The sequence below is a fragment of the Phoenix dactylifera genome, unplaced genomic scaffold (assembly GCF_009389715.1).
Source record: "Phoenix dactylifera cultivar Barhee BC4 unplaced genomic scaffold, palm_55x_up_171113_PBpolish2nd_filt_p 000312F, whole genome shotgun sequence".
Taxonomy (NCBI): domain Eukaryota; kingdom Viridiplantae; phylum Streptophyta; class Magnoliopsida; order Arecales; family Arecaceae; genus Phoenix; species Phoenix dactylifera.
In genome coordinates, this window is record NW_024067783.1 from 427,405 (window position 1) to 543,321 (window position 115,917).

At 40.8% G+C, this 115,917-nt stretch overlaps 3 protein-coding genes across 3 annotated transcripts; 1 reads left to right on the forward strand and 2 right to left on the reverse strand.

The window, feature by feature from the left end:
- Positions 1-16,098: 16,098 nt before the first annotated feature.
- LOC103723347 (molybdenum cofactor sulfurase-like) lies at positions 16,099-18,861 on the reverse strand. The gene is given in 5 exon segments (XM_039118161.1): positions 16,099-16,590; positions 16,593-16,875; positions 16,877-17,093; positions 17,230-17,675; positions 17,677-18,861. Coding segments are annotated over 5 exon segments (1,980 nt in total). The 5' UTR covers positions 18,595-18,861; the 3' UTR covers positions 16,099-16,474.
- A 3,537-nt stretch (positions 18,862-22,398) lies between these two features.
- On the forward strand, positions 22,399-23,031 carry LOC120105577 (uncharacterized protein At4g02000-like). The gene has a single exon (XM_039118164.1). The coding sequence runs from the start codon at positions 22,399-22,401 to the stop codon at positions 23,029-23,031; it is 633 nt and encodes a 210-aa protein (XP_038974092.1).
- A 9,144-nt stretch (positions 23,032-32,175) lies between these two features.
- On the reverse strand, positions 32,176-89,452 carry LOC103723345 (SPX domain-containing membrane protein OsI_21475-like). The gene is given in 13 exon segments (XM_008814236.3): positions 32,176-32,464; positions 36,471-36,604; positions 43,833-44,023; positions 62,715-62,902; positions 63,504-63,805; positions 66,512-66,966; positions 67,105-67,209; positions 67,413-67,724; positions 73,283-73,324; positions 73,326-73,404; positions 85,461-85,534; positions 89,072-89,165; positions 89,297-89,452. Coding segments are annotated over 11 exon segments (2,100 nt in total). The 5' UTR covers positions 85,514-85,534; positions 89,072-89,165; positions 89,297-89,452; the 3' UTR covers positions 32,176-32,225.
- Between the last annotated feature and the right edge of the window lie 26,465 nt (positions 89,453-115,917).

The window sequence follows — 115,917 nt, forward strand, 5'->3', positions numbered from 1 at the left end:
GGTTTCATCAAAGTCTATACCTTCTTCTTGATTATAGCCCTTTGCTACTAGTCTAGCCTTGTTCCTAATCACAATTCCATTTTCATCAAGTTTATTTTTATATATCCATTTGGTACCTATTATTGAATATTCAGAGGGTCGTTCAACTAGGTTCCATACCTTGTTTCTAGTAAATTGGTTTAGTTCTTCTTGCATTGCATTTATCCAATTTACATCCTTTTCAGCTTCTTCTATGTGTTTAGGTTCAAAGTGTGAGACAAATGCTAGATGATTATTTAAGTTCCTAAGAGATGCTCTAGTCCTAACAGGTTGAGATGGATCATCTAAAATTAATTCCTTAGGATGCCCATGAGCATACCTCCAAGCCTTAGTCAGCCCATGATCCACAATTGCCTCTTGGCTTGTTGATGCATTTCCAATTAGTTTTTGTTCATCTTCTTGTAATGTCATCTCATCAATCTTTTCTTCAAGAATTTCTGCATCATCATCAGAACAACTCTCTTGCTAGAAGAGATATCACTAGTATCATCAAAAACAACATGTATAGACTCTTCAATAACAAGGGTTCTTTTATTAAAAACTCTATAGGCTTTACTTGTTGTAGAATACCCAAAAATATACCCTCATCAGATTTAGAATCAAATTTACCTAAGTTATCCTTCCCATTATTATGAATGAAACACCTACATCCAAAAACATGAAAATAGTTTACTTTGGGCTTTCTATTTTTCCAAAGTTCATAAGGTGTTTTCTTTATAATGGGTCTCAATAAAACTCTATTTAATATATGACATGATGTATTAATGGCTTCTCCCCAAAAATACTTAGGGAGGTTACTTTCACATAGCATGGTTCTAGCCATTTCCTCTAGGGTTCTATTCTTTCTTTCTACAACTCCATTTTGTTGTGGTGTCCTAGGTGCAGAAAAATTATGAGTTATCCCCTTTTTACTACAAAATTCATCAAATAGATGATTTTCAAATTCCGTTCCATGGTCACTTCTAATAGCTATGACTGAAGCATCTCTAGCATTAGTTACTTCCTTATGAAATTTCTTAAATACTGAAAATGCTTGATCTTTATGAGCTAAAAACATGACCCAAGTATATCTAGAAAAATCATCTACAATAACAAGACCATATTTGTTTCCACCTAGACTTGTGGTTCTAGTTGGTCCAAATAGATCCATGTGTAGTAGTTCAAGAGGTCTAGAGGTAGAGACACAATTTATGGATTTAAAAGTTCCTTGATTGTTTGCCATATTGACAAGCTTCACAGATTTTATTTTTCTCAAATTTTAGTTTTGGCAAACCTATCACGGAATCTCTTTTAACTAGTTTTGATATTGTATCCATACTTGCATGACCTAACTTACGGTGCCATAACCAACTTGCATCATTATCCTTAGTATCATTAACAACTAAACAGGGGTTATGTTTGGCAAGATCCTCAAGATCTACTACGTACACATTGCCACGTCTTATTCCTTTAAATACTAAACTGTTGTCAATTGAGTTGGTTATGATGCATAAAGATGGTTTGAACAGAACATCAAAACCTCTATCACACAATTGACTAATGCTAAGTAGGTTATGCTTAAGACCATCAACATATCGAACATTATCAATAAAGGTTGAAGGGTGATTTGTACTTTACCTATACCAATGATGTGACCTTGGTTATTGTCTCCAAATGTCACAGCACCTCCCTTCTTAGGCTCAAGGGTGAAGAATTGGTCTTTGTCACCCGTCATGTGTCTTGAGCAGCCACTATCCAAGTACCAACAGTTTTTGTCGACCTTGGCTGCAAGACACTCCTACACAAGAAATCATACAATTTTAGGTACCCAAGTTTTCTTGGGTCCTTCATGGTTAGTAATGTTGGTTCCTTTTGGAACCCAAACCCTTTTAATTTTTTTTTTTCCTTTTTTTCATACACATTAGCTTTATGTCCTATTTTCCACAAAAACAGATTTTTTTGTTTTGCTTTCTCCGCTTTTACAAAAAATTACTAAGGAGCTTTTGCTTATTTTTAGGTTTATACCCTAAACCAGCTCTATTGAACACAGCTCGTTGACTATTAAGTATCATTTCCAATTTTTCAGAACTATATGTAAACTTTTCTACAAAAGGTTTGTACTTTTCAAGTTCTGTGCTTTTGTTTTTCTGTTTTTAGTGCATTTAAGTCTTTTGTGAAATCTTTTTATGTTTGTTTATCCTTTTTAAGTTCAGAAATTTCTTGGTTAGTTTTTCGTTATCTTTAATTAAGGTATTAGTTTTTTGAATTAACATTTGGTTGCTTGTCTTAAGTTCTAAATTTTCTTTAATGATAAATCTTATCCTTAACTAATTTATCGTATTATGGAGTGAGATTGGTTAGTTAGTTTTAATTCTTTGTTCTTAAGGTTTATTGTCTTATATTCGTCCATTAATTCATTGAAAGCATCATATAATTCATCGAAGGTAAAGTCTAAATGTGTTTCAGATGTTACCTCATTGTCGTTTGCCATAAAACATAGTTGGCCTTTCTCTTGTTCTCATCCGATGATGATGATGATGATCGGAGTCCGATAGGTAGACAGGACTTTCTTTTTCTTGTACTTGCTGCCTTCTTGAGCAGGACAATCCTCTGAAGTGCCCGGCTTCTTACATCATAACATCCGATTCCTCATTCCCTTTCCTTACCTTTATCTTTTGTTGTGGAACTTGAGACCTCTCTTTGATGAAAGGACTTCTTCGGTTGATGAATCTTCGAATTTTCTTACAAGAAGAGCCTCTCATCATCTCTCCTCATTGTCTTCCTCTTCACTGCTGCTGCTGCAAGATAAATCTTTGTTAGTAGAAACAGATTTGAGGGCTATTACCTTTTTCTTATGAGAGGACTCTTCTTCACTGTGTTGTTTCATTGTTAGCTCATGCGTCATGAGGGATCCAAGAAGCTCCTCGAGTGGCAGCTTGTTTAAGTCCTTGGCTTCTTGGATTGCCGTTACCTTGGCTTCCCATGACCTTGGCAAAGATCGAAGAATCTTCCTGACAAGGTCACTGTTAGTATAATTTTTCCAAGGCTTTTTAGGCCATTGACAATGTCAGTAAATCTAGTAAACATGTGAGTGATGTTTCATTGGAATCCATTTAAATAATTCATACTTATGAACTAATATTTATTTTAGATCTTTTACTTGATTTGTGCCCTCGTGGGTCACTTCAAGTCTATCCCAAATCTCTTTTGCAGAATTGCAAGTAGAGACTCTATTGAATTCATTTCGGTCTAGCACAATAAAGCACATTCATTGCTTTGGCATTTAGTTGTGCCTTCCTTATGTCATTGTCATCCCAATCTTTTCAAGTTTGGGTATAGTAATATTATCTACAAAATTGATGGATGTATGGTCCATTAACTATGGTGGTCCATCTCATAGTCTTGTGCTTGGATAATATCTCATCCTAGCCTTCCAATAGGTAGTCGGATCCATTGAAGAATGGAGGTCTATGGGTGGACTGGCCCTCTATGAGAAGATCCAAATGGGGTTGTCATTTTGATCTTTTACTCTTTTAAAAGAGTTCCGCTCTGATACCACTTGTTGCCCAATAGACAACCCAAGAGGGGGGGGGGGTGAATTGGGTTTTTTAAATCTCGTCAATTAAAAACTTTATTTAATAGTTACTACTTTTTCTAGTGTTCAGGTTATGTAGTAATTGCTGTGAATAAGTAGAGAGAGTAAAGAGACAAGAAACAGCAACACAAACACAAGCAATTTTATAGTGGTTCGGAGCTAACCCTTGCCCTACGTCCACTCCCCAAGCCTCACTTGGGAGTTCACTATAATCCCTTGGATTACAGCCGGTTGTTTTACAAGCTCACAACCCAACTTGTTGTTTTACGAGATCACACGAACTCGGTCGGTTTTCACAGGCTCACCGACTAGAACCACCCGATTGTTTTTCCGGGATCACAATCAAACCCTTACACCGTTGGTTTTAACCTTGGCTCACCAACAAACCTTACAACCCTTGATTCAATCCCCTGATTGAATCAAGTAAGAAAGTGATTTGGGAAAGATTACAAACTAAGCTTCTTAACAAGCAGATATTCAACAATAATAAAAGAGAGAAGTTAGGAGCCCTCAAACAGATTTATGAAGATGTAGAGGAGGGCTTCTCGAACTCGGAGTCTCCTCTTGAATGTCTCGAAGATTTGATGACTGACGGAGACTTCTTGAATGCTAGGGAAGAGTTGGTTGGATGGAGTTTAATGCCCTCTTCCTTCTTTTACTTGTGTTTCCTTTGAAATCCTTTGGTAGGTGGAGATTACTTGTTTTCTTTGAATGGAATAACTCTCCTCTACCTTGCTACAGTTCTCTGTGGCTATTTAAGCTGTTTCTACAGGAAACTAGCCGTTAGACACTGAATTCTAGCCGTTCTGCACATTCTGCAACTCCTGACAATGTTTCCGTTGGGTCGGAGTCGACTCGCACGATCTGGAGTTGACTCGCCTGTTGCAGGAGTCGACTCATGCTTTTCTGGAGACGGCTCGGCAACTGTTCTGGATTTGAATTAAAGTGTTGTCTTGACTTGGAGTCGACTCGATTGAACCTGGAGTCGACTCCCCAATGTCTGGAGCTGACTCGGCACTTTTGGAGACGACTCGTTCTAAGGAGTCTAGAGATCTTTTTTCAAGTTTACTCACTCGAGTCGACTCGGATATTCTGGGAGTCGACTCGGCACTCAGAGCCCGAAATCCCGATCTTCTGTCTGTTGACCTGTGCTGTCTCGGAGTCGACTCGAACCTTGCTGGAGTCAACTCGGCTCTCAGTGTCCGAAAAACCAGTCTTCTGTCATAGGGATTGCGCTGCCTTGGAGTCGACTCGGACTTTGCGGGAGTCGACTCGGCTCTCAGACATCGAAGTTGGCTCTCTGACTTTTAGCCTTGCATTTCTCTGGGAGTCGACTCTTGCTTCCTTAGGAGTCGACCTGCTAACCATCGGAGTCGACTCAAGTTCTTCGGAAGTCGACTCGGCTCTCAGAGTCCAAAATGGCTTCTCTGTCTTTCTGTCTGTTACTCCATGGAGTCGACTCGTACTATGCTGGAGTCGACTCGGCAAGAATCGGAGTCGACTCGAATTCTTCAGGAGTCGACTCGTTGACAGGTTCTGAGATGAATCTTTCTGTCCGGCTGTCTGTTCTCAGTCGGAGTCGACTCGTAATGTGTAGGAGTCGACTCGAGCTTGTGCCAGTGCTTCTGATACGCTTGGAGTCGACTCGTAATCTTCCGGAGTCGACTCGAGATTCAGACTTTGGTTCAAATTGAATTCCTTACTTATCCAAAGTGTATTGAACCAAAGCTAGAGACACTTAAACATAAATTTACAAATATTTGACTGAAACACTAGATTAAATTCATTAGTATAACATAAGATATACTCAAATGCTTTGAGCTCATCAAAATCAAATAGGGTTATAATCAATCACTCCACAGCATGTCCCTAGAAGGAAATTGGAAGATTTGTGAAACACATCATGGACCGTATCATATCTAATAAGGTACGATTCCTCCTTTCAGCTACACCATTTAATTGTGGCGTATATGGAGGTGTCCATTTAGAGAGTATACCCTTTAATTTAAGATAGTCTAAAAATTCACTAGAAAGGTATTCTCCTCCTCGATCAGATCGAAGGATTTTAATATACTTCTCAGTTTGTTTTTCGACCATACTTTGATACTCTTTAAATTTATCAAAGGCTTCAGATTTATTTTTCATTAGATACACAAAACCGAACCTTGATAATTCATCAGTAAATGTGATGAAGTAAGAGTATCCACCTCTAGCTGGAGTTGACATAGGACCGCACACATCAATGTGTACGAGTTCTAACAACTCACTTGCCCTTTTTCCATATTCCGAGAATGGAGACTTGGTCATTTTACCCATAAGACAAGATTCACAAGTTCCTAATGATTCAAAATCATAAGGGTCAAAAAATTTATCTTTATACAACTTGTGTAACCTTATCTCACTAATATGACCTAATCGGTAATGCCAGAGGAGGGTGTTATTAATATTCTCTCTTTTTCTTTTATTATCTTTGCCAATATGAAACATAACATTATTAAGACATAATACTAAAAGACCATTTTTCATAGTGCCATGACAATAATACTCATTAGATAAAGAAAAATATAGCAACCATTGCTCTTTCCATTTATTTCGAATCCTTTCTTAAGCAACAAAGGAATTGAAATTATATTTCTAATGATTTTTGGCATAAAATAACAGTCTTCTAGCTTCAAGAACTTTCCGGAGGGTAGCTCTAGTATGTAGGTGCCAACAGCTTCAGCCTGGATGGATTTTCCTCGAGCGCCATATAGCTCGAAGTTACCTTTCTTCAGACTTCTAATTTTCTGCAGTCCATGCAAAGATTTGCATATGTGAGAACCACAACCGGTATCCAATACCCATGAATTAGAATCAGAAGAACTTAATGTCATATTGGCATGTAATAAAAACATACCTTTTGATGCGACATTTGCATCAGGCTTCACACTTACAAGAAAGCTCTTGCAGTTCCTTTTCCAATGCCCCGTCTTGCCGCAGTGGAAACAAGTACCGGGTCCAGAGATTTTCTTTCCCTTCTTCTTTTTGATGCGACTCTTAGGGTTTGGTTTTTTTTTTGAACCCTTGTTGCCCGACTTCTTCTTTGAGCTCTCACCAACAAGAAGGATCGGACCCTTGTCCTTCTTGATGTGAGATTCTGCTGTTTTCAGCATATTTAGAAGCTCAGGCAGGGAGGAATTCAGTTTGTTCATATGATAATTCACGACAAACTGCGAGAATGAGTCGGGTAGTGATTGCAGGATCAAATCTGACTGAGCTCACTGTCCATAGTAAAGCCAAGTTGACTCAATCGAGTGATCAAGTCTATAACCTTTAAACAGTGGTCTTGCACAGACGATCCCTCGATCATTCTAGCATGGAACAACTGCTTAGATATCTTATATCTAGCAGTTCTGCTCTGCTCACCATATAACTCCTTCAAGTTAAGGAGTATGGAGTGAGTATCCATGCTATCATGCTGCCTCTGCAATTCATTATTCATAGAAGCAAGCATGATACATTTGACAGTCAAACTGTCATTTTTTCACATACGATATGTGGCCAATTCCTCCTCAGTTGCATCTTCCCCTGCTGACCCTAGGTCAGGGGTTTTAAGAATGTAGGAAAGTATTTCTTGTGTGAGAACAATCTTTAAATTCCTCAACCAGTCCACATAGTTGGGACCAGTCAATTTGTTTGTATCTAAGATACCTCTAAGTGAGAGTGAAGATGCCATTTATGCAGAATTAATCTATAATTACAAAGAACACTAATATAAGCAGACCAATCATGATGATATGTATTCAATCAGACAAGGACTTTTATCTAATTGTTACTCCCACTATTTTTATCGAATATCATAACCCTCAAGTATGATGAACGAGAAAATACTAATTTTCTTAGTGGGGTTGAGATCCAAATTCCTTATAAAAGACCTTATGGGAATCACAACAAGCCCTTATAAGTTCAAAGATAGGAAACTCTTTCCAATTACATCCCATGCAATTCTCAACTTTATCCTGTCCTCTAGCACACATATAGTCTTGTGGGAATCACAACAAACTATTGTGTCTAGTTAAGTCAAATCCTTCATTTTTATACAGTCATATTTGAATAATGCTGCCCTTGTGGGAATCACAACAAGGCAACATATTAAAATATGCCATATGCATCATATGTACCAAAATATTACAATATCAATCCCTAATACTAGCCTTGCGGGAATCACAACAAGCTAGCGTAGATATTGACATAATAATATCTAAGCATGAAGGAAGGACCTTTATAGTGTTATATCAGCAATTAGCTTTTTCATGGAGGTCAATCAAATAGTTGGCCAGGTAAGCAGATGGGAGGCTCTCCTTACTTAGTAAGGTCCTAATTAAATAACCACCTGTAGCCTCTTTTCTAGACACCAACTCAGTCAATTGATTCAGAATGGCTTAGCTTAAAGCAATTAACACTACGACTTAATTATGAATTTAGTGAGGGCTTTCAAATAGTAGTATCTTACTAACATTAAGCTCAACCATAAAGGACAATCAAATAATTGGCCAGGAAAGCAGGTGGGAGGCACCCCTCACTTAGTGAGTGAGATCCTAATTAAGTAACTACCTGTGGCTTTCTTCCTAGACACCAACTGAGTCGATTGTTCCAAAATGGATCAGCCCAAAGTTTTCATACTATTATATTGGTCTCATTGCACATTCTATAATTTAGCACTAGCAATTATACTGTGCTACAACATGAATATAACACTATCTCATAGCATAAACTAATCATGCATACAAACAACCTAGCTATCTCATAGCATCAAGATAATAGCATGTATTATTATTTGGTTAAACTGATTAAGGGTGGCTCTGATACCACTGTTAGGTTTCCCAGTGCCCTAGGGCGCAGTGGAAGATACGGAATTATAAAATTTTCTTATAAAACCCATTATATGAAACCCTAATAAGCCAAGATCACCTTAATAGTATAACAAAATAATGTAGAAAATATAATCTTGGTATAAAAGAATACCTATCACGCTATATCCAATATGTCTGAAGATGTCCTAAGGTGCCCAAATGTTCACCCTCCGATGTTGATCCACACAGGAATGGGTTCAAGACTTTAGCTCCACCAAAACTTAATTCTAATTGTTCAATCCTTCCAAAGGATTTAATTGGCTGATTTTCCTTCACTTCCTTCTTTCTTTCTACCTCTAAAACATTTACTAGCCCTTTTGTCCTAAAGAAGGCCCTCTTGTCTTGGGTTAGGACAAAAGAGAGAGGCTTGTAAGAAAGAAGGGATAAGGGAGAGAGAAGAAGAGGCTTTTTCTTGGATGATCTTTAGAACCTCAAGGCACCTCCTTATTTATAAGAGATGGAGGGATGCATCATAAAGGGATGCATCCCATCCACACACCTTATCATGATGAGGCATGTGCCAAGAGAGGCATCCCATTATGATGGGGTGCTAAGGAGAAGGGTGTATCAACTTCTTTCTCATGTCTCCATCTTAAATCCTGATGATCCAAGGGTCCAAATGCAGTGAACCAAAGCTAATGGTCCAGATCTAGGTGCCATCTAATGGTCCAGATCAAGGTATCATCATCCAGGGTGCCATCCAATGGTCTAGAAGCAAGATGCCATCACCGATGGTCCAGATTCAGGCGCTGAGCAACGGTCCAGATCTTTCATCCAGAGAGCCATCCAGTGGTCCAGATTCAGGCGCTGACCAATGGTCCAGATCCTTCATCCAGGAATCCATCCAATGGTTCAGATGAAGGCGCCAACCAGTGGACCAGATCCTTCATCCAGGGAGCGATCCAATGGTCCAGAAGTGAAGGCCCTATCAAACCCAATCCAATTGGGTTTAACCAACTTAAAGGAAACATTAAACCTAATCAAATCAGGTCTAATTAAAGCCAAATGGGTTTCAACTCTTGGCTAACCCATATTAGGTCATGATTTAATCATCTTAGATCAACCTAATCTAAGAATCAGATTCGAATTTAATTTGAATCAGGAGCTAGGGTTTGCAACACGTGCTAGCATGTTCATCTTGCAAACATGATCTAATCCAATTAGACCCTTGATCATTTCCCTTATGTGTGACCCATTGGGTTCCTTATCTTAGCCAGCAGTAGGTGCAGGTGCAAGTTGATCTAACCTGATTAGAATACCTCTAATCCAATTTAGGTTCAATTTAGTGCTAAACCTGACTTAGCAATCAGAACCTTTCTGATGCTTTGATCTAATCAAATTCTTTGATCCGATCAATCCACAAGACAAGATTGATGTCTAGCAACGTATCATGTCTATCCGGAAGATGAGGAATGTATTGGACAAATCCAAACATACCCTTCAGTGGCAAGTTACCGTGCAATTCAATCCCTCAGTCATACTACATCCTGAATAAGTGCATGAGTATGGATCAATATCAAACTCAATCACTTATTCATGTCTCTCTCAATCTTTTATATGATAATTCAAATAATGAAACATTAGAAACTCTTTCTAATATCCATTTTGCTTTGATCAAAGGCTTCTTGAATCATCATAAGATTAGAGTAAGTAAGATATTACCTTCTCTTACTAGAAGTGACTAATTCCTTGTTGACCTACTCACAACCTTCGTACAAAATCCACCATATCCAGAATACCCCGTACAGAACGCAATGTCGTGAATGAGGGTAAACCAAAACATAGCTTCAAGTGCACAAGGTACCATGGTGATCTCAGATCTAAGGATCACTTGCACAACTCCCACTATGAGAACCATCTTTTGATAATTAAGTAAGAATCCATAAGATGTTCTCATGGCTGGTCATTTCAGTGAACTCATTCCTCTAATGAGCATCCACATCTTTGTATTAGTGTCTCACACAAGTGATTGTGAGATCAATCACCCTCTACATCGAGCATACATAAGATGTGCCAGTCTTTCCGGTAATATTGATCCCCGACTCAATATACCAATTTGACTGGAAATATTCTAAATTAGGATTTTAGGATTTTAGGTCTCACTGGTATGATCTCATCATAACCCTAAAACCAATGTCCTAATTTATGGGGTTCATCATCCAATAATAAAACAGATAAGCAGCAAATGATGAAACATAATGCCTTTATTGATATATATCAAGTGTCAAAGTACATGATTTGGAGGATTACAAAGAGAAACTCATCAAATGATTGGCTTATAGGGCATCTACTCTTTCACTTAGATCACTATTTACTACATGTTTGGAAAGTGGCAGAGAATATTTGCAGAAGCAATATATTTTAGACTGATATGGTGCAATGGACAGCAATGCGCCATGGCGATAGACTCAGGAAGCTGCACAAATATTGTGTCAAAGGACTCAATCAACAAGATTAAATTAAAGATAGAGCTGCATCCAAATCCTGACAAATAGCTTGGATGATAACATCAATCTCAAATTCAACAAGAGGTGTTGGGTCACTTTGACTACTGGAAGGCTTATTGATATGGTATAGTATGATGTGCTACTAGTCAAAGTTTGTATTGATAAAATAGTGTGTCGTGCTATTGGTGAAAGTGTCGCCTCTTATTGGGTACACTATGGCTCTATAGTGAGTTATATTATAATGGCTCCAGCAATACTTTTTTTTTTTGACATGGAGGCCTCTTGATGCGATATTTACCAACTCGAGATTTGCTTGTGATGATGTTTAAACAGATGGAAAGCACATTTTTTCTTCAATTGGCTTCACCTAGAGATGCAATCCTGAGTCCCTTCCCCAACTCAACATAGTCAAAGCTCTCAAAAAATGGGGGCAATTTGTGTAGCAGTAGTGATGATATCCTGTTGCTAACCAAGGGAGGAAGCAACAGATGCGAGAACAAGCCGAGAAGGCTTTCCAATCATCGATGCAAGCAACGGCAAGCTGAAATTGTGTGAACATAAATATATAAAGGTGTACTAAGAAGACATCCATCTAATTGGTGATTATTGTTGAAGCCTAAAATCTACTTAAACATGTCAAGTCTAGTTTAGTTTTGTGTCTTTTGTGTTTGAGTGTGGCGGTAGTTCAGGACTTATTTGATGTAAATGAAATAAGGGAAATGTACTTTTTTGCACTTTTTATGCTACAATCTCATGAATACTGATGTCTAACAAAAGCCATTTCTTCCTTCCATTTTCTATTAGGAAAGTCCAGCTGAGTCCAAGATTGTAAGTCTAAGACTCCAAAAATATGAAAGAATAGGAGTTAGTTGGCTTTCTTAGTGGACTGCATTGGATGTACAAAACGTTGCACATAAAATATCACTGAGAAATAAGCAAATGCCTGGTACAATTTCACTTCCTTCTCTTAACTATTTTTTCTTCTTTTTTTCCATCTTATTTCTTCTCTTTCTACTACCTTTTCCCTTATTTATTTCTACTGGTATTCCTCCATTTGCTGGTTTATCTGTAATGTAGATTAGTTTCTGCATAGCATCAAAATCAGATATAATAAAGTACCATCCTTCTCAATTTTGTTTATTAGTTTGCTGCTGTTATTCTTCTTAGCTGCTAAATTTCTGCATAGCTGAATGCCTGAATATGATTTTTTGCTGTAATCAAAGCTTGATTAATGAAGAAAACTTTTGTTCACTTCTAAATTATTAAATCTGAATACTGATATCTGCCCTTTGATCACCTAGTTTGAATTCATAGAAATCCTTGTCATAGGTTTGAAACCTCCCGGAAACCCTAGGTTAGCTACATGAACTCACTTTTCGTACTTTAATTGGGAGTATTTAGATCTGGTTCTTTTCCCAGTCCCAGCTAGGAATCATCTAAAGCCTACAATATCCTAAGAAACCTCTTTCCTTGTTGCGTACCATTGCTTGTACATGGCCATTTACCCTAGTGCTCTACCTCACAAGGCCATCACCCTCAAGCAATGCATATTGACCTGTGACATTAGTGGGTTGAAATAATGGTTCACCAAAAGAAGAGCTATATGGAGTTTTAAGTCAAGGCTAAGTACTTGATAGCCTCTTGTAGAAGCACGTAGAATCATGCAAACTAGAGTCTTGATAAAGATGTTATGGCCAACCTGTTACCACCAATGCTGTTTCCTTTAAGTAAACATCGTGCATCATTCAGAGAAAATTCAGCTCCAAAGTTGGGATAGCCAGGAAGAATTATATAGGGGCATGCCACGGATGAGGATATTGTGGACAAGTTTAGGTCTCATCTTAATTTTCCAGTTCGCACTGATGGCACATGATTAGTAATTGCGTTTAGCCTCTCCTATCTAGCTATCAATTGCATTGCTGCTTTTCTTCTCTTGCTTAGTACCGATACTTGTTTTCACTAGTACTCACGATAGGTAGTACTGCTGCTTTTTTTTTTTTTTTTTTTGGTAAAAGCGGTTACTCATTTCATATTGCTCTAACGTGAGTACAACCTGCTAAATCACGGGAAAGTAAAAGATGCAACAAAGGATGAACATCAGAAGCTGACGTCCAAGTAAAATCTCCGGAGTGCCGAGCAACAAAAGAGGCGACCCAGTCTGCAGCCCTGTTCGCCTCCCTGAACACATGTCCTATCTGAACATCGCCCAACAGCAGCACCACCCTACGGATCTCTCGGATGAGGGGGTGACCATCCCCAAACTGGTCCGCCCCTCGGATCCAGTCGATAACCACAGATGAATCTCCCTCAAGGCAGACCCGCTCCGCACCAAGTACCTGCCGCACATAGGATATACCCTCCCAGGCTGCCTGCAACTCTGCCCCAACCACTGTGAGTCCTGGCGTGCGCCTCCCTCCTGCTGCTATCAACCTGCCAAGGTGGTCCCTGATCACAAATCCAACCCCTCCAGCTGCACCATCCACTGACCGACTGTGAGTCCTGGCGTGCGCCTCCCTCCTGCTGCTTTCACTAGCTGGCCCAGTAGCCAAGAAGGGGCTCTAAATTTGCCAACTCCATTTTTTTGATCTTTTTTTTTTGTTGTACCCGGCGACTCACTACATCAATCGTGAGTACGCCTAGAATGATCACAGTACAAAAATATGCTCTAGTGCCCACCGGCACGTGCTCCAATCCCTCCAGAGGACACCCTCAAAGTGGTGCGCTACAAAAGAGGCGACTCAGTCCGCCGCACTGTTTGCCTCCCGAAAGACGTGCACAATCAGAACGAGTCTAGTTCCCCCACAGATGGCAGATATCATAAACAGAGGGTGCAGATCTAGCCTGACACGTCCGCTCCGAATCCAGTCGACCACTATAGCCGAGTCTCCTCTAGTAGGACTTGCCGAGCACCCAGGTGCACTCTGGCCTAAATGAGACCCTCTCATGCCGTTCGCAACTCTGCTATCTGGACAGACACATCAAAGATATATCGTTCCTCCTGCTGCAATCAGCCGGAGTCGTGGTCTCCTGATCACAAAACCCACGCCCCATCTGCTTCCACTCTCTGAGATACTACCGTCAAAATTCACCTTGAAGAAACTGGGAGATGGGGGCTCCCAGGATGCCATCGGTATCGTCGCGTACCTAAACGCAGAAGGAGTCAAAGAGGAACCCCAGATATTCCTGTCCACCTCTAGGTGGGCTCATAACTGTAGCGCTCGCCAGCTCGGCTGCATGTGCTAACCCTCTATCCACACCGATCTTGGTCTAGCTTTCAAGGATAGAATGTTGCCCTTGACTTCGGCTAAACTACTATGGATAGAGACATATTATATTATATAATGATGCGCCTAATTACATCCTCGTCCTCTTAGCCTCATCTTCTTTTCCTCTTTCACAATGACTTGAGGCGTTGTACGTTCGGGTACCATTTCAGTATGTTGTTATGGAGCCGAGCAAAGAGTGTAGTTGCTTGTTGAGTGATGCAAGCCGGGCTCCGGAAGTAAAGTCATTAGTTAGTTTACTCTATATAGATAGAATGTTTGATGTTTGAGGATGTTAGAAAGTGCAAGGTAGGGGACTGAACTACATTCATTATCAGCCGGCTACCGATAGAATCGATTGAGCTTGCATCCCGAACAGCATCTTATTGGACAGGCCAATATGGGAAGGAGTTTTTAGATACCTTGGTTAATTTTAAGTTACCAACTACTCCATGTGCCTACAAATGAAGTGAATGGCTAATGCTTTGAATTTATAACATTATGAAGGCCAAAAATCAATGCTTGAAATTACTTCCAAGTTTGAATTAGGGTTTTCTGTTTTTCTTTTCTTTCCTAAAATGTCTAGCAATTGAGTCTTAAAGGTATTAGTTTTGTTCTAGCGATTTGAGATAATAAAGCTTTGAACATTGAACTGGTGTTCTAACAAACTTCTCACAGTTTCCTCTTATCAAATTCATTCTCGATTTCTAGTTAACCTTAACTTAATTTCAGTAGCCTGAAGTTATTGTTTAGAATAAATATAGGTCCCAAATATCAAGAAATCTGAAATTTTTATATTAGATGAGATTGCTTAAAAAATGTATTAGCCTTTTGACTTAGGTTTGATCTGCAAATTCAGGTCTGGTTTAGGGACCCTATATTAGGTTTATGTTTTGATCCTTAGCTTAGATCAATCATGATGCTTTCTGCTTCCCCTGGAAATTTTGTGTGGTATAAAGGGTTACCCTAACAATGCTAGTTCCAACACTCATAACATTTTAGACTCTGTTCCCATATGACATGAACTAAGTTGGTTCAAGCATAACATAGGTAGACCTTTTGGGGGTTGGACTTGCTGAATGGGGCTTGTTTTAAACTAGGGCTGATGCGGAGCATGCTATTCTTGAAGTCTTAATTCTTTTAATTAGGCCTTATTGTTGCCAGATTTATCATGAACAGATTCCCTCAGTAGAGGATATTTGGGTAGGAACCTCAGAATTGGCATGAAACTTGACTTTTCCTTTTTCATTCTATTTTTTAGTTTGTCTTAATTTTGGTATAATTAAGGTTAGATAACCACTAGGATAAGATAGCATGAGCCATTCCTTTTGGAGTTTAATGTTTTGATCTGAGTTTAGGTTGGGCATATTTTACTTGCATATAGACCTACAAGAGTTTTTTGAGGCCTTTTGTAGCAGAAAGTTGAGGACGAGCCTTGGCACAAAGGTTAGGTTGCTCTACTATGACCTGGGTGTCAAAAGGTTTTGGAAGCACAGAAACAACCTCTCCGCACGGGGAGGTAAGGCTGCATATATTTGACCCCACAGCGGTAAGAAGTCTCGTGTGGTGGGCTGCCCTTTTTTCTGTAGCAGGAAATACTTGGGCTCCGAATTATTGAAATGGATTTGTTTGTGCCTTTTGTTGATACAGAGGAACTATTTGGGGATCTGATTTTGTTATATTGGCCAGGTTGCTCCCAGATTGTTTTAAACAAACGCTAACAAGTACACTATATTTTAGGAACTAGGGATGGAGCGGGGCACATATTGACTCTAATAGGCTTTGTGACTTGGGCGTTGACAGAGGAAGGGTTCACTTAGCAATGACTCTGCACGAAATAGAAAATCTTATGGTGCCATGTAATTCAGTTGTACTAGTGGTCATTGATATAACAAGTGCACTTATTTCACAAGGAATAAATGAATAGCCGACAACATCAACAAAATTTTTCTAGGGCACAGAACATCCTATCAGCAATAAAATTTTGTATACTTTAACCAGTCCTCTTCAACCTTAAATGACTCCGCACAAAATAAAAAAATCTTGTGGTGCATGTAATTCAGTTGTATTGGTGGTCATTGATATAACAAGTGCACTTTTTTGACAAAGAATAAATGAATGGCTGACATTATTTCGAATAAAACATCAGCATTACATAGTCTAACGCATGAATGGTTCTATGCTGAAAGAATTTTGAATGTTGTATTGGAAAACCTCCAGCAGAAATCTCAGTCAAACATGGACAAGTTGTGTTCTCATTTAAACCTCAATCATTTTTTGGTTGAGAGCCATGTATCTCCACCTCTCCTTCTCAACAAAATCTGCATCCAGGAACTTGGCAATAAAAGCCCAAAGTTTGTAAGCATCGTCAAATTAGTTAGATAACCAAGTGAAGCATTCACAACATTTTATCCAAGATCAATGCTCTCTTTCCTTCTATTGGCTACTGTTGTTTCACTGACCTTTCTTTCCAAGACTGCATCCTTCTCTGCTTCATATTTATCCGAGAACCAGATGTTGTGTATGAACCCACAGCTAAGAGAAATGTTGCTTCTATCAGCTAGCTTCTGGACAAGTGCAGGCTCCACCTTTTCTCCTTTCCAGTCAAACACATTGAATGCTAACGCAGGACCCCTGTCAAATTTTATTCGTGGCCCATAGAATCCTAACTAAAGCATGACCATTTTCTGAGTGAGGATGCAGGAGCTTCATCAGTGCGATAACCAACCAATTAGTGATGCATCTCAGTCTGCTACTGATGAGTATCAGGCCTAAAGAGTCTGCATGGTCTAATCCTCTGCATTCAATCTCCATGCTCTTATCTACTTCCCTGTTTGCTTTAGTCCTCTCCACCCGAACAGAGTTACCATCTTCTATTCTACAATCTCCGGTGATGGTTCTGCATTTTCTTCTTCTTCTTCTTTGCTAACCATTCGCCCGCGTATTTGAGAGTCTCACCCTGCTCAGATTTCTTGATTTGAATCTGTTCAACGCCCGAAGGGTTTTCAGCCAACCCATTATCTGCAAGAGAAGAACCATTGCAGATGCGGGTAGGTATTGGACCAGAGAATGAACTGGTGGTCTCTGCATCATCCTCTTCCAATTGGAACTTAGAAGATTGGGCCTCCAAGTCAGTACCAGAGCAATCATCTGGCAATTGAGACAGGCTTCTTGCTGGGACGATGCTCACAACCCCAATGCTCTTGGCAATCGCCGACGTCTCCAAGACTGCACCGCTGGACTTCTTGATGAAAAGGCTGGCAAACCCGGACGGGTTTTCGCCAAATACTTTGAAGAAGGAGCAGATGACAAAGTCCGGCTTGATCAAAGAGAGTCCCAGGGTGTCCATGTCCTTGGGGCCTAATGCGCATGCATCAAGCGCCACATGCCAGCCATTCTCCTGAGCCAGGGCCATCCATAGATAAGGATACCTGGCCCCGGTCATCCTGGATTGGAGTGGGGAAGACGAACAGGCCTCGCCTTTTCTTCCTTCTCTTGCTCACCTTCTTCCTCAATCTGGCCGAGTAAATCCTCAAGCCTGGCCAGGAAAAGCTGGCAGATATGAGTTTTGCTCCTTTCTTCTGGGCGCTTTCTGCCATTGCACCAACTGCCTCGCTCTCATAGTCATACACAGTGAGCAGCCTCTTGTTGGTGTGAAACGGGTAAGATTCTGCCAAAAGCCTGAAGGCAGTAGTCCTATTGGCAGCACAGACCATAGAGTATTCCTCATCTGATATGTTGAGGACATCCATGATTCTCCTTCTGATTGCAGATTCCAGGGCCATCCCTTGGTTGCCGTACTGCAGATGAGACTTCAGGCTGGCCGACTTGTAAGAGATGTTGAAGAAAGGGGGCTGCAGGAGGGCCGAGGGCGGAGGGTCGGAGGACGAGGACGCCGCGGAGGAGTGCATTTGCGCATGGGAGAAGAGGTTGAACCCGGTGTAATCCAGGCAGACATGATTCATGAGGTGATGGTACTCTCTGTCTCTGATGTGGTCTGCTCTCTGGGTCTCGGTGTACTGCGGATATGCTGCCGAGAAGCTGGAGAAGGCATCAGGCAGGGGAGGGAGGGACTCATGGTTGGTGAAGTGGGTGTTCGGGAACAGAGATGAAGCGGTGGACTTGGCGAAATTGGATCTGGAGATCCTGGTTGTGGTGGTGGTGGTCGTCGCCGTCCGCTGCTTGGGATTGCCAGGCTCCATCAGGCTTTGGAAAGCTGCTGCAAAACAGCCTTGGTCGCAAGCATGTGAGCTCTCCCCGGCGCAAAGGGACAGCATCTCCATCTTCTTCTCCCCTTCTTCTTCGAGTTGCCCTTCGTTTCGTCTCCTTCCAATATCATTCGATGGCCTCCTCAAGTATCTGTTGATGAATAAAAGCATTTCGTTTCATTGGGGGTCGAGAGTGTGGCTGCTTGCAAGGAGCTGTCACAGAGCAGAGCAGATTACTAAATCAGCCACATCTTTCTAAGGTCTGATATCTTCCAAGCAGGCCTTGGATATTCTAAAGGCTGCACGTCTGCCCCTATCTGCCTTCTTGGTCAAAGGGGCAGCCTCTATTTGCCTTCTTGGTCAAAGGCTTCTTGTGAATGTTTTTATTGGGCAGCCTTATGATCTTCCGAATCCAAGGTTCTTACAACTCGATGATTTTTTTTTTTTTATCTTTTTCTTAGCACCACAGGAACCATCTTAATCTGAGGAGAAATTTGGAGCTTCTGACAAAAGTCGTTGACTGGTTTTGTCAGCAAGACCAGCAAAATTATTTCAGGTGGGAGGTAACTGGAGTTGGGAGATTGGCGCTGCTCGATAAAAATCTAGTGTGGCTACAACAAAAAGAGGACGAAGAGGTCGTTGTGATGGCCGGCAAATGCAGGCCCACAAGGAGGCGGCTTCAGGCTTCCTCCCAGCTTTTGATGTTGGACGGATTAAATTCCATTTCCTTATTTAATGATAGCTATATTACTATTTCGCCTCACAATCTCGTCTCGTGATCCTTGGTCTTGGTTTTGCCGCTACGCAACCGGTGCTGCTCATAGACTTGGACTGAGCAGCCTTCCTTGCGGAATGGTCTTTGCCGGTGGGAACGAGTGGACACTATTTTAGCAGAGAATGACAATATTTCAATTCCCAAAAATTCAAGTCCAATTTTTTTTAATATTCAAATTTTATTCCGATTTCAATTATGAACTGAATGTTTTGAGAAATTCAGCCATTTCTATTTTCATTCCAATATATTTCCATTTGGACTGCAAACCAAATGCATTGAAATTGGAATGAAAGGTTTTATTCAATTTATGCTGGTCTCTATTGTAAAAGGTCTTACAGGCACTAAGCCAACCTTCCCTCTTGGATGGATTACTTTGTCGGCTTATGCCCATGGGGCAGGATTAGGTCTGCCTATGCTCAGTAATCATTATCTCTGATCCTGGTTTTGGTTGGACCTGTTCTTAGGATCCACTGTTTCCCTTGGGGAGGGAAATGGGTAGATTTTGATAGAAATGAAACAGGTGAAGAAGCAGTCAAAACTTTTGGTTCGGTGATATTGGTGCTTACCTTGCTTCTGTTTTTGCAATTGGGACCTCTGTTTCTGATGATCTCGTGCTTTCCTTTGGTGGGTCCCTTCAAGGGAAGTTGTAAAGGTGGTCCATTCACTCTTCTCACTCAGCAACCAGCCATTTTGTTCACTGATGGTTGGGTGACCAAGTGGGTCCCTCTTTGCCATGTCCAATCAGTAACACAATAGTAGAGGTCTGTTTGCTGTTCTAGGTGAGACAGCTGAGCTGCCACTGGGTCAATGGTTTGACCTGGCATGGTTTGAGTGGAGTCCCGGGCCCACTGGATTCAAAGCCAAATGGATGGGTGCTCGAAAAGGCTATCCCCGCCATGTGAATTAGAGAGGGAGAGGTGTGAGGGTTCGATCGCGATTGCGTGTCCCGCTTGGCTTCAAGGCAGGTATTTCATCCTTTAGCCAAAAATTTAAGCAAGCCAAGTCCTACTTTTCTTCCTCCTCCCTTGTTTTCTTTGGTGCTGCTTCAAGTAGAAACAAAGACCTTGCACTTCCACCAGCTCCATGTTATGAAGGAACTTTGAGATTATAAAAATATCATCAATACTTCCATGTGATAATCATCAATATTTTGACTGCATGACTTAACTTTCATTGTAAGATCAAATTTTCCAGTTTTTTTCATCAGACCTAGTCCACATTCCATCTTGTGTATTATGTTCAATTGTCACTCTCATCTGATGTATGGACAACATGATGTCTTCCTTGATATTTGGTTCAGCGTCCTATTCTTCTAGAATAATGACATAACAACCAACAAAGTTGATGAGTCCTGTTGCTAAGAATTTTAGCCCATAACCAACCCTAATCATTGAGTGGAGAGGACCACACGCAATGATAAGGGCCCAACTGTAAACCGTGTTTTCGTTGGAATTGGAATTGGCAACATGAGATTTTGAAGGTATTTTGTGATAACATTGCTCATGTTTGTAAATGGGAAGAAAAATGTTATGTGAGGCTGGTTAGTCTTACAAGATGTTCTTTCATGCCAATGTGGTATTTGCATGGCTACATGACATGATGAACTGGTGGTTTTTGTTTGAAGGCTGGTGGTTGAGAAGAGCAAGAGAATCAATATGAAAAAAGACAGCAGATTTTTTCTAGCTACTTTCTAGATCAAAATTGCTGGAGACTAGTAGTGAATGCTTCTTTTCAAACGTTTACTCTGTTGAAAAGCAACTAGCCGAACTTTCTTGTGGCATTGCCGGAAAATTGATGCTTATTGATTTAGAAATCCTGAATGCATTGGTGAGAAATGTAAAGGTTTTGATCCAATGGAGAAATTGAAGGGCTTTGAGATGGTGTGGAACGTGTGATTCCAAGATTTTTTTTTTGTGTGTGATTTTAGAAATTAGTTTTCGATTAGCTAATCTTGTATATAATGTGCTTCCAGAAACTCTTCTGTCATCCTCTCAATGGAACAAGAAATGGTCTCTTCAACATTATCACTCAATGTGCACTATCGCCTCAGTAAACTCGTTGTAGGAATTCTTATGTAGTTTTTGTTGGTTTATTAATTTAATAATTCAATTTTTGTTATTTTAGAATAGTCCCATATTGGATATAAAACCAAATAAATTTCTACTTAAGTATAAATCCTTATCCTAGATAGCCAAATGACTCGGTCTATTTAGTGGGGTACTGAGTGAGTGAATTCAAATTCGACGTTTGGGCATTTGAAAAGAGTGGATTGAGAAAAATTTTCATCAATTTATTTTGTTGATTTTCACTGCATCTAGGTTAAACTGACTCCGGTTTTGCTTTTATTCTCCTTCATTAAAGTATACTTCAGCTCGTTTTATCTTGGGAGTAGACTATTATCAATTTTTTGCACCTAAGCAAGACGAATTCGACTCTAAAGGAAGCATCTTCCAAGATGTGAACTGACTCAAGTTCGACTTTTATTCTCCTTCATTAAAGTACACTTCAAAGAGAATAGGTAGCAGTTCGTTTTATCTTGGGAGTAAACTACCATCCAACTATTTGCACCAACTTTTATTCTCCTTCATTAAAGTACACTTCAGCTCGTTTTATCTTGGGAGTAGACTATTATCAATTTTTTGCACCTAAGCAAGACGAATTCGACTCTAAAGGAAGCATCTTCCAAGATGTGAACTGACTCAAGTTCGACTTTTATTCTCCTTCATTAAAGTACACTTCAAAGAGAATAGGTAGCAGTTCGTTTTATCTTGGGAGTAAACTACCATCCAACTATTTGCACCAAAGCAGAATGAATTCTACAGAGCATCTTCCCATACATGCCTCTCAGGAAGAAATGGAGGGGGGGGGAGCGAATTGGGATGTGCGCCTAGGTGCGTGTCAACCTTCGTGCGGTGGGTGAGAACTTCTCCCAAACACCTGATGTGAGTGAGGGGGGGGGTCCACATCGCTTGGCTAGGTGCATCAATCTTCGTGCTATCGTTGGAGCATTTTACCGAATACTTGGTCGCTGTGGAGGATGGACATGCCGGGTCCAGCTGAACCGAGGAAGACGGAGGCGGTGGGCTTGGGCACGGCCTCATCTGAAGGTGGCTGAGAAGGGTCGGACGTGGGCGGATGTGGCGGAGTTGGAAGCCCTGAAACGGTGGTTTACGGATGTGGTGGAGATTTCGTCGGAGAAGATGGAGATGGCTAGGGCGGTGTGGCGAGATACCGTGGTAATCATACGCAGCTTGGGCCGCCGAGTGCCAGTGGAATGGATTAGCCGGGAGCTACGGGTGGCCGGAAAACTCAACTATGATATCGAGGAATTCATGATGGCGAACGAGACTTTTGCCTTTCCATTTCGAAGTGAGAGGGATCGGGACGCTGCTATGGAGGCCAGACCTTGGCTGGTGGCCGGTCAGCTCCTGGCCATGGAGCGCTGGCGGCCAAACTTCGTTTCGGAGACCAATCAGCTGTGCCGGGCTGTTGTTTGGCTTAGGTTGCCAAGTCTGCCAATGGAGTATTGGACGGAGGAGATCATTTGGGACATAGTGGCAAAGGTTGGCCGACCCTTGGCGCTGGACAAAGTCACCGACCAAGGCCGGAAACTAGGATTCGCCCGTGTCAAAGTTGAGTTGGATGCGTGCGTGCCAATCCGGCCTGGGACCTTCATCCAGGTTGGTTCTGACCTATACTGGCAAGCATTTCGCTATGAAAACCTTCCTATTTTCTGCTACAAGTGCACCCGACTGGGGCACGAAGAGGGGGCTTGCCCCTTTCCTCCCATGATTCTGGCGACGTTCGAAGAACCGGGTGATCATCATGCCTAGCAGACTGGGACGGAGCAGTCTCCCTAGGAACCGACACCTGAGTTGAAAGAGGGGGACGATTTGTGAGCCGACTTCCCTTCGGTCCGTGGTTGACAACTACCAAGATACGGTAGCCGAAGTCGAACAAGCCAGTGAAGAAGCCTACCGCGCCGAAGGCCGACCAAACACAGGTGTAAAAGCCCTCTGAGTCGGGGCCGAGGTCCCCCCATGCTGTACCGAATCTCCTCGAGTCGCTCACAGATACTGACGGGTGGCAAAAGCCAACCAAGTTGGCTAGAAGGAGGTCGCCGGAGAAGGAAGCGATGGGCGGATCGATGATGAAGGACACCGAGGTGACCCAACTCGGTGTGGGGTCCGGGTTGGACTCGGAGTTCGCCGGAAGGATGGGCCGACCATACTGTTGGCCAGCTGGGCCGAGATGAGCTAAGGCGGGCTGGATCTGGGCCCAAGCTCGAGCCTGCCGCTCCATGACGGGCCGGACCAGGTAGGATCGGTCCAAGCTACTGACACCGGGCTGGCCCGTGGACAGGGCCCAAGCCCGGCCAAGTCGACCAGAGCTCGGGGGTGGGAAGGACCGAGCCGACTTAGCTACCGAGATCGGCATCATCGTCCTCCTTCGAAGATCCGCACCTATGCCGGCGGGAGGAAGGGAGGAGGCACTTCCGGAGCACCTCCCTGCCACCGATGAGAGCCCCCAGCCGATCGGTGATGGGCGGTGCCACAGCTGTCGACGGAGCCACTAGGACCTCGCGGATTGAGGGTGGAACACCCACGTCGAGCGGGCTGGTGGTGGCAGGCGCGGCCCCACCATCGCAGGCGGCTGTGGTTAGATGTGGCGGGAAGTCTCCGGCCAAGGGGAAGGGAACGAAAGGTGTGATGATGGATCTGCACCAACAGAGGGACGTGGCCTCGAGAAGGGTCTTGCAGAAAGGGGTGGCTTCCTCGTCATGTCAGAGAAGGATGGGGAGGCTTTAAATGGGGGATGTGGAGGACTCAAGTGTACCCAGTTCACTAGCAGTGTGGGTAAAGCATTCGCCTGTGGCTTCAACGGCGGTGGTGATGAGAGGCATTCCAAGGGGCTCGGGACAGGGATCCAACTCACCTATACAGGACCATAGAAAGGTGGTTGATCTGTTGTGAGATGCAATTCAGGGAGGTGTGTTGGAGTCAGGAAAAGATGGTAAGCCTAATGCACCAGGAGTGATCAGCCCACGGAGTGAGAGCCAAACTTCATCCCATAGTGTTAAATGAAGATTCTAGCATGACTATGGCCTTGACACATTTCAGATGGTTGATTGACGACGGACGGAGCATTGACATGATGAAGGATCCATGGGTGGATGCACTCCCGTTGAGTTTGTGGCCAATGATGATCAATGGTGAGGGGGTTGCGGGGCTCTGCGTGTGTGACCTCCTCAGGCCAGGGGAGGCAGAGTGGGACGACGACAAACTGGATCAGTTATTCGTGAAGCACTTAGCAGAGCGTGTACGGGATTTTCCCGTTCCGGGATCAGCAGGTCCAGATGTTAGGGTATGGAGCACCACCTGTAAGGCCAGAGTTAGGGTTGATGATGTTTCTCGGGTTCTTTAGCAGGAGTCAAAGCTGGGTAAGGACTGTGGCTGCGTATGGAGGTTTGGGCTACACCAGAGGGTTACACTATTCCTTTAGAAGGTGGTCTGGAACCATCTGTCGAGGAGCTCGATGCTGAGCCGACATGGTGTTAGCATTCCTCCCTTGTGCCTATACTGTAAGGTGGATGAGTCAGTGGATCATGCACTATTCTAGTGTGTTTGGGTGAGGTGGACATGGAGGCCGTCCGAGATCTCAGAGAGTGCTTGGAGCCGGAGGGATTGCTTCTTGGAGGAGGTTCGACGTTGGTCTAGCTCCCCTCAGATTTGCATTGTGGCTATTAGGGCATCTTGCATAGCTTATCAAGTATGAATGGCTAGGAACGATCGGGTTTTTGGTGAGCTTAGTCCATTCCCACGGTTCGTGATGGAGCGGGCTCGAGCATAGGCAACAAAGTTTCTTCATGCAGGGGTCAGATCACAGACCTTTGACAACTCGAGACACCTGGGGGCCCCATACTGCTTCGGTAGCTACTCATACAGTGTTTTTTACCTAGGATCCCCCACCCTCGAGTTTTCTTCAGGTCAATTTTGATGGCTCAATCCTAGATGGAGGCAGGTGGGGAGGGGTCGGGTTTGTTATCAGGGGTCCGAGCTCCAGCACGGTGGCAGCAGGAGTTGTCAGATCTTCGACACCTCGGTTCCAGAGGTAGAGCTATGAGCGGCTTGGATGGGACTGCGGTATGTGCGGCGTCTATTTCAAGCGAACTCCATCATCTTGGAGGGCGATTCGGCCACGGTGATCAGCTGGGTCCGGAAGGGCCCTCACAGCGATGGAGGAGTTCATCCTTTATTCTATGATATATGGTTGATGGTGAGGGAGGAAATTACTTTTCAAGCTATGCACGTATATCGTGAGGCTAACGGGGCAGCGGACTGGATGGCGGCGTATGTCGCGAGCCACTCAGGAGGCACCCTATAGGTTAGAGAGGATGACTTGCCTGGTGTATTCTGGGACCTTTTGTTTGCAGATTTTACTGGGTGTATTCGTATCCGTGTTGTATGAAATGCCAAATTTAGCAACAAAAAAAAAAGACATGCCTCAAACTGGGTAATTTCAATAATTTATCTTATTTGAATTGCTGTATAACAGAAGGGGAGGCGTTGGCTTTGTCATCAGAGGCCTAGATTTCAAGGTGATTGTGGCTGGTAGTTGCTAGATCTGCGACACTTCAGTCTTGGAGGCTGAGTTAAGGGCGGCATGGGTCAGACTTGATGCATGTTGCGGGCTAGAGCAGTACTGCTTGAGGGTAATTCGGCTACGATTATCAGATGGATCCAGGGAAGCGCCGGTGGTATGGGTGGGTGCCATCCCTTGCTTCGAGACATCTGGGCCATGGTTAGTAGCAATGTAGCTTTCCAGACCAAGTACGTCTACAAAGAAGCTAACGAGGCTGCGGACTGGACGGCCTCGTACGTGGCTAAACACTCTGAAGGTACCCTATCGGTCGGAAAAAGAAAGCTGCCTAGAGTGCTCCGGAAGTTTTTGTTTTTTGACTTTTTTTGGATGTGTTCGTACTTGAACTGTATGAATCACCCATTTTAGCAAAAAAAAAAAGAAAAAAACAATATTACGCTAAAAAAATTCAACAATTTTAGAGCAGAATCTTTTTTTATTTACTTATGCCATTTTTAAATGATTAGACCTATGCAAAATCAGAGAAATTCTGGAGGTAGATTTTTTGCTGCTGGCAACACCAGATATGGTATTGGCTGACCCTTTAAGGATTATATTTTGTTATTAAAATCCTAATTCCAAGAAAGGAACTATCGCCTCTACCATTAGGGATTCAACCACAACAACTATTACCACTATGCAAGTAGACTTTGAAAAAATTTTATTTGCCGTGGTAGAATTTTATTTGCTCTTTTTAGGATGTATAAGAACAAAAATATGGCAAAGAAGATAACGGTCTAGAAAAATACATTATAGAGAGGTTTTTGGAGTATAAGGCGATTGATGAAAAGTTGATTTTATAAGTCTCGAGGGTGTCACATGTGTTCAGTTTGACAAAGTTGCCAAGCAGGGGCATAAAGGTGCATGCTTGGCTATAGAGTTGGACTGCTGCTTATTTATATACATGCCAAATGAAGGACTCAAGTGGGCTGGCTTTGGTGTGTGGCATGCCAGGGCACCACACGGGTGTTTAGGTCAGAAAGACGCTCATCTTGCGTCAGTCGAGCGGAAATTCGCAACTTTTGCTATAAATTAGCCCACCTCTTAGGTAAAGTTGATTGATGTTGTTACTAGGTTCTTTGATGGGTGATGCCTGCAACTTGCATAAGAGAGATGCCAATAGGCGATGGAGAGGGGATGGTGAAGCCACTTATAAAGGGTTGACTCTCATGTTCTGGCAAAACCAGGGGCTGGGTCTTTGATGCCCAAAGAGGTGAGATGGTTGGCCACGCCGCTTAGCATGGGAATTTGGGTGATGATCTCGCCGCGATTCTTCAGGAATGCTTTATGTGCCGTGCTTGTGGCATCCATGAACACCACACCATGAGCAACTAGCCTTGGCTTTCCTGCATGGTTGAGAGGGTAACTGAAGTTACGTCCACAAATTATGATGACAATCTACAAGTATTGATGACTATAGTGCTAGTTGATTTGGCTGGCCTCCATCCAACTCAATTTACTCCCTATCCATGCATCCTCGTATCCCACCCTCATAGGTAACTTATTGACGACTATAGTGCTAGTTGTTTATAAGAATGAACGCCTATTTTTGTATTAAAATATGGATATTGATTTGTTGAAACATAAAACCTTAATTTAAGTTCAAAATTCTACATGTTTGCTAGATTGCACTTAATAATAACACTAGGAAAAAGTGGCAGTCACAAAATATTCAAAACATATATCCAAGAAAAGCTTGTTGGAAAGTCTTGGCCTTTTGGTTTCACAAGGGTTTTATATTGTTATAATTGTGTTAAGTAGGCATGTTTTTTTTGGTTGGCAGTGCAATAAACGGCGACAAGTGTTGGATGAGTTTAAAAAGATGAGCTCGTGATAGAAGCCGCCCAAGTTGCTCGGATGGATGGAACAAAAATAAAGAGTTTGGGTCACACTTGGGATGCTAGTGGGGAAATTGGTGCTTGACTTGGTATTTTAGTTGGAAAAAAAGGGGCTTCACCAGCCGTGAACCGTTTGGGTGATCTCGAGTCTATAAATATTAGTAACTGCCTATGTACTTAAATTGGCGAGGAGTTGCTAAAATAATTTTAGTTTGTTATATGTCTACATCTCTTTGCCCCTCCTGTTCTCCTACCATCTTTTTCAACATGGATAATTAAACCTGTTAGGTTTTAGAAAGCTACAATTTATAGAATATAACAATTTAGTGGACAATTAAAAGGCCTATTTTAGTCAAATCTGTTTCTTTTGAGCAAATCTGCTAGTGATTTTGTCATGCGATTTTGGTAGTTATTAATGCAATACTTTCTTGCACTAGTAAGTGCTTTGAGTTTTAAAGGTCGTATATCATTGTTTGATAAATTTATTAATCATTATAACATTCGCGAAGAAAATTTCTTATTAAATAGTCAAATATTGTGACCCTTTCGTAGAAGCAAGTTATTAATCTTGCCAATTTGATACTTGGATAGATTTAATAGCAATGACAAAGATGCATCACTTAGTTATCTAAAGGTGAAATCAGCAATGAGTATCCTTTCTTTTTTTTCTTTTATAATCTTGAGTGTTTCGATTAGAAGGGTTGCAAATGCATCAATTGAGGATGATTTAGGCGAGTCTAGGCAATCAATAATAAAAAATTAGATAGCAAAACCAATTGGCTTGTCACACTTTGCAACTTTTTTTGTGGTAGGATTACTTCACAACTTTCAACTTCTTGTTGCAATTGCAAGATAACTTTAAAGCAATAGAAGGTCATCTATGACATCGAATATCATGGGCAAACTAAAACTACTTTTATTATGATTAGGAATGTATGATGCATATGATGAGAAGTAGACATGGACATGATCACGTAGTAGGAAAAATTGATGATTGCAATCCCCACATCTAAATGCATTTTCATTTTGGTGCATTCTTGGTTAAGAAAAATTGCGGTTATCTTTATTTAAAAACAGCGTAAGTAGTTTCTTTCAAAGACATTTGCTCTCATTAGTTAGGTTAACCTTTTTTATTTCTTTCGAAGCCCTCATCTACAAATAAAAAATTGTTGATAATAAGTTTTTCCCTTACGTATTAGAGCATCATTCTATCAAAAGGAATTTGATTACTTTCTTGTTATATCTTTTAACACTTTGCATATTTGCTAGTTTAGATACATAATATTCATGTGTTCAGTGCATCTTACATGAATGATTTGTCCGAAATTCATTCATTATGATTTTTAGCTGAAGCATGCAATATAAGTACTTATCATCGTAATCATTAGATCTTTCCATTTGAGAAATTTCTTTCCTTAGTTTCAGGAGCCATAAAGGTTTAAATCATCTCAACACAAGCATATTTTGAATAAATTTGTGTTTTATAAAAATTTCTAAAAATTCAGTGATTTGCTATTGTTACTAATTTTGGTAGGCCTTTATTTATTTAAGATAGCCATGGATTAGTTTGAAAGCAAACTTGAAGCCTCATCAATCAAATCTTCATGAAGTTGTCTTTGTATTTCTTTATGTTTAATATGCGATCTATTTTAACATTGCTCCAAATATTGAGCGACTTGACTAATTAATATTTTTACAATTAAAAGTTTTTATACCTTCTGTAACAACCTGGAGCCTCACCAAAAATGGCTAGGCAAAAGGTGTTATTTAGATTCCTTCACTTTACATTAGTATCCAAAATTTCTCTAGCATAAAATCAATATGAAAGTGAAACATACTCTCGTACGAATCCTCACATGCTCCCTCTCTTTAAACCTGAGTATCCTTGCCAAGTGAAGGGTTCAATTTCAATCATAAACGCCATGATCGGTCTGTGGTTTGCTCTAAATAACTTATGTTGCAGTATTTCTTAGTCTACATGGGTCATAAACTGGGTCCGCTTTGATATCATTTATAACAACCCAAGATCTCATCCAAAAAAACTAATTGAAAAGTGTGCAAGTACAATAGAACTCTCCAATGCATAACCGATGCGATACTAAATATACACCCACATGGCTTAAATAGGGGAGTATATGAGAGTTCATGCTGGCATATATTTAGTCCCACATTTATTGTGTATTGGGAAGATTCTAGGTAATTATACAGGACTAAAGGAATCCAAAATAACACTTTTGCTTAGCCTTTTTGGGTGAGGTCCTTGATTGTTATGAATGGTATCAATGCTGACCTAACTCATGGCTCATTTGGACTAGAGAACATTATAGCATAAGCCCTTCAGGGCTGACCATAAGCTGATTATGGTATTTGTGATTGGATATGACTGAATTTGGATCCTTAGCCTAGTGAGAATACCGATGCTTAAACGGGGAAATTATGTGACGATACATGAAGATATGTGTTTAGTTACATATCTGTTATGTACTAGATAGGTCTTGGATATTTATATAGGACCAAGAAACCTAAATAATATTTTTCAGATAGTATTTTTGGCTGAAGTTCTAGGTCGTTAAACCCTATTTGGATGTTCATATCGATTATCTGTTATAACCTCGCATGCTATTGGAAATTGTAAGAAGTCTGACAAAGAAAGAGAAGGAAAAGCATGCAATGTGGAGAAGCAATCGATCAAATCACCTCTAATTTCTAGGGATAATAAATTGCGATAAAAATCCAGTTTATCTTATCCTAAGATTCAGAGATTATGAGTTCCATGTCTTCCTCCATCATATACTTTGTTTCCCAAATCGGATTCTTCCTCTTCTCTTCACCAACTGCACATATTAACTATAGGTGACCTATGCTAGCATCCAAAGAGCACCTTAACATTATTAAATAGATTATCTGATGGTTTTCTTGTCTGGTATAAGTAAATTCCACTATAGATCTATTGTCAAAACTTCATTATTCTATGTTAAAGCATAGACTTACCAAAATCTAGATAGTCCTTGTCCCGCATTCCATGAATTTGATGATTTCTAGTGTTGATATATAGCTTACCTATATCTGATGGTTACCCATCCAATAAAAATTAAAAGATATTGTACTAGACCACAACCTTTGCCCAACAAGAGTTAAATTTATCCTTGTCCCCTGATAATAGTATTGATAGGCATCTACAACAAGACATGCTATCTATTAGACGGATAGACTTTTGTACCTAGATTATTTCAGTAAGCCATCTTATGCATTCTTGAAATATGGCTCCTGAGAAAGTTGACTCCCTTTATGGTTGCAATTGATCATCAAGTGATCAGCAATTTTTCAATCATATAATTTACTCTTAATGTCTAATCAATCACCAACCAGCATTTACCATTGTCTAATTTTTATTTTATAATATTTTTATGTTTATTTTACAAAAATTCATTCAAGAGTTCATTTGTTTCTTAATGGATTGACTAAGACCTAAGATCTATCCAGTGAATAAACAATCTAGGACTAAACATATGCCTGCATGGGTCCTCACATATTTGTAATAATCTTGGACCTCACCTAAAATGACTAGATGAAAAGTATTATTTGAATTTTTTAGTCATGTATAAGTACCCAAGATCTCCTTAGTAAATAACCAATGTGGGACTAAACACACCCACACGAGTCCTCCATACTTGTCTCATTCAAATCCTAACGTCCTAGTCAAACTAAGACTTCAAATCGATTCAAATCTAATTACAAGCACTACGATCGGTTTGTAGTCTATCTCCATGAACCCATGCTACAATATTTTCTAGTCCACATAGGCTATGGGCCGAATTCGTTTTGATACTATTTATCATAACCTAGGACTTCATCCAAAAAAGTTAGCCGAAAGGTATTATTTAGATTCTTTAATTCTGTATAAGTACCCAAAATCTATTCAGCGAATAAATGATGTGGAACTAAATATACACCCGCCCGGATCCTTACATATCTGTAATAACCCTCGACCTCGCCCAAAATGACTAGTTATTTAGGCTCCTTAGCCGTGCCCCAAGATCTCCTTGACAAATAGTCAATGTGGGACTAAACACACACTTGTATGAGTCCTCACATCTAGAATCTTCTGATTGCCGAGCTGAAAAATATGACCACTAGAGCAAGCCTCAATTCACAATCTCAAACAAAAAAAATATGAGACAGCAGACTTATAACTTTTGATTGGTCTTTAATGTACTAGTCAGGAAATTACCTATGGAAATTACAGGTGAGAGGCGTATGTGAGATTTCCCAGTTAACATTGTTGGGCTACAATATACCACATGCAATGCACGTTGTGGGGAGTTGGATGACCCTTGAGCGAGCACCATGAACTGTTTGAGAGTTTTCTATAGATATTGCAGAAATAGGGAAGCTAAGGCTACTTGTTCAGGTTTACATTAAGATCATTGAGGGCAGGAGAACTGTTTCTGAAACATGGTAACTTCAGAAAAATGATTAAAACCTTATCGGAAAATTGGATATGAATTAATTTAATGACCTGTTTAACTAATATACAGCTGATGCATTTATTAGAAAAGAGAGTTGTATGTGAGGACAGTGGCAGCAATGGACCCTATACAAATAAATAGTGAAGGGAGTAAGGTGACATTAAGGAGCTTGTCTACACCCATGTAGCCAGCCAGTGTAATTGTGCCATCTGCAACAACTCGAGCTAGGGTTCCAGCCTCTGTTGACAGCAGCCCACCATTGTATGTTCCACGAGCAAGGCGGGATGACATGACTTGAGACAGGAGGGATAGATTGACACCTGCATTTGAGCAATCAGAAAATGTTTGTGCAACAACACATTCAGATGCCAGTCAACACATGATTAAATAAAGTCAATAAGACCATCCAAGATAATTTACTGCTTCAGTAAATGATGGGCAATGTCTGTTGCATCAAGTATTTCAGCTGCGAATCATATAATAATAGAGGAAGAATAAAGGAAGTTGATAAAAGCAAAAGCTGTTAATATTTATGTAACCCAACCTATACCTAGAAAATAAATATATGTGCATATGTCGAAAAATTGAAAAAGAATCATTTTCGTAAAATGCTATGCACTGATTAATGTCATCATTTTAGATGAAACCTTTTAAAAGCATACGTCTTTTCTTACCATCTTCGGTTTTAGCAATATTTGGATATACTGAATTTTGTAAACCCTTAAGATTTGAGAAATATCTTAGCATTTAAAAATCATCATTTTAATCCCACCTCCAAAACTCAAATTTGTATTAAAGTTGAAACTTGACCTTTTATTCTTTATAAAATCGAACTTTTAATTATTGAAGTCAAATGACAAGCAGTTCCTTGTTTACATGTAATATCATAAAAGTGGATATTCATTTAATAATATTCATGTAAATAAGATCTATATTTACTAGTTTGTTTGCTAAGTAAACAACTTGCTTGCCTACTAAGCCTTAGACATGATGTAGAAACACCTTACCATTAAATGATTAATATGTTGATGTTCATAATTAACCAAAGGGAACCAATGTATACTGACAGCTGACTTAACCAAGTGGTCTGACATACGTAGCCTACAAACAGAGGCTAATGAAGGTAAGCGAGAAGGAAAAAGGAATGGGTAGCCTTTGACAACAGGAAGAGGAGGAGAAAAGGGAAGTTATGGATTCCTTGGTAACCAATTTCTTCATGCCTCACAAATGTATGTTTTTTAGCCTAGTAAATTTTTTTCCCAAATTTAGGGTTTTTTATGGAAATTTTTGCGCACTACAATTGGCTTACATTTCTAAAGTAGTCTAGTACTCAAACTCTGTACATTGAAATCTATGGTTAGCTGCAAATATTCTTACATACTCTTCTTTAAAAATTTGAGTTCTATGTTAGTTTGAAATTATGTTTTGATTTCTGCTAGAATTTTGGAATAATTTGAGGCTCTCAATTGATCATTATGCTCGTATATATGGATTCTGACTTGAGATTATATTCTTATTGGAACCTCTGCCACATTTGTTAATTTCCATTCTAACTTTCCAATAAATGTTCCGTGTAAGATTTGAAAAAAATATCATGCTTAAAAGATATATATGAGCTTCTAGATAAGTGGTATATGTAGCCTCTTTCCAGATATCCATGAGAATATACATACACCCCCTAGCAAGGTATTATATTTGACCTCAATCAGATACATTTGGACCCTTGGCTAATTGGTATATGTGGATCTCAAAGATACACATGGCCTCATCGAGTTCACCAGTGAGGACATATGTGGACCCACTTGCATAAGCAATGATGATTTGGGCCAAGTTATATATGTAGGTCTCATATACATACATAGTCTCATTCAGTTTACTGATAAGGATATATATGGCATCACCAGCATCAGCGATGAGAATTTATGTGGCCTCAAGTACATAAGTGAACATCTTTGTAAGAAAACGTGAAACTGTGAAATATTAATTTAAAAATATATGTTTTGGTCATATCAGAAAAAAATTGATTGTTGGCAATCATTATAAAATTGATTCATTTAACTTTAGGACAAGACATCTATTTATTAAGCTTTGTAGTTTCTTCATCCGGACAATCAAATACATAAACTATCTCAATAAAGAGGATTTGGTGTTTTGAAGTTGGTTTTGGATCTAGCGGTCAATCAAGTGATACCAAGAATATAGTACTTCTTGTTTTGTTTGTATCTGAAGGTACATTATTTTGTATAATAAGCTATCTTAAAGTTAGGTAAATAGGTTTTGTTTACAATTTATCAAAGTATCAAATATCAGTATCAAATACCATATTGATTTTCCATTGAAATGATAAGGTACTGGTACTGACGATATGTGCGACAATTGAGAACATCAAATAGAAGGAAAAACGATTGATACAATGATACGGTCCGCAAAGTTCTGGCAGTAGGCATGGATGTGTCAAAACATGCCAATGCGGATGGTTTTGGCATCCCTGCGCCCACACTAGTGCAGATATCATGTCGGAATGGTATAACACTGAAGGTACTATCTCGTTCCAGTGGTTTTTGAACCCATGGAATTAATGGTTTGTGATACACTTTCAATTATACTCTATTCAGTCAATGTTACTCTCAATTGACTATGGACTGACTATGAAAACATTCCTTAAGAGTAAAACAAGTCCAAGATTCAAGGCATGACAAATAGTTTGGTATTTATTGCTAGTCAAAGAGGACCTGCACAAATTAAAACCATAGTCACCAGGAAAACCATTTCCCAGCTGAGAGTTTCTGAGAAAATCAAATTAGAAACCATTGCGGCTCCTTTAGGAAACTTGCTCTAAAACTATTAAAAATCAAAAACTCTCAACAAATAAGCATTAAAGAAAGAGATACAGCAACAATGGGAGAGGAAGAGAAGGAGAGGGAGAGACATTATTGCTCTTTGCACTGCCCATCAACTATTCCAACCCACTGATTAAAGGTCTAAGCTCTAGACAATTCAAAACAGAAAAAAGGAGAACAATCTGAACTAAAGATTCGCTCTAAATATCTTGATAAAAGCATTCATTTTTGCGATACATAAAAACTTTTTATGGGTTTTCTTGTTGGAAGAGAGTATGCACTAGCAATGGAGAAGTATAAAAGGATCTATCAATAGAATTTTATCTTCTCATCAAATTGAACCCAACTTCGGAAATCAGTGATGACACATTTAAAACTAGGTTATCAGTGGAGTTTCCTATGGTTTCTATACATTTTCATGTGTTTTCTGTAATATATTTTGTTTGCATAATGATAAGGTTTCTTGTTTCCTGCACTAAGTTTTCCTACATCAGTTTTTTTGGATGGCAACTATGCATAAGAGAATGTTGGCTGCTCATATATTCAATAAACTTCAAGTTTGGGCAAATTTGACCTAATACAACTTATTAACTGTGCCACTTAAACAAAATCATGCCATCAATTACTAGAACTCATCAAAATCCATGGGTGGTTAGCAAATAATATAATAATGTTTTCTGAAAATAAAAAGGCACATATCATCACAAGGACATGGAAAGAAAAACTGAAAGCAAAACATTGAATTTTTTTAAAAAGTATTATGCACTTTTAATTCATTTTTGCAAATAATTCATATTAGTTAATTGAAATTTGTGATTAATTCACATTCTTACCATGTTTGAACAAAACCATCTTAGAAATTATAGTGAAGCAAAGCACATTTTAGCTTTTCTCTTCTATTCCTATTCTTTTAAGATGGTAAAAGCCTAAACCAATAAATTTGAAATTTTGGGACAAAAAAACTAGTCCAAAGATAAATTGCTACTTAATGCAAAGACCTTATTATAGAAATTAAAGCTACCCTAGAATAGAAAAATCTATTTTGGGTAACTGGTCTTTTAACAGAAACACAAGATGGTTACGACTTATGAGGGACAATCAGCTCAAGTTTGATTTGGTAAACAGTTTTCTACAACTGTAAATTAACCTGTTCTTGCTTCCTTACCATAGACTTCATCTAAGAAATTAACTAATAACATTGTGTTGTTTTCATAATCCTATACCCTATTTCCCATTGTTATCATTTTCATTAATTGGCCTTAGTAGTGCATTAGAGATAGCCAACATTCCCTTAGTAGTGCATTACATACAACCATAACATATAAAGATTATTTGTTAAAATAAAAATAAAAATGAGCATATGGAAGGTCTTAACTCCGACGAAAAAATAGAAATTTGACTGAAAATGTAAAGAGAGGCTTTTGTTGAGAATCTATAAAGAGAAACAAAACATAGTAGTTATTCCAGTGAAGCATACATAAATTACCTTCAAGAACTTCTGCAAACACAAATGTAATAAGTGCTGAGCAAACATATTGTGGCACTGTATACAACCTTGAGATGTGGAAACTTAGAATTATGCCTACTAACACCATAATTTCTGACGCTAGTAAGATTTGCCTGCAAAATATCAACCATTAAATCAACAAAAACTAGACTTAGAAACTACCTTCAATTGGCTTATTACAGTTGTAGCCCAAGTAACATTAGCTAGACATATATTCAAGTCTCAAGTCTGTAACACAGACTGAAAATTGTATTTGCAATTTGATGGGCTAATTGACTCGTGAAAGAAGACCAAAGTGTACAAATATTTTATGCTCTCAGTTAGTTATTAGTTGATGACAGACAGTATCCTTGTATTCTTTACACTAGTGACCAATGGACAGTCCTTGAGCTTGTCAACCCACAGTGCTCATTTTGACCTGATATGCTCCGACCCCACTTTGGGGTATTTTGTTGCTTACTGGGCTAGTGTAGCTCATTATTTTATTTTCTCTGTTTTTCAGATCCAGAGGCTTGATCGCACGGGATTGGGGAGTGCGTTAGATGTTCCGATGATTCCATCAGTTATTGGCATTTCAGTTAGATTAGTTTGGACATTTGAATTATGTTAGCAAATGTTATTTTGAAATTTTGTAAGACTGCTTTTGACCAACTTAAATAATTATGTCAGTTTTGAACATCTGTATTTGCTTTGATATGATCCGATGCCTTGCACGCTTGTGCGGCCCGCCGTGCGGGCGTGCGGCGTCTGCCGCGCCTCGGGCTCGGGGCGTGACAGATTTGGTGGTATCAGAGCTTAGGTTTAATATCACTAGGGATTGTAACTGAAACAATTATATTGAGCCTAAGTTTTAGGATTCCTAAGATCCGTCAGAAAGGTTGAGAGATGGGTAGGAACCAGATAAGGGGATAATGTTCATTTGTTTTATTAACTATTTCGTATTATTCTGTTTGGATGATTTTATGACATTTATAATTTTACTGAATTAGAATGCCGCCTCGTCATGTTCGTAGCCTGAATCGGATGGTTAGGGGCTCTCGGGGAAGGGTCCATGCTAACCAAGCGGACGAGGCTTCACAAAGCTCAGGGCCCCAGGGTCAATCAACAATGACCCCGAAAGCTGTCGCCGGAAATCAAACCCGGGTGCTCAAACTGATTGAGGAGGTCGTTGGGTTAGTACGCCAACAGAGGCAACAACCTCAGCAACCAATCCAGCAAGTCGTTGATCCTCTGGAGCAAAGAAGGAGTATAGCTGAATTCAAGAGAATGGCTCCTTCGGCTTTTAAGGGCACCACTAGTCCTCAAGAGGCCGAAGCCTGGATAGATGAAATGGAGAAAGCCTTCAGAGCAATGGAGTGCACCGATGAAGAGAAGGTCAGATTTGCCACCTATATGCTTCAGGACTGAGCTCATCATTGGTGGATGTCTGTGGAGCGCACATTGGCACCCGAGGAGGAGGCACTTACCTGGCAGAGGTTTCGCACAGCCTTCTACTCCAAGTATTTCCCTTCAAGTCGCCTTAGGGAGCTAGAGAGAGAATTTCTAAATCTGTCTCAAGGAACTATGACCGTGGATGAGTATGAGGCAGAGTTTGACAGGTTAGCTCGGTTTGCTCCCACCCTCGTCATAGATGCAGAGTCCCGGATGAGGAGATTTGAAGAAGGATTGAAGCCTCAATTACGTCGGGGTTTGGCCGTAGTGCACTCAACCAACTATGATGACCTAGTAGACAGGGCCAAGAATATGGAAATTGTTTGGAAGGAAACACAAGATTCAAAAGATAGAATACAAAAGGAGCAGAGATGATGATACTCGTAGTGGACAGAATTCTAGTAGGACAGCAAAATCTCGTAATAGGTCTGGGCAATCAGAAAAGCAGGGATCTTATGGAGAGACTATTCAACAAGACCAGTCTAAATGTGAAGCATGTGGTGGTGCCCATAAGACAGAACTCTGTAGACGATTATCTGGCGCATGTTTCAGATGTGGCCAACAGGGTCATAAGATGGCAGAGTGCCCTCGCAATCGGCAAGTATCACAATCAGATCAGAGGCCTCAAGCTACAAGGACCCAGCAAGTGCAAGGTTCTCCTGCTCCGGTTCAGTTTGCTCAGCCTTCTTCTCCTAAGCAGCAGATAGGAGGGAGACCGCACACACAGGGTCGTATTTATGCACTGACTCAGCAGGATGCTCAGGCATCCAATACTGTGGTGTCAGGTACACTACCGGTTGCTTCTGTTTATGCTTATATACTGTTTGATTCTAGTGCTGCACATTCATTGCGTCATGGATATTTGTGCGAAAACATGACCTACCTTGCGTGCCGTTAGAGTATGATTTATATGTTAACACCCCTGCCGGAAGTGGGATGATTGGTAATCAGGTCTGCAAGACTTGTCCGGTTCAGATAGTAGGTAGAGACTTGCCTGCTGATTTGATAGTTATAGATATGTATGACTTTGACATAATTCTTGGTATGGACTGGTTAGCGTCACACTTTGCTACCATTAACTGCCATGAAAAGCGGATAAAATTTCAGATCCCTAGATACACTAAATTTAGCTTCGTAGGTAGTGGTGCTTATACTTTCCTTCGAGTTCTTTGCTAATCAAATTAAGCAGCCTGTACGTGTGGGTGATAGAAAGGAACAACTATTGAGGAGGCGCGCAATTCCTTATGTTATGATCCAGTGGAGCAATCATTCAGAACGTGAGACTACAAGAGAACTGGAGGACAAGATGAAGGAAAAAAAATATACATATATATATATATATATAATATCCGGACCTTTTTGCAAGCTAAGGTATGTTAAATTTCGAGGACGAAATTTTTCTAAGGAGGAGAGAATGTGAGATACAAGCTGAAATCGGCAGCCCCAGCTGACTTCAGCCCCATCTTCCTTCTTTGGAAGGGCTAGAACAGAGGATCGCGAACGCGATCCTCTCCGGCTCCTTCGGGAGCGATCGGGGCGAGGGCACTGCGGGATGTCCGCAGCGCCTCCCCTCCAGCCCATCCGCGGCCAATCCGGCCGCGGACTACGCTCGACCGCCGCGATTCACGCGGCGGAGAGCCGTTACCAAAGGGCTATAAAGCCCTTTCTTTTCCTCCTCCCAGATCACCCGAGCCCTCCCTCTCCTCCGTCTCCTCCTCCTCCTCTTCCCTCCTTCCCTCCTCCTCCTCTCCTTGGTGACCGACGTCCTCTTCCTGACTGAGCGCCGTCCGGGTTCCCCTCGCAGCCATCCCCTGTTCCGAGATTCATCCTTTCGGTTTCGAGCGCCGCCGCCGCCGCTTGACCGCCGGATCGAACAGCCACAGCAGAGATCTTCCTTCCGCCGCCTCCGTCGACCGCCGGTAAGCCTTCTCTTGCCCTTTATTCCATGCCAAATAGCTTGAAATTCTTTTTTTGTTTGGGCCACAAACCGAGATCATCTCGGTTGCTTCTCCTCCCCGTTAGCCGCCGCAGCGGCCGCCGGCCGCCCCCGCGGCCGGCTGGCCGTCGACCGAGGGGTGGCCTCCAGCCACCCAGCTAGCCCTCTCCCCTCTCCTTTCTCTTGGTATCCATCTCCCCTATCCATGGGGAGTTTGGGGGAGATGAAGGCCCATCGTGGGCCGAACTGGGCCAACTTGGGCCTGGTTCACTGTGGGCCCAACTTGGGCCCAGTTCAATAGTGTTGGGCCCAGATGGGCCATAATCTTTTGTGGGCCCAGTTCAGGCCCTATTTGGGTCGTACCCTTTTGTGGGCCCAGTCCAAATCTGAAACTCAGTCCAAACCCGAAACCCGTTCCGAACCCGAAACCTGAACTCGAAACCCGAACCCGAACCCGAACCCGAACCCGAAACCCGAACCCAAAACCCGAAACCCAAAACTCGAAACCTGAAACCCAGAATCCGAAATCCGAAACCCAGTTCAGACCCAAAATCCGAAACCCGAAACTTGAATCCCAGAACCCGAAATCCGAACCCATTTGGCCAATAAATGGAATTTTGCAGATAAGCCCTTGACAGTATATTATTTCACAAAAGGGTATTCTGTAATTTATGTTTGGTCCCTATAAGAAAGATTATTACATAAGGCTCCCCAAATATATTTGATTGGTCCCTCCACTAAAGTTTTATTATAAAACAGTACCCTGTAATTAAGTATTAGTCCCTCCAATGAATTGTGTTGCATAAATAATCCATTAGAGACCAACTTTGGGGGCCCTACTGGGCCAGGTCTATGCGGGCCCATTGGGCCGTGTCCGATATGGGCCTTATCGGGCCATGCCCATTATGGGCCAACTCTGGGCCCTGTTGGGCAATGTACAATAGTATTATTTTTTTTAGTTCTGCTTAGCTCTGAAATTAACAAAGAATTAATTAAATTTAAACAGATGAACCTGATCTGCCTATCTAAAGTAAGGGCTAAGCGAGAAGAGGTAAGTAACTTAATGCTTCAAAGTGCATTTTTTCTAAATTATTTGGTAAAATAATTATTACTGGATTAAATTTTGAAATATGTTTTGTATTTAGTAAAATGGGTCTGACATGTTAAATTTTGAAAATCATGTTATATGCTCTAAAATTCGTGAAATATGACTGTACAATTTATGAAATCTGTTTTTTATATATATGCATTCTCAGCATGGCTATAATCTGATATGTTCTGTTCTGGCCCCGCCAATGGGGATTATACGTTGGACCTATCAACTTGTAATCTGTGAGGAACCGGTTTCGACACCGGCTGCCATCGGTGGGTAAATATAGTGGATTTGGCACTTTTGTGCAACACCGGCTGCCATCGGTAGGTAAAAATAGTGGATTTGGCACATTTGTGCAACACCGGCTGCCATCGGTGGATAAAAATAGTGGATTTGGCACCTTGTGCAACCCATGCCACTGAGTTACGTGGCCGTAGCCTATTATGTTGAGATTCTGGTATCAGAGTTTTTGGAAAAAAAATGATAATAAGTTTTGAAAATAGTAAAACGATGTTATTTATGATTTATTCCAGTCATTATCCTGTATTTTGACCGGATATGCTCCGACCCCACTTTGGGGTATTTTGTTGCTTACTGGGCTAGTGTAACTCATTATTTTATTTTCTCTGTTTTTCAGATCCAGAGGCTTGATCGCACGGGATTGGGGAGTGCGTTAGATGTTCCGATGATTCCATCAGTTATTGGCATTTCAGTTAGATTAGTTTGGAGTTTGGACATTTGAATTATGTTAGCAAATGTTATTTTAAAATTTTGTAAGATTGCTTTTGACCAACTTAAATAATTATGTCAGTTTTGAACATCTGTATTTGCTTTGATATGATCCGATGCCTTGCACGCTTGTGCGGCCCGCCGTGCGGGCGTGCGGCGTCTGCCGCACCTCGGGCTCGGGGCGTGACATTGATAGAACATGTTTAGTGGCTATCCCAAAACTTTATCCTAATTTTTAAAGGTTATCCAGTAAATGCATGCTTTTTAAGCATTATCATACATAAAATTTCGTAATCCCTTGCATCTACATCCTCGGTGTGTGTATCTATATCCGTGTGTGTCTGTGTCTAAATATATTATGCTAACTGAAGAGAAGGAAACAGACAGATAATTGAAATTCCCCTCTTCCATTTTCCAAAGGGTTTATTAAATTGGCTGAGTGGATTGACTATAGAGGAGAACTAGAACTTACCACCCAAACCAGATTTTCTTTTGTATTGTTTATTGAATAATTCTCTATTGTCTTCTTGACACGCATTAAAAGAAAGACTGCAAAAGAGCTCCATCGGTCATAATATTCTCTCTCTCTCTCTCTCTCTTTCTGAGTTTCTCTTTTAGGTTTCAAACCTACCTTAGCTTACATGAGAGAAGCATCTAGTCTGGGCCCAGTTTTCCTTCTTTTTTATTTCTGAATTTAGTAGCTAACATAAAACCTTCTAACTTAAAAAAAAAACAGAAACTAGTAATTTCAAACAAATATCTTAACAACTTTGGTCTGTTAAAATGTATGATAGAACTCCGTACCGGTGCCGCACTAGTATAGACGTACCGAGTGTCGGTACGGTACGATATGCGGTACGCCAAGCGTACCGACATTGACGTACCGATATCAGTACCCATCGGTATAGGTACGGTACATTCGGTACCGACCGGTACCCATCGGTACAGGTACGGTACAGGTACGGTACATTCGGTACCGACCGGTACAGCATACCATGTCTATAATGAAAAGAAGATAATACGCTCATGAAATTATTTTTCAATGAATTAAATAATGAAATGTACTCTAACCACAAGTAACTACTTTGAATCATGCCCTAGTGAAAGAATTATTTGCTAAAAGATTCACCCATTCATATTCATTTTGGCCTGATAAAGCAAAGTCATTTAACATCAAATTGTTTAGCAAATTTGCATGAGAAACTACACTTTTTACATAAAAGAATGAAATATTTCTAGACAAGTCAATAAGATGAAAAATCTGAATAAAAGGGGGCTTGATTTTTTCTTTTGTGAAGCACCCCAGAACTTGTTTATCTAATTCAAGCAAAATACACTCGCTTCCATGCTTCGCTTTGTCTATCGGTGAATAGAGGCCAAAAAAATTATTTCCATCACTGAAGCTCCTATAGAACAAAGACTAGCTAATCAGACTCGGATAATATGGATGCATCTAAGATTATTTCTTGGCTGATGCTTCTACTCAAAGATATGCAAGCAATAATCAAACAGTTTAATAATACTAATCATATAAATAATTAACATAAATGTTGAATCTCCCAAATACATTTTAAGGGTCAAGTTGAAAGCGGCCGACTTCCAACAGTATTCCTTTAGAGTAATGTTCATCGTCTCGGTACCGGACGCCATACCGGTGCCACAGTAGCACAATATTTGTACAGTATAGTGTGGATTGTTTTTGGCATACCGAGTGTCAATACGCCACCTGTACCAAGTACAGGTATGGTATAGTATGCCCCTACTGCCTAGTTCGGGCTGGTATGGCATACCTTGCTTTAGAGGATCATTTTGAATAAGTGTACGCAAGGGTAGAGCACAAGTGGTGCAATTGTTTCAAGATTAGCCAAGTATACTTCATATTGTAAATTCTAAAAAAATTAAGTCAGGCCATGGCATATCTGCCAGTGCACATGGAACACTACAGCTCTATGGAGCATATTATACTACAAAAAACAGAATTGGGGAAAAAAGAATATATCTCATGGGAGATGGGACAATAATATAGAAATCATTAGAAAATAGTTTACTCAGGAAGGACTTTCTAGATCTAAACCAGAAAAGGCAGACGACAATTCCCTGATCATATAATAGTCATAGAATAAAAATCAGAGGTTTATAAATTTGTTAATACCTGTCTTCAAACATGTTGCTAATGTAGGTTCCAACAATGGCATTAACAGGAAGTACTGTTAGGCCGAGGACTGCCAGAAATATTGCCACTGAACTTGTTGACCACCTAAAGTAGTATGTGGTGATGACACTTGATTCGGAAAGTAAAATCTCCATTGCATATTTGAGCATGAAATATATCAACAATTGGACCTAAAAAGTGAATAAATCAACATGACAAACTTGGTAAACTTTAATGATTATTGAACTTCAATTATAACAAGAAATGCAACATATGATTAAGATGGAAATGTTATATCTAATCATGCCAATGCAAGTGTTTCTCTGGGATCAGAACTGAGTCAAGTAAACTAGCGATAAGCAACTTTGCCAAATATGCATGATTACAGCTGTTTTAAACAATGATTCTGAGATTTATCTAGCAGTTAACATGCTGATGTCTAATGTATGCATTCATTTGTCAATTTATCTAATATGTTTGTATGTATGCATGCATTTTCCATGTGAATATGCTGTCATTGTATGGGTGTGGAAACGATTCCAATACTAACTGGTGTAAGAGTGGAAATCAGTAATTTCAGAGAATCAAGATTCAGAGATTCATCAATTCAAGATAATTTTTTTCAATGAACATCAAAATTATCAAAGAAAAAGTGTCAATGTATAATTTAAATAGTTTAGACTTCTTTGATCATTTCCTCTACATGCATATTATGTCAGCAAGTATTTCAGTTTATTCTCTTCATTCTTTACATATCTACTAGATTAAGAACATATGATTTCTGACTTCATGAATTTTTATGAATTGGGATGCCCACATAAAATAACTCAGTAAAACATGAAAACTGGTCTTTTTAGATGGACACAATAATCTAGGGAACCATAATTATGTGTATATGTACATGTCTTATTCAGTTACTTCTCTTTATGAATAGCAGACTTTCCCTTTGGTCCAACTAGCATTGTCAAACATGTGGTAATTACTGAGATTTAAATGAAGTTGTTGATTTGTACAAAAAAAAAGAAACTATTGAAGTTTAAGGTAGTTAACAAGTGAAGTAGACTAAACTAATGCAATCACAAATTTCAATGAACATTTACCCCTTTGTGACTGTCACTCTGCTTTGTGGACACAACAGACTATTTTAACTACACTCCAATAGCCAACTTTTTGCAGGTGCTCCATGCTATGGAACTAGTGACCTCACAACCCTTTCAAATATTAGTGGCAAAAGTTCAAAATTCACCATTGGCTACTCTTAGCTCCGAGTGCATTTCTTTGTGTATCCAAGGCATTTAGATCAGCTTATCTCACAATATCCTCCTACTCTACCTTGAAAAAAGAGGAGCATAGCCAACTTAACACTAATATCACCTTAATGTAATAGTTTTGGATATTGTTAAAAACGGTTTTGGGAATTTTCTTGTCATTTATAGAGCAGGTATGATATTAATATTGATGAAGCACGGCTCTTGTATAAGTCAAATTTGTCTCTAGTTTTCTAAAATATCAAAAACCAGAAGCTTAATTGATCGAACTAGAGCCAATTTCATTTTTTCCAGCGACCATTTTGCTTTCATCTCCAGTCCAACAAATGTGGGAAACAAGCTGTTATAATTCAAGTATGTGACCACAATTTGAACCATGTAGCTCTTCATTATCTTTTACCACACAAAAAAGCCATTTTCTTAGATTATCCATCATCCAAATCTATTTATATTTGTATATAACCAAACTAATTAATTATGCACAACATAGGTTGCTGACTGCTGCAGAATATAGATTTATCAACTAAATAAATAAATTTAGTGCACTGTCACAAACATTGTATACAAGCATTATAATTAATTTTTTAAAGCATAGTGTGATTTCTCTATGTGAAAATCATCTCATCATCTAATCAAACAAATATCACACAGTAGTCCATGGTCCATATTATAGCAGTACAAACAACATATCCAAATAGTAGCAGTGCAGTGCATAAGAAGTATTAATATTTTTCAATAAAACACCATTTGCATATACTACTCTGTTATGAACTGCTTAAAATAAAATATAGGCAATACTTTTTCCCCCCTTATGTATTAGTATCCCTACTAGTTTGAGTCATCCACGAAATTACAAGAGCCCATCATTGCAGTCCCCACCTAAGCTTGTTCTTGATACCAAATTGCCAATCACATTTAGCTTCCTAGCCCCCATTCTTCCCATAGCTATCTGTGGTGTCTCCTGAATACACAAGCATCCATCTTCAAGATAAAAAAGGCGGATGTGAACAAAGAACCAGACAAAAGCATAATGGGTCTTGACCAAGGACTCAAAATACTAGGTGTGTTGGTCAGCATGTATCACATTAGCCAATAATCCAGAACCAGCAACCAGTTTGAACCGCCTCAAATTTTCTACAGATCAACCCAATACAGCTTAGTACTGAAATTAAAAATGTTTCCATGCCCTTTTTTGTGTTTCTACTCATTTGAAGTGGGGAGGGTAGGTTTGCAGTCATGGAGAGCTTGGATTAGCATGAATTTGCATTGTTCGAGTGACAAATGCCACGACTTTGATGACGAGCAAGGTTGACATTGGGTCGGGCCATGACATGTTAACATGGGCATCTGACCATAACAACTAGCTTGAACATGAGGAATGAAAAAACAAATCAGAAATTCAAACCTTGACTGACCTACTAATCAAACAAGTGACATGACCCAACATGCATAACCATTTAATAAGCAGGCCTTAATCAACCAGATTAACTGGCACGAATGAAGCAACCCAAATCATCAAATCCTGAATCCTGGAAGAAAGAGAAAGATGGTTGCTCACCTGATTCCTTGCCACCTTCGTGCAGAGGGGATGAAACACATGGCACTAAACCACCAGCTAGTGGGAGGGAGATGCCACATCATTCTCATCCTTAAGGATAAACATCATTTCTTATCTCGAACAACAGACATGGTACAGTGGAAACATGAGCAAAAGCTCCATGGGAGAGGGAAGAAAGCAAAATTGATGCCTCTACACTTCAAACAACAGTGACACATCAACGGATGGCAGCTATTAAAGTGAAGATGGGAGTAACAGTCCAAATGCCAGGCTATGGTGACAGCAGCCATGGGAACACTTGACATGTAGCCAAGATAGTCGAAGGGGAAGCAGCGAAGTGGAAGTGGGCAAGGCAATTTGACAGGTTCTTTTAGATAGAAAGAGGGAAGATGCAAGCATTTTGGGATTTGAGGTAAATGTGGGATGAAATATGGGGATTAGGTACAGGACAACAGACTAATCATAGTCTTGTTGACCCAACCTGATTGAGTCATTTTAGGTTGGCCACCTCAACATCTCAATTCTAAAACTGGCCCCTTTATTATTCCAATTAATCATGTCAACTTGTTTATGACTTAAAACTGTAGTATGCTTGACCTAAACCAACTTCAAGTTAGTTTCACACTTCACACATCAGGAAAAGAATTGCCACTTCTAATGAGAGGGTGATTCCTCATTGCTATCTAGGTAATGCACTCTCCCATCCAATTCTTTTTGTAACTTTTTGCACAATTCCGAGCCAAATCCACACTTTCAAAATTAATGAGTAGGAAAATTATCACTAATTGAAATAACAATTAATGCATAGGTAGAATAATGATTAAACAATAGAAACTAATTAAAAAATCACTTTCGGCAAACAATGACCATTCCGCACGTTATATCGACTAGCCACAGTTGTATTGGCAAGCACCCTATGTCAGTGTCGTATGTAATGTGTTATGTATCACATCAACCAATGACATGTATGAGCCTCTAACTTGATTTTAGAAGTTTGGTCCTGGCCATTGTTTCTAACTTGACGATTCACAATCATTCTCCGAATCTTTCACTCCAACCCTACAACCACAAAACTTGAAAAGATAGAGAGATGACACAAAAGAAACTGCCAAACAGGAAATAATATTTCCATGTCCACATCATCCAATACTTAGCCACTTTCATGTACAAAAGACTCTATATACCTATTATTTAACTTTAGATACTTTCTTCTATAGGACTAAGGATTTAGGAACCTCTCAGATTGATGCAGACTTCTCAATTCAATTTAGGCCCGTCATGTTACAAGCCTACAAGGAGGGTGGGCATGGGAAGAACTACCCAAACTACTATGGAACCACTGGAACCAACCACTTGAACCAACAAAAATCTAACAGTTTGAATGCAGATCAAGGTAGGTTCCAAGGTTTGCCATCTCGGTACCAAACCCTGTACCGGTGCCACACTAGCATAGTATCGATATGGTACGGTATGAAAATTTTTTGGCGTACGAAGTGTCGATATGCCACATGTACCGGGCACCGGTACCGAACTAGTACAGTATAGTATGCCCTCGTAGGTTCATTCCAAACTAACCCCAAACCACTCCCAAACCAAGCATGATGTTTGCATACCAAACAGGATGCCCTTTTTATCCTGTTTCTTACTCATTTTCTACCGTCTGAAGGTGAAACAAGAGATGGGAGGAAGGTAATTGTTGGTATATTGATTGCAAAGGCTTTGAAACATGTCTAAATCCATTAAAAATCCTCAATTTGTTACACACCATTTGGAAAAAAAGAATCAATTCAAACACATGAACTCTATTACTTGATGAATAGTACTAACAAATACAAGTTTGCTTGAAGATCTAAAACAAACAGAAAGCAAATAAATGACAAATTATACAGAGAAAAATCCTGAAGACAATTCAAGCTCCAAGAAAGAGAGGGGAAGAGGGACAGATTCAAAACTTGAGGGCAGAATTCAACATCATATAGAATGAGACCAGAAAAGAATATGACACGCCCTATAAGATTCACATATTCTAACAAGGAGCTCAACACAAGCATGTAGAGATATAAAAACCCTAAACAAGTGATGTTTAAATTCTCAGTTCCAACTATAATTTCAGAACAAAAGGATTTATTCAGACATGGAAACAAGATAGAAACAAGATAGACACCTCCAATCAATGATTAAAGCAGAATATAAGCAACACTTCACATAGTTAGTTAAAAGAAAAATATAAGCAATGATAGTTTGTATATTTTTGTTAGTCAAGAAGCAAAATATTGGTTATCAGATAATATTTTTTTAAAAACCTTGTTAATCTTGGCAGTTTATATAACAAAGTGATATCAAACAATTAAGATCCCACTAATTATTGTAAATTGATTCTATCTAGTTAAACAATAGGAAGATATTCAAAATAAATAAATTATATCATTTTCAATAATTTGCAGTAAACTCAAAAAAAGGGCAAATTAAGTCTCATTCATTACCTTTGATTATCGTAAATTACCCTGTTTCTTCCTTGTTTGCAAGTCAAATGACTAATTGAGGATGATAGTGTTATTTCGATGATTAATACAACCATTGAGAGAATATCAAATTAATAATACAATTTAACGTGATACATCACTAATGAATACGACACCCTCGATACATTCATGATATATTAAGAGAATGAGATCAAGACGTCTTCCAATGATTAACAACGAGATAAAATTTGTAGTAGAAAAGGGATAAAAAACTCTTAATTCTAATTCAGCAAAGTTTCAAGTGAAATATACTCTTAAGGGCAAAACAGTGATTTTCATTGTTAAGGGTATGTAGCTCTATCGTGGCATACACTCAAAATTGCTTGAAAATATGCTTCATTGATTATATGAATTAGTCTAACCTTAAGATGCAGGAAAGTGTGGATTGAGTCGACCTCAAGCTAAGTGGAGTCGATCCTGGCACACCATGCAACCATCTAGCACACCCCTGCAAAAATGGCATAGATGAACAGTAAGTGGAGTCGACCCCATGTATCTTTAAGCCGACCCCAGGTGAACCTTGAGCCGACCCCAGTTTGAAGCCTCAAGAAAACAACTCTCTAGAATTCACTGAGAGGGCCGACCCCAAGATTCCTTGAGCCAACCCCAGCTGGAGCCGACCCCAGGAACACTTGAGTCGACCCCAATGGAGCCGACCCCAACTGAACATGAGTCGACCCCAAGGATGTGTTCAAAACCATGTCTCTGGAATCCTTGAGAGGGTCGACCCCAATGGAACTTGAGTCGACCCCACTGTAGCATGGGTCGACCCCAAGAAAGCTTGAGTCGACCCTAGTGAAAATAGCCGAAGATACAAGGTTCTGTGATTCCTAAGAAGGCCGACCCCACTGTAGCGGGGTTGACCCCAGAGAAAGTTGGGTCGATCCTAGAGAAAGTTGAGTCGACCCCAAGTCTGATGAACAGTAAGTTGAGTCAACCCCAGGAAAGTTTGGGTCGACCCCAGCACGGGCAAGGGCATAACGGCTAGTTCTGCAGAAATGCTTTTTGACCTCCCAACGGCTAGTAACGGATAGTTTTTCAACTCTAACCAATGGAGAGTGACCAATAGAGGTGGGTAAGTATTTAAAGTGACACTATTCATCTGAGGAATCATCTTTTGCCAAGAAATCAAAGTTCATTCAAGAAAAAGCAAGCCCGAGCATCCTTCTTCAAGGTTCTCCATTTAAGTCTCAAAAAGAAGGTGGTTGAGCAATCTGAGTGTGTATTCAACAGCTCCACCAAACCATTGTGAAGTAAAGGAACCTTGGCAAAGAAGAGAAGAGCATCTTCAAAGCGATAACTATTTTCTCATCTCTTCTATTAGTGTAAAATTGTTATATTTGCTCTTCTAGAAGTTTCAAACTCTTTCTTCTTTATTACTTTGTAAGGTTTGTTGGTGAGCCCGTAAAACTAACTGTGAAGGTTTGTTGGTGAGCCTGCAAAACCAACATAGGTTTTTGGTGATCCCGAAAAACCAAAGTGTAAAGATTTTTGAATTGTGAGCCTGAAAAACAATCCAACTGTAATCCGCGGGATTATAGTGAATTCCCAAGAGGACGCTTGGAGAGTGGACGTAGGTGCTTAGGAGAGCACCGAACCACTATACTTCTTGTGTGTTTGTATTGTATGTTGTTCTAACTTTACTACACGCACTCAATTAATATTAACTAAACCACTCACTCATCAATTGATTTAATTCAAGGATTTAAAAAAAAAATAGAAAAACCAATTCACCCCCCGCCTCTTGGCTTGTCACCTTGGGCAACAAGTGGTATCAGAGCTAGGTGCTCTCATAGTATTTATTGATCTCACGATCAAGAGTCAAAGATCATGATAACCCAAGTATAATGTTCTATGAGCGAGAGGCAATCCACAAATAGACCTTCTTTGTTTAATGGCACTAATTACACATATTGGAAAGCTGAGGATATTTATTCAAGATTATGACTTGTGGAATATCATAACTAGAGGACCACACACACCCACAATTAGTATAGAGGGCACAATCATTCCTAAACCAGAAATGGATTGGAATGAGAGTGATAGAAGACTGGCACAATTAAATGCTAAAGCAATTAATGTACTTTACTACTCACTAGATGTAAGTGAATTTAATAGAATATCGACATGCATCTCCGCGAAAGAAATTTGGGATAAACTAAAGATCACACATGAAGGACTAATCAGGTTAAAGAGTCAAAAATAAATATATTAGTACATAGGTATGAATTGTTTAAAATGGAATCCACAGAGTCCATAACTGAAATGTTCACTCGATTCACGGAAATCATAAATGGACTAAAGAGCTTAGGAAAGTCTTATACTAACTCTGAACTAGTGCGAAAAATTCTCAGTTCACTACCAAGAGTCTAGGAGGCCAAGGTAACTGCAATCCAAGAAGCAAAGGACCTCAATACACTACAATTGGAAGAACTTATAGGATCACTCATGACCCATGAGTTGACCATGAAGCAAAACTCAGAAGAGGAGGTCAAGAAAAAGAAGACCATTGCCTTGAAGTCTACGATTCCAAAACAGAAAATTGAATCAGAAGAGTCTGATGATGAGAAGGAATATGATGAAAAAGGAATGGCTATGCTCGCAAGAAAATTCAGAAAATTTATGAGGGAAGAAGAAATTTCATAAAAGAAAGCCCTTCCTCAAAGGTAGCTCGAGAAAGGAAAAGGGAAAGGACAAAGAAAAAGAAAAGAAAATGTCAATTTGCTATGAGTGTAACAAGCCCGGGCATTTCAAGATAGATTGCCCAGAATTGAAATGGATGGCAAGAAAGCTTAAAAAGAGGAACCTCATGGCTGAATGGAGTGAAAGTGAGGAGTCAAGTTCGGAAGAGGAAGATCAACAAGAGACGGCCCAAATCTGCTACATGGCCAACGACGATGAGGTAGATTCTGAACTTGAATGTAATTTTGCAGTAAAAGAGTTACATGATGCATTTTTAGAACTCATGGAAGAATACAAGAAGCTAATCAATAAAAATAAAGTTCTAAAAGATGAAAATCAATCTCTTATCAAAGAAAAGCTGAAACTATCTAATGACTATGAAACATTAAGTAGGAAGTTCACTAATGAAACTAAAAGTCTAATTACTGAAAATTTCAAGCTAAAAGAAGATGCAGAAAAATACAAATCCTTAGTAGACAAGTTTACACTTAGCTCAACTAAATTAAATATGATTCTTGATAGTCAAAAAGCTGTATATGATAAAGCTGGATTAGGATATAAAATAAATAGGAAGCAAAAATACTTAAAGAACATATTTGTGAAAGCCAAAAATGAAAATATAACTTGTCATTGCTGCAATAAAGTAGGACACAAAGCATATGAATGTAATTTTAGAAAGTCCAACTATAACAAATTGAGTAATAAGAGTAAGCTAAACTCCAAAAAAATTTGGGTTCCAAAAAGAACATCAAGTACTAACCCTAAAGGATCCAATATAGTTTGGGTACCTAAAGTACATTCTTGATTTTGATTGCAGGAGTGTCTTACAGCTAATAAGAGGGATAGACGATGGTATCTAGATAGCGACTGTTCAAGACACATGACAGATGACATATAACAATTTGTCACTTTGGAATCTAAGGAGGATGGAGTGGTAACCTATGGAGACAATGGAAAAGAACTTATCATTGGAAAGGGTAAAATTTATATTACTCCATCCACTTTTATAGAAAATGTTTTATTAGTTAATGGTCTGTAACATAACTTACTTAGCATAAGTCAATTTTATGATAAAGGTCTTAAAGTCACATTTGAAGCCTCAGTATGCATAATCACAAATCCTAAAGATAATAGCATTGTACTTATGGGACATAGGCATGGAAACATTTATATGGTATATCTTCATGATTTAGGCAAAAAAAATGGATTATGCTTAATCACTAATGAAGAAAGAAAAAGTGAAACAAGTTGGCTTTGGCACCGTAGACTAGGACATGCTAGTATGGACATAATATCAAAACTAGTCAAAAAGGATTTGATAAAAGATGTGCCAAAATTAATTTTTGAAAAAGACAAAATCTGTGGACCATGCTCATTAGAAAAACAAACAAAATCATCTTTCAAATCAAAGAATGTAGTATCAACCACTAGGCCTTTTGAACTCATATACATGGATCTATTTGGGCCTACTAGAACTGCAAGTCTAGGAGGAAAAAAGTATGGACTAGTTATAGTAGATGATTTTTCAAGATATACATGGGTTTCATTTCTTGCAAATAAGAATGAAGCATTTTCAGTATTCTTGAAATATTATAAAAATATCATAACTGAAAAGAAGCTCACCTTAATTGCAATTCGAAGTGATCATGGAAGTGAATTTGAAAATCAATACTCTGAAGAATTCTGTAATGAAAATGGTATTTCTCATCATGTTTCAGCACCTAGAACGCCTCAACAAAATGGGGTTGTTGAAAGAAAAAATAGAACATTGGCAGAAATGGCACGTATGATGTTATGTGAGTCAAATCTTCAAAAGTACTTTTGGGCTGAAACCATAAATACTGCTTACCATATTTTAAATCGTGTTTTAATATGTCCTATAACAAAGAGAACTCCTTATGAACTTTGGAAGAATAAGAAACCAACTGCCAAATATTTTAAAGTATTTGGGTGTAGATGTTTTATTTTAAACAATGACAAGGAGGATCTAAGTAAATTTGATGCCAAGTCAGATGAAGGTATCTTCTTAGGATACTCTACTTCTAGCAGGGCATACAGAGTATTCAACAAAAGAACTCTTGTAGTTGAAGAGTCAATTAATATTATTTTTGATGAGTCTGATAGTGAGTCTCCTAGGAGAGAAAGTACTTTTGATGATGATGCAGGAATTATTGAGTTTGAAAAATTGAATCTTAATGACGTGCCAAATCAAGAAAAGGAAGATGATCGTGTGCCACCACAATCTCAAGACCTGCCAAAGGAATGGAGGTACACACATGGACACCCTAAAGACTTAATCATCGGTGATCCATCTCAAGGGGTAAGAACTCGATCCTCTTTTAGAAATTTAAATGACTATCTTGCTTTTGTTTCACAAATAAAACCTAAGACTTATGAAGAAGCTGAGAATGACATAAATTGGATTAATGCTATGCAAGAAGAATTAAATTAATGCTATATGAAGCTCTATAGAGGCTTAATTGGATCTTTGCTTTACCTCATTGCTAGTAGGCCAGACATAGTATTTAGTGTGGGAATATGTGCTAGATACCAATCAGATCCTAAGGAGTCACATCTAAGTACTGTCAAAAAAATCCTTAGATATTTGAGAGGAACCACAAACATAGAATTATGGTACTCTAGAGGCTCTTGTCTAGACTTGCTTGCATATTCTGATGCAAATTTTGCTGGATGCAAATTAGATAGGAAGAGCACTAGTGGAACATGTCAATTCTTAGGGAATAACTTAGTATCATGGTTTAGCAAAAAGCAGAATTCAGTAGCATTGTCAACGGCTGAGGCCGAATATATAGCTGCCGGAAGTTGTTGTGCTCAAGTACTATGGCTCAAGCAACAACTAGAAGACTATGGAATCAAACTAGACAACATTCCTATAAAGTGTGATAACACTAGTGCCATTAACCTTACCAAAAATCCGGTTCAGCACTCTAAGGCCAAGCATATTGAAATAAGGTATCATTTCATTAGAGATCATGTGCAAAATGGGAATGTATGTATTGAGCATGTATGTACCAAGAAACAATTAGCTGACATATTCATAAAACCTTTAAGTGAAGATAGATTCTGCATGCTTAGAAGGAAATTAGGCATATGTGATCCCTTTGATTGAAAGCAAATGAAAGGAACAGGTTGTCTCATGATACTCTCCTCCCATTTTGAAAAACCCATGAAACGTTAGTAAAATTATTCATTTATAGACTCCTTACTCATATATCAATATCCCATAAAAATTTAATAAGGATCAAAAAGAAGGAAGAATTAAAAAAAAAAAAAACCTGAACCGGGGCTGACCCGAGCTAGAATGGGGTCGACCCCTCCTTGAGTCGACCCAAGAAAAATCTAGGGTCGACCCAACGACGGGACCCCGTTTTTAAAAAGGGGAACCCGTGAGCCATTTTAGGGCATTCTTTCCCTTTGTCCCCTTCCTAAAACTCTATTTTCCACTCTCCAATCCCTTCCAATCAACTTCAAACAGTGCTAGATTGCTTCCCTAAGCCGTTAAATCAAGACCTAAGGAAGCACTTGGTGAAAATGGGACCCAAGCGAGCCGTTGCTAAAAGATCCGGGAGAGTCTCACGGCCAACCATCGTAGAAGAGCATGCTAGAGAATCTTCTACAGTGCCTCCACAAGGTGAGACACGTGTAGAGCCTCCTCCACCTCCTTCCCCTTCAGTTCAACTTGCTAAATATGCGGAAAGACCGGTAACCACGGGGAGAAGAATCCATTCTGAATTTTTGGATCAAGAAGGGTTTCGGTTGGGTGATTGGATTCGAAAACAAGGATGGGAGTATCTTTGCTCCCTAGATTTAGTGACCTACCCGAGCTTAGTTCGTGAGTTCTATGCCTTTCTAAAAGTCGGTTCAGAAGGACTTGTGTCTGAGGTCCGAGGAGTACGGATTCGTGTTTCAGAAGAAAGCCTAAGTGAGTTGCTTCATCTCCCCTGCGAAGGAGCCACACCAGAAAGACCAGAGAACAAGTTGAGGGATCTACAGATAATTTTTGAGAGAGATGACTTTGATTATTCAGAAAACTTAGTAACTAGCTCTCTATCAGCTGAGATGAGGTTATTGCACAACTTCATAGGTCGGATATTGTTTCCGAAGAGTGGAAGATTTGATCACATATCTGAGCGAGACATGGTAATTATGGAGCATGTCATTCAGGGTAATCCCCTGAATCTTCCAGCTATGATGATCAGGCAGATGCGAGAGGCCATATGCAAATCGAGAGTTTCTTTGCCCTACGGTATGATACTCATCCTAATATTCAAGCAACATGACATATGTGTGGAAGGAGAGATATCCAGGCATCTGCTATTTACCGACACCTACACTGCACGGTCCTTAGTTCGCATGGGTTATGAGAAGGTGGACTATCAGTGGGTGCGTGGAGGTGCAGGGATACATGCACCGGAGGATGATGCACCAGAGATTGGAGACTCTATCCCTGAGCCTGAGATACCTGCGGATCATCCTACAATACCTTCAGAGGCTGAACCTTCGTCATCCACACCTACGGGATGTACAGAGGAGTTTTGGAGTAGGATGACTGAGCTTGTGTCAGCTCAGGTGAGGACCCTCTCTGATGGCATGATGCGCAGGATGGACAGTATGACTGCTGAGATTAGAGGCCTCAGAGACCAGGTGACAGCATTAGAGAGAGAGAGGCTCATGGTCCATCTATGCCCCGAGCAGCTGAGTCAGACGTTTCGGCACAGAATCACCCAGCTCACCGAGGTCCACGACAGACAGTCCCATCAGGCCAGACCTCCCCTCACCACTTATGCTAGGAGGATGAGGACTAGATCACAGCCCTTAGATTCCCCCTAGGCCTAATGATAGCACTACAGGAGTCCATCATGATTAGTGCCTAGGATTTATCTAGTTCTCATATGCATTTTACTTTGTTGATGTACTTTGCACCTTAATTGAAGAACATTGTACTTTTGGCATTAGTATACTACAATGTTTCATTTTGATCAATGAAATTTTGATTTTATCATTTATTGCTTCTACTTATCTATTATACATTCTTTTGATGATAACAAAAAGGGGGAGAAGTAAGAAAAGAAAGAAGTTGCGATATAGGAGGAGAAATAAGTTTGGAAATTAAATAGGATGAGATTATATTCACTTAAGGGGGAGCAATATGTAAATGTAACAATGAAAATTTTCAAAACAAGAAAATCTGAATTTTCAATCAAAATTTCTGAATTTGGCACATACTTCTCATGCTCGATACATAACCTGAAACTCTTACTTTATCTCAAATTTTTGAAGTTTCATCTTTAATAAAATACAAAAGAAAGGGAAAGAAAATTAAAAGTTCAAATTGGCAATATTTGGATGAAAGAGAGGGAGTCTTCACTTTCAAATTTGAAAAGCTGAAATTCAGCAACTTGAGCTCTTTCTAAAATAAAACTTCTAATTTTAATATATGTGTCAATCTGCTCATGCTCAATGTTTTGTAATCATCAAAAAGAGGAAGATTGAGGATGATAGTGTTATTTCGATGATTAACACAACCATTGAGGAAATATCAAATTAATAATACAGTTTAACGTGATACATCACTAATGAATAAGACACCCTCAATACATTCATGATATATTAAGAGAATGAGATCAAGACGTCTTCCAATGATTAACAACGAGATAAAATTTGTAGTAGAAAAGGGATAGAGAACTCTTAATTCTAATTCAGCAAAGTTTCAAATGAAATATACTCTTAAGGGCAAAACAATGATTTTCATTATTAAGGGTATGTAGCTCTATTGTGGCATACACTCAAAATTGCTGGAAAATATGTTTCATTAATTATATGAATTATTCTAACCTTAAGATGCAGGAAAGTGTGGATTGAGTCGACCCCAAGCTAAGTGGAGTCGACCCTGGCACACCATGAAACCATCTGGCATACCCCTGCAAAGATGGCACAGATGAACAGTAAGTAGAGTCGACCCCATGTATCTTTGAGCCGACCCCAAAGAACCTTGAGCCGACCCCAGTTTGAAGCCTCAAGAAAACAACTCACTGGAATTCACTGAGAGGGCCAACCCCAAGATTTCTTGAGCCAACCCCAGCTGGAGCCGACCCCAGGAACACTTGAGTCGACCCCAATGGAGCCGACCCCAACTGAACATGAGTCGACCCCAAGGATATGTGTTCAAAACCATGTCTCTGGAATCCCTGAGAGGGTCGACCCCAATGAAACTTGAGTCGACCCCACTGTAGCATGGGTCGACCCCAAGAAAGCTTGAGTCGACCCCAGTGAAAACAGCCGAAAATACAAAGTTCTGTGGTTCCTGAGAAGGGCGACCCCACTGTAGCAGGGGTCGACCCCAGAGAAAGTTGGGTTGACCCCAAAGGAAGTTGAGTCGACCCCAAGTCTGATGAACAGTAAGTTGAGTCGACCCCAGAAAAGTTTGGATCGACCCCAGCATGGGCAAGGGCATAACAGCTAGTTCTACAGAAGTGCTTTTGACCTTCCAACGTGTTGCCCAGATAGACAACCCAAGAGGGGGGGGTGAATTGGGTTTTAAATTAATTTGGATAATTAAAACGTTATGGATGATTAATTAAAAACTATTGCAAGTTATTTAATTAATGCTAAGTGCTGTGAGTGATGTGAGAGGAAGAAGAGAAGAGACAATCCAATGCAAACACAGAGTTTTATAGTGGTTCGGAGCTACCCCTTGCTCCTACGTCCACTCCCCAAGTCTCTCTTGGGAATTCACTATAACCCCCTTGGATTACAGCCGGTTGTTTTGCAAGCTCACAACCAAACTTGTTGTTTTACGAGCTCACAACGAACTCGGTCGGTTTTCCCAGGCTCACCGACTAGAACCAACCCCGATTGTTTTCCCGGGCTCACAATCAAACCCTTACACACGTTGGTTTTTAACTTGGCTCACCAACCAACCTTAATCCCCTTGATTCAATCCTCCGATTGAATCAAGTAAATACAAGTTATAGAAAGAAAGGAAAATAAGCTTCTCAAAAGCAGATGTAAAACAATATAATCAAAAGAGGAGTTTAGAAGCCCTCAAACGCTTTTAAGCTGAAGTAAAGGAATGGCTTCTTGAACTCCGGTCTCCTCTAGAATGTGTAGTCGACTTGAATGCAGGAGGAGGAGGCTTTAATTGCTGGGAAGATGTAGTTGGTTGCAGTAAATGCTGATCTTCCCCTTTTTCGTTGAAGAGCACGTTGCAGAGCTTGAAAGCTTGAATGCTTGGAGTGGAATGGTTGTTCTTTTTCTTGCTACAGTCTTCTGTGGCTATTTAAGCCAACCCCCACGGAAACTAGCCGTTACACTGCTTTTTCTGCCCGTTCTGCACACTCTGCGCAGCCTGACAATATGACCGTTGGTGGGTTGGAGTCGACTCGCGCGATCAGGAGTCGACTCGGCTGTAGCGGGAGTCGACTCAAGCTTTTCCGGAGTCGACTCGGCAACTGTTCCAAATTTGAATTAAAGTTGCCGTCACGACTGGGAGTCGACTCGTCTTGACCCGGAGTCGACTCGCCAACTTCTGGAGCTGACCTGGCAATTTTGGAGTCGGCTCATCCACTGAAGTCCGTGGATCCAATTTTGAATTTTGTCCACTCGAGTCGACTCGACTGTCCTTGGAGTCGACTCGAATCTCAGAGCCCGAACTCCCGATTCTCTGTCTTTTGGCTCATCCAGTCTTGGAGTCGACTCGAACTTCCTTGGAGTCGACTCGGCTCTCAGTTTCCGAAAGTTGGTCTTCTGCCTTTTGACGTGAAGCTTGTCTTGGAGTCGACTCGAGCTATCTGGGAGTCGGCTCGAATCTCAGAGGCAGTAACATGGTTTTCTGTCTGTCGATGGTCGCACAGTCTCGGAGTCGACTCGCGTATTGCGGGAGTCGACTCGAATCTCAGAGTCCATAAAATGCTCTCTGACCTTTTCTTTGTGTACCGCTGAGAGTCGACTCTTGCTTTCTCTGGAGTCGACTTGCCAACCATCGGAGTCGACTCGCGTTCCACTGGAGTCGACTCGAATCTCAGACTCGAAAACTGCTCTCTGACTTTTCTTTGTGTACCTCTTGGAGTCGACTCTTACTACCCTGGAGTCGACTCGTTGAACATTGGAGTCGACTCGCGCACTTCAGGAGTCGACTCGTTGACAGGTTCTGAGATGAGGCTTTCTGTTCTTCTTTCTGTTCTTAGTCGGAGTCGACTCGTACTAGTCTGGAGTCGACTCGAGCTCGTGCCAGTGAACTTGATACGCTTGGAGTCGACTCGTGATACTCGGGAGTCGACTCGAGTCTCAGACTTTGGTTCAGCAGACTTCTTAACTTATCCAAAATACTATGAACCAAATCTAGAGACACTTGGACAGGATTTTCACTGAAACACTCAATTGAATTCATTAGTAATCACAAGATATACTCAAATGCTTTGAGCTCATCAAAATCAAATGGGGTTTTAATCAATCACTCCACACAACGGCTAGTAACGGATAGTTTTTCAAATCTAACTAATGGAGAGTGACCAATAGAGGTGGGCAAGTATTTAAAGTGACACTATTCATCAGAGGAATCATCTTTTGCCAAGAAATCAAAGTTCATTCAAGAAAAAGCAAGCCCTAGCATCCTTCTTCAAGGTTCTCCATTTAAGTCTCAAAAAGGAGGTGGTTGAGCAATCTGAGTGTGCATTCAACAGCTCCACCAAACTATTGTGAAGTGAAGGAACCTTGGCAAAGAAGAGAAAAGCATCCTCAAAGCAATAACTATTTTCTCATCTCTTCTATTAGTGTAAAATTGTTATATTTGCTCTTTTAGGAGTTTCAAACTCTTTCTTCTTTATTACTTTGTAAGGTTTGTTGGTGAGCCCGTAAAACCAACAGTGAAGGTTTCTTGGTGAGCCCGCAAGACCAACATAGGTTTTTGGTGATCCCGAAAAACCAAAGTGTAAAGGTTTTTAGATTGTGAGCCCGAAAAACAATCCAACTATAATCCATGGGATTATAGTGAATTTCCAAGGGGACGCTTGGGGAGTGGATGTAGGTGCTTAGGAGAGCACCGAACCACTATACTTCTTGTGTGTTTGTATTGTGTGTTGTTCTAACTTCACTACACGCATTTAATTAATATTAACTAAACCACTCACTCATCAATTGATTTAATTCAAGGATTGAAAAAATTTAGAAAAACCAATTCACCCCCCCCCCCTCTTGGCTTGTCACCTTGGGCAACACTAATGCTACTTCTAGACCTCTTTGATATACATTGATCCACCGGTTGTAATTGTCGGTATGAAAACTGTATAATGAGCCTATGAAATTTGTTAGTTGATTTATGTGATAAGTGTGCATATTTCTAACTTCAACATGCATACAAAACCATGACTGGAGTAGTTTAACTCGATAATGCCACCTTTTTGCTCTAAGCTTGCAGATAATGTCAACTCTAAGTTACCACACTAAATTGCCCACCACTAGTTGTAGGGTTTTTGATGGTTCTATGATCTCTATCCATGTAGAATGATACCTTTCAGGCATCACTCTCCCAATAACCCTAAGTATGTCCTCCTTGGATGCATTTTTTGAAACAAGTAATTGTTCTAGTTATGATTTCTCTACTCGGCATCTGTGTATTCTTGACGTGCCACATTTTTTGAAGTTAGTAATTAACTATTTGAAGCCATCACCCAGAAACCCCTTGCACTTAATCTACAATTTTAATAACTTACAATTCCCTTATGGAGCCTTCTGCTGTTCTTGTACCATCTCATAAGTAGCTTCTGTCTTTTCATTCTTTTATTCCACCACTTCTTTCTTCACTATGTCTGAAGAAGTCTTATTTAAGTTTATGTTTGTCATCAAAGGACAAGCCCTCAAGTCCTTCTGGACATTGGATATCCCTTATGAAGGATCCCCCTTTGAATGCTCAATTTCATGCATTCCACAACTGACTCTCTTATCCTTGGGAAAAGACAGCTTTGCTCTCTTATTCTCAAACCCATGTATCGCAAATCTGACCGTCAAAATTTTGTGATATCACAATCTTTATGGAGGATTGTTGTATGTTGCATAATTCATAAATAAGATAAACAAGTAGAGAAACAATCATTAGGCTTAAAGATTACAAATATAAATTTTGCTTTTCAACAATGATATGCCATAAGGGTCATCATCACATCTTGCACACGATGATGCGTAAAAAAATGACATTAATTTGAAATTCCACTCTAAATCTAAATAAAGGCTCTTTAATACAAATTAAATGTAAAGATTCATAGTGCATAAGCCGTTTCTTTCTATTCGAAACAAATATTTTACTTATTTATGACTCCTAAAAATTTGTATATACCATCACCAATATGATATTTACAATACAAGATCTTGGAAAATTTGATTGGAAAAAAAAAGGCTTTGTCCTCCAAAAATTACTATCTGCTTATATATCCCTAAATCATCCTATTATCACATCAATAGCCCTCCAATTAGATTTTTGGCTATGTTAACAAACAATTATTTTAACCATAATATGACTTTATTACCACCAAACGAATATATGCAAAAAATAGCTCTTCATAGTACAAATCGAATATTGAATTTTTCAGATGTATAGTGCAAAACAGTAACAGTGTCCTTTCACCCTTCGAATGGTCATGAACACCATAGTCAGAAATCTAACAGGTGGGGCAACTTTGCAAAACTAGGATGATCTGAGGGGTACATATGTAAATAATGATTCCGGAGGGTAAATATGAAATTAGCCATGCAAAAATGCCAGAAAAGGAAAAGAAAAAATTGCATTATATGTAGTCAGTGCACTCAAAAGACATAGGCTCAGAATAGAGCTCCAAACCTTTACTGATGGTGTAAGTAATCTATAAGCTGAAGCAATTGAAGTTGCAGGCATGTGAGAATCTTCAGAGGCTTCTTCACTATCATCATAATCCTGGTCTCCATCTTCATTTTGTTTGTTCTCTGAACTTAAGAGCAAAGGGCGCACAAGGCCACTTTCTAGTTCATCATTTTCTTCATGTCCTGCTGCTGAGAAGAAAAAAAGAAGCCCACTCAGTAAGCATCTCATAATATCTTTTCATGCAGTTTTTGAATTGCTAAATAGAATAGCTAGTTCAATCCAACAACTTGAAAACTGACATCGTCAACCAATAAATCTGACTCTTTCTTTATTAAGCAATGAGTTAGTAAAATCAAAATAAAATTTCCATATGATGCAGATGGCCTAAAAAATATGATTTGCCATCTAAAAGGCTACTAATAAAATCCACTGCACATCAACCATTTGATGAGATTACTCATAATATCCCTCATCCATTTGTGGGTACAAGGTTTGAATACATCATGCCATGTTCTTGATTTTGATAGGTTACATGCATAATATACAGAGATGGGGTATGAGCCTCAAACGTATAAACACCAACCAAAAAGCTAAAGTAAGTACTGATAGTGATGCACATTTAAGGCCAAAAAAGTTCCACACTCCACTGCAAAAGAATGAAAAGTGTGCAATGCCACTGGCATTTACGTATTCACATATACGTGCATGTATGTGTATATGAGTGTGTGTATGCATACTCATAAATGTCCATGAATATGTTTTAAGTAAGGATGATCAAATATAATATACCAGCATCACTATTCTGCGGGACATCATTAACTTTGGTGCCATGAACTGGCTCTCTGAATGAACTCCACAACCAGATTGAATATATAAGCCAAGTAAATGCCATTACCCAACCAGGTAAAGTGTCTTGATTAATTGTTATAGCATAAAATTTGAAATTAGTTTGGAGCAAGCCTGCCAGAGCAGGACCACAAGCCATTCCTAGAGCACTCGCACTAACAAAACCTGCAGAAGCTTTCATCCGGATTTTAAGAGGAACACAATCACTGATATAGCGACGATTAACAGCCCTTGCAGAGCCCATCCTGCATTTGAGATAAAATCCATCTCAGAAATACATATAGAGAAATTAAATTCCAAAATAATGAAATAAAAAGAGTGCTCAACTGTGATCAATAATTGCATATGAACATTATTATCAGAAAATAAATAAAATAAAGAAACTTCACATAAAAAAGTGGACATGTATTATTTTCCAGAGTATATTCAACTGTCGATCATTACCCCATGTAAGTTCTGTAATTAACTGGAAAGATCTACAAAACCTTTATTGCATTGGTGAGTGGTGACCCAAAAAAGCAACTAATCATGAGAGTTTAAGACCAAGTTTTTTCCAAGAAATCTTCAGATTACCATGCTTAAATGTTAGATCTTGCCTGCTACAGAATATAACTTTTTTGTACATGAGGTATTATTATAGCCTTCTTCCAGTAAGGGTAAGATAACTATCATAAGAGAATAAAGATTGTTTATTAGCAACGCTGGTCATTCAAAACAACATTGAAAAATAAGAATAGGGGGAAAGAACTATAGGGAGATGATTAGCTTCCTAAGAAAAATAAGCAACTCAGAAATTCAAAAAAAGTGAGCTGAGAGCCACAAGAATTAAGACATGAGAATGAATTCACATGGACAAAGATAGGTCTTGATGAACAACGTATTAACACAGACAAGCCTAAAATGAAGTTACTCCACTTACAATTCCATCCTAGAATTTCATTTCATAATGGTTTTTGTATTTATATGAGATGTCACACAATCCATAAATATTTATCAGTTAACAAATAAAAGGGTGAAGTCTCGCTCTGTTGAATTAGCTGTTTGACTCTTAAATTTATGGTTTAGTATATTATCATGGTGTTAAATCATCATCCTAACATGAATCAAGTTATTGTCTGAAGAATCAAGCTAAGTATGAATTATGCCCTTCTCTACAGCAAATTATATCAAGTCTTCAGCCTTGTTCAATTTCACTTTTATTTTTCTTGTTCTAAATGAGTTGTGTATTAGTTTCTCAAACATGATATAAGTAACAGAACATTAAAGCAAAAATAATGTTCAAAGTGACATAACCAAGTGTCAGCAAGCTGTACAATATCATACATTCATATGTATCTTGCACTATGTTATCATGCTTCGGAGAAAACAGACATGTAAAATCATCAAAGATTCAAAGCAATATGTGTAGACTTTAGACTATTTTACTTCCTCCTTTTCTAAGAACTTCATTATTTCACAAAAGGCATTAGGCTCATTTAAATGTAAGAACAACCGGAGTGATCTCAAGCATACTTGGGGTCCTAATAAACATTATTTAGATAGTAGCATACCTAGCTGGCAAGTTTACTCACAACTGACATAACCAATTTCAATTCAACTCAGTACTTTACATAACAATAAAAATAGGATCACTTAATTTTACCAACACATGTAAGATGAATTGAAAACAAGAAGCCAATACACATCAATAATTGTATCGTCAAACAATACAAAATCAGCAAATGCCTTGTGTCTCCCATAACAACTGAATCTTATACATGTGGAGCATATGTGGAACATAAGTTGATCCTGCTTTTGGAATTTGGGACACTCCCAAAGCTTCTCCATGTCTAGCTCTATTCTGGTCTCAATTACATGTCACAATATACTGGTTTTATTACCACTATGTTGACTTCAAGAATTTTTAGCAATGAGAACCATATAAAGGCCCTTCACGTTGTCTCCCGCCCCCCACCCCCCCCCCCCACAAAAAAAAAAGAAAATGAAGAAGGCATAATATCTCTATTTGTTCTATAAAATTGAAGTATACCAGGTGATAGGAAGTAGTATAACTGATCAATAATATGACTCAAAATAGCATTTACTTTTTGTACACTAATGGTGTTAAACTGTAACACAATGTGAGTTGCGAGTAATCTGCATATGAGAAGATAACCAACAAAATATGGCCCTAATAGATACAATAGGTCTATACAATTACCTTATGCCCAACAAAAGTATATATCAGACAATTTGATAAGGCACGCAACCAAAGTATGCCATACCGTACTAAACAGGGCGGTATGAGACATACCGTACCGTACTGGTTCGGTAGTAGTACAGGGTATGGGGGCATACTAACACTCGGTACGCTGAACTGGCCCCTATATCGGACATACCGACATAATGACAAGATGGCACCGGTATGGGGCCCGGTACTGATATGACGTACCTTGCATGCAACAACACTTTAAACCTTGGTTCTACACCATCTGATATTTTGATGAAACTATATTAGCCTCCAACTGAAGAATGCTGCTATCCACTATAATGATTCAACAAGAAAGGCCGAGAAGGAAATGGGGAGGGGAGGGATACAAGGAGTCTATGTTGTTGCATTACAACATAAAAAGTATTCCTGCACCAGGCTCTTGTTCATGTATAACTTCAGATAATTTCACATGTATGTTACAAGGTGCAGGATCATCTTGGCTTTGAAGTGTGGACATTTCATGCAAGAAATGGAACATACTCATATTGAAGCCTTATTAAAGATTAACATAATACTGCACGATGGATCATCTTGGCTTTGCACAAAATCGGATTAGCAGAATACTCATTAAAGATAAGATCATAGAGAACATAGTCATATAGCTATTGAACTAAAGACCCAGATAAATCAAGCTAACATTAAAAACACTCAGATGATAGAATTTCCATTACTTTCACAGGAAAAGAAGGAAACCACTTACCCACATAACAAACGACCAATAAGAAGAACTGCTATAGAGTTAAGATCATAAGCCAATGCATATAAAGTATTGCCCAAAAGAAGCACAATACTGCTAAATATTAGTGGCCTGAAATATGATTTATTTGACCATGCACTAAAATACACTGAAGAAAACAATTGTGCAACAGCCATTGACCCAATAATAACACCACAAACTGTGGCAGCGGCTCCCAGGCTCAATGAGTAGTCATCTGCTGTTGGAACAATGATGTATGTGTTGACCATGTAAAGGAAGGTGTTTGCCAAGTTTAACAGAAGAGACATAAAATGATATCTTTGGTCATCAATTTCATCCTCTGCTGAACTGGGTATATCTTCTTGGATAATAAGTGCATGTTGTCCCAAAAATTGAAGGAAGTTCGTTGAACGTGTCAGCTTATCTACTGATGCTTGTATCAGGTCAACAATAGGGTCCTGCACTAGATGCAGAGAAATACAGGTAATGTAGATAAAAGTAAAAGTTCTTCAATAAAAACGTTCACACAAGAAACAGTTATCTTCTATGAGTCCATGAACAATGCATAAACTATAAACTATAAAGTGTTAATAAACCTTTGGAACATCAGATGGCTGATCATAAATGGATAAGTAGCTTCCTTGACGGTCTTGAAAATCTGCAAGGTTGCGTGACAATGCTCCTACAACAGCCCCTATGCCCTACTTAGACAACAACATCTTCGTAAGATGGTGCTTCATGGGAAAGATAGCCCATCTAATTATTTTACATAGGAGAGCAAATACTACAATTCTAACGCAACTTGGAGCAGTACTTGAAAAAAAGGAAATGGATAATGCAGGAGGGCCTAGTTATCTTCACTACTGTAACATTTGTGATAGTACATTTTGGTTAGATACGTTACCACGTGCTTGAAGACTTGCTGTAGCTGAGAATAAGGATGATTTGATCTAGTAGTTAAATAATAATCCGTGAATCTATAGCCAAAGCGTTTATCAAATTTCTTCAATATTTTACGAATGCCAGTAGCGTTCAGATCAACAAATCTAAGAAGCCTTAAAAGATCATGCCCAACTGCCCTATAAGCTTCTCGCAGTTCAGACATCTGAGATATGTTCGGCTGCTCCAGAAGGAATTTGCGCTGCTCACCCAATTTTTCAATCCTGCTTGCAAGAATTCCTTGTTGTTCCAACATAAAAAGGACAATCTTTTCAATCTAGATTGAAACAAAAACAATGATGAACCATAAGAAAACAACTGCAGCAAGTAGCTTTTATTCTGAAACATGAAAATTGAAATTCCAGCCAAGTAAAAAGAAATCATATTATACCATAATCTAGTATTAATCAAAACTGGAGCACTCGAACAAGCAGTTTTAGTTCTCAAATTTGTAGGACACCATGTATAATGAAGATTTAATAACAAAAAGAAGAAACACGCTAATTGCTGTGTGAGAGTAAATGTCAATAAAGATGCAGAAGGGGTATTTCAATTTGATGCAAGGAAGGATGTGACCATCTCTTACATAGGCATGCAATGATATGCACCTCCCAGTATGCTAAGGAAGAAAATTATGATTTTATAAGACATGGAAAATAATTGTTCTCCAACTTTGGGCAATAATAATGTAACTAGAACACTCAACTGGTACCTTTTTATATAGTGTATATTTATTATGTATCTACATGTGCATATACATGCTTATGAATGTATTTTTACATGGTTCATGTATGTATTTGTATTGACAGACTTGTATTGCTAGAAAGGGAAACAAGACTAAAGTACTAGGAAGCAAACCTCATGAAGATCGCAAGAAATATATACCCCCAAAAAAGAAGCTAAAAACAACTATCAGGATAATTTTGAAACGCACCCTCGGTTTGTGATAGAATAAATCAACATAAACAAAGAGCCATTCAATAAATATTTTGAAATTTTAAGCACCATTGTAGCATCTTTCATTTGTATTTTAGGTCCTATTTCATTATTTCAATTCAAACTGTTCAATTATACTGCAAAGGCAGCATCTTTACAAACAGACCTCCATTCAATAGGTGAAACTTCAAAAGGTCCACAAGAAAAGTGAGAGTTAACGAAGAAGGCCATCCAAAAAGCATGACAGCGGGGGAAGTTAAGGAATGTGGCAAAACATATTCACTAAAAAAGTCTGGTTATCCATTACCTATTAATGTAAAAGGAATAATTTAAATATCCAATGTATTTTCCTTTGTTTTAAAATTTGCAATATCACTTTCTCTCTCTCTCGATCTTTCTCATGCATGCACCCTCCCCCTCCCTCCCTCCCTCGCCCCCTCTTAACATTTATATCCAAATTATACCTTGTGGTGTAAATATTGTAAGGTCAAGATAATATAAATTCAATAGTAAGACCAAAGTTCAAAAAATCGAGGTAAAGTGATATACCAACATAGAGTGGGTGCAGCATGTGCATACTGAGAATCGTGCCAATTGATGGGTATGCATGGATATGGCTGAACACCCTTGGTACAGTCTTTTCTGGGTTATTCAGATCTATGTAATTTTTGGATACAAGTCTTAATGTTCAACCCAAAACATAAAAAAAAAAAAAACCTTGATTTGGATCCAAATTGTTTTTATGCATGAATCTCAGAGCAAACAATATTTAGTCCTCATTTGACAAAATACCCCATGATTTTTTTCTATTAAACATGAAATTCCACCTAGATTTTGAAGAAATAAGGAAAAAGAGCGAGAGAAATTTTACCAAGCTAGAATGATTTTATAACGTTAAAAAACAAAAATCAAGTTTTAATCCTACAGATCAATCTCCCTAGGCAGCATAGTTCACCATACCGGTCCGAACAGGGTTGTACAAGGCATACCATATCGGTGGCATACCGACACTCGATGCGCCAAAAAGATTCCGTACCATACTGTACCGACACAGTGCTGGTGTGGTACCGGTACGGGGTTCATTACTAAGACCGCGAATCTTGCTAGAAAGTATTCCTTATCGCTTCATTTTGAGCTCCAAATAGTGGGGAACAATTGCAAAAGGAGCCTCTTAGTTATCCCAAGAGGTACCTCCTAACACAACTCAATTTAGGATTGGTTTGGGCTTGGTTTGGGACAAAGTGACCTCAATCTGCACCAAATCGCTAGGTCCGGGTCTGTTTCAGTGGTTTGGGTGGTATTTGTCTAAATACATATCCCTTTTGTATTGCCAAGGGTTCCATAAAATGCACATCAATGGCCACATGCCATACAAACCAATATTTCAAACTTTGCTTAAGATTGAATTGAATGATGGACTATAAAATACATCATGTACCTCCTAACTATTGCTAGTATATCATCATGTGCTTACACCCATAATTTCATGCATAGTGTTACCAAGACACTTGACATGAGGACCAAGTGTCTAAATGTCCTCAAGTGTCAGACATGGCAGCCTCCAACAACCTTGGCACGGGGAGGTAGCATATACATGTGCGCATGTCTTTTGATGCTTATTCAAAAAAGCAAGAAACTTAGAATTATAGGAGCTATTTAAAGAGCAAGTTAATGGAATAGCCATACGTCTGCAAGTTGTTTAATTTATTTGACGAACCATGATATACTTATATTTAGATTATAGTGATATTTGCTTAAGGTGTCCATATAATCTCAATAACTTTATATTAAACATATAAGGACACTTAGCTTGAAGTGTCCAGAAGAATGTAAGGACACTTCACTTAATGCGTTCCAAAAAAAAACCTTAAGGATACTTCATTGAAAGTATCCAAAACAGAAAACTAACAGGCGACTTCATTGAAAGTACGCTATATGATGCTCCAAAAAAGTGCCAAGTATTTGACACTTTCTGCTGACATCAGCATGGCACTTCGAAGTGAAGTGTCAAGCCATGCCACGTCATGTCCTACCATGTCCAAGCGTCCAAAATTATGGACACTTCCCGATAGCTTAAAAATGAAGTTTCTAGATAACATTGTTCATGATGCACTCTAAAAATCATAGTGGCCAACAATTAATCATGCGATAAACAAGAAATGCCTGCAACTTTCATGCTCATTATATGATGCGACGCATTATGTAGCAGCAATCATCAACCACCATTAACTATCGACTATCAAGTACGACATTGACCACACAAAGTAGGGAGCAATCATATCATTTAATGCATTTATGTGTTTTTAATGTCGCATGATGTGCCATTGCTCATGTACCAATCATCTATCATTTTATGTGATACACCTTTTAGATCATTGAAACCCACTTCTTTATCAATCGAAGTCTATAATACCATCAATTTACTCAATAAATCACAATATACACATTATTACCAAAGTATGTAACAGATCATATAATTGTCATCATAGCAGGTTATCAAGATTGTATAACATAACCAGCGTATTTTCAGTGCTCACCATGCACTTGATGACCATAACACACCATGTACCATCTTGCTCTGTACTAATCATATATCAATAGAGCACCACTTTGTGATGTGGCAACCAGTTTATTCATATATTATATGATTCATTAATACTATTTCACAATATAATTATTCAATTGTGTGGCTTGTTAATCATCTCATCAGTTGTATAGTTAGTATGGTGTGTTGAAGCAATTAATTCCTGGTCAGCTATACAGCAAGCATGGAAGGTTCTATAATCCATATTATATGCAGAATCTGTTTCAGTATTACTTATTAAATATATCTTCAACTATAAGGTATTAAGGTTATGTTGGTTAGTTTTCATCAAAGAGACCACCCTTACACAGAATATCTAGGCTCAGTTTAATCAACCCTTTTGAATATTCATGTCGATCAGCACAATATATCCATTGACAAAGCTTTTTCAAAATTCAAATCCTTTTTCCATCCCCTAACTTACTTTTAAACATGAATGCAATCTCTCCCTCCTAGTTTTCCCTCAACCGTTCATTGCACATTTGCTAGTTTACCATAGTATCCTCAACTAAGTCAACTAGCATGGCTGCTCTAATCATTTCTTGTTCTCATGGTTCACTGTACCACCCCAAACCATTCCAAGGGAGAATTAGAACAGTTTCCCCCCTTAGTGCGAAACTGAGGCCGAAGCGCTTGAGTGGTACCTCGGTTTGGCCCAATTTTGCACAAAAATACCGCCAACCCCACTCCCTTCCCCGAGCGCTTTAATAAAAGAGGTGGGAGGCTGAGAAGGCCTCCCATGCCTTAGCCTGTCCCACACCTTTTCTTAAAAATCATGAAAAATCACTACAAGGGCCAGATTTTATCGGATCTAAGCTAGATCCTAGGTGAAAACTAATAATGGTCCTCTCCCTCTTTTTTCAATTTTGAGGCAAGAAAATGAGAAAAAGAGGGAAAATCATGCAAAAAATTTTATTTTTGGCATGATTTCATGATATGTTGTAGTTCTATGAATGATCTACACAATGCCGCCAAAATTATGATGTTTCATTAACTCTTTAATTTTTCAAATTAAAATATATTTTTTGATTGAAAATTAATAAAAATAAAATAATAATCAAAAAATTACTTTAAGATTAGTAGCATATTTAGAGGTGTGCGTGCTAGCTCCTTCAGCAAACACACCAATTCAACTCGCCACTGAGCTTAACATCAATTATCTTACACTTGGTTTCTTCTGTCTACCATGAATGTTGTATTAGTCTTACAAAGATCAAGGGCCTTCACCCAAAAAAGAAAAAACAGGGACCTTCAATAAGTGCACTTGGGCTCTGGTGGTTGCGGTTGCTGGGTCCAAGTCAACCAACATAATGCTCAATTCATCTAACTTCATTTTGGGCCAAGGATTCAACGGCCAACCATGCCGGTCCATGATGTGCTCTAGCATGCCAACAAGATGCTAGCACTAGGCATGCAAGCATTAGGCGAGCGTGTGTGCCACGATACCCTGTCTATCACAGGGTATAGGTTCATTCCAGCAATATCGGTCATGCCAGTTTGGCATGGCATATGATTTGTAGTTTTGTACCACTCTAAACTATGTAAACTTTTTATTAATTTGTCTTCTTTTTGCAGAACACAGCACAGCTTGTGTCTAAACAACATGACGACAGATACATACTATGCTGGATAGTCAACACCTGGAATTTGAATTCCTGCTCTGGACACAATCTTTGAACCTAATTCCCAGACCTAAACCCTATTTGCTCTCACAACCATTTCCCCTTTTAGTTATTTATTTGACTTCTATATGTATTTTTCCTTGGTTTTTCCCCTGAAACTTAGTGAATAAACACTGGTTATATGAGTTTTGCTCCCTGTAACTCTCAAAGCTGATTGTCCTTGTAAACACTGGAGCTCTTTTAAGGTCACACATGGTAACATCAGCTTTAATAAAGGTCAAAAAAAGTTCTCACTAATGAAATAATCGTTTACAATCAGTAAATTAAGTTAAGAAGTGAACATGAGAATGTCACACTGACATGGTGGCAAAGGGTATTTGCCCCCAAAAAAAGATAAAAACATGACCATGTGAATACATCATTATTTCTAGAATCTAATGTTGCCAAATTCTAACACCAAGATTTCTATTTGGTATCCAAATAAGCTTCACAACACCAATAAATTTCACACTAAGATATATAAAACGACATGAGCTAAAGTTATTGAACCATATTACAGATATGCATGTAATAATGTGGCATGACTTGACATGCATAGGTGCACATGCCCACAGATGCCCATGTACCTAGACGAGAAATGCAACATATTTGCAACAATCTGTCAACACAAATCCACAAATAATTTTCACAAACCTGGTCATCTAGCATCCGTGAGAATTCTTTGAGAATCTGGCGACGGTTTTTTTTCACCTTGCTGTGTTTGTTGAACATACTGCCTCACTCGCTTCTTCATCAACTTGTAATTAATATAGTATCTAAAAGAAATAAAGTAAAGAAAATAGTTCATAAGGTCTTAAGAAAAGAAGGTTTCTGCAAAATTAGCCTAAAATGGCTCAAAGTTGAGCTACAATGAATATGTAATAGCTATACATACATCCATTTTACTTCCTACTATCATTGCATTCTAAGAATTAGTGCTGAATTCCTAGAAAAACGCTCTTCAGGCAGCAAAGGGCTTGCTATGGAACCTAGAAGTCCAGTTGAACCTAGAAACTGAACAGAAATCATTTAGCATTTTTCTATACATTAAAATAGTCTTAACAACAAGGAAAGGAAGACTAGGTTTTATGTAAAGGATTGCATTTCTCTTTTAGGATTAAATACATAAAATTGTTATTCATACAGAGGGGATACAACATAAGGACTTCTAGAACTGTCCTCTCCAGAACACTTCAAAATGGTGTACTGATGGGATATGGTGCTTTATTTCTGGTATAGTCTCTCCTAATCCTTTTCTAGTTGATACTTTAATTCTAAGTTCTAAGTGCTTATCTTTCTCTTGTTTTCATTTAACACTTTCAATTAACTTGTTTTGTTCCTTAATCATGAGGAAAAGGAAACATAACCATCAAGCCCAGTCCAAAATATTTGGAGAGGATTTACCAAACATTCCTATTTAGGACTACCTTTGATTGCATTTCAAGCTTTGCAATATCCTGTCTACAATCTCCAATCATGTTACCTTAGTTCCTCTCTTCTTCCCTCTTTTAACAATGATGTAACACTCTTTACTAGAACCCCCTAGATCTTCATTATATTTATGTTCATGGCATCTCAATCAATGCTCTATCACTTATTTTGTGCAAGTCCTACAACTCTACTAATATACTTATCTCCCTATCTATAATTCCTAAATTTATTGCCCCATCTTAATATTCCCATTTTTTGACACTCAACTTATTTTCTTAGACTTCAATAATTGCCCAACATTTTGATGTATATGACTTGGCTGGCCTTATCGTTCCTCTAAAAATATTTCCTTCAAGTTGCCAAGGCATGTGCAAATCATATAATTACCTAAAAGCATGTGTCCATTTCATCCAATTGCCCCTAATTCTGTTAGATGTATTCTCATCTACCTCTCCATTTTTTCTATAATATATTAAAGGGGACAGAAACAATCACAGCATAACATCTCATATAACAATTTTGATTAGGGCCTCATCTATATTTGTAATTCCAGTAAACTTGAATTACATATGTTATATTCTTATTCTGCTGATTCATAAGCCTTTATGTTTTAAGCTTTCTTCCTTAAATTCAATTAGCATTTAATCTTGTTCTTTTCTGATAAATCAACACTATATCATCTGCAATAACATACAAAGTACAAACCAAGGTTCGTCATACCGATTGTACCAACGTACCGGTGGGCGTCGGAAATGGTATAGTACCGAACCGAACTGGTACTGTATTGGTGAAGACCAAAAGAAAAAAAAAATCCCGCGCGGACGCGCATGCGTCCGCGCGAGCGTGGTTCTCTATGCGGCCCAGCGCGGGACGCGCTTGTTGGTGGGTCGGCTATGCGCGGTCCAAGAGCCCCACGCCAATAATCCTTTGCTCGAGGGATAGTTGTTGTGTTGGACCATCTTAGATGGGTAACGCGACTATCTCTTGCTACCTTTGGAACCTTGCCTATGCTCTCCTATGATGGTGCTCAGCCAAGAAAAAGAATCAAGGATATGGGGATGAAAACAATGACTTTATTCCAATAGACAATGGATGAAAAGACTCTAGCAAGATCGGGAAGAAATCATGCTAGCCTAATACAATCTAAAGGGAGTTGATGTATCCACCCCTAGCCCAAGCCTTGCGGCCGAAGACTCTCCTAAGAGATCTAAAGGAATAACCCTTACAATGATGAATTCAAAAATTGAATGCCTCTAAGGGCCCTAATGGCTCCTTTTTATAGGCCTATTGCCCATGTGCCCAATTGGCTTATTGGTGGAAATATTTTGAAATTCAAAAACACTCCTAATCTGCCGCACAAGGGATCCAAACTAAGTATGGTCCCTTGCGGTCACATGCTGAAAATCCCGAAGTTTTTAGGCACCCGGGATCCATTGCATGACTGGCCAATGCATGTGTCTCGTTCTCCCTTTGCCACTTGTCCCTGCCTTGCTCCTGATTTGGTAAGTTGTTGCACTCCTGGCTGGCCGGGTCTTGGTCTTTGGCTGGCCACAGTTGGCCCTTGCTCCTGGTTCTCCCACGGATTGCTGACTTAGCTTCCTTGGGTCCTTTGATGTCTCGGCCTGATGCATCTAGGCCGCTGGCTGCCCCTGCTCGTTTCCTATGGAAGAGTCCTTAGACTTCTCCATAGATTCTGCTGAAGATCCTTTTGGGAGTCTTACCATCCTTGCTCCTTTACTTGTCCTCGGATGCTTGACACATGGCTCGGCCTGTTGTTGGCCGAGCCTGCTGTTGTGCTGGCCGAGTGCTTCCTTTTCTACCTTTGGGAGCGTTACCTTCTTTGCTCCCTTGCTTGTCGAAAGCGTAGTCCTCTTGGGTTGATGTGTGTGGTGGCCCCGAACCTTGCGCAAGCTTTGGGAATGGCTTGCACATGGTTGGGTCGGCTACTGATGAGGTTGGTCGAGGGTTGGGTAGACCTCTATGCAATGAATTTGGCCCGAGTCTTGGCTTTGGCCGAGGCCGACCTCGGCTGAGCCACCATAGATTTGGCTCGGCGGGTTGGGGGTCTCATCATTCGCCCTCTCTTGGAGAAGACCCTTGTCCTCAAGGGTAATATCAAGGACCAATTTTCCCTCCTTGCGGGACAAAGCGTCTGCCACCTTGTTTTCTTTTTCTAGTTGATAGACAATATCATATTCAAAACCAAAGAGTTTACTGGAATTTTTGTTGTTCTGGAGTCACAATCTTTTGTTGGAGTAGGTGTTGTAGGGCTTGCTGGTCGGTCACAATGTTGTAGGTTGCGGTTTGGAAGAGCCCGCAGCCGCATGTGGTGGAAACCGCAGCCCAAAGAAGTGAAGAAACTTACCGGGAAGAGTTGCAAGAATACATAGAGAAACGTCTTTGTTTCAAGTGCTGCACAAAGTGAGAAAAGGGCCACAAGTGCAAAACCGGCCAATCCTATGTTATCCACATCACTTGCAGGGAAGATGAGGCCGTGGAAGAGGTTGTTGCAACCTCAGATAGCAACAGCTCTGAAGCCGAACCAATGGAAGCCAATGCCCTGAGTCCCATTTCAAATGATGCCGAGCTATCCTTGCATGCGTTATCCGGAGTTCAGCGACCTTCTAACAAAAGGATGACAGCTTGGATCAGCAAATACAAGGTATCCCTACTCGTTGATAATGGTTCCTCTCGTAACTTCATAAATCCGAAAACCCTTCAACGGGTTGGTCTCAAAGGAGCTGCCACCGAACCGTTTGACGTCAAAGTAGCAAGTAGCAAGCGTCTCAAGTGCCAAGAGGTTGTCAAGGATGTCCGGCTCAATGTCCAAAGAGTGTGGATCTCAGTCGGCCTAAATGTGTTACAACTTGTAGGCTTTGATGTCGTTCTTGGCAATGCATGGCTTCAGAGTATAGGAAAGGTGGTCACCGACTATGATACGATAACCATGGAATTCAAAATTGGTGGAAGGAAGAAGTGGACAGCCCTCAACCACAAAAAGGTCCGGCCTTGCGAGGCCAACATGCTCAAATGCCTATGTTGTGGGGGAGCTCTTTGCTTCGCCGTGGTGCTGTCCAACCGAGAAGGGGCTGCGAAGAGACCTCAACCGCAGCCGGGTGAGGAGTTGCAAGGCTTGCCCTTGTGGATCCGACAACTCATAAAAGCACACCAAGGCATCTTGGAGATGCCTACTACCCTTCCACCTCAGCGCACCTTCAACCACCCCATCCGGCTGAAAGATGAGAGCAAACCAATCAACGTGCCACCATATAGGTATGCTCACTTCCAAAAAGGGGAAATCGAAAAGCAAGTGGATGATATGTTGAAACGGGGATTAATCCGGCCAAGCACTAGTCCCTCCTCATCACCAGTCCTCTTGGTGGGAAAGAAAGATGGATCATGGAGATTTTGCACTGACTATCGGGCCTTGAATGAGGCTACAATCAAAGACTAATTCTCTATTCCAACTGTTGATGAAATGCTTGATGAAGTCCACAGCGCCAAGTATTTCACAAGGCTCGATCTTCGGGCCGGATACTACCAGATCCGGATGCAAGAAGAAGATGTCCATAAGACAGCATTCTGCACCCATTCCGGCCACTACGAGTACCTTGTCATGCCATTCGGCTTGTGCAATGCTCCATCTACATTTCAAGCTGCCATGGATGAGGTATTTAGACCGCACCTACGCAAGTTTGTCATTGCTTTCTTTGATGACATACTTGTCTACTCCAAATCCATGGATGAGCACATGCAACACTTAGACCTTGTCTTGCGTATTTTGGAAGAACACCACTTCTACATGAAACCTTCCAAGTGCGCCTTTGTCCAAGAAGAGCTCAAGTATCTTGGGCACATTATTTCCGGCGATGGTGTGCGCGTCGACTCACGCAAGATTGAGGCCATGACTGATTGGTCATTGCCCAAAGATGTCTCGGCTTTGAGAGGGTTTCTAGGACTCACCAGATATTATAGGCGGTTTGTGAGGGACTACGGTCTCATTGCAAAACTGCTGACGGCCATGCTGAAGAAGGATGGGTTTGAGTGGACAGATGCAACCCAACAAGCCTTTGAAAACCTAAAGAAGGCCATGACTCAAACCCTCATGCTTGCTTTTTCCGACTTCAGCAAACCATTCCAAGTATTCACGAATGCAAGCAACGAAGGAATTGGTGCAGTCCTAGCACAAGAAAGGCGACCCTTGGCTTTCATATCCAAAGCCTTTAGGCCGCAAAAGAAGGCTTGGAGCATGCATGCACGAGAATTGCATGCGGTGGTGCATGCAGCCAAAGTTTGGAGACCATACTTGCTCGGGAGGCGCTTCACCATCATGATCGACCAGCAAGCCCTACGACACCTACTCCAACAAAAGATTGTGACTCCAGAACAACAAAAATTCCTGGTAAAACTCCTTTGTTTTGAATATGATATTATCTATCAACCAGAAAAAGAAAACAAGGTGGCGGACGCCTTGTCCCGCAAGGAGGGGAGCCCAGTCCTTAACATCACCCTTGAGGACAAGGGTCTTATCCAAGAGAGGGGGAATGATGAGACCCCTAGCCCGCCGAGCCAAATCCATAATCGCTCGACCGAGGTCGACCCCGGCAAAAGCCAAGATTCGGGCCAAATTCATTGCATGGAGGTCTGCCCAACCCTCAGCTAACCTTACCAGCAGCCGGCCCGACCATGCGCAAGCCATTCCCAACGCTTGCACAAGGTTCGGGGCCACCACACGCACCAGCCCAAGAGGACTGCGCGCTCGGCCATAGGCCGCGCGTAGTACCTCTTGACCGCAGCCATTCGGCCTGCGTACGGCACATGCCTTCGGTCCTTGCACCAGCAGCAACATGCGGCCAACCGCACATCCACTCCGTAGCAACCGCGCGCGACCGACCGCGCACCTCAACAGCACCCGACCATGCACAAGCCATTCCCAGCGCACGGCCGACCCCAAGTGGACAACCACACCCTTGGGCGCACCCTTGCACACAAGGGCCCGACCTCACCGCAGCCTTTAGCGACCAGTGCTCAGCCAAGCCGCCAAACCGCGATGCACCAGCGTTCGGCACGAGTGCAACAACTACAATACGCTGCCCCCGAGCCTTGGACGAGCACAACAACGGGCGACGACAAGGGGCACCAACCCATGCATGCGCATAAGTGCACACGCGCACAAAAGAGAGGTCAAGCCGCAACAACATCCGGGAGCAACACGTACCCGGTCAAATGGACCAAGGTCGGTGCACCACCGGACTGGAATTCAGCCACACAGAGCTCGGCATGCGAATGCAATCAGCAGCATGCAACAACACCCAGTCAAGTGCAATCGGGCCAACCAAATCAACAACATGCGCACGAGCTGAACCCATGCAAATCAGGCATATCAGCCCAAGCCCGACCATATTAGCACATGCCAAACCGAACACAATCCAAGAGGCAGCACGCCATCAAGCTCATTCAGCACATGTGCGCCCAAACATCAAAAAAGGAGGCTCTCAACCAGCACAAGCAACAACAAGCCGAGACACATGTCCAGGATCCGAGAGCAAGCAAGGGAGCAAAGAAGATAAGGCTCCCAAAGGCAGAAAAGGAAGCACTCGGCCAGCACAACAGCAGGCTCGGCCAACAACAGGCCGAGCCATATGTCAAAAATCCAAGGACAAGTAAAGGAGCAAGGATGGTAAGACTCCCAAAAGGATCTTCAGCAGAATCTATGGAGAAGTCCAAGGACTCTTCTATAGGAAACGAGCAGGGGCAGCCAGCGGCCTAGATGCATCAGGCCGAGACATCAAAGGACCCAAGGAAGCTAAGTCAGCAATCCGTGGGAGAACCAGGAGCAAGGGCCAACTGTGGCCAGCCAAAGACCAAGACTCGGCCAGCCAAGAGCGCAACAACTTACCAAATCAGGAGCAAGGTAGGGACAAGTAGCAAAGGGAGAACGGGACACATGCATTGGCCAGCCATGCAACGGATCCTGGGTGCCCAAAAACTTCAGGATTTCAGCATGTGACCGTAAGGGACCATACTTAGTTTGGATCCCTTGTGTGGCAGATTAGGAGTGTTTTTGAATTTCCAAATGTTTCCGCCAAAAAGCCAATTAGGCACATGAGCAATAGGCCTATAAAAAGAAGCCATTAGGGCCCTTAGAGGGCATCCAATTTCTGAATTCATCATTATTAGGGGTATTCCTTTAGTTCTCTTAGGAGAGTTTTCGGCCGCAAGGCTTGGGCTAGGGGTGGGAACATCAACTCCCTCTAGATTGTATAAGGCTAGCATGATTTCTTTCCGATCTTGCTAGAGTTCTTTCATCCGTTGTCTATTGCAATAGTCATTGTTTTCATCCCCACATCCTTGATTCTTTCCCTTGGCCAAGCACCATCATCGGAGAGCATAGGCAAGGTTCCAATGGCAGCAAGAGATAGTCGCGTTACCCATCTAAGACAGTCCAACACAACAACAATCCCTCGAGCAAAGGATCATTGGCGTGGGGCTCTAGGACTGCACATAGCCCACCCCCCAACAACGCTGCGCCCCCGCTTGGGCCGGTGGGAATCGGCTTGGTTCGAACCGGTACAAGTATGTACAGGTGCGAACCGAGCCGGTTCGCACCGATACACGTACGGAACCATTCGATTCCGACCTAGAAGTGGTCGGAACAGAAATAATAGGTTGTACCAAATCGGTGCTTATCGGCACCGGTTCCGGTCGGTTCAACATGCCATGGTACAAACCGTGGTAATTTTTCTAAACAATAGATGTAAATTCATCTAAATTAGCAAAAGAGAATACAGTCTTAGTGGTGAACTATGGTGTAAGGTCAATATGACAGGAAGCACATGTCATATCACACTACACTGAAGGCTTGTCATTGGTCCAGACTACAGCATATATGTCAACCGTTTCAATGTATTGTTCATGCACTTATGACTCCCAAATTAACTTTCTTGATACACTAGCATAAGTTTTCTCTAATTTGATAAGGAACATATGTAGAATTTTTTCCTCTTTTACTGTAAATTATTCTATTAATCGCCTATGTAAGAAGATAGCCTCAATGTTTTGACTTGCCTGGCATTGAACCTAACTGGTTCTTTTTGACTTGCCTGGCATTGAACCTAACTGGTTCTCTAAGGCCCTGTTTGGGGGAGCTGTTGGCAGTAGAGCTGTTGGAAGTAGAGCTATTGGAAGTAGAGCTGTCTGAAGTAGAGCTGTTACAAAAAGCTGTTTGCTGTTTGGTAACTACATTCGTAAAGTGCTGTGGTACTTTGTTTTGTGTTTGATAAACAACTGAAAAAGTACTTTTGTATGACAAAATTACCATAAAGGACATTGCATAGTATTATATAACAGAATATAATAAAACATAACATATATTAATACATAAATATACGATATAGTATAATATTTTTGTAATATAAAATAATATTATTATAATATAGCATAATAGTAATATAATTATTAGAGTAAATTAATATTTGGTAATATAACATAATATTAAATTATTTAACATAACATATTAATGTATTATGATATAATGTAATATATATTATATTTATAGTATAATACAATAATAAAGGTATAAAATATTATAATTATTAGTATAAATTAATTTCTCATAATATAACATAATATTAAATTATTTAAAATAACATATTAATGTATTATAATGTAATGTAATATAATATAATATTTATAGTATAATACAATAATAAAGGTATAAAATATTATAATTATTAGTGTAAATAATTAATAATGTTGAAATATATTTATTTTATTATCTTATTTACTTATTTATTCATTCATTCATTTATATAAATATTTATTTATTTATTTTTTTCTTTTTTTTATTTTTTAAATTTTCTTTTCTTCTCTTTTTTTCTTTTCTTTTCTTCTTTTTTTCCTTTTCTTTTTCTTTTCTTTTTTTTCTTCTCTTCTTCTCCTTCCTTCCTCTCCCCCATTCTCCTTTCTTCTCCTCCCGCGCAGCCGGCGGCGCCGGAAGGGGGCCAGGCCGCCACGGTCGGAAGGGGGCCGGGCCGGGGCCGGCGGCGGCCGCGGGAGGGGGCCGGGTCGTGGCCGGCGGCGGCCACGGCTGGCCCCCTGGGAAGTGCTCTCCCGCGAGGCCGACAGCGCCGGGCCGGGCCGTGGCGGACGCGGGAGGGGGGTGGGTCGTGACCGCCGGCGGCCGCAGGAAGGGGGAGAGGGAGGGGGTGCGACGGCGGGGCCTCGCAGACGTGGGAGGGGGGCCGTGGGACCTCCTTCTTCTTCGGCACCGTCCCTTTCCGTAACGGGGACATCGTCGCCGGCGGCGGCCGCGGGAAGGGGAAGACCACCTATCTTCCTCTTCTTCGGCACCTCCCCACCATGGGGGCGGGGGAGAGGGAGGGGGTGCGACGGCGGGGCAGAGGGAGAGGGTGCGGCAGCGGGGGAGAGGGAATGGGGTTGGGTGGGAGAGGAAGAGACCGTGAGAGAGAGGTTTTTGGGAGAAAATTTTTTTTTTTAAATGGGGGTATTTTGATCAAAAATACAGCTTTCCGAAAAAGCTGAAAACAGCATTTTCGGAGAGCTCCAAATTGGAGCTTCCCCCCAAAAGCTGTTTTCAGCTTTCCGCAAAAGCTGAAACAGCTTTTCAGAAAATTTACCAAACACCATTTTTTAGCTAAAAGTACTTTTGGAGAGCCAGAAAGTGCTTTTTGGCCCTCCAAAAGCTCCCCCAAACAGGGCCTAAAGTTGGTGTCATTTCTCTTAGTCAGAGTGTAATTACCCTTTCCTATAACTTCATAGGGTGGCTCACAAGTTTTTGATTCCATGAGAATAAGAGCAATTTGCACATATTACTTACCAATGAGCATATCATACATTATCTCTAATCTCTGACAGTTTCTTCATTTCAAAATCAAATTAAATAAGTTCATTATCCCAGTTATCTCAATGTCTCCATGATTTTCCAAAGTTTAATCAATATTTCATCTGGTTCTAGTTGAATCTTCTTCAAAACACTGTCCACTTAAAATATGAATTGTGTGAAAAGAAACTTGGCAAGTCCTTAATTTTGCCTCTTCTATAGAGATTCTCTATTAGTATTCTCTTTTCATAGTTTTTTTTTGTAAATAACACTGTCAACTTCTTCCTCCACTTTCCTTAGTCCTATTGTATTCACTCTTAATACATCTTATTGATCATTCATTCAATTTAGATTTATGGTACTCATCATTAATTTCCTCATCTTTATATTCCCTTTCCCTCATTTTTTAAAGGAAAGTTCAATCCTATCTTCCTTTGAACCAAATATATCATGTAAATGACCATAGGCAGCAAATGTTTAGACTTAATTAATCGCATTTTATATCTCTCTTAGCCTTTATGCACCTTTCTAAGTCCTTTATACCATTTGTTGTTTACCAATGTTAAATACTCTTTGATAGCTTCTTGTACATTAGTACATCATTGCACCAACTAGTATTAATATGCCTATGTTTTTGCCTTTTAACTTGGTATGATTTTTAAAATAATCACTTAATATAATTAAACAAAATGATGTACCAAAATGGTGTACCCCTAAAACGTACAACACCAAGAAACTAATTTCAATGAGCAATGCTATGGTAACTCAGAAAAATAACTCAAAAATGTTACTCAGGTGGTTTTCACCAATCACTATGCTTTATTTAATGGCACACATTCATGATGACAATTCAAAGGGAGCAATGATAATACACCACACCAGCTGAGTAACTTTTTTTGAGTAATTTAAGCATTTCTCGATTCCAATACATGTGTCGAAGTTTGTGTGCAATGTAGTAGACTATTGTTTTGCTTTTCTTGATTTAAGAATTACATGCATTTTCCATCTAAAATCTGAAAAAACAGAAGGCATTCTTTTTACACTTTGCAATTAGAATGATATGCAGCGTGCATGTCAAATATCATCAAGTAAGGGGCTAAAATTTTGAAAATAACAAGCATGTCACAAAAATCGATACACAAATTCTAAAGAATGGGGGGATTTTTTTTCAAGTTGTTCAAGCTAAGAAAATGATCACATCAAGGAATGAGGCCAACATAAGTAGTTAAGGTCAAAGTTTGCCAAACTGGTACCGGGCCCGGACCGGCCAGCTACCAGTTCAGTATGGTACCGAAACATCTTGTAGCAAGCCGACATGACAGACATGACGGATTGGAAGAAGAGGAGGAAGAGAGGGAGAAAACCCTAACCATGACCCTAGAAGGAGGAGAATCGAGGGTGGAGAGAGAAGGAGAGAAAGAGGGAGAGGAAGAGGGAGAGGTAGAAGGAGAAGAAGGAGAGGGAGGAAGAAAGAGAGAGAGGTATACAGGGCATCAACATCAATCGAATATGTTGGAGTCGGTGTCAGCATTGATCGAGGGCATTAGGGTTGGTGCCAACATCAGTCGATAGTGGTGGCATCAGGGTTGGTGGAGCCTTCGATGTCGACACCGATGGGGCTTCAAAGCTCCAATCATGGTAGAAGGGGAGGAGGAGAGAGAGAGGACGAAGGGGTCAGAAGGCCTCAAGGGGTTTCAATGATCGAACCATCCTGGTTCTTGACTAGTTTGGTTCAGGACAATTCGGTGAACTCTGGTTAGAGTATTTACCTAGCACATATTGGAGGTGCATTTATATCCGAGTTTTGTATATAAGTTGATGAATGAACTATATATTTATATATAAAAGAATAAAGGTTTACAAGCATAGTAGCATCCTGCAGGTGATGGAGGGTATTATTAGCTTCAAACCCATGACCAAATGCCCAACTTCATTGGTCTCAACCTATGTTAGCGGCATGTGCTTTGACTTGTGGAGCTCATGTCATGGAGGTTCGAGAGTGATATCCATCCCTTATCTAACCATCAAAAGATTCAAAACCAAATGCCTAATTACCCACAAAGATAAGTTGAGACTGGTAATGCAAGAGTAATACACAAGTGCATATAGATGCGTGCACATTCCCCATTCTAAAGTCAAGGTGGATCATACACTAGAAGATAGGCATGAGAAATAAAGGCTAATCATGAACTGTCAGTTAAAAGGAGGAAAGCAGGAAAGTTGTGTAGCTTCAAGTCATGGCCCATAATCCCCTTGATGACAAATCAAGAGCAACATTAGTAACTAAGCAAACATGCAATTAAAAAAAGGAATGTAGGAAACTTTCAAAATCTGCGTCTACATACAAGACATGAGAATGGCACGACCAGAAATAAAGTTAGCACAGGATCGTGCAGAAAGGAGATAGAGATAAACATGAGCCTAACTAAATAAGTTTTGGTTTTCTTCTAAAATCTGAGTCTGGAAAAGATTTATTCCCTTTGAAGTATTCAATTCCAAATGAAAAAAAAAAAACAAAAAACAAATTGACAGAGCTTAACAGACTGAAAAAAAGCATACCCTTTCCATTCTTGAACTTGATTTGCAATTAATTTCTTTCCAAAGTTAACCATCTTGACGTTGAATAGAGGATACTACAATAGAAGAAATAATATACAAGACATCATTGGAAGTTCATAATAGAAATAAAATGATTAAATCAGCATAAACATTCATAGGAGTAATGGCATTTTCATTGATAAGATTAAACAACTAGGACATATAAGCTCAGTCCTTCTTCAATGGAGCCTTCTTAAGTTGTCATTTGATGTGGAAAGACTTATTTGATGATGAATGAATGCACAGTTCATTATATTAATATTTCAGTGACTTCATCCCTGCTTGTTGAGCAAGTGATGTAATGATGAAAAGGCATGAAATTAGTTAAATAATATACAGCTCCCTTAAAAATAATTGAACATCATTTGCATGTCAGCATCATGATATTACTAAATATAGCTGAAATAAGTCATTTTAGAACCAAGTACAATAGTTAACTTATATCAAAAGACAATCAAACAGGAAAATAAAAAAGCATCAAGCTAGTCAAGGAGAAACTTTATCTAAAGAGGTCAAAACTGATTTGCTTACCCATGACTTCTTTTATTAATTTAATCAATCATTATTCATGCAATAATAATTAAAACAACGGAATTGCACAATCATGTGATCATGTGAGTCTATGAAATAGTATGTTAAGGAAACAACTTGTTATTTGACTTCATTACTAGAACACCATTCAAATGAGCGCTTAATTCAAATAGCAAAGATGCCTGACAAAAATAGAAAGCACTGTAGACAACAAGAAGAAGCATCCACTAGGAATCTTGAGATAAAAGGATCCTCCCATAGGATAGATTATAAACACTCAGGTAGTTAGCATATATTGGACACACTCTGGGCTGTGAGTTGGGATACCTAGAGAGGTTTTTGGAAATCAGATATAACTTAACCTGCGTTGGCAGGTTGGAGTGAGAGTTTCCTAGCCTCTTGCCTAATTATAAATGGAATATGGATTTGCTAGACCCAATGTCCCAGAAAATAGTGGCCAAATGAAATTTCATTCACAAGAAAAAGATTATTTCCTCACTATGATGACAAAACTATATAAAAATTAAACTACAACTAGATTGTCAGTCTGCCATCAGGTAGGCAGGAAGGCTTAAGCTTTCTATGATCCACTGGAGTAATTTTATCTAGAAAGAAATTGTTGCTCATATTTATTTCTCATTATATTCTTGTAAGTGCAATGAAAATATTCGATATAATCTAAATTCCAGAACAGGGTAAAAAACAATCATCACAAACGCATCCATCCCACTGTAAATGCTGCAATGTTTAATGACTCGATTTTTGCTTCTCCATCTACTATTGATAAGGGGAAACTGAAACCAAAGTTGATGGTCATATGTTTAACAGAAGCATGTTCAACCGCGAGGCCTGTATCAGCAGTACCATTCTGATATGCAGGAGATAAACTTAAGCTATTTTGAAACAACAGGTCAAAGATCAAACATGTTCTACCATATGAGTTACCAGAGAGAAAATGCATGTTTCTTTTTTAAAAAGAAGCAAAAAGAGAAACCAAGTTTGCCACAACTTCCAAAAAGGTTGATTCTAGAAAGATATAATTAAGTAATGCTGGAAATACATGGATTTTGTATGTTTGACTTTGAATCATCCCATGAGACCGTAAAGCGGCAGTAATCTGAAGCTGAGTTATCCAAAACAAATAAGCGAGAATCATAAACCAAACTAGACTATATTAGTATAGGGTTGATCAATCAGGAAAGAACGAGTGCGCTCTACTCCAGGATTGGCTCTACTAGAATGTGTTTGTTGCAATGTCAATTGCAAGTAAATTTTTAAGAGACAAAAATTTTGGATTTAGCTGTTGTGAACTGAAAGTCTTGACTGTGGCAGCATAACTGATTATTTCTTCTTTTATAAAAAGAAAACAGAAAAAAAGGCCCTAATTAACCTACATAAACAGAAAACTTAACAGATCAAGATACTAGTTACACATTACAATGTTTATAGAGATAACAGAGTATATGCTCAAATTTTTTTCATTAAGATATGATAAGTCACCAACAAAAGTGCTCAAGAATTTGAAGATGTTTAATTGACAAAACTGGTGATGAGACTCAGTTGCTTGTATAGTATTTGGGGAATTAAAATTTATAATCATTTGTGCTCTGCAAAAACATGTAAAGTATTTTGCAATATAATCTTCAACTAGTTAAATCGCTAAATGCCCTGATTTATTGCATATATGTCTTACCAGGAATGCAGGTGAAAACCACTAAAAGTATTATAATGTTTGTTTGTCCACATTTTTGTGTAATGAACTAGAGATCTGACAGATTTTCCTTCAAAAAAATACATATTATAATGTCGAATGATGTCAACAACTACTGCAACCAATTTGAGAGGTAAAGATTTCACTGGAACTTGATTGACAAAGAGGTGAGAAGGTGACAAATACATAATCGCGACTTCACAACATACAGTTGCATAGTAAATTTACAGAAATATTCACCTGGACTAGTTTAAGTTACAACCGATATTAAGGAAAGTTTATTGTTATGACATGGAATTGGAAAAAGGCATGGACAGGAAGGCTGGAAAGATGGAGACAGGGTCAGAAGAAAGAGATCCAGATCCAGAGGAAGAGGGGCGCGCATAGAGAGAGAGAGAAAGGAGAAGAAGAAGAAGAAACCTGATTGTGAGATGGGTTAATCGATAGGCTTTACAAAACAATTACGCATAGCAAAAAATACATAGAACTTCAAATGGAACGGTATAGTATTGCCAAGTCATGAATATAGTTGATGGCAGCAGGCATCATCTAGGGTCCTTTTTCATCCAACAAATAGACAAAAGAATAGTATGCAAAATCTATCCGTAGAAACATAGTTCAAATCAATCTGGTCATCTTCAGAGCATGGCCCTTTTAATCCTCCATAGGTGGTGTCCAGGTATCTCTCCAGATAAGCTCTCCTCTACAAAAGCATCTCCCGTTCATCCAATAAGTGATAAAAGAAAACCGAAGGCATACATTTTGACACCCCTCTCAGCTCATTAGAAGGAAAACGTAAACTCTGTATACATCTCCAAACAGGCCTTCTGTTCCATGATGAAAAGGATTATACAGCAAAATTTGACCCTATACAGTTTGATCCTAAATGAGACCCTTACAATAATATCATGGAGTATATATTTTCTTACCTATTGGTTTCCCCAAAATACCTATGACAAGCTGCCACCTACCCTAGTAAATTGAAATTTCTCCATCTAATTAAATTTTAAAAATTGCTTGAGACTCTTACACATCAAGGCATCGAGAATTTATCATTCTTTTAGCATCTTTCTGTTATAATCAACAAACAAAAGATCCGCGAAGATTAAAAAAAAAAAAAATCTCTTTTGAGCCGCCTGGCAGCACCTTCAGATCCAAAGAGGCTGCAAACTTCTCTTCGTATCATCCCAATCCATTCTCTTTCAATCCATACATCAACAAATGTCAAATACAAATCAACCAAATCTCAACTCATAATGATGCTAACAAAATTCCGTCTATTCAGAAACGAAATCATAATCCAAAACAGAAAACGAAGACAAGGCATTACCAGAGACGATTTCAGAACCTCGAGTTGAGTTCCGATGCTTCTTCCACACCGCTTAGATTACGATCAGCAACCGGAGAAAACTCTCGAACCAAATCTAATCAGAGAACAAAAACACATTAAAGAAAACGAGCCAGAAAAAAAACATAGATTCGATCTATTTATAACCAGAGAGAGAACGAGAGGAACCGGGGGGGGGGGGCGAGGAGGGAAGAAGAATGGCCGGACCGAGCGAGGTGATCGCTGGACGAATTGGTCCCGAACGAGGCGGCGCTTCGCTTACGGTCTCCCAGTTTTATAGGCCGCCGTGTGCCGCCTTTGGGGAGAGAGAAGCGAAGTAGCGCGATGGTAGACTCACGAGTACCGAATTCTAATTTATTTCAAAACTTTGGGACTCTCAATCTTAGGAACCAATTTGACTTACCTTTATTTATGGGCACGAGATGGCCGAGGGCGACGGGTGTACTTATCACGAGCACTAGCCTCTAGTCGCGTAGTGCATCCTCAAATATCGTGCAAAACTTTGATGATTTATTGGTTACGTGATTCACGGACCAAGAAAGCAATATGTGGATGTGTTGGTTATGGTATACCAGTTCATACCGGATCAGAGGGCAAAAAAATCGTATCAGTATCAATGGTACGAGGAACATATCAATATTTAATATACTGAATAGATTTTATACGGTGCCAACCATATCAATATAATAATAATATAATATTAATATAGAATATGGTACCTAGATGACGTAATTTGATTCTTAATAACAATCATCATGTATAGTTGTTTATTCTTATCATAATTTTTTAATTGTTTTTAATGAACAATAATATGTAACAGACAATACCAAACTTTATGATATCATTAAATTTAAATATTTGTTTTCATGTTGAATATGCGAGGAGCATGGCACATCACTTGATGTATTAGCATATGGCACATCATTGGTCTATTGTGAGGGAAAATAGATAAATATTAAAAATATGAACTTGGCACGATTTGGATGAGATTCAAAGATGGGTTGCCTTGGTGGGATGATGTCGCACGTGTTTCCTTTTTATCTTAAATTTATGAGACAGATATATGTAGGCCACAAATTTTTAATGCAATGATGGAAGAGTAGCCTTACAAGTAGACAAATAAAATTGTAATATTTTATAAAAATAAAGGGCTCTGTTGGATGGACTTTGCAAAGTAAATTTTATAAAATATAATTGTATTCAATACAAGAGTTTGGTTGTGGTACGTCTTTATATGTCCTAAAAATTACATAAATATAGAAATAAGGATGTAAAAAAATTTATTATTCTTAAAATACTGATGAAACAAAGAATGGAACAGATACTCCCTCGAGGCAAATTTCCATCCTCCTTTTTGGCTTGAAAGAAAGGCTTAGACTCATCAAATCGAACATCACGAGAAATAACTAACTTTCGTGATACTGGATCATAACATTTGTATTCTTTCTTTGTAGAAGAATATCCGAGAAATACACAACGAGGGCTTTTCTGATTCTAAGGTTTCCTTTGGACCAAAAGGGACCCCTTTAAGAGAGAGAAACTCTGGGGAGAGAAAACTCTTCGGAGGTGTTTTAACGATTAGTTTCCGCCGGCGAAGTGCTCGGTGAGGTCGTCGCCGGTCAAGGAAAGGAGGCTCACTGGCATCGCGTCGAGCCGCCCGGTTCCTGGTGGGGCACGACGGCAGGGCTCTCATGGGCAATTCGATGACTCGGGGGAGCTCTTGTCTTCATCTAACCCTTTCTCCTTGCAGTTGTCTTATTCTCACAGGGCTCCATCTCATGGACCGAAAGGGGAAGCAGCCGGCGGGGAAGGAAGAGGAAGGAACGGCGAGAGGCAACGGTAAGCCTAAAACTACTGATGGAAAACCTAGCGGCAGTTGGAGGGAGCAATCCGGTGCCTGGTCAAGGCCGGGGCCGTGGGTGACTCAATGGCCCACGGCCGCGGAGGTGGAGCGGCTGAGCCGCCGCTTTCCGGAAGTCGTGACACTTCCGGAGGAACCCAGTGCGGCGGCTCGGCAAGAGTGGGACAGGCGGGCGGTCATGGTACGGAGCCTTGGCCGCCGCGTTCCGGCTGAATGGGTAGCCAAGGACGTGGCTGCCCGGGCTAAGCTAAAGGAGGTGGTGGCCGTCCCTTTAGCGGACGGCTACCTGGCTCTGCGCTTCCGATCGACGGCGGACCGGAATCAGGCCTTAAATGAGGGGCCCTGTGTGGTGGCGGGGCAGCTCCTCGCCATGGCCCCTTGGGTCCCTGATTTTGAGCCAGGGGAGGAGGCCGTGACATCGGTAACGGTGTGGCTACGACTTCCCCACCTGCCGCCGGAGTACTGGACGCCATCGACCATCCTCGACATCGCGACCAGGGCAGGCCGACCGATCGCTGTGGATGGGGTCACCGAGCAGCGACGGGCGATGGGGTTCGCCCGGGTGAAGGTGGCGGTCGACGCCACCGCGCCCCTTAAACATGGGATCTTGATCCAGGGGAAGACGAAGGTGCGGTGGCAGCCCTTCGTCTTCGAAAATGTCCCGATCCTATGCCCCAGTGCGAGCGGATGGGTCACCTGGAGGCGGCATGCCGTTTTCCGATGATCACCCGACCGGTGGAGGACCGGCCACTAGGGGTGGTGGACCCTGGGGGCGGGTCTGATTCGACGGCTCCTGCAGCTGGGGTGGAGACCCAAGGGCCGGTTTATGGCCCTTGGATGGTGGCGACACGGCAGAGACCTCCGCCGCGAGAGTCTCGACCACCACGGCCGAGGGAGACCGAACCAGGGCCTGAGTCGGCCTCGTCTCGGCCGCCATCTCCAGCAGCTCGACCGGTGACGGCCGTGTCTGACCCGGGGCCTGAGCCGCCCCAAGCCTGGCCGGCATCGCCGGCTGCCCGCCTGACCGTACCGGTGTCCCCGACGGACACCGATGGCTGGCAAAAGCCGTCGAAAGTCGCCCGGCGACGGTCGTCGGCAGGTGGGGGAGAGGGGTGTACCCGAAAACCCCTGCCCCGCTCTAGGTTGACTCGGTCGACGATCTCGACGAGGCTGACCCGGAGCCAAGTGCGGTTCGCGAACTGGAGAGGATGAGCCCGGATCTCAGTCGGGCTGACCCTGGGCCCAGCGAACCAAGCAGAGCCCGTGCACGCGGTAACAAGCAGGCCAGGGCCCCGGCGGGCCTCGGCCTGCCACAGGGCCCAGGAACGCTGGCCCAGTCGGCCATGTCTAGGTCGACCCAACGAGCCCAGGCCTTCAGGGCCTGGCGTGGCTCCCGTGGGCCGGCGGGCATGGCCCAAGGCGCGCCGCGCGACGGGAGCGCGTTGCGCGCCGATGGCGCGCCGCGCACCGACGGTCTGCCACGAGATGGGATCCAGCGCGCGGGCAGTGCGGGCCCACCTGGGTGCGCGGGCTGCGCGAGCCCAGCCGGGCACGTTCACCTCGCGGGCCCAGCGCGGGCCGCGGGGGGGGGGGGCTTATATCAGGACCGCGAGCCCTGCTACAGGGACAGGGCCCGCGAGCCCAGTTTGGGGGGCTCCACAAGCCCAGCCTGTGGGGGCCCACAAGCCCAGTTAGCTGCATGCATGGGCTCCCAGGTTGAGCGGGACTTGCAGGTCTAGGGAGATCCGACCTTGGATCTCGGGATGCCAGCAGGCCCGTTCCAGTATAGGTCCCCAGGTGGGGGACTGGTCTTAGCGCAGGGAACCCCCCTGACTATAGGTCAGACCCCCCTCATGCGGGACCCTTGGGATGCACTTGAGGGCCTTGGGAGAGGCCCAGATGGGGTCTACCGATTTGGCTCTCCGACCCCAGCCTTGGGCGAGCAGCTGGAGGCTGCCCCCAAGGATGCGAAGCCAGGGGCCATCCTGGGTTGCACTTGGAGGAGAGTTCGGCCGAGCCATTGACGCCACAAGAGGGTGCGGCAGGGGTGCCACTCGGAGGGGCGCCCCGTGAAGGTCCCACAGACAGTGGTGACTGCTCCGTGGGCATAGCTACGGCAGAGGGGGACCACCCAGCTGTCGTGCAACTCATCAGGGCGGCTGTCATGCGCGATGCATCTGGTGAGGTAGAGCAGCAGGGCGACCTAGGCCGCCAGCCTGAGATAGCTCCCGAGGCCTAGGGCGAGGATGAGCCTAAGGCCGACCATACAGATTGTGATCCATGAAGATTCTGGCCTGGAATTATAGGGGGCGGCCAAGCCGGCCTTTATGTCATCCTTTAAGCGGCTAGTGCAGGTCCACTGTCCAGAGATCTGTTTTCTTTGCGAGACACGGTTATCTAGCGATGGGCTCGGTCGACTAAGGCGGCGCCTGGGGAGAGACTGAGAGACCTATGCAGTCGAGTCCCAGGGGCTGTCTGGTGGCCTTTTGGTCCTGTGGAGGTGAGGGGTGGCGACGATTGATGTCTTCCACAACTGCTCTCAACAGGTAGTCATGGTTGTATCGGAACCTGATGCTGACCCGTGGGTGTTGTGCGGTGTGTATGCGAGCATGGATCACAGGGTTAGGAGAGCCCTCTGGCAAGAGATCACCAACTTGGCTGCCCAGGGCATCCCGACGGTGTAAGTTGGTGACTTCAATTGTATCCAGAGTGCGAGTGACAAGAGGAAAGGTGCGGTATTCACGGATAGAGTGGACAGAAGGGAGTTTCGCGACTTTGTGCTGCAAAACGGCCTGGTGGACTTAGGTTTTTCGGGACCACGGTTTACCTGGTGTAACAATCAATCCGGCAGTGCTAGGGTTTGGGAGCGATTAGATAGGGCCTTTGCGTCCCTAGATTGGATCCTTCATTTTCCTACTTGCCGTGTTAGTCATTTACCCCGGATTGCATCAGACCACTGTCCTTTGCTGATCTCCACTTCATCGGGACCTTGTCATCACAGCCCCTTCCGTTTCGAGAAGGTTTGGCTATCGTACCCTCAGTCTTGGGACATTGTTCGCGATGCGTGGCGTGTCCCGGTGCGGGGGAATGCGATGCAACGGGTCTCACGCAAAATCGAGATGACCAAACGGCGGCTTCGCCGTTGGAATCGCGAGAAAGTGGGCGACATTTTTCGAAGATTGGAGGGGGTTGAGACTGCGATTACTGAACTACAGAGGAGAGAACACCTAGGAGGTGAACTTCCGGAGGATGACATGACCGACTTTCGGGGACTTCTGGCGACTCACCACTCATTGCTACGGCAGCATGAGATATTCTGGCGACAGAAATCTCGGATCCAGTGGGTAAGTGAGGGTGATCGCAACACTAGGTTCTTTCATCGGACGACGGTTATCCGGAGACAGCGGAGTGTGATCCACTCATTGTGAGATGGGTCCAGTCACCGAGTGGAGGGTGAGCCTGCCGTCAGACAGGTCTTACTTGATTTTTTCTGCGCCAGATAGATGGAGGATGGAGGCCCTGATGATGGTGATCTTCCTCTGAGGGCTGATGTGGGTATTGCTGATGACGAGAATATGACCCTGGTTCGGCCGGTGTCGGCGCAGGAGGTGGAGGAGGCAGTCTGGGCTCTGGCAGCAGATAAGGGTCCGGGACCCGATGGGTTCCCCCCTTCTTTTTTCGGAGATATTGGGGTATCATTCAGGGAGCAGTGATTGAGGTTGTGTAGTGTTTCTTCACTCAGGCAGCCATGCCTGAGGATTGGAAGGCCACCTTCATTACGCTCATTCCGAAGCGCCAGGAGGCGGTAGAGCCGGGTCACTTTAGGCCCATTAGCTTGTGCACAACCTTGTATAAGGTTGTGGCGAGAATAATGGTGGGCAGGATAAAGTCTCTATTGCCGGGCATCATCAGCCAAGAGCAGGGGGCCTTTGTAGCGGGGAGGAATATCTCCCACAATGTTACGTTGGCCCAGAAGATGATGTGGGATCTTCAGCGAGCATCGAAGCGGCGCAGCTTGATAGTAGTCAAGCTGGATATGGAGAGGGCATATGACAGGATCAGGTAGAGTTTTCTTCGGAGGGCACTAGAGGCCTACGGCTTCCACAGGCGATGGATTGGATGGGTCCTAGGGTGTGTCCAGGGGCCAAAGTTCTCTATTTTGGTCAACGGCACACCGTCGGGTTTTTTCGAGTCCACTATGGAGCTGCAGCAGGAATGTCCCTTATTCTCTTACTTATTCATTATTTGTTCTGACATCTTGTCCCGTGCCTTGCAGGGTGCGTGTACTAGCCGGAAGCTGGAGGCCTATGTCCCAGCACCGGGGGCAGGACCTATCTCTCACTTACTTTTTGCTGACGATTGTCTTCTTTTGACTAAGGCGTGGGTTTCTGATGCACGGGTACTTCGCAGAGTGCTGGCAGGTTACTGTGCGGCGTCCGGACAAAGAGTAAACTTCATGAAGTCAGCCATTCAGTTCAGCCCTAGCACGGAGAGCAGAGTCAAATAGGAGATCAGGAGAAATCTGCAGATACCAGAGCAGGAGGGGACATTGGTCTACCTAGGAGTCCCTATCACAGGCCGGAGACTACGGGTGACAGAGTGCTCGGGGCTGGTACAGCGGGTCGAGAGCAGGCTGGAGGGATGGAGGGCATCATCTCTATCCATGATGGGGAGACTGACACTAGTCAGATCGGTGTTAGGATCTATGCCGGTATATCTCATGGCCAATACTGTGGTCCCAAAGACGACTCTGTTGAAGATTGAACGTCTTCTTCGGAGCTTCTTGTGGGGGTCTCATGGTGGGGGCCATGGGGTACATCTGGTGGCCTGGGAGCAGGTCTGCCTTTCCATCGGCGAGGGTGGTCTAGGAGTGTAGTCCCTCCTGGAGCGGCGTGAGGCCCTTATTGCTCGGCACGTAGCCCGTTTCTTGTTGGAGCCACAGGGGCTTTGGAGCCGGGTGATGGCAGCCAGATATGGCCGAGGGGGCTCTAAGGTGGCACGGAGAGGCCGCCGAATCTCCTTTATGTGGCACGAGATTGGAAGGTATCTGCCGACTGTGTCGGCTAATACCAGGTGGCTGATAGGCGATGGACGGAGCATCGATGTGACCGGTGATCCGTGGGTGGATACTTTTTCTTTGAGATGTTGGCCGACGATGGTGGATACTGAGGCAGCAGAGGGGCTCCGGGTGTGCGACCTCCTAGCACCGGGGAGGACAGTGTGGGACGAGTCCAGACTACATTAGTTGTTTGGGGCATATTTTGCTGAGAGGATCCGATCCCTTCCAGTACCAGGATGCGAGGGACCAGACGTCAGGGTTTGGGGCACCTCATGCGGGGCCAGTGTCAGGCTGGGTGATCTGTCTCGGGTTATCCAGCGGGAGCATGAGCGGGGACCGGACTGCGCCTGGATTTGGAGGTCCGGGCTCCACCCGAGGGCAGCACTTTTTTTATGGAAGGTGATGTGGGACCGCCTTCCGACGAGAGCAGCGCTGAGTCGACGTGATTTGGGGATCCCTACGGAGTGCGGGGCTTGCGGTGCAGATGAGTCTGTGGATCATGTACTATTTCGGTGCACTTTGGCGAGGTCGACATAGCAGTGGACAGGTATTCCGGAGGAGGTGTGGCAGGAGAGGAGACTTTACCTGCAGCTGATACGACAGTGGTTTGCCAGTCCCGGGACATGTCAGGAGGCCATCCGAGCGACTTGCACAGCCCATCAGATCTGGCTGGCAAGAAACGCTCGCACCTTCGACGAGCGCAGGATGTCGCCGAGGTTTGTTGCGGAGTCTACTCGAGCACTGACGATGGAGTCCAGACTCACCACCCCCTCAGACACACCCTTGATAGCTCGGGACACCTGGGGTTCCTTCTCTGCTCAGGCAGCTCCTCGGATGGTGTTCTTCACCTGGGAGCCCCCCCCCGAGTTTCCTCAAGGTAAATTTTGATGGGTCGGTGTTAGATGGAGGTACGCGAGGCGGTGCAGGCTTCGTCATACGGGACCCTCATTCCAGGGTAGTGGCAGCAGGGAGTTGCCGGTTGTTCGACATATCAGTTCCAGGGGCAGAGTTGCGAGCTGCCTGGGCAGGTCTCCGCCATGCCCGGCAGGTGCTGCAAGCCAGCTCGATCTTCCTGGAGGGCGACTCGGCTACAGTTATTAGGTGGATCCGACAGGGACCGAGAAGTGAGAGCACTGACCACCCTCTGATCCGGGACATTAGCATGATGGTGAGGGATGGCGTGGCCTTTGAGGCCAAGCATGTATTCAGAGAGGCCAACGGGGCGGCTGACTGGGTGGCTGCATACGCGGCCCACCACTCCGGATACGCCCTGTGGGCAGGAGAGAGACAGCTGCCATTGGCACTACGTGAGATTGTGTATTTTGATTTTCTTAGGTGTATTCGGGCATGCGTTGTTTGAAGAACCCGTTTAAAGCAAAAAAAAAAAAACACAACGAGTGGCTCGAGCATCTAGCTTATCACGATGAATCGCCTGTTGATGAACATAACATACATAGCCAAAAATTCGCAAATATGAGATTCAAGCTTGCGGTTTAAAAGAACTTCCAAAGGTGACTTGAAATCGAGAACACGACTAGGAAGTCGATTGATTAGATAGATTGCAATCAAAACTCCATGTGACCAATACTTTTTTGGAACATTCATTTGAAACAAAAGAGCTCGGGTGATATCTAGCATATGCCGGTTTTTTCTTTCAGAAACACCATTCTGCTGTAGAGTACCGACACAGGTTGTTTGCTGAATAATTTTCTGACTGAATAATCGGGTAAAGTACCTTTGACAAACTCAGAACAATTGTTAGAATAAAAAAATTTCACTTTAGCACCAAATTGATTGATCACCATACTATGAAATTCTTTGAAAACAAAGCACACATCAGTTTTAGATTTCAATAAGTATATCCAGGTAGCACGGAATCGATCATCAATAATTATTATTTATAGCCATCACAAGAATCAATAGGTGCAGGACCCCATAAATTAGAATGAATTAATTTAAAGAAGTCAGCAGTCAAAGACTTTGAATTACCAAAAGGTAAACGAGTCTGCTTAGATAATTGACAAACATTGCAAGTAGAGGACTCAATGAGTAATGAAGGAAAAAGACAAGACAGAATACGGTTGGATGGATGTCCAAGCCGTTGATGTGCCATTATATATTTTATATTTTCTTACACTCTCTCTCACATGTGGGTCGGACTTTTCTTTAATGGGTGAGCCCAATATATAAATTTTTTTAATAATGGAGTTAAAGAGTGTGGGAATAGGGTTCGAACTCAGGACCTCTGCTTTGATACCATGATGAAATAAAGAATGGAATAGAGAACAAACAATTTTTTATGTGGTTCGGCTCAAAAGCCTACGTCCACGGGAGAAGAGAGATGGGATCTTTTTATTCACGGCTTTAATAAAGAATACACCAGCATAGACCCGTATAAAGGCTAAAGGCAACAATAGAAGGAGGGTCCAAACAAGGCAAATAATAATAGGAGAAAAACTCTCCATAACAACCGCATCTAATTCAAACACATCTCTTAATTAGGAGCCTTACCAAATCTCTGTTACCAAATCCACCATACATCATGCCCAAATCCCTCTCTTCTCGCCAACACTCCCCCTCAAGTTGGTGCAAAGATATCAATAGCACCCAACTTGGACAACATCTCTTGGAACCGGGCTACTGGTAAACCTTTTGTGGAAATATCAGCTAGTTGTTGATTACTGCGAATATAGGGAGTAGAGATAATTTTGGCTTGAACATTTTTTCGAACAAAATGACAATCAACCTCAATATGTTTTGTTCGCTCATGAAACACAGGATTTGAAGCAATATGAATTGCAGCTTGATTATCGTAAAACATCTTTGTTGGCTGCGATAAGTCAAATCCCAAATCTTGTAACAAAGCACGAAGCCAAATAATTTCACTCGTAGTGGATGCCATGGCTCTATATTCTGCTTCAGCACTTGAACGTGCTACAACATTTTGTTTTTTACTTTTTCATGTCACCAAGTTACCACCCACAAATGTACAATACCCTGCTGTGGATCTTTTATTCGTTTGACATCCTGCCCAATCAGCATCGGTATAGGCACTAATATAACTGTTTTTGTTTCTTTGCATCCATATACCTCTTCCAGGTGATTCTTTCAAGTATTGCAGTATTCTATTAACAGCCATCATGTGATTAACTCGTGGAGCATAAAGCGACTAACCAAGCTTACTGCATAAGAGATATTAGGGCGAGTAATTGTGAGATAGATTAGTTTACCAACTAATTGCTGAAATTGACCAACATCAGATAGCAGTTCACCATCCGCATAAAAATTGCCTCCACTCTCAATAGGAGTGTCAACAGGTTTCACTCCTATTTTTTCTGTTTTAATGTAATAAATCTAACACATACTTTCTTTAATTAAGAAAGATGCCTTTATTTGAATAAGTAACTTCTAATCTCAAAAAATATTTTAGAACACCCAAATCTTTAATGGCAAATTTTTTATGAAGAAGAGCCTTGAGTTTTGAAATTTCACCTTGATCATCTCCAGTGATTACCATGCCATCCACATAAACAAGAACAATAGTACTGTCACTGTTATACTTGATCTTGTATACCCAACGACATCCCACAAATTTCTTTCCCAATGGCAGCTTGACAATAGTCCAAGTATTATTCTCATCAAGAGCTCGGAGTTCTTCTTTCATAGCTTGTTTCCAAGCAGGCTTGGAGTTGGCTTCTTGAAAGTTTGTTGGTTCATTCTCATTAGATATAGCACTTAAGAATACAACATGAGAATGAGCAACTTTATCATATGTCACATAGTCTTGTATTGGATAAGATACTACATGATAAGTAAAGAAGTCTTTCATTGCAGCTAGAGGGCGCGACTCTCTACTTGACCACCATAGGATAATTTCGGTAGAAAAAATATTAGACTGAGTGGAGTCCTCTAGTGCCAAAGATCCAGGCTCCACGTCGGCCATAGTTTGCACCTGTTTTGGTTCTTGTTCCTCAGTTACCATAGGATTGACGCTCGCTATTGGAAGTGGTACCAAATCAGACAAGTACTCCCCCTATGGCAAATTTCCATCCTCCTTTTTGGCTTGAAAGAAAGGCTTGAACTCATCAAATCGAACATCACGAGAAATAATTAACTTTCATGATACTGGATCATAACACTTGTACCCTTTCTTTGGAGAAGAATACCCGAGAAATACACAATGAGTGGCATGAGCATCTAGATTATCACGATGAATCGCCTATTGATGAACATAACATATACAGCCAAAAATCTGCAAGTGTGAGTATCAAGCTTGCGGTTTAAAAGAACTTCCAAAGGTGACTTGAAATCGAGAACACGACTAGAAAGTCGATTGATTAGATAGACTACAGTCAAAACTCCATGTGACCAATACTTTTTTGGAACATTCATTTGAAACAAAAGAGCTCGGGTGATCTCTAGTATATGCCAATTTTTTCTTTCAGAAACACCATTCTGTTGTGGAGTACCGACACAGGTTGTTTGATGAATGATTCTCTGGCTGCGTAAATAATCAGGTAAAGTACCTTTCACAAACTCAGAACCATTGTCAAAACGAAAAAATTTTACTTTAGCACCAAATTGATTGATCACCATACCATGAAATTCTTTGAAAACAGAGCACACATCAGTTTTAGATCTCAATAAGTATATCCAGGTAGCACGTGATCGATCATCAATAAACAATACAAAGTATTTATAGCCATCACAAGAATCAATAGGTGCAGAACCTCATAAATCAGAATAAATTAATTCAAAGAAGTCAGCAGTCAAAGACTTTGAATTACCAAAAGGTAAATGAGTCTACTTAGATAACTGACAAACATCACAAGTAGAGGACTCAATGAGTAATGAAGGAAAAAGACAAGACAGAATACGGTTGGATGGATGTCCAAGTCATTGATGCAAAACATGACTTTCTGTCAAACCACTAGTGTGACATGCTCTGTCAGACGGTTTGAACAAGTAGAGACCATGAGAATAAACTTCCTCACCAATCTTCCTCCCTAATGTTCGATCCTGAAAGGTAACAGCAGCAGGGAAAAAAATAACATTGCAATTTAGTGAGCAAGTAATTTTTCCAACTGAAAGGAGTTGTGAAAGAAATGAAGGAACAAATAGAACATTTGAACTAGGAGAGCCAGAGAATAAGTTAATTTTTCTAGATTCCAAACTGGAACCGTGGTCCCATTAGCCACAGAAACAACATGTTTGTTGGAACTATCAGAGAAATCAAGCAAATAAGTAGAATTGTTGGCCATATGATCTGTCGCTCTAGAATCAACGATCCATGTATTGAGACTAGAAGAACTAAAGAGAGCTTGAAGGTTACCAGACACATGAGTGGAGGAATCTGGTTCAGATGTGACAGATTTACTGAGTTGTTGAAGAAGATGACTTAAATGTTGTATTGAGATCGATGTATCTATGGCCGCTGCTTGCTCCTTTTTATCAGTGCTACCAAGATTAGGCCTGAGATGAGGATGAAGACCCCACCAACGGTCCTTGGTGTGCCATTTTTTTCCACAATATTCACAAGAAAAAAATTCCTTCCTAGTTTTATTCTTGTAATTCTTTTCTTTTACACTGCTGGAGATCTTTTTATATTTCTCAGACAGAAAGGCACTAGATTCAGTTCTATCTGATGTTGATTTCATATCGCTGCTCATAGCCTTTTTTCGAGTCTCTTCTCTTTGAATAGTAGAGCACACACTAGACAATGATGGAAGTGAGGGATTTGTGAGTATGTTACTTCTGAGATTCTCATATTCTGGCTTCAAGCTACTCAGCAGTGAAAAAATTATCCTCTTTCGCTCGTTTCAGAAGAGTCTTTGCATCAGTAGTAGGTGGGCGATACATGTCAAGCTCATCCTACATTTTCTTAAGACCCTCGAGAGGTTTGATGAAGGTTTTGTCACCTTGGTCTGTTGCAGCAATCTCCCGCTTTAATTCAAAGATGCGAGCAGCATTATTTTGATTACCATACAGATCTGAAACCGAATCCCATAATTTCTTTGCTGACTCAGAAAAGGTAAAGATATTAGCAATTTGTGGCTCTATAGAATTGAGAAGTCATGATTTAATGAGTTGATCATTACATATCCACTCTTCAAATTTTGGATCAGTTTTTGCAGGACAGGTAGTTTTACCATCAATGAAACCCAACTTTCTCTTGCACCCAAGAGACAGCATCACACCACAAGACCAAGATATATAGTTAATACCATTCAACAGAACAGTTGATAGCTCTAACTAGGATTAATATCAGATTCTCCTATTGATAAGAAGAGGAGACACAATCCTATCAGGAAAAAAATGATCTAAAAAAAACACTTACTCAGATAACCTTTAGTGCAAAAACTAGATTAGCAAGCAACCCAAACTAATGGCGTCGACCGTGCCTTCTTCCTGCTTTGATACCATGATGAAACAAAGAATGGAACAGAGAATAAACAATTTTTTACGTGGTTCGGCTCGAAAGCCTACGTCCACGGGAGAAGAGAGATGGGATCTTTTTATTCACAGCATTAACAAAGAATACACTAGCATAGACCCATATAAAGGCCAAAGGCAACAATAGAAGGAGGGTTGAAACAAAGCAAACAATCGTAGGAGAAAAACTCTCCATAACAACCGTATCTAATTCAAACACATCTCCTAATTAGGAGCCTTACCAAATCTCTGTTATCAAATCCACCATAAATCACTCCCAAATCCCTCTCTTCTCGCCAACAAATACCTCTATCCCAAAATATCCTTACAATGCTGAAATTTTAATCTCTAACATTCTTATCAAATCTTGTGCTCTTCTTTTTTTGCAGCTCCATATACATGCATGCCTTCAATATCTCTTGATTCTCCTTCTCCTACTTTGTGTCAACATTCACAGTGTTGCCCCTCCTCCTAGTGATCCGCAACAACCTTGGCCACATCATGACCAACATCGTCATTAGGTTAGATTAGGTCGAATTGGAGATAAACCAACAAGGGAAGGATTAGAGTGGGTGAGATTAGGTTATATTAGATTACATGGGGTTGGATCAGGCTAGATGGTCTAGGATAGGTTAAAGGTGAAGATGGAGGTTAAGGTTATGGTTATAGTCCCATGCAACTAAGTAAGAAAGATATTCTTTTTGTAGATGTGGAATGTCGACAACAAAGGATTTTTTTTCAGTATAATAGGGGATCATTAAAATAGGTTTCTCTTTTTGCCCAAAAAGAGATGCTCGGATTGGTGCAAGGAAGGTATGGTGTTGTTGAATGAATCTGAGTTGCAGAGGTATAAGATGGTATGTTGTGCATTTGACATGAATAGGGTTGAGCTCTTGGAAAAATAAATAACAGAGACACAAAAAGAATCATTTGAAAAAAGAAAAGCAGAGGTATATATTGGGAATAGGAAAGGCAAGGGGTAGAGTTATTCATTACTTCTATTTTAGTTGTACATTTTCAGAAAAAAGATGTGTCCAATTAGAATAGATATGGCACACAACTATGTCATGCAAATATAATAATATTTTGAGAAGTATTTTAGGATGAAATACTATAGTTGTTTAATAGAGGTACTCTAAGAATAACTAAATTTCAAATTTTGTAAGGGCGTTATGGGATGATATATTTTAAGAACAATGAAGGTTTTCTCATGGCTGTTCCTACACTTACACAGTTTGTAAGATTAGGATAATTTATTTAATCAAAAAATTAGGCAATTAAAATTTAATTATTTATCCATAATCCTAAAATGAGAATGGTCTTTTTTTGCCCATTCACCACTATGAACTAATCCATGATTTGTGTCTTGGACCTAACTAGTATCTCAACCTCTTCATCTTTCTTTTACCATCCGATGCGGGACTATCTATTCACAAATGGATTCCCACATGTTATTTATATAAGTACCCATAAATTTTCTACAGTAAGCAATCACAAGAATTGAATTTGCCATAATCCAATCCATTCATCTAAAGTTTATTATCCAAATACATCCTAGCTTTAAAACCATTTAGGATTTCAAAGACATCTTTTTCTTACCTATCTTGCTTGAGGTAATTTGAGATGTTTGAATTCTCAACAGAGCATAAAATGTTTTTTTTTTTTTTTTTTGTGTGTGTGTGTTAGGAGAGTTCTTGACCTCAGTTTCTCACAATTTTCCTCCTCTCCTTTCTTCGGTCAAAATCACTGTGGTCACTGAATTATTGTAAAAACATCATTGCCATACTTTGTTGTATCTTGATCCAAGAGAATATTTTATAGCCCTTTTAGAGCCTTTTTTTTTGGGTGGTGATGGCTGTTTACACTACTCTAGCTTGAGTACAGCCGGCTGAATCCAAAGACAAAAAGTGGCAAAGCAAAGGGGGGGGATGTCCCTTGTGATATCCAGAGTATCTCGCCAGAATACTGTATAGCATAGGAGGCGACCCAATCCGTAGCACTGTTCGCCTCTCGGTAGACGTGTGTTACCTGAAAGACCCTGCAGCCGCCCGCCATCTCCCAAATGTCGCATAACAGAGGGTTGTCTCTCCCCTCGGCTCTCTTCAGTGAATCCACTCGATCACTGTGGCTGCATCCCCCTCTAGAAAGATACGCTCCGCCTCTATCACCCTCCTTACATAGGTGATGCCTTCTCATGCTGTCGTGAGTTCCAGACCAATGGTCGACAATTTGACCATGTGCCGTCCTCCAGCAGCAATCAGTCTCGAGTCTTGGCTCCTGATAACATACCCCACACCTGCACCATTCCCACTAGCGGGTACATCCCATCAAAATTCACCTTCAGATGGCCAGGGGGTGGGGGCTCCCACGAAACAAGGACAATCCTAGGCACTGTGACAACAGAGAGGGGGGAGGGTCCCAGATGTCTTTGGCCCTTTCATTTGACCCTTTTAAAATCTAAGGAGAGGTACGAGAATATTTGAGTGTTTCTCTAGTATTGCATCTTAGTTTGATCCTTGCAATTTTCATTGAGCTTATAAGTGAGAAACAATGTCGTTGGCACCATCAATGTTTGTTTCAATTTGATGATACGAGTAGATTTCATGAATGAAATATCTTTAATATAGGAATTGCATAAACAATGCCAAAACTCTATTTTAGATTGGCGCTTGGAAACACCTGGCATATATATATCATATGACCTCTTTTTTGCAATTTCGTAGTTCGATTAATATCTTACAAGCACACAATGAATTTAGATGTTATATTAGTCTATTTACCATAATTAATTTATTTTATTCTTCTAATCACTAGTAATAGCTTTCATCAATTACTATTTGGTTTAAGATGAACCTTAGATTAAGGTCTGGTAAGGAGGCAAAATGGATAACAAAGGAGTAAAAGGTAGTAGGGGGCTGGGGAAGGAAAGGGAGGACATGATATTTTTAATCAACAACTCAAGCAAAGAAAAGAAAAGGAGATGAAAGAAAGTATAGTGTGACATCCATTACTAATGCTCACAATATCATGTAAAGCTTATTAAGAAAGTGTTCTAAATAATTACTCTTCTTAAATAGTGCAGTCTTAGCTTGAAAACAATCATTAGCTCGTTTTCTAATGTAAGCCAAGGTCAAACAGAAAGTGTCTTTTTTTCAATTTTTTGCTATGAGAGAGTGCCTTAGTTAAACATCTAAATCAAAGCTTGGAAGCTAATAAAACTAATTAGTTAACAAATAATTTAGGACTTTCATGTATATGTGCTTTGATATATTTCATGTATTGATAGAGATTTTATATGCATCAATATGTGCACTTCCAATTTGCTTTAGAAGATAACTAGAAAAATTAATTTATATATCTCGTCTAATATATGATGCCAAGCTCCAGTACTTACTTAAAATGTGGCAATTAGCAAGCATTAACATGTTAACTTTAGAAATGCTCACCTACCTAATACTCATCCACATCTTATGTATGGCACCGAGCTTAGATCAACCATCACCTCACCAGGAGATTGTCATTTGCTACAGAGAAGCAAGTCTTGGCATGAGGACTAGTTTGGAGCATTCTCCACTATTCTATTCTCTACACTTGAATTTACCCTTTGATATGTTTAAATATCTAAAAATCAATTTGATTTGAATTTTGCATATGGTGTAGGTTTTAGTATTTCAATTATGTCAACCTTGATCGGTGCTAACCTAATACATCGGGGGTAGAAAAGTAATATTCCAAAATAATAAACTTAAAAAAGTAAAATAATTTTGGCCAATGGTAGGAAGCTATGTATGACTTTTTATGGCTTTTTGGACCAAATTTCCATACTATTGCTTTGGCGAATGCCAACTAGAGTCAATGGCCCTGCTTTTTACCTTTAACTTTTCTTCTAAGAAGTAAAAGAACTAGAATTTTTTTAGGAATAAGTATGGTTGTTTTCACATATGTTATAGGCTATTAAAAAAAATTATAGAAACATCTTTCATGGTCTATGGGACATACACAACATGTGAATCAAAAAGAAAGTGAATGCGCCGAGTGATTCTAATCTCTTAGCTTGATGGACTAGCTCAAAAGAAAGTATATAATGATGAAATATGTTGAGATCATGGGTGACACATTATATGTTAAGTTCAGATAGAAAGGGTATTGAATATTTAATCTAATGAATATTTACAGGCATTTTATTTTTTATTTATTTAATTGAAAGTTCATGCTCAATTTTTATTTCTCTAAAACATTATTGGATTTCCAAGTTACCACATTATTTCAAATATTTATACTATTATACTTGATGATTTGCTTATGTGCTTCTGTAAAAATTTCATAATTCATATAGAACCAAGCAATAACAAGATATGTTTAAGATCATATCAAGTTTTTACTTTTTAATATGATAAATAATACATTTTGTTTTGATGATTTTCATGCATTTACAGTTTGAAACTAAAATAATTTTCAAAAGTAGCATGCATTTGCATGTGTAAATCTTAGTAACTATTATTTAACATTGAATATATGTTGAAATCACAAGAACGAGTCAAATAATGGTTGTTATAGCCCTTATAATGGTTTGGGTGGAGATATATCATTGTAGAATAAGGTTACAAAATTGTTGTGAGAAGCCTATATCCACATTTATTTATCCTAAAATTTAGTTCACGTAGGGCAAACCAAATTTCCACTTGTACATGGAATAAAAATATTAGCCGTTGAAAGCACAACAGTGTAAGGTTCGTCGTACCGGTGCCGGTTAGCCTCTATCCATGAGGATCATTGACCTTTAGTTGCCTTTTCTCTGAGCTTCGTCCTCGCTATAACTGTCATCTTTTATGTGTCTTGTTGCTGCCACATTATCAGACAAGTCAATCAGCCACATTGGCAAATACGTCACTTTATCACATTAATCAAACACATCGATAGATACTAGTTTACTATGTCAGTCAGTCATGTCAGTGGATGCATTAGTCCACCACATCAGTTAACTATGCCAATATTTCCAAATACATCAGTTTGTTGTGCTAGCTTTCTGATTTGCCATGTCGGTTTCTAAGCTGCTATGTCAGTTTTTGTTCTGTCATATTAAATTCTATATTGTCACATCATCTTAACACACTAGTCTATCATATCGACTTCTGAGTTGTTATGTTAACTTTTAATCTGCTGCATCAACTTCTAAGCTCTATGCTGCCATGTCAGCTCTTAATCTACCACCACGTTAGTCTATGAGCTTCTATGTCAGCTCCTAGTCTATTGCGTTAGCTTCTGAGCTGCTACTTCAATGCTTGATCTAGTACATTAATTTCTAGATACATTTGTGATCTAGTTTTCAAACTCAAGTTAGCACTTATAGTACCATCTTGAGTTTGAGAAAAGATGTTAGCATAATTTTAGAAATCATATAACTACCTGTATCAGCCCATAATATTTTTTATTGCTAGCATGATCATGTATCGGTCAATATTATTATTTTTTTGTTAGCATCATCTTGTTAGAGTAATTTTAGGGATCACATAACAATTTGTATCAGCAAGTAATATTTTTCATTATTAGCATGATCCTATATCAATCTATATTATTTTTCTGTTTGGAGTTTGTACAGGAATATATAACCTTTGAGATGCACCGAATATGATTGAGTAGAAAAATAAAATCACTTTTCTCTCTCTTCTTTTCTTTTGTTTTCCTCTTCTTGTGCAAATATTTTAACACCGCGGATGTGCAGATTGGGAGCGTAGACTAGAAACTTAGCTTGGCTCTGGCCGACAGATGAGCATCTCGGTCTCCAGGAACTCGCATCCTAGTCTCTAAGGATGTGCAGACTTGGAGAGCAAATTGGGAGCTCGACGCGCATCCCAGTCTCCAGGGACTCGCATCTTGGTATTCGAGAATGTGTGGGCTGGGAGCATAGACAAGGAGCTCGATATGGCTCAGATCGGCAGTCACGCATCCTAGTCTTTAGGGATTTGCATCCTGATCTCCAACAATGCATGGACTGGGAGTATAGACTAGGATCTCGGCATGGCTTTGGTCGATGGTCACAAGTCCTGGTCTTTAGGGACTTGCATCCTGGTCTCCAAGAATGCGTGGACTAGGGTCATAGACTCGGAGCTATGCATGGCTCTAATCGGTAAATGCGTGTCTCGGTCGAGGATGCACGAATTAGGAGCACGAACTAGGAGCTCAGCACCACTTTGGTTGGCAGATGCGTGTCCTAATCTTCAGAGACTCCAATCCTAGATTTCGAGGATGTGGGTCATGTACACACGATGCTTGAATCTTGGCTGGCATAGAGGGGCAACCTCCAGGGATTCACAACCCAATCTCCAACGATGAGGGTCCTGTACGCACGACGCTCAAATCTCGGTTGGCACAGAAGAGCGGCCTCTAGGAACTTGCATCCTGGTCTCCAAGGATGTGGGTCCTATACGCACGTGCTTGGATCTTGGCTAGCATAGAAGGGCAGCCTCCAAGGACTTGTATCCTGGTCTCTAAGGATGCGAGTCCTGTACAAATACATCTCGAATCTTGGTTGACATGGAAGGGTGACCTCCAGGGATTTGCATCTTAGTCTCCAAGGAAGCGGGTCCCATATGCACAGTGCTCGAATCTCGGCTAGCACGGAAGGATAGCCCCTATGAACAGACATCTTGGTGTCCAAGGATGCAAGTCCCATTTGCACAGCGCTCAGATCTCGGCTAGCACGAAAGGGCGGCTTTCAGAAACTCACATCCTGGTCTCGAAGGATGCAGGTCCCATACGTACGGCACTCAGATCTCGGTTAGCATGGAAGGACAACCTCCAGAGACTTGCATCCTAGCCTCCAAGGACGTAGGTCCTGTATGCACGGTGCTCGGATCTCGGCTGATACCAAAGTGTAGTTTCTAGGGATGCATATCTCCGTCTTCAAGGATGCACATGCCGCCTAGAGAGGAGAAACCATGCATGGACGGCTGTGAAAGAGGAGTCGGGCGTAGAGGTAGCTACAAGAGCTTCTTACTATAAGAGCTTAACGCTACGAGAGCTTGAGAGTTTTCCCTTGGAAACTTCTCACAATCTATGCTTAGGAGCCTTTGATTCTCCTCTCTATCTCTCCTTTTTCTCCTTTTTTTAGAGTCTTTTGGCCTAATTTATATAGAGGAGGGAGCATGGATCTGTTATAATTTGGAGGTGAAAATCAAGAGATTGTTGTATCTTCTTTTCTTATTTGGATTTAAATCTGTTGTGATCTCCTTCCTTATTTGGACTGCGCCAAGAATTCAATTTTTTTAAAAATTTAAATCTTTTCAAAATTCTCTCCATGTGTCGACATGTGATGGGCGGATCGGATTTAGGCTACATCACTTGCCCCCCCCCCCCCCTCCACTTTTGAGTACAAGCTATTCTTTCCAGCTCAGGTGAAGGAAGTAGTTAAGCTAGCCAACTATAGACAAGTTCAAGCTCATCTTGCCTCACCCATCTTTTAAAATCACTGGTTGAGAGTGCGATCAAGTGCGAAAACTTCGGCTGGTCATTGAACACTTTTTTATTTTGAAAGCTGCTAGAGTTGGCTTTTTGTGCAGAGAGCTATGAATGTCGGCTCTTCATCCTATTATTGGCCATCCTGCTGGAGAGATCAATTTGTTGGATCGATCAACCTACTAGATGCTTGCCCCCATTTTTCATTTCTGCTGGGCTGAGGTGGAGGGCTTGGATCTTTCGAGTCATCCCGATCTGAGAAAGTTTGTTTGCTAGCCAAGTCCTCGGCTTGGAGGACGGTATCTCTCCACTTGGGCCATCCTAATCTAAAAAGGTCAGTTAGCTCACCAAGTCTTCGATATGATGGCCGGAACCTTAGCTTGGGCTATCCCAACCTATAGGGGTCGGTTAGCTCGTCAAGGGTTTGGCACGAGGGCCAGAACCTCCACTTGAGATGTCTCGACCTGTAGGAGTTGGTTAGCTTGTCAAGCCTTCAACACGAGGGCCAGAATCTTTGCTTGGGTTGTCCCAACTTGTAGGGGTTGGTTAGCTCATCAAGCCTTTGGTACGAGGGCCAGTTGTTTGGGCTGTCCCGATCTGTAGGGGTCGGTTAACTCGTCAAGCCTTCAATACGAGGGCCGGCTATTTTGGTTGTCCTGACCTATGGAGATCGGTTAGCTCATCAACAATTCGGTGCAAGGGTTAAAATCTCTGCTTGGGTTGTCCAATGTGTGGAGGTTGATTAACTCATTAAGCCTTTGGCACAAGAGCCAAAACCTCTATATATGCTATATCGACCTATGGAGGTCAGTTAGTTCGTCAAGCCTTCAGCACGAGGGTCGAAATCTCTGTTTGGGTTGTCCCAACCTATGGAGGTCAGTTAGCTCGTCAAGCCTTCGGTGCAAGGGTTGGTAAAATGTGGTTGTAGGCCCCGACGAAAGCTTCCTCGAAATCTTCCTAGCTACAAAGCCTTGCAAGTTGGGGATGTTGAGTAACTTGATCGATGAACAGAAGTGTTGCCTCCTCGGGGATGTTAAATGTTTCACTTGACCTATTATGCTCGAGAACATCTTCGTCAGTGGTCATAGTGGGATGCATTCGACTGGTGAGATCATTGCCAAAGGCGCTTAGATCCGACAAAAAAAGAAAGTGGAATGTGTTCTTATTTTTGACAAGATCGAAGGTTTAGGCCCTCTTTCTAGCGCCAATCTATTGCCGCTTGGTGCAAAAATAAAACTGTTCTCCCAAGTGCAGTGAAGACGGACTTGCAGGGAGAGGAGGACCGGACGCCGTGGATGAAGCGGACGCTGGGACCGTGAACACGGGAGAATCACGCTGAGAGCTGGACGCGTGAATGGAGGAGGCGGACGCTGGGGGTGATGAAACACGTGGAATGTGAGGAAGACGCACGGATGGTGCTGAGATTTGGGATGAGTGAGATTTGGAAAATCCACACACGGAAGAAGAGAATGGGTTGCATGAGGGCTCTATCGGGATGAGATGCACAGGCTGCTGGCTGCTGGGATTTGGTTGCAGTGAACTGGACGACTGAACCTAGCCTCTTTCTAGTGTGCAGTTGGGTTGACTCATGCGGTTGGTTGGTCATCCGTGGTGATGCATCTTTTTGGACCTAATGCGTATTTTTTTCTTTGATTTACGATCACCTGCACCCCACAAAAATATAATATTAATGCAACACTTTTATCATTATTTATTAGCAATAATATTAATTTAAGCTGCGTGTAGATCGCACTTTTGTGCTCTCATCACACCCCCCAACTAGCTTATTGCTAGTCTCTAGCAATTCAGAGTAAACGACAACATGAGAGTACAAAAAGTGTTGGTTGGTCCTTTGATGTTTTATTAGAACTAATTGCATAAAATTAAGATAAGTGCTCACTTTCGTAGGAATCACGATTACACTTAGCGCGTGCAACAAGCCGTTAAACCCCTAGGTTACCCTAGTGGACGAGTGTTGTCTCGTGAGGGTTTTCAGGGATGTTACCCACAAACATCATGAATGATATGACATGGGATTCTAATAAAAATAAATCCTAAGCTAATACACATGTAATTAATTGATATATATTTTCAAGCATGGTAACTATCAAAGCAAGAAAAATATGATTATGTAGTGTGCATCAAGTTGCATGACTTTCTCAGAGTACTAATACCTCCACCACAACAGGGTACCACCTGAGTTTTAGGTGTACTACTCAAGTCCACAAATGTTTTCTACAATTTATTAGAACCTGATCCATCACATTTTTAGAATATCACATGTTGTCTAAATTTGTCAAGGATGGTTCGCATGTAAAGAAAGAGCTATCAATCCCAACTAAATAACCCGGGTACACAGAGGTCCAACACAATGGATTGAAACCAGTCATTACCACATGTCACTAGGTTCAGTCCGACAACCCTATTCATGCTTATTTTTATTTTTAAACACATATGACGATTACAATAGTCCAACCCCATTAGGCTCTAGTACGGTCCATGTAGCGAGCTTTCAGCCAATGACCCCCGATCCAGTTGGCTCAAGACATTAGGTGAAACACCCCTCGGACTTAATTGCTCAAACCAGACTACGCCACGAGGCCAGACTTGTCATCATAAGGATTTTTTTTTTTTTGGTTATCATGCAAGAAAAGAGATGGTAGACTGAACCATATAGATATTTTTATTATATATGTGACTGCATCGTGACTATAGGTCAACCAAGGTCGGATCATAAGGCACCTAAGTAATCTAACTGGGATATTCAACCTCTATCTTTATGTGAAAACCAAATCATGAACCTTATGGTACGAGCAAGGATACTCATACTTCTTTTACAGATAAAGCTAACAAAAATGCAGTTAACAAATGTGAACTCCTGAGGCTTTCCTATTGTCATTAAGTATACGTGTGGGGATCTAATAATAGGTTTCTGATCAGTCATAGTATGCATGTGTTCCTTGCCTTAATAGTTGCACAAGCTTAATATGAAAATACACGTGCATTTGCTCAGAAAAGAAAGTGATAGAATAAATCAAAAGCAAAAACAAGTTTTTTTTTTTTAAATCAAAATATTTTCCTCCCCCCAACTTAAACATTGCATTGTCCTCAATGTAAAAGATGCAAGAAAACTATATATGAGAGACAATAGAGAAAATAATATTGTAGACAAGAAGAATACCTTGAGCTATTGATTTCCAGAAAAGAAGATCTACAAAATAAGAAGAAAAAAAATAATTCTAACTAATATACACATACCTTTGCCTTCATATTCAGTCATAAGAAGGCTCCCCCAAGGAAAAGGAGTCCTCTTTATCTGCAAAATTCTCAAGAAAAGGTTTTAACTTGTGTCCATTTACCTTAAAAATTTTACCATCTCGTGGATTCTCAATCTCAACCACTCCATGTGGAAAAATAGTTTTTATAATATAAGGACCTATCCATCTCGATCGCAACTTGCCAGGAAACAGATGTAAGCGAGAGTCATAACAAAGAACTTTTTGTGAAGGTTTAAAAGATTTTCTTAAAATTGATCTATCGTGCCTAATTTTCATTCGTTCTTTACAAAGTCTAGCATTATCATAAGCATCTCTGCGAATCTCATTAAGCTCGTTCAATTGCAATTTTCTAGCTAGACCGGCATCTTATAAATCAAAATTAAATTTCTAATTGCCCAATATGATTTATGTTCTATTTCTACAGGCAAATGACACGCTTTTCCGTAGACTAGCTGGTAGGGAGACATGCCAAGAATGGTTTTGTATGCAGTACGATAAGCCCATAATGCATCTGATAGTTTCAAGGACCAATCTTTTCGTGATGGGTTCACCATTTTCTCTAAAATACGCTTGATCTCCCTATTGGCTAACTCTACCTGTCCACTGGTTTGCGGATGATATGGGGTAGCAACTCTATGGGTGACACCATACTTTTTCAATAAGGTTTCGAAAGGCTTATTACAAAAGTGTTTTCCACCGTCACTAATTATGATCTTAAGCATCCCAAATCGTGAAAAAATATTTTTTTAAAAAAACTTCAGGACAGGTTTGTGATCATTGGTCCTACAAGCGACAGCTTCTACCCATTTGGACACATACTCGACACCAACTAAAATGTATTCATATCCAAAAGATGGTGGGAATGGGCCCATAAAATCGATGCCCCAACAATCGAAAATTTCGATAATAATAATGGGTTGAAGAGGCATCATCTGCCTACGAGTTAGACTGCCAATACGTTGACATGAATCACATGTCCTGCAGAACTCGTGGGCATCTTTGAACATAGTGGGCCAATAGAAACCACATTGCAAAACTTTTGCAACAGTTTTCTTAGAGGCAAAGTGTCCACCGCAAGCATCAGTGTGGCAGAAAGAAAGTATGCTTTGTATATCATGATCCGGTATGCATCGTCTAAAGATTTGATCATTGCAATATTTAAATAAATAGGATTCGTCATAGTAATAATTCTTTACTTCGCGCAAGAAAATTTTTCTATCTGTCGACCCCCAATGTTCTGGCATCCGGCTTGAAACAAGAAAATTTACAATATCTGCATACCATGGCATACTAGAAAGTGCAAACAACTGCTCTTCAGGGAATGAGTCCTTGATGGAAAACTGTGGCACCCAATCATGAAAAACTAGCCGTAATAAATGGTCAGCAACCACATTTTCTACTCCCTTTTTATCTTTGATGGTGATGTCAAATTCTTGGAGTAAAAGTATCCATCGTATTAGGCGTGGTTTGGCCTCTTTCTTATCTAGCAAATATTTTAGTGCTGCATGGTCCGTGAAGATAACAATAGGAACACCAAGGATATAAGAACGAAATTTGTCTAATGCAAATACTACTGCAAGCAATTCCTTTTCGGTAGTGGTGTAATTCATTTGAGCATCGTTTAAGGTTTTGCTTGCATAGTAAATGACGTATGGCTTATTATCCTTGCATTGTCCTAGGACGGCTCCTATCGCATAGTCGCTAGCGTCGCATATGATCTCAAAAGGTAATGACCAATCAGGTGGTCGCACGATGGGTGCAGTGCTAAGCATAGACTTCAACTTTTCGAATGCCTCTTGACAGGTTTCAGTCCAATTGAACGGTGTATCAAGGGACAGGAGGTTACATAATGGTCGAGCTATGACACTAAAGTCCTTGATGAACCTCCTATAAAATCCAACATGACCCAAAAATGATCTAACATCTCTAACCGTCTTGGGTGCAGGTAGCTTGGCAATTAAGTCAATCTTAGCTCTATCAACTTCCATGCCCTTCGATGAAACAATATGTCCTAGGACAATTCCCTTAGGCACCATGAAGTGGCATTTCTCCCAATTCAGTATCAAATTCTTTTCTATACATCGAGCTAAGACTGCTTGTAAATGTGACAAGCAATCATCAAATGAGTCGCCAAAAATGGAAAAGTCATCCATGAACACTTCCAAAAACTTCTCGTTCATGTCTTCAAAGATGCTGAGCATACATCTTTGGAATGTTGTAGGTGCATTACACAATCCAAATGGCATTCATCGGAAAGCAAATGTGCCAAAAGGACAAGTGAAGGTAGTCTTCTCTTGCTCTTCTGGTGAAATCTCAATCTGATAATATCCCGAATAGCCATCGAGAAAACAATAGAAATCATGCCCTGCAACTCTTTCCAACACTTGGTCTAGGAAGGGCAGAGGAAAGTGATCCTTTTGTGTGACCAAATTCAGCTTTCGGTAGTTCACACACATGCGCCAACTCGTCGGGACACGAGTTGGAACTAGTTCACCTTGTTCATTTTCTACCACCGTCAAACCCGACTTCTTAGGAACGACTTGAGTAGGGCTTACCCACTTACTGTCGGAAATTGGGTAAATAATATCCGAGTCAAGCAACTTGAGGACTTCTGCCTTAACCACATCTCTCATCGTAGGATTTAACCTTCGTTGCATTTGCCTTGTGGTTTTGGCATTGTCCTCCAAATATATCCGATGCGTACAGATTAAGGGGCTAATCCCCTTCAAGTCGGCAATAGACC

What these genes read in the sequence shown, in the direction of transcription:
- LOC120105577 (XM_039118164.1), top strand. Translation starts at nt 22,399, where the DNA reads ATGGAGATGGCTAGGGCGGTGTGGCGAGATACCGTGGTAATCATACGC.